The 123,615-nt window shown below is 34.5% G+C and overlaps 24 protein-coding genes and 2 long non-coding RNA genes across 36 annotated transcripts; 7 read left to right on the forward strand and 19 right to left on the reverse strand.

Annotated features, from left to right (window-relative positions):
• The first annotated feature begins 65 nt into the window (after window positions 1-65).
• LOC120266468 (ethylene-responsive transcription factor 12-like) lies at window positions 66-6,856 on the forward strand. 2 transcript variants are annotated; one of them, XM_039274099.1, is made up of 2 exons: window positions 66-790; window positions 6,574-6,856. In XM_039274099.1, the coding sequence occupies exons 1-2, from the start codon at window positions 431-433 to the stop codon at window positions 6,823-6,825; spliced, it is 612 nt and encodes a 203-aa protein (XP_039130033.1). In that variant the 5' UTR covers window positions 66-430; the 3' UTR covers window positions 6,826-6,856. The 2 variants fall into 2 exon arrangements, with proteins under 2 accessions (XP_039130033.1, XP_039130032.1); XM_039274098.1 differs by having other exon boundaries at window positions 68-786; window positions 6,570-6,856.
• A 2,138-nt stretch (window positions 6,857-8,994) lies between these two features.
• Window positions 8,995-14,274, forward strand: LOC120266962 (glutamate--glyoxylate aminotransferase 2-like). 6 transcript variants are annotated; one of them, XM_039274626.1, is made up of 14 exons: window positions 8,998-9,329; window positions 10,194-10,330; window positions 10,581-10,646; window positions 10,957-11,074; window positions 11,687-11,768; window positions 11,875-11,962; window positions 12,078-12,236; window positions 12,408-12,581; window positions 12,682-12,813; window positions 12,921-12,986; window positions 13,155-13,219; window positions 13,337-13,428; window positions 13,542-13,698; window positions 13,891-14,274. In XM_039274626.1, the coding sequence occupies exons 2-14, from the start codon at window positions 10,214-10,216 to the stop codon at window positions 14,018-14,020; spliced, it is 1,446 nt and encodes a 481-aa protein (XP_039130560.1). In that variant the 5' UTR covers window positions 8,998-9,329; window positions 10,194-10,213; the 3' UTR covers window positions 14,021-14,274. The 6 variants fall into 6 exon arrangements, with proteins under 6 accessions (XP_039130556.1, XP_039130555.1, XP_039130559.1 ...); XM_039274622.1 differs by having other exon boundaries at window positions 8,995-9,329; window positions 10,175-10,330; window positions 13,155-13,428; XM_039274621.1 differs by having other exon boundaries at window positions 8,995-9,329; window positions 13,155-13,428.
• Window positions 14,275-15,574: 1,300 nt separating this feature from the next.
• On the reverse strand, window positions 15,575-18,502 carry LOC120267416 (protein yippee-like At5g53940). The gene is made up of 5 exons (XM_039275053.1): window positions 18,332-18,502; window positions 17,308-17,351; window positions 16,278-16,386; window positions 15,889-15,941; window positions 15,575-15,810 (listed from the first exon to the last, which is right to left on the reverse strand). The coding sequence occupies exons 1-5, from the start codon at window positions 18,464-18,466 to the stop codon at window positions 15,714-15,716; spliced, it is 438 nt and encodes a 145-aa protein (XP_039130987.1). The 5' UTR covers window positions 18,467-18,502; the 3' UTR covers window positions 15,575-15,713.
• A 344-nt stretch (window positions 18,503-18,846) lies between these two features.
• On the reverse strand, window positions 18,847-21,796 carry LOC120267417 (protein yippee-like At5g53940). 2 transcript variants are annotated; one of them, XM_039275055.1, is made up of 5 exons: window positions 21,648-21,796; window positions 20,650-20,693; window positions 19,661-19,769; window positions 19,213-19,268; window positions 18,847-19,130 (listed from the first exon to the last, which is right to left on the reverse strand). In XM_039275055.1, exons 1-5 carry the CDS (start codon window positions 21,738-21,740, stop codon window positions 19,064-19,066), a joined length of 369 nt encoding a protein of 122 aa, XP_039130989.1. In that variant the 5' UTR covers window positions 21,741-21,796; the 3' UTR covers window positions 18,847-19,063. The 2 variants fall into 2 exon arrangements, with proteins under 2 accessions (XP_039130989.1, XP_039130988.1); XM_039275054.1 differs by having other exon boundaries at window positions 19,661-19,790.
• An 8,357-nt stretch (window positions 21,797-30,153) lies between these two features.
• On the reverse strand, window positions 30,154-33,614 carry LOC120267445 (protein C2-DOMAIN ABA-RELATED 5-like). Of its 2 annotated transcripts, none has more exons than XM_039275101.1 (3): window positions 33,439-33,614; window positions 31,072-31,167; window positions 30,154-30,640 (listed from the first exon to the last, which is right to left on the reverse strand). In XM_039275101.1, the coding sequence occupies exons 1-3, from the start codon at window positions 33,547-33,549 to the stop codon at window positions 30,356-30,358; spliced, it is 492 nt and encodes a 163-aa protein (XP_039131035.1). In that variant the 5' UTR covers window positions 33,550-33,614; the 3' UTR covers window positions 30,154-30,355. The 2 variants fall into 2 exon arrangements, with proteins under 2 accessions (XP_039131035.1, XP_039131034.1); XM_039275100.1 differs by lacking the exon at window positions 33,439-33,614 and adding an exon at window positions 32,115-32,302.
• Window positions 33,615-41,417: 7,803 nt separating this feature from the next.
• LOC120267443 (DNA-3-methyladenine glycosylase 1-like) lies at window positions 41,418-43,399 on the forward strand. The gene is made up of 5 exons (XM_039275099.1): window positions 41,418-41,959; window positions 42,053-42,110; window positions 42,198-42,281; window positions 42,376-42,514; window positions 42,614-43,399. Exons 1-5 carry the CDS (start codon window positions 41,500-41,502, stop codon window positions 42,860-42,862), a joined length of 990 nt encoding a protein of 329 aa, XP_039131033.1. The 5' UTR covers window positions 41,418-41,499; the 3' UTR covers window positions 42,863-43,399.
• A 2,473-nt stretch (window positions 43,400-45,872) lies between these two features.
• On the forward strand, window positions 45,873-48,423 carry LOC120267442 (metacaspase-4-like). Its single transcript, XM_039275098.1, has 2 exons — window positions 45,873-46,324; window positions 47,322-48,423. Exons 1-2 carry the CDS (start codon window positions 45,979-45,981, stop codon window positions 48,221-48,223), a joined length of 1,248 nt encoding a protein of 415 aa, XP_039131032.1. The 5' UTR covers window positions 45,873-45,978; the 3' UTR covers window positions 48,224-48,423.
• Window positions 48,424-49,251: 828 nt separating this feature from the next.
• Window positions 49,252-53,811, forward strand: LOC120267441. Its single transcript, XM_039275097.1, has 7 exons — window positions 49,252-50,241; window positions 50,622-50,740; window positions 51,002-51,520; window positions 51,953-52,199; window positions 52,314-52,470; window positions 53,057-53,157; window positions 53,344-53,811. The coding sequence occupies exons 1-6, from the start codon at window positions 49,384-49,386 to the stop codon at window positions 53,128-53,130; spliced, it is 1,974 nt and encodes a 657-aa protein (XP_039131031.1). The 5' UTR covers window positions 49,252-49,383; the 3' UTR covers window positions 53,131-53,157; window positions 53,344-53,811.
• Window positions 53,812-54,722: 911 nt separating this feature from the next.
• On the reverse strand, window positions 54,723-56,244 carry LOC120267956 (peroxidase 7-like). Its single transcript, XM_039275635.1, has 4 exons — window positions 56,078-56,244; window positions 55,809-55,988; window positions 55,490-55,652; window positions 54,723-55,127 (listed from the first exon to the last, which is right to left on the reverse strand). Exons 1-4 carry the CDS (start codon window positions 56,237-56,239, stop codon window positions 54,727-54,729), a joined length of 906 nt encoding a protein of 301 aa, XP_039131569.1. The 5' UTR covers window positions 56,240-56,244; the 3' UTR covers window positions 54,723-54,726.
• Window positions 56,245-56,689: 445 nt separating this feature from the next.
• LOC120266549 (protein trichome birefringence-like 13) lies at window positions 56,690-59,830 on the reverse strand. The gene is made up of 6 exons (XM_039274190.1): window positions 59,381-59,830; window positions 59,128-59,305; window positions 58,787-58,927; window positions 57,633-57,753; window positions 57,333-57,467; window positions 56,690-57,024 (listed from the first exon to the last, which is right to left on the reverse strand). Exons 1-6 carry the CDS (start codon window positions 59,814-59,816, stop codon window positions 56,767-56,769), a joined length of 1,269 nt encoding a protein of 422 aa, XP_039130124.1. The 5' UTR covers window positions 59,817-59,830; the 3' UTR covers window positions 56,690-56,766.
• A 774-nt stretch (window positions 59,831-60,604) lies between these two features.
• LOC120266445 lies at window positions 60,605-63,052 on the reverse strand. The gene is made up of 3 exons (XM_039274074.1): window positions 62,878-63,052; window positions 62,622-62,759; window positions 60,605-60,817 (listed from the first exon to the last, which is right to left on the reverse strand). Exons 1-3 carry the CDS (start codon window positions 62,966-62,968, stop codon window positions 60,801-60,803), a joined length of 246 nt encoding a protein of 81 aa, XP_039130008.1. The 5' UTR covers window positions 62,969-63,052; the 3' UTR covers window positions 60,605-60,800.
• A 2,071-nt stretch (window positions 63,053-65,123) lies between these two features.
• LOC120267496 lies at window positions 65,124-67,962 on the reverse strand. Its single transcript, XM_039275170.1, has 2 exons — window positions 67,706-67,962; window positions 65,124-65,453 (listed from the first exon to the last, which is right to left on the reverse strand). Exons 1-2 carry the CDS (start codon window positions 67,904-67,906, stop codon window positions 65,274-65,276), a joined length of 381 nt encoding a protein of 126 aa, XP_039131104.1. The 5' UTR covers window positions 67,907-67,962; the 3' UTR covers window positions 65,124-65,273.
• A 1,202-nt stretch (window positions 67,963-69,164) lies between these two features.
• Window positions 69,165-70,332, reverse strand: LOC120267805 (transcription factor MYB86-like). Its single transcript, XM_039275488.1, has 3 exons — window positions 70,167-70,332; window positions 69,916-70,045; window positions 69,165-69,808 (listed from the first exon to the last, which is right to left on the reverse strand). The coding sequence occupies exons 1-3, from the start codon at window positions 70,294-70,296 to the stop codon at window positions 69,250-69,252; spliced, it is 819 nt and encodes a 272-aa protein (XP_039131422.1). The 5' UTR covers window positions 70,297-70,332; the 3' UTR covers window positions 69,165-69,249.
• A 3,693-nt stretch (window positions 70,333-74,025) lies between these two features.
• On the reverse strand, window positions 74,026-77,081 carry LOC120266507 (L-type lectin-domain containing receptor kinase IX.1-like). The gene is given in 2 exon segments (XM_039274140.1): window positions 74,026-76,207; window positions 77,061-77,081. A coding segment is annotated over 1 exon segment (1,500 nt). The 5' UTR covers window positions 75,751-76,207; window positions 77,061-77,081; the 3' UTR covers window positions 74,026-74,250.
• On the reverse strand, window positions 75,752-76,284 carry LOC120266846 (seed lectin-like). The gene is made up of 2 exons (XM_039274497.1): window positions 75,869-76,284; window positions 75,752-75,758 (listed from the first exon to the last, which is right to left on the reverse strand). The coding sequence occupies exons 1-2, from the start codon at window positions 76,282-76,284 to the stop codon at window positions 75,752-75,754; spliced, it is 423 nt and encodes a 140-aa protein (XP_039130431.1).
• On the reverse strand, window positions 76,813-83,226 carry LOC120266506 (putative cyclin-B3-1). 3 transcript variants are annotated; one of them, XM_039274138.1, is made up of 22 exons: window positions 83,093-83,226; window positions 82,944-83,010; window positions 82,783-82,858; window positions 82,654-82,690; window positions 82,496-82,564; window positions 82,241-82,289; window positions 82,040-82,148; window positions 81,921-81,956; window positions 81,776-81,811; window positions 81,657-81,708; window positions 81,299-81,572; window positions 81,070-81,160; window positions 80,712-80,744; window positions 80,563-80,620; window positions 79,380-79,652; window positions 79,173-79,295; window positions 78,253-78,342; window positions 77,987-78,148; window positions 77,809-77,868; window positions 77,611-77,709; window positions 77,336-77,514; window positions 76,813-77,244 (listed from the first exon to the last, which is right to left on the reverse strand). In XM_039274138.1, exons 1-22 carry the CDS (start codon window positions 83,105-83,107, stop codon window positions 77,109-77,111), a joined length of 2,124 nt encoding a protein of 707 aa, XP_039130072.1. In that variant the 5' UTR covers window positions 83,108-83,226; the 3' UTR covers window positions 76,813-77,108. The 3 variants fall into 3 exon arrangements, with proteins under 3 accessions (XP_039130072.1, XP_039130073.1, XP_039130071.1); XM_039274139.1 differs by having other exon boundaries at window positions 81,479-81,572; window positions 82,040-82,151; XM_039274137.1 differs by having other exon boundaries at window positions 82,040-82,151.
• A 1,188-nt stretch (window positions 83,227-84,414) lies between these two features.
• On the forward strand, window positions 84,415-86,187 carry LOC120267957 (GDSL esterase/lipase At1g28650-like). The gene is made up of 5 exons (XM_039275636.1): window positions 84,415-84,704; window positions 84,936-85,148; window positions 85,252-85,400; window positions 85,503-85,773; window positions 85,868-86,187. Exons 1-5 carry the CDS (start codon window positions 84,446-84,448, stop codon window positions 86,107-86,109), a joined length of 1,134 nt encoding a protein of 377 aa, XP_039131570.1. The 5' UTR covers window positions 84,415-84,445; the 3' UTR covers window positions 86,110-86,187.
• Window positions 86,188-86,518: 331 nt separating this feature from the next.
• LOC120267694 lies at window positions 86,519-87,252 on the reverse strand. The gene is made up of 2 exons (XM_039275373.1): window positions 86,888-87,252; window positions 86,519-86,805 (listed from the first exon to the last, which is right to left on the reverse strand). The coding sequence occupies exons 1-2, from the start codon at window positions 87,218-87,220 to the stop codon at window positions 86,722-86,724; spliced, it is 417 nt and encodes a 138-aa protein (XP_039131307.1). The 5' UTR covers window positions 87,221-87,252; the 3' UTR covers window positions 86,519-86,721.
• Window positions 87,253-88,179: 927 nt separating this feature from the next.
• Window positions 88,180-89,853, reverse strand: LOC120267695. Its single transcript, XR_005538534.1, has 3 exons — window positions 89,769-89,853; window positions 89,127-89,234; window positions 88,180-88,201 (listed from the first exon to the last, which is right to left on the reverse strand). It is a non-coding gene; the product is annotated as an uncharacterized LOC120267695 (long non-coding RNA).
• Window positions 89,854-90,408: 555 nt separating this feature from the next.
• Window positions 90,409-92,809, reverse strand: LOC120267483. The gene is given in 3 exon segments (XM_039275158.1): window positions 90,409-90,478; window positions 91,806-92,043; window positions 92,045-92,809. Coding segments are annotated over 2 exon segments (939 nt in total). The 5' UTR covers window positions 92,780-92,809; the 3' UTR covers window positions 90,409-90,478; window positions 91,806-91,839.
• Window positions 92,810-94,569: 1,760 nt separating this feature from the next.
• Window positions 94,570-95,032, reverse strand: LOC120266947. Its single transcript, XM_039274606.1, has one exon. It carries the CDS (start codon window positions 94,972-94,974, stop codon window positions 94,690-94,692), a length of 285 nt encoding a protein of 94 aa, XP_039130540.1. The 5' UTR covers window positions 94,975-95,032; the 3' UTR covers window positions 94,570-94,689.
• Window positions 95,033-96,150: 1,118 nt separating this feature from the next.
• LOC120266948 lies at window positions 96,151-96,714 on the reverse strand. Its single transcript, XR_005538333.1, has 2 exons — window positions 96,578-96,714; window positions 96,151-96,467 (listed from the first exon to the last, which is right to left on the reverse strand). It is a non-coding gene; the product is annotated as an uncharacterized LOC120266948 (long non-coding RNA).
• On the forward strand, window positions 96,239-98,019 carry LOC120266945 (extensin). The gene is made up of 3 exons (XM_039274604.1): window positions 96,239-96,371; window positions 96,485-97,537; window positions 97,784-98,019. The coding sequence occupies exons 1-3, from the start codon at window positions 96,299-96,301 to the stop codon at window positions 97,813-97,815; spliced, it is 1,158 nt and encodes a 385-aa protein (XP_039130538.1). The 5' UTR covers window positions 96,239-96,298; the 3' UTR covers window positions 97,816-98,019.
• Window positions 98,020-98,257: 238 nt separating this feature from the next.
• Window positions 98,258-100,648, reverse strand: LOC120266946 (magnesium-dependent phosphatase 1). The gene is made up of 4 exons (XM_039274605.1): window positions 100,508-100,648; window positions 99,926-100,097; window positions 99,109-99,225; window positions 98,258-98,678 (listed from the first exon to the last, which is right to left on the reverse strand). Exons 1-4 carry the CDS (start codon window positions 100,615-100,617, stop codon window positions 98,571-98,573), a joined length of 507 nt encoding a protein of 168 aa, XP_039130539.1. The 5' UTR covers window positions 100,618-100,648; the 3' UTR covers window positions 98,258-98,570.
• A 146-nt stretch (window positions 100,649-100,794) lies between these two features.
• Window positions 100,795-102,603, reverse strand: LOC120266847 (pentatricopeptide repeat-containing protein At2g13600-like). Its single transcript, XM_039274498.1, has one exon. It carries the CDS (start codon window positions 102,601-102,603, stop codon window positions 100,795-100,797), a length of 1,809 nt encoding a protein of 602 aa, XP_039130432.1.
• Window positions 102,604-105,657: 3,054 nt separating this feature from the next.
• Window positions 105,658-107,289, reverse strand: LOC120267676 (organic cation/carnitine transporter 2-like). Its single transcript, XM_039275351.1, has one exon. It carries the CDS (start codon window positions 107,276-107,278, stop codon window positions 105,722-105,724), a length of 1,557 nt encoding a protein of 518 aa, XP_039131285.1. The 5' UTR covers window positions 107,279-107,289; the 3' UTR covers window positions 105,658-105,721.
• Window positions 107,290-123,615: the final 16,326 nt, after the last annotated feature.

A 123,615-nucleotide genomic window follows, 5' to 3' on the forward strand; every position in this document is an offset into this window, starting at 1 on the left:
TATGTGTCGATTTGAAAAATTCATGGAAAGCCCCTGAACAAATAAAAACCCACAATTAATGAACAACACCTCACACTGCGCCCCACCGACCCCACCGCCCTTCTTTATCACGGCAACGCTGACACGTGTCAAACCCCTCTCCCTGTTCCCCGGCTCACGACACTCTTAAGCCCTTATGTTCTCCACGTGCCACACACGTGCCACCACCTCACTCTTACTCTCCACTCCACCGCTTTGTCCATCACTTCCACTAATACATTGACACCTGTACCTTGTGGGCCCCGTTCCCGATGTTGTGTACTTATGCGTCACTGTAGTCCGTTGCCTAGCTTTTTTTCACACGTGGCTCGACACGACAACACCCTCCCCCTTCCCACTCATTTATTTATGCGAAAAACCCCCTCATTTATTCTAAAAAAAAGCGGAAAATATGATGGCAGGCGCCGCTGGCCAGAAACCGTACGGCAGTGCTTCTGTAGGGCTGACGTCATCGTCACATGAGACCCCCTGCGACACGTCAAATCAAGCGGCGGCTCTTCCCACCCTCTCTCTCTTTCGGTCTTTTAAATCCTCTGCCTCTTCTCCACTTCGCTCATCTTCATCCCTCGTCGGAAGCTCAGCGGCAATGGCGGGTCACTACCGAGGCGTGAGGAAGCGGCCGTGGGGGCGTTACGCGGCGGAGATACGCGATCCGTGGAAGAAGACTCGGGTGTGGCTTGGCACGTTTGATAGTCCGGAGGAGGCGGCGCTTGCTTACGACCATGCCGCTCGTGCTTTGCGTGGAACCAAGGCGAAGACTAACTTCCCCCATCCTCGCTCTCCTTTGATAGGATCAAGAACAAGACTTGTAATTCAAAGAACAAACACTCAGACACTCAACTTAACAACTTCAGATTCGTGTATGAAAGGAAGAGATAGAAAAGCAAATGCAAAAAAACTCACCCATCCATTCATTGATAAACTGGGCAATTATACAAACATCTGTTGTGCATGCCAGTAGAGCAGCACAATTAGCACAGCCAGAACAACCATACACTTAATACAAACTTACATCAAATTAACAGTAAAGCATAATAAAAGTACTACAAAACATTCACATAAAAACATATGCAGCACAGACAAAGCTTGTGACTGCACATCTGCCCAGCTTCACAATCCAGTCCACTAGCAAAAGCACTCCCAATTCTCCAGGTTCTCACAGCAGCCTAGTGTCACCGGGTCCCTCTGATCAATACTAGACTTCAACACCTTCCCCTTGATCAGAGATATCTCCCACATGCAACATGGTTCTCAGCATCTCAAATTTAAGTCTGGGTAACGGCTTAGTGAAGATGTCAGCTACCTGAACATCAGTCTTGCATTGCTTGACTTCAATTGCATCATCCTTTATAAGGTCACGGATAAAATGAAACCGTGTATCAATATGTTTTGTGCGGCCATGGAGAATTGGGTTTTTAGCAATAGCGATCGCAGACCGATTATCACAAATAATAACACTTGGAGTGCCCTGTTTTTCATTAAAATCTTCCAGCAAGCGCCTTAACCATACAGCCTCGCATGCTGCTGCAGTCAGAGAAATATACTCTGCTTCAGTACTTGAAAGAGCAGTAATAGCTTGCTTTTTAGAGCTCCAAGCAATGACCCCTGATCCAAGTGAAAACACCCAACCAGTGGTGCTTTTCCGGTCATCCGGCGATCCACTCCAGTCACTATCAGAATATCCGAGCAGCTTGAAATCTTCATTTCTTTTGTAGTGAATCCCATAATGAATTGTACCATTAATATATCGCAAGATTCTCTTCACAGCTCCCAAATGATGCATGCTAGGTGACTGCATAAATCTCGAAGCTATAGACACAGCATAAGTTATATCGGGTCGGGTGTGAGATAAATATAGCAATCCCCCAACAATGCTCCGATATCTCAACGGATCTCGCTTCTACCGAGTTGTCAAAGAGAAGTAGTTTCTCATTTGAATTCATAGGTGTATCAATTGCATTACAATTCAACATCCCTCGCTTTTTGTGAAGAAGATCAGCTGCGTACCTTTGTTGGGAAACAAAGATTGACCCTTTCCTCTGCTCTACTTCCAGACCAAGAAAATACCTCATTGGTCCGAGATCAGTCATTTCAAAGGAATTCAACATTGAACTTTTGAATTCTAACAATAACTTCTCAGACGATCCCATATATAATATATCGTCAACATACAGGCATAATAGGATAACACTGCTATCTCCTTCCTTCTTACTATAAACTGTGGGTTCATTTAAACTGCGAACAAAACCCAATTGAATAAAATGAGTGTCAATTCGACTGTACCAGGCTCTAGGTGCTTGTCGAAGACCATATAACGCTTTGTGCAACCGATACACATAGTCTTCTTTGCCTCTGATAATAAAACCTTCTGGTTGAGAGACAAAAACCTCCTCAGTGAGCTTTCCATTTAGGAAAGCAGATTTAACATCAAGTTGGTAAATAATCCATTCCTTCTGAGCACCAATGGATAAGAAAATCCTCACAGTTTCCATCCGAGCAACTGGAGAGAAAATTTCTCCAAAATCTATCCCTTCTCTCTGTGAGTATCCTTTGGCTACAATGCGAGCTTTCTTCTTCAATAAGGTACCATCGGGCTTGAATTTCGATTTAAAAACCCATTTCAAACCAATTTCTTTCTTCCCTTCTGGTAGTGTGGTCAAGCTCCAAGTTTGATTTCTGTTGATTGCCTCCAACTCTTCTTCCATGGTCGTAATCCATTCTTTGCTCTTTGCGGCGTCTTCATAGAAGACAGGGTCTCCAGCTGTAAGTGCAAAAGAACAAGAATTGTAAATATCGGTGAGTTTTCGATACCTTGTCGGAGCGCCACCATCTTCTCCGGCGACCATTTCTTCATTTGAAGAAGAAGACTGATGTGGAAGACGATCATCTAGCCGTTCACGAATTTGATCGAACGGTGTAGATTGAACAAGATCAATATTAACTTGAGTCACGCTTTTATCACGTGCTGGCCCATAGTTTAAGGCATCCGAGTCACCTTGGTTCAGCCAATCCCATCGCTTTTCTTCAAAAAAGCGCACATTCCTGCTGACGTGTACACGCCCAGAATCTGGATCCATGATTTTATAGGCCCTTGAGTTACAGCTGTAACCAATGAAAACTCCCGCTCGTGACCTGGAATCAAATTTGGTTCTCTGTTGAGAGTCAACTAGAATGTATGCGAGACACCCGAAAACCTTGAAATGCTCTACATTTGGTTTTTCTCCAGTCAGTGCTTCTAATGGCGTCTGTAGCTTCACAGCCGAAGTAGACGAACGATTGAGAATGTAGACAGCGGTAGCGACTGCTTCCGCCCAATATTCCGGTGGCATCTTCATTTGCTTTAGCAGAGTACGTGCCATCTCCGTAACAGTGCGATTCTTGCGCTCGGCGACGCCATTTTGCTGCGGCGTCCGAGGAGCAGACAGTTGACGGTGAATCCCAGCATCGATGCAGTAATCTTCAAATTCTTTTGACATGAATTCTCCCCCACGATCAGTTCTTAGCACCTTAATTGGAAGAGAGACTTGTTTCTCCACTAACGATCTGAAATGCTTGAATTTTTGATAGGTTTCCAGCTTCCTCTGTATAAAGTACACCCAGCTGTACCTTGAGTAGTCGTCAGTGAATAAGATAAAGTACACATTACCTCCTATGGACGGAGTTTTGATTGGTCCGACGAGATCTGCATGGACAAGCTCCAAGGGAACAGCAGCTCTCCTTGCTGGGCCTTTTGGAAACACAGTCTGAGTTTGCTTTCCTTGTGAACAAGCTTCACATGGTTGTACATTTGTGATATTCGGCAAGCCTTCCACCAATTGCAAGTCGGAAAGTAGTTTTAATTTCTTTTGGATTGATATGCCCAGTATCTCCTATGCCGGAGATCGGACATGTCTCCGTCTTGTGCCAAATAGGCGAGAGAAAACATCATCTGCTTCTAAGGGAAAGAGTCTGTGAGTAGTCATACATACTTGCGCCACCTGTGTCTTGGATTCTGCTTCTTTGATGTAGCACACTCCTTTAGTGAATTCAACATCATATCCAGCATCCATCATTTGTCCAACACTCAACAAATTGTGAGCGAGATTCGAACAAATTGTACATTATTCGAGTGGTAACCTTTCCTCCGCTTGAACGAGTGATACACTCCCTGTTCCTTCAATTTTGAGAGCCTTTCCGTCTCCAACCGTGATTGATCGACTAGGAGTAGCTTCAATAGACTGAAACAAACTCTTTTTCACCGACATGTGATGAGAAACGACTCACTGCCGATGAGCCAAGTTCCTCCTGTTTTCTTTAGTTCTTCATCAATTGCCATGAAAGCAACTTCTTCTTCTTCTTCCTTTCCTTTTACTTTCTCTTCTTTTACAATGTTGGCTTCTTTATTTCTGTACCAACATTGAGATTTAACATGACCGAACTTCTTACAGACAAAGCATTGCACATTCTTGTAGTGTTTGCCTGACTCTCCTCCTCGTCCTGGCTCTATTCGGCCAGCTTCAAAACTTCTACCGATTCCAGCTTCAAAGCTTCTACCGCGCCCTCGTCCCCTTCCTCTTGAAAAGGAACGGCCACGTCCTCTTCCACCTCTGTTGGGACCTTCGAAATGCGCATAACCACGACCAACATGCAATGCCTTTTCTCCTTCGAGTTGTGTACCCTCTAGATTTAGTATGGCTTCATGGTTCTTCAGTGACCCACTCAGTTGTTCGACTGTAATAGAGTTCAGGTCCTTAGCTTCAATGATTGAATGAATTGCTTGTGAAAATCTAGGAGTTAAACTTCCCGAGTATTTTTAGAAACCACTCGCCTTTTTGAGGGAGATCTTGCTTCAAAGACACGCAATTTGATACACAATATCCAAAAACTCGCTTACAAAGTCTTGAATACACTCACCTTGCTTCATTTTAACTCGCATCAAATTCCCTTTGTAGTGCATGAAGTTGAATGTTGGAGTTGTCTCGAGTCTCCTTGAAATTTCGCTTTTTAAAATGTCCCAAGCTTCCTTTGTCTGTCTTTGCTTCGAAATCCTCACCGAGTGCGGAGTCAAGAGCCCGTTGAATCAAGTACATTGCCTTGGCATCCTTCTTAAGACTGTCATTAATTCTGGTTGCATCTCCTTCTTCACTGAAACCTTTTTCTACTAGCTTCCATAAGTCTTTTGATCTGAACATTGTCTTCATCATTAATGCCCGAGATTATAATTTTCACCTTTGAAATACGGTACATCCGAATCCTTTTTGTGAAGAGGAGGAAGACATTCTTAACTTAGAATTTCAAGAAGCTATCTCCGATACCACCGATAGGATCAAGAACAAGACTTGTAATTCAAAGAACAAACACTCAGACACTCAACTTAACAACTTCAGATTCGTGTATGAAAGGAAGAGATAGAAAAGCAAATGCAAAAAAACTCACCCATCCATTCATTGATAAACTGGGCAATTATACAAACATCTGTTGTGCATGCCAGTGAGAGCAGCACAATTAGCACAGCCAGAACAACCATACACTTAATACAAACTTACATCAAATTAACAGTAAAGCATAATAAAAGTACTACAAAACATTCACATAAAAACATATGCAGCACAGACAAAGCTTGTGACTGCACATCTGCCCAGCTTCACAATCCAGTCCACTAGCAAAAGCACTCCCAATTCTCCAGGTTCTCACAGCAGCCTAGTGTCACCGGGTCCCTCTGATCAATACTAGTAACGCCTAAAACGAGTAGTGTGCAGTGTGCTTATGTGTCGATTTGAAAATTCATGGAAAGCCCCTGAACAAATAAAACCCACAATTAATGAACAACACCTCACACTGCGCCCCACCGACCCCACCGCCCTTCTTTATCACGGTAACGCTGACACGTGTCAAACCCCTCTCCCTGTTCCCCGGCTCACGACACTCTTAACCCCTTATGTTCTCCACGTGCCACACACGTGCCACCACCTCACTCTTACTCTCCACTCCACCGCTTTGTCCATCACTATCCACTAATACATTGACACCTGTACCTTGTGGGCCCCGTTCCCGATGTTGTGTACTTATGCGTCACTGTAGTCCGTTGCCTAGCTTTTTTTTTCACACGTGGCTCGACACGACAACACCCTCCCCCTTCCCACTCATTTATTTATGCGAAAAACCCCCTCATTTATTCTAAAAAAAGCGGAAAATATGATGGCAGGCGCCGCTGGCCAGAAACCGTACGGCAGTGCTTCTGTAGGGCTGACGTCATCGTCACATGAGACCCCCTGCGACACGTCAAATCAAGCGGCGGCTCTTCCCACCCTCTCTCTCTTTCGGTCTTTTAAATCCTCTGCCTCTTCTCCACTTTGCTCATCTTCATCCCTCGTCGGAAGCTCAGCGGCAATGGCGGGGCACTACCGAGGCGTGAGGAAGCGGCCGTGGGGGCGTTACGCGGCGGAGATACGCGATCCGTGGAAGAAGACTCGGGTGTGGCTTGGCACGTTTGATAGTCCGGAGGAGGCGGCGCTTGCTTACGACCATGCCGCTCGTGCTTTGCGTGGAACCAAGGCGAAGACTAACTTCCCCCATCCTCGCTCTCCTTCTCTTTCTCTTGATCTTAACCTCCCTGGCCATCATCTCTTCCCGATTCCTCCTCCTCCTCCTCCTCCTCCGCCTCCACCGCCGACTTCTCTTCTTCTCGGTGGGTTCCTTCATTACGATCCTCCGGGGAGCTCTACCATTTTCTCTCCGCCGATGGAGCAAGTTGTTCCTAGAAAGGCCTTGCCTTTTGATCTCAATGAGCCTCCACCATTGCACTGATGCTGATGATCTTTCTTTTTGTTATTCTTCTTCTCTTTTTGTATATTTAGTATTTTGAAGAAAAGGAAAGTTTGGATTTTTTTTTTCTTTTTTAATTTAATGCTTGTGTGTGTTGATCGCAGTGGTTGCATGGAGTTGCTCTTCTCTGCATGAAATCTGGGGTTAAAACTTCAAATGTGATTTTTAAATTTATAAAGGGTCTAAACATAAAAGATGTATATATATATATATATATTATTTTTGTGGGTTTTCAGATTAATCATTGGTTTAGATTAAGTTTTGAGTATATTTAAAACAGAGAACAACATAGTGGATTGGTTTAGAAGTATATTAATCTGCAAATAAATTCGTCGGTAAATTTAATTACTGAATATAATTTAAAAGTTAAACTATTTTAAATGGGATGAATTATTACCCATGTAACAAGTTTTTTATCCTAGTTTGTTAAAGAATTTCAAATGGATGCTTTCACTTTTTTTAATTAATTGTATAATTGACTCTAATTTTTTTAGATTTTAGAATTCATAAATATATATATATATATATATATATATAAATATAATAACCCCCTTTAGTTGAAATGCCACTTGAGATGGAAACAACGCTACGGACTAAGACGCTTTTTTGGTGCTTACATGTATAATGTTCAGGTGTACTATTTTGTTTCATGTACTCTGATGACCACACGATAATTTAGCCTACTTTAAATTATATATAAAATATGTATATGTACATACCTACTCCTATAGTAGTTTTTATATAATTTTATTCATATATATATATATATTGAAAAAAGAATAAACTATGATTTTATTAAAAGAAAGAAAGCAAGTAAATATTTTAAATATAATTTTTTTTTAAATATTTAAAATTGAAAAATATAAAAATAATATAACCTATTAAATATTAAAATTTAATAAGTGTATATGGCAATATGCAATTCTATAATGCATCTCTCCTAGTGATTGGGAGCTCATTCACTTTAGTTTGACACAACGACCAAATGTAGTCCTTGGTTGATAATTTTTTTAAATTTCTATGAACCCCATCTCTTTTTGTCCATACTTTCTAAGTCTTTATATATTTGTACTACATATCATTGTCCCTTTTCTCTTAATTTTACAAATACAACAAGAGTATATACAGTATATATATTCTTATATAACAATTACAACAAGAGTATACTATATATAAGAATTTGATCTTTCAACTATTTCATCCTCTCCCTGGATTGCATTTACAATCAAAGATCTATTATTACTACTGTATTTTGTAAGAATTGAATTTATGGTTTTTAAATCTCTATACCAACACTTCTATACAGTGGGCCAATGCTAAGAAGCTTTTATATATATATATATATATATATATATTAATATAAATATTAAAAAAAAATTAAGCTAAAAGATTAATAGTCTAATGGCACGGGTCCGATTAAACAAGGCAATGGTGTGGAGATTAAGAGCCATGCATTTAAATCACACTTAATATATTAATAGTAACGTGTCATTGGTTGTGGATGAAGGTTTACAGTCTGAATCCTACATTATCCGGTAAAGACACACGGTGCCAATCACTCTATCTACCAGTGCATTGGCATTTGTAAAAAAATAACAATAATAAAAAAAAATACTCTTTCCGTTATTTTTTACTTGTCACATTTATCTGATTCACACCAATTAAATAAAGTTGATTATCTATATTTTATAAAAAAATCCATTACTTTTCAAAACAACCTCTATTTAAAACTTCATTAAGTGGAATATATAATTTAATGTTTAGTTGATCAAACGTATTGAAAATTATACAAGTACATTAAATTAAAAAATAAAATTTAAAAAAAATTATTTGATACTATATAAAATTTTTAATGTAAAGAATATTAAAAAATTATAAAAACATGACAAGTAAAAAGGAACGGAGAAAGTATATTGATTCTATGTTATTATCAACAAATTTTAATAATAAATGAAAACGAAAGAAAATGTACAATTAATGTGATTATTCAATTTTAAAAAAACCAACATCATTGATCAGCCTAATCAGCTGAACGGGCCCACAGAATATATCCTACGTGGCAGCGTTTGGTTGGTCCAATCTTGTGCAGCAGGCTAGTAAATAGTAAATACCGTGGTCTTCAGGGAAAACCCAGGCCATTGTTTTTCTTCATTCCAGACCCCACGACAGCGACGACGAACGCCGCCCCTCACCAAGCGCTTCTCTCCTTCGCTCTCCGCCACTCCTCACTGTAGCTCTTCTCCTCCTCCTTCCACCCTTGCTTCCATCGCTCGATTTGGATAGCGTTTCCCCATCTCTTCCTCTCCTTGACTCTTCCTCTCTGCCCCCCAATCTGTGGTCGTGAAGCCATTATCGATTTTTAAGAGGATAACGGATTATATAGCCCACAAACAAGTGGCCATCGTCGACCTAATCCGTCCTTCGATCTACTACTACTCCATTATTGTTTCGCCTCTTGGTCTTCCTCTCATCTCCCTCCCTCGCTGGTTAATTCTTCTTCTTCTTCTTCTTCTTCTTCTTCTTCTTCTTCTTCTCTTGTTTAGGTCTCTTTTTTACTGCTTTTCCGTTTTGGATTAGTTTGTGCTTTGATTGAGCTTATACTAATTTCTTGTGTGTTTTTGTTATCAAAAGTTTGGTTTTTTTTTTGTCCATCTTGTTTGGTGGAACACTTGTTTCTATGATAATAATACATGATTATTTGGATGTTGTTATTATGTTTCACTGATTGACTCCTTGTTTTCCCCTCATATGTTCCACTGATTGGCTTGGTTTAGCATGAATAGGACTTTGTGCATATCTTTGTTCCTTGTTAGTGTTTAAGGGCTGGATGCTTGACAGCTTATTGTATTCTTTGCAAATATATACTTGCTAAAAGGCACGTTTTTTTTTCTCATGATACACTTAGATCAATGTTGCTTATGTATTTATGCTCCAGTAATTCGCTTGTTCTTGTATTGACGGGAGTTATGCTCATCTTTATTCATTGGTAGTGTTTAATAGCTTGACAATTAGCAATTTGCGTCATTTAAGATTCTTCACTAGTATGGAATCGCAGTAACACTCTTTCTTCTCCCACAGTATAATCGATGAGTCTTTTAGCGGCTGTGTTCATGTTCTCACTTCTCTCGTGCTTTTTCAGTGGTCAGTGTCCATGCTTTACTGTCAATGGACCACTTGTTTTTCATTATACTCTAGAAGAACTTTTAGCTGCTATTTGAATGTTGTACTGATTGTGCTCTTGCAGTAATCAATGGCTGTTCATACTTGTTTTGAAATAGTTGGATACTTTGTGATATATGTTTTATTTGGTTGTCAAATGCTGCATCTGAAGATTCTCTGGTTTCCATTAGAGGTGAACGAGTAAGTCATTATGGCTCCTAGACCACTGGATTATGAGTCAATAAATGAGAACGTCAAGAAGACGCAGTATGCTGTTAGAGGGGAGCTCTACCTACGGGCTTCGGAACTTCAGAAAGAGGGAAAGAAGGTAAACTCGGTTTCTGGATGATGTCTGAAATTTTACTCTTGTTTGGAACTTAGGACAGGTTGTTTTCTTTTCAGTTTCATCTGTAGAGTCATAATTTGTACTATTTTTCTTTGCTGATTTTGTTCTAGCATACTGAGACTGCTTGTTTGTTTTGAGGTTATGATCTTTGTAGTCTCAGGATCTTTGCTTTCTTGTAAAGGCGGGTTGTATTGTATTAGATTTTTGATAGCTTTCCTCACATTTCTGGCAGATTATCTTTACAAATGTTGGCAATCCTCATGCTTTGGGTCAGAAGCCACTGACATTTCCTCGCCAGGTTCGTGGTTTCAACCCAAATAATTTTCCGATACACTAGTGATTACTGTATATGAACACACTCATTTGTTTTTTTTTTTTAATTTTTTAATTTTTATAAATAACTACCTGGGAATTTAATTAATGCTTGATCAACCTTCTTCATTTCTCCTTTTGCACACTTTAATGATGCCTGTTTGTGTTGTTCATACTTAAAATGCAAACCTCAGAACATGCCATAAGTACAACTATTCAAAGATAATAACGATGATACTGAAGTTTTGCGTGTTGTTTGTCAAAGTTTTCCTTATATGATGCACCACTTTCTGCAGGTGATTGCATTGTGCCAAGCTCCGTTTTTATTAGATGATCCCAATGTGGGGCTTTTGTTCCCAGCAGATGCCATTGCAAGGGCTAAACATTATTTGTCTCTGACTTCTGGTGGTCTAGGTACTTTGTTTACCCAGTTTTAACTGTCAAACAAGGTCATGAGTCCTTTTTTTTTTTGTATAGTTCCCAATATTTTTTCAGAATATATTAAAAATATATTTCATTTGCCTTTTGTGTGCTTTTGTAGAATCAGTATATTTTTGGCTACACTGCAAGTTTATTAAGCCTTTTCAAGTTGGCAGACAATTTCACATGGCCAAAAATTGCATTCATTTTCTCTGTTTTTCTTATCATTGATGGTACAGTTGTTAGGTCTCTTGTTATGTGCTATGCTTTTATTCCATTTTATATTTCCTGAATTTCACTCTTGTATACAACTATAGATCTTAGCATCCTCCTATTGCAAAGCTTATTTTTGGTGCAAACTAAATGAATTCTGTTGGTTATGTTGTGAATGATCAGGAAGGCTCTCCTTAGGATAGAGAGATGCCTGTAGGTTGTAAGTTTAGAGTTAAATTCTTCTGATCTTAGTAATTTAATTGAAGTTATAATTTTGATGTGATGTTCTTTTACATATTTTACTTTTCATTCAAAGGGGATTCTTGAATTATCCGGTGCTCCAGCAGGGGGAACTCTCCAAAGATAATCCTGATCGTTTGTTTTGCTGATCAGGTGCATATAGTGATTCTCGTGGCCTTATTGGAATAAGGAAAGAAATTGCGGAATTTATTGAGAGACGTGATGGGTACCCTAGGTATTTGCTTTGGTTTTAATTAATTTTAAAGAGGAATGTAATTAGTCCTGGGGATACAGATTAAAATGCCATAGTCAACTAAATTGCATGATTCTGGTGATTTCAGTGATCCAGAGCTTGTATTCCTCACTGATGGAGCCAGCAAAGGTGTCATGCAGATGCTAAATACCATTATCGGAAGTAACAAAGATGGTGTATGAGACTCGGATACAATTACATTTGATAAATTAGGCTTTCATCCAAGTTATCGAAGTTGATTTAGCTCAATGATGTTCGAATATCAAACACGCTTTATTGGTGTATTGGCAGATTTTGGTTCCAGTTCCACAATACCCACTTTATTCAGCTGCAATAACTTTGTTTGGTGGTTCCCTTGTTCCATACTTTTTGGAAGAGGAAGCAAATTGGGGCCTGGACGTAAATAATCTTCGACAAGCAATAGCAGGAGCAAGGTCAAGGGGAATTACTGTAAGCACTTAAACTATTTGTTTTTTTATCTTATTACTTCCATGTATTCAAATTATGTTTATTGTCAGTTTAACATTAGTATAATGCCATCATAAAGAAATTAATGATTAGAAGAACTTACAAACCCCCTTAACATGTTAGCTGATACTGTGGCCCACTATGTGTTCTCAGGTTAAGGCTATGGTGATCATAAACCCGGGAAATCCTACTGGCCAGTGTCTTAGCCGAACTAACATACAAGAACTGTTGCAATTCTGCTACCAGGAAAATCTAGCTCTGTTTGCAGATGAAGTGTATCAGCAAAATATATACCAGGATGAACGGCCATTCATCAGCGCAAAAAAGGTACAATTAAAATTCCAGAAAGAAAGGGCGCTGCAGTTATATTTTTCAAAGACTAGAAAATTGCTGTTCTCTGAAAGTGAGTTGGTTTTGTTATTGCAAGGTATTGTTTGACATGGGTCCTCCTATCAGCAAAGAACTCCAACTAATTTCTTTCCATACTGTGTCAAAAGGATATTGGGGGGAATGTGGACAGCGAGGAGGGTATTTTGAGATGACTAACCTTTCTCCTCAAGTATGTTACACTTGCAACTTGTAATTTATATGCCTATATTCATTTTAATTTTGAAGTGTTATAGAAATGCAATTATTCACTTGGGTCTATATTTCTGTCTTGTGCAGACAGTGGATGAAATTTACAAAGTATCTTCAATTTCACTCAGTATGAACGTCTCTGGGCAGATCTTTGTAAGTAAATGTGCTTTCTCCAAAATGATATTTTAAGTTTAAGCATGCACATACTTGGACTTGTTATTGTTTCTTTTGATTACATTTTTTTTTCCTTGACATGTTCTTCTAGCCATGAATTTTCTCTTTCCTCCTTATGCATTAGATAAACTGTGCTACTTTTTTCAGTTAGGGCTGATGGTTAATCCTCCCAAACCCGGGGACATCTCATATTTGAAGTTCAGTATGGAAAGGTATGAAGAACTGATTATCTCTTCCAGTAATCATAATGACTCTTTTTTGATGATTGATTGCGAGGTTTTTATCTTCACATATGTGACTGTAATTAACATGCATTGTTACCATTGCAGTAAGGCAGTGCTTGAATCTCTGAGGCGAAGAGCCCAGATAATGACCGATGGCTTTAACAGTTGCAGAAACGTTGTTTGTAACTTCACTGAAGGTACATTAACTTATCGTCTTTTCTTTGATGTTTTCCAGCTTCAATTACTTTCAATACACTACAATTTTCATTACAACCAGCTACTAACAAAAAAAAAAAAAAAATTGTTTCAGGAGCTATGTACTCATTCCCGCAAATTCGCTTACCACCAAGGGCTATTGAAGCTGCTAAAAAGGCCGGAAAGGTTCCCGATGTTTTCTATTGCCTAAAGCTCTTGGAAGCCACAGGAATCTCTACTGTCCCCGGCTCCGGTTTCGGCCAGAAAGAAGGGTATGTTCCTTTGCTGCTAAATCCTTATTCCATTCCACAGTCCTTATTGAACACATACAAGAGTTTGGAGTCAGCACAAGCTTGGCTTGATGGCTCCATACTATATATAAAAATTGGGCGAGAAACAAAACATAGACTTGAGTTGAATGAATACATTTTGTTATTAATTTGATCTCTTTTTCAAAACAACAGGGTTTTCCATCTGAGAACAACCATATTACCAGCAGAGGAAGACATGCCTGCAATCATGGCAAGCTTCAAGAAGTTCAATGATGGATTCATGGAACAATATGAAGATTACAGAGGTTATTCAAGGATGTGAGTCTGTACAAGAAGCAGCCTCTTGAACATATTATTATCTAATATAGAAGCCATTTCCATGAGCCTTCTATTCATGTCATTGACACTCATAAAGAGAATGCTTATCATAATATCCAATCCACCACCACCACCTCCACATTATTTTCCTTATCTTTGTTGGCAAAGTTGAATATAATCTTCTTCTAGTTTCATGTTTACTATTTGGAGACAAAAAGTGAAGAATGTTTATGGATTTTCCCTTCATTTTTCATTTAATCCCGTCTTTATCTTTGTGTACGTGAATAATTTAGGGGTGTTGGTTGCAGGTAATATTAAATTACCTTTGGAATTTGAACCAAGTGATATTATACAGTGTGGGTTATTAGGTTACTGGAATACGATAATTTGATCAATATTAGTGGGAATGTGATTACTAATTCAATAAATAATAATATCATTTTTTAAAAGTTTTATTTTTTTTTCTCATTATATCGTTGAAATTTTATAAAATTTAAATTCTATAAAACCTTTAAATATTAATTTAAAAAAAAATGATTGTATTTTTGAAGTTAGTGATAGAATGTTGTTAATTACTTCTATAATATTTTAATAGCTTGTTTTGAAACTAGAAATTTTTTTAATGCTAAATGTTTGAATGAAGATAAAAATAATTTAAAAAAATTTTTTTTTCAGATATAAAATTTGAAAAAAATATTTTTTTATTTAAAACAGATGAGTAATATTATATTTTTCAGCTAACGAAACACAGTATAGTATGCAAGGTAAAATTGTGATTATTGGATTTTAAATCTGTGACCACCTATATATATATATATATATATATTATTATAAAGAAGAGGGAAAAAAGTAGCGGCGGATTCCAGTAAAACAATGGGAAGTTCACGCAAGTGCGACTCTTTATCTTGGAGCGAGATGCCTTTGCGTGCTCGCGAGCGTGTTGCTTGGCAGAGCCCTTCGGCGCAGTGATGAGTAAAGAAACCTTATCTCTATTTTCATGGCGTGCACGTTAAGCTTAATCTTTTTCCCGTTTTTTTGGTTCTGGTTCTGGTTCTGGTGTGTAATTAACTTTCTTGGGACTCGTTGGGCTGAAAAGATCAGTCATGGTCCCTCTGCAACTAAATCTGTGTTTCAACCTTCTTCACCTTGCTTTTTCTTCATATATATTATATTTTTCTAAAAGTGTAAAACTATATGCATGCGTGTCCATAGTTGTATGTATGTATCATATGGGAGAGGTTATTGTAATTGGTGCACGTTTAAAGTAAAAAATAAAATAAAAAAATTGAATATCAAAGCCCAGGTCATTTCTGCTTTGAAGAGACAAAAAAGATTCTATTAAATGAAGAAAATAAAAATTATTATATAAAAATCTATAAAGTGAAATGTCTCCCTGCATTAAAAATACATCCTTTTTGTGGGATAAATCCGAGCAATTTTTTATTTTTATTTTTATTTTTATTTTTTCTTTCAAATAAAGATTTCTGGTTGTTTTCTGTCCGTTCAATGGATTGAAGACTTGAATAACTGATGCACTTTTTAAGTTTGTAATACACACATCCATTAACAACAGATACAAAAACATTTACATACCATTCATTACTGGGCTGGGACAATACAACAACAGTAACACTGTCTGCTACTCATAGTCTGTATGGCAATTACTGCATTTACATACAATGAGATTTATATGGATGCTAGTTATTATCATCTATGTACATGTTTTCATTGTGGTCAACAGGGTGGGCAGTGTCAATGTAGTAATGTGAATCAGGTCCATCATCAATCTTTCCCCTGTACAATAATACAATGTTAGTCTAGTTCTTTATTTTCCTCACAGATGATATCAGTAAGAGTTTTGAGGAAGAACACCTTTCCAAAACAAATTTACCCTCATACTTTTGAGTTTTCTCGCGCGCAGACTCCTGTAGGAATTAGCCAAACAAGAGTTAAGAGTCACATTGTTCAAAAGTGGTATGACATTAGTTGCAAAAATGCTTGCGCTAACAACCTTCGTCTAGTGTACAGAAGATTTCAAAGCGGTCGGGCTTCAATCGAAACAAATTGAATTACATGTATAAAATGAGTGAGGGTAAAACTTTGGTGCATGTGTGCCGGAAAAAGTCATATTATAGAGTCATGCTGGCCCAATATTGCCAACAAAAATCAGAGGTGATGTTTCATCTAGCATGCATAAATTGACAAAGTATCATGATAAATGTTGTGTAGGTAGTTTGTCATATAAAGACACGGAAGCTTACATATTTCCAACCAACATTTTGGCCACAGGAGCAGCAGAATATGTCCACTATTGTATGCATTCCTGAAAGCATCACCCTCTCCTCCTGATCTCCAAATGAGACATTTGATCTGACATGTATAGACAATCTTCTCAGGGTAGAAGAGAAAATATATTTGCTCTGATTTAAATGTTCTGTATTTTAATCTCTCTTGAATAAATAATTAACAATTCCACAAGTAGGGATTGATTAATAAATTTACAAAAAGTATTTACCTTACCTGATCATTTTTCCTCTAATATTCACTGCCAGTATCACAGTAGATCAATCTTAAAAGATACTGGTAATTGTGAATTCATATAGAAAGGTAAGTTGTCATTTTATCTGTTTTTTTAATTTGTTTCTGTTATTCATGTCAGGAAAAAGCGAAGGGAACGGTGTCAACATAGAAAAATAGGGGAAAAAAATCTCTAGATGAATGTCATAAAAATTTGTTTTTCCTGGTTGACATGGTCAGACAGAAATAGCTATGCCAAATGAATTGTTTACTTCCGTAAAAACTTTGCAAGGTTGAATGTGCTATACCAGTCCTGTATTAAGTGTGTCTAGGTCAAAATAAAATAACTTGCATTCGCTTGTGATTGTACACAGCCTAACAGAAATTTTCAGCCCAGAAAAATTTTACGAAACTAGTCTAGATGTCCTTTTCCGGTTTGATTATAAACCTTACCCTTGGAGATAAAGATTTGACTATGTCATCCAAACCCTATTTCATGGAGTTGATCTTTAGGTATAAGGTTGTTGTTTTGAGCCATGGGTGCAATGTTTCCTAGCTTTGTGATCAATTACTTTACTTACATAATTACACAATGCACATCAGCGAATCAAGATGAACATTTTTCACAAATTAGTTAATTGGGTATCTAACTCCATTCAAATAAAAGAGTACAAACAGAAACGAATGAGGGCTATAAGAGAAAGTTTATGAGCAAGTCAGCAACCAACTTTCACAAGTAAAAGCCAACAAAGGACTTGAGAGCAAAACACTTACACATTACTGAAAAGAAATGCCTTCCCAGGGTGACAATGAAAAGCCTGAAAGTGATATTAATGCAAATTAATCAGCAACAAATTTCTTTCATCTCAATAGTAAATTTGGACAGCTTAGCAAAGCCAGCTACATGAATAGGCCACAACAGCACATAAGCTTGCCAAAATTAACACAACCACAAAGAACCAAAAATAAAGCGAATATTCAATTATCTTAATAACAGTGATGAATTGACAATGGGAAGGAGGTCCTCAAGCTAATGAGTTTGTTCTTTGTTGTTACAAACAAACTAAACAGTCAATCATGTCATGTCATGTACTTCATTCTTTATTGCCTCCACTTCTGATAAAAACCAAAAAATGTCACTTTCAATGCATCTTCCGTAGAGTATGTTTAAATCAGCAAAATCTTATCCAGACAATAAATAGGCAGAAAGATCTCTATGCTGAGAAGGAATTTAAAAGCATATCTCACTCCTGTTCACCAACTCTCCAAGAATTGCAATAAGTTCTCAAGCTAGAAACCAATGAAAAATTTTAATTAATGGTTGCGTGCTTAGAATTCGTCTTGAGCAATCAACTTACCTTATTGTCCGAGGAACTGTAACCGGATTAACAACGAAATCATGACTTCAAAAATTTTTCAAGAATATTTAAAAAAGGCCCACATCAACCCAGAAGCAAATTCTTATTACAAATACTTGCACAACATCTCAAATGCTAATAAATCATTTTCAAGCTGCAAAATATGCAAAAATCAACAAAAAGTTGATTTTTTTTTTTCTTCATAATGCAACCAATACACCCTCATAGCGATCCAAGACAACCTCAAATCAACCAAACAATTCTTCATAATAATCCCCAACAAAGCACACAAAAAGCATCAAAATAACACGCAAAAACAATTAAAATTAGTTGAAAAGTCAAATTAAAACCAGGAAAAATAAAAACACAAAACTTCAAGAATCACAGCAAGAAACCAGAGAAACCAAAGTGATATCAATTGATAATGAGAAGAGATAAACCTTGGAGATGAGATCCTCAGCTAAAGCGAGATGAGTGCCACAAACCCGGCATCTATAAAGCTTTCCATCCAACTCGACGACGAAAATCCTACCCATTTCTACAGAGGAAAACCTCTCCAGCTCTAAAACCCTCATTCACCGACCGAACTCCATTGTTCCTCTTATTCTTTTTTTTTTAATTTATTTATTTTTTTCGAAGAATTGAGTACTTTTACTTATGACCCCCTCTAAAACTTTCCTTTTTTTTTTTTCATTTTAACCTTAGCTTATCCAAAACCCTTCTTAAATTATTATTATTAGATATAAAATGGGGAAGCGACAAAGAAAATGAAATTTATCAGATAGGACTCTCTATAAAGTGAAGAGTCCTTGTCTTCCAAAACGTTTGTTTTATGGAATAATTCCCAACCATTGTATTTTGTGAAGATGGACATAAAAACATTTTTGGATTGTTTTCCTGTCTTTTCAAGAGATGGGAGCAGCCTAGACATACATACATAACCCACTTTTCAAGAGACTTAGTAATTCATGCACATCTTCACAATATAGTTTGTAATAGACACATCCATTAATAACAGACACAAAAACATTAACATACTTTTATTTGGATAAATACAGCAACAGTAACATTGGCTGCAATTTAGTTTGTAAGCTGATTACCACATTTACATACAAACAAAGATAGCTAATGAGATGCATATGGATGCTAGTTATCATCATGTATGTGCATTCTTAAGAGTCAACAGGGCCGGCAGTGTCAATGTTGTGTTGTGAATTAGCTCCATCATCAATCATTCCTCTGTAGAATAATAAAATCTTGGTTGAGCTTTTTTTTTTTTTTCCTTGCATATGATATCAATAAGAGTTTTGAGGAATAAAACCTGTCCAAAATAAATTTCCCTTCCTTGAACTTTTGAGTTTTATCGCGGGCTGATTCCTGTAGGAAGTAATAAAAAAAGAGATAGCGTCGCATTGTTCATAAGTGGCATAAGATTATTGCAAAAAAGCTTGTCTAACAATAAAGCTTGTGAAAACAACCTTAGTCTACTTTACAGTGGATTTCAAAACACTCAAGACTTCAATCAGCAAACCTCTAATAGCAGTTCAAACTCAAAGCATGCCCGGTGAAAATAAATTAGCTTATACACAAATGAGTGAGAGTAAAACATTGCTGCATGCATGCTGAAAAAAGTTGTAGTCATGCAGGTTCAAAATAGCCAAGAAGAATCAGAGATAACGTTTCATCTAGCATGCATAACCTGACAAAGTATCATGATAAATGATGTGTGACATGTGTCGGTAGTTTGTTATAAAGACATAGAAGCTTACATATTTCCAACCAAGGTTTTGGCCACAGGAGCAGCAGAATATGCCAACTATTATATATATTCCTGTAATCAGCATCCTCTCCTCCGGAACTCCAAACGAGACATTTGATCTGACATTTATAAACAATATTCTAAAGGAAGATGAGAAAATATATTGCTATGATTTGAATGCTTTGTATTTTAATCTCCCTTGGATAAATAAATAATAATACCACCAGCAACTGAAAAATAAATTTACCACTAGTGTTTACCTCACCTGGCTCACCATGATCACTCTTACCCTAATATCCATTGCCACTATCACACTAGACCAATCTTAGATGAGACTGTAACTTTTGAATTCATATAGGAAGATAGATTGCCAATTTATCTGTTTTTTCCCCCATTGTTCTTGTCAGAAACAAGGACAAGGGTAAAGGAACGGTGTCAATATAAAAAAAGAGAATTTTTTTTTTAACGAATATTAAAAAAAAAAAGAAAAAAAAAGAGGCATGGTCATACAGAATAGCTATTAAAATGAATTGTTTACTTATGCAAAACACTTCTGAGGTTGAATGTACTATAGTAGTCCTGTGTTAGGTTTGTCCGGGTCAAAATCTAATAGCTTGCATTAGCCTGAGCTCATACTCAGCCCAACAGGATTTTTATGAAACTAGTGTAGATGTCCTTTTTCAGCTTGAGTACAAACCTTATTCTTGGAGACTTTGACTATGTCATTCAGAACCTATCTCATGGAGTAGATCTTTAGGCATGAGGTTGTTATTTTGAGACATGTGTACAAATTTTTCCAGCTTTGCTGATTAATTGTTTTACACAATCACACAAGGCACATCAGTAAATCATGATGATACTTGTTTCGCATATTTGTTCAATGGGTTCTAACTCAATCCAAATAAAATCAGTTCAATTGGCTCAGAAAGTTATTAAACAAGTCAGCAACCAACTTTCTCAAGCAGGAACCACAAATGGAGTTGAGAGCAAGAAACTTACACATTCCTGAAAAGAAATGCCTTCCCATTGGGACAATAGTAATCCTGGAAGAGATGTTAAGGAAAACTAATCAGAGACAAAATTCTTTCATCTCCATGGAAAATTCAGACAGCTTAACAAAATACACTACATGAATAGGACACAACAGCCCATAAGAATGCTAAAATTAACAAAAACATGGAGAACCAAAAAAAGCAAATTCATCTGCCTGAATAACAGTGAAGATTTGACAATGGGGTTGAGTTCCTCAACCAAAAAAGTCCATTCTTTCTGATTACATAAACTAATCACTTAATCATGTCATGCACTCTACTCTTTATTGCCTCCTTCGCCTCCGAGAAAGCAAAAACTACACTTTCATTGTATAATTATTAAAGTAGCATGCTAAGTCACTATAATCATCATCAATGATTAACAGTCTTATCCAGATCATAAATATGACAAGAAGGAATCCAAAAGAGAAGCAAATATATCTCAGTCCTGCTCACAGACCCTCCAAGAATTGCAATAAGTTCTCAAGCTAGGAAAACATGAAAATTTAATGGTTGTGCACTTAGAATTCGGCTTGAGCAACCATCTTAACTCATTGCCATAGGAACTGTAACCGGATTCACAACAAAACCAAGAATTTAAAAAATATTCAAGAATACTTAAAGGATCCCACATCACAGCGTCAATCTACAAGCAAAACTCTTAGTTGAAAGTACTTGCACCAAAATATGCAAAATCCCCAAAACTAGGATTTTTCCTTTCTCAAAAATACAATCAATACACCATCACAGTGATCCGATATCATCACCTCAAATCAACCAAACAATTAATCTAGAGCTCCTCACAATAATCCGAACAAAGTTCACAAAAAGGCATCAAAATCACACGCACAAACGAATGAAATTAGTTCAAAAATCAAACCAAAAATTCACACACAAACTTCAGGAATCAAAGCAAAGAAACCCAAGCAACAAGGTGATATCAATTGATAACTAGAAGGGATAAACCTTGGAGATGAGATCATCAGCTAGAGCGAGATGAGTGCCACAACCGCGGCAACTATAGAGCTTTCCATCCAGTTCGACGTTGACCTTCTCCATCTCCGCCCAAAGCTCCCTCCATTGTTTGTCCCTTTTATTATGCTTTACTTAAAAAAACGTTTTACAGGGACCCCCTCTAAAACATTGAAATTTATTTTTTTAGCGCCATTTTTAGCATTTTGTCTTTTCATTTCAACCCTTTAACTTAATTACTTAACCAAAAATCCCTTTGTAAATTATTATTATTTCAATCAATAAATGGCTTAATTAATTTGTTTTATATTTTACTCAACCTAGAATAATTATAAATTATATATAAGTCAACCGAGATTAATTTGTTTTATATGAGTCCTCTGCTCCTCTTGGCTCTAGTAGGCCTTTGCTACCAAATGGTAATCTTACTCAGCGCCTCCTTCACCCTACTCTTTGTTGTTTTCGTCCAGCTTTTTTTCTCTTTCCTTTTTTTCTATTCACTTCTTGTGAGAGACTACTGTTTGCTTTTCATTTCTTTAGTGTTTATTGTTTACTTTTTCAATTTGTATTGTTTATTGTTTGTTTTCTTCGTCTGTACTGTCTTTTTGTTCTTTACTTTTTAATAAAGTGATTTATCCATTTTTATCAAATAATAATATATATACATAGATATATCTTATTAGGTCGACTTACGGTTTTCCACATTTAAACATTTGTTTATTTGTGTGGTTCTGTGTGGAATAAATTAACACCCGAAATATGTTACATTATTCATATACAAAAATTAATGCAATTGTTACATTTTTGTATTTACAAATTTATCTAAATAATAATAATAATAATTAGTGGAAATTGCCAAAAAAACCCTTTAAGTTTGTAAAATTGCCAAAAACACCCCATTAGTTTTTGCAATCCCCAAAATCCCCTCCTTTTAAAACTCTATGTTTTTCAAACCCCCAAACCCCTCATGAACGGATGTGAGCGGAGTGAGTTTCAAATTTTTTTGACTGAAAATGCCCTTGCATGGGGAGTCGTGGGCTGCAGACCATCTCGGCGATTTGAGAGGAAGTGGGCGGTTTTCCGTGAGGGTAACCCCGAGAGACAATTTATTGGAGCCGCTTTTAATTGCTTTTTCTCAACTCACGTCTTCGACTTTTTCCATTTCAAGTCGTCTCCGAAGTTGTCTCTACCGTGCAAGCCTCAGTAATCGGCATTTCATCGCCTTTTTCCCTTTCCACCGGGTATCTCGAAGGAGAAGTCCTCCAGCGAACTAGTTGGCATTTCATCGTTTGAAATCTAAGGTATTGAGTATGGTTTTTATGTTAACTGCTCATACTAAAGAAAGATTTTTTTCGGTTTTTGTTTTTGTGACTGCTTTTTGTTGGAAGATATCAAGTCTGCAGGGGGATTTCTAGTGGGGTTTTGTTAGTCTGCAGGAGATTTCGGCTAGGGTTTTTGTTTTTGTTTTGCATTTTCGTATGTATACACTATCGAATTAGTTTTTTTCGATTGTTATGATTTGTGTAATATTTATAATGTACATTTCCGCTTCGTTTGATATGGTTGCGTTTTACAAATGAGGTTGACGTTTAAGAAATGAGATGTTACAGCTTTAACATTTGTTGTCCCCTGCTTTAAAGTATTCTCGTCTCTGTTTAACAAAATGGGTCTCTGTTTAACATTTTATATCTCTGCTTTAATAACTCGAGAGTTCTACCGTTTAAAACCTTATATTTCCGCTTAAAACTTTTGTGAATACTGCATGTTGAATGTGTTGTTATTGTCGCAGCTTGTGATTATAGCGGTCAACCTAGTTAATGGCCGATGCTATTTGACACCGGTAGTGGAGACTTTAGCTAAATTGAAAAATAACATGACCCCTCGACATCGGGAGATTATTCGACGGACACCGCTTGCTGGCTCATCGAGCTAGAAGCTATATACCAAGAGAGAGCCCTTCTTGATTCTCTTTTCGCAAAGGTACGATGGTCGCACCAATAAATTCGGGATCGGGGAAAGCTCTGCCGAGTTTCGGGACCTCAAGATGTGGCTCTCGTGCTTGAGTCTGCGTTGCGATGGCGACGCAGTGGTCTTTCGAAGAAGAAGACCGGTCGGCTCAAGGGCGGTATCTATCAAAGACCTACGAGAGACAGCGAGACTCCATCAAGAGCACTCTGTTGCAACTTGTTCGACAGAGGGGAGAAGAAGATAATTTCGTCAAACTCCTGATGGTGTACCTCATGGGGACAGTCCTCTTCCCAAATACATCATGCTTTCGGTCCGAATCGGATCGTTGATTACGTCGATGATCTACCGACCCATGGGGAGACGCGACGTGGGCACAGCGACGCACAAGTGGCTTATGGAGGATATTCCATGCGGTACCGCTCGAGTGCAAGATAGATGCTGCGGGGAAGAAGACCAACACGAGGTACATTAAGGGTTGCTCGGTCGCGCTTAACGCCCCGGGTTTCTACGAGTGACCGAGCGGGGAAGAAAGTCCGCTTCGGCAAGATCCCAAGGATGTTGTCTACGGTGAAAGTACTTACCGGAAGCAAGTGACGGTAGAAACGAGCTTGTCATCGCTCGATGGAAAAGAGGTAATAAATCATGGACAATGTTTAACATAAGTCTTTAACGCTTAAACATTTTATTTAGCGCTTTAACTTTAGTATTTACCGCTTTAACTCTTATTCATACTCGGGTTTAAATATTTTTGTTCTCCGCTTTAATTATATTCTATAACGTTTAAATATATAAACACTGCTGTTTAAAATATTTTTTTATAGTTTAAAAATGAATGATTTCACTGAAATTGTTTGGTTTACATATGTTAGTTTCCCGAGCTGGTTCCGTGAATCGTCAAGAAGAAATATTTGTTGGGGTCAACCGAGCGGATGAGATGCCATTGCTCCCGAACCACTTGCTCGGCGCGGGATGAGAGGCGGCCTCATCGCTGCGTACTGGGACGCCTTTTCTCCTACTTCCACCCCACCACGCGCACGCATTCCCTCGAGCCGAGAAGCCCTCCCCTACCCGCAGATTGCAACAACCCCCTACCACGACAACGACGGTCCCCTCGAGTGTGGCAGTCCCCGACCATGGCAGCCCCTCCGACCGTGAGCAATCCCACCGGTGACATTAGGCGAAGATGTCACGCAACTCTTAGCGCAGCATGCCGGATATTGATGACCGAGTTTCTCGACTTGTCGCTCGTGTCGAGTGCCGGAAGGGACGTTCACAAATCGGTCGCGCCATCCCTCGAAAGAACTGAAGCACCCGGGACGAACGAGGCGTCGGGAATTTCGACGATGAGGACATCATCGGGAAGGTCATTCCAAAGGCGGCCACATTCAAGAGACTTGCGAAAAAGAGGAGAACAATATCGCCTCGTCTCCACTGCCGTCGACGATGAAGCAATAGCAACACCATCGGCGACGATGTCGTTGTTGAGAAGGACATCGTAGATGATGTGGCCGCTGCACTGCTGAGAAGGCCGTTGACTCTCTTCTCGATGAAATCCTCGACCCGGTGGAACCGGCTGCCGAGATTACGGCATCAAAGATGGACACAATCAATGAAGATCAAGAACAAGTTAAGGGTGTGTCCCCCAATGATGCTGTTGTCATGGCCACGGTTGAGAAGATCGTCGAATCCGTTGCCGTGGCCGTGGACGTGTCTGCGGTTGATGCTCGCCGCCGTCGTCCTCAGCATCGAGCTGTGACACAATCCCACAACAAGAACAACCATGTAAGGATGTGTCTGCAGCTTGATGCTCGTCGCCATCGTCCCCGCGATCGAAGGAAGATGTCTGCGAAGACCCCGACCGAGCAACGAGAGATGATCAAGGCCAATCAAACATTGGACCGGGACGGCTCGGAAAAGCTTTTATTCAAGAAGAAGAAATGGGTTGGCTCTAAGTCGTCTTTAACAAATACTGAGCGAGGAGTTGATGAGGATCTTCCTCAATCGCTTCTATGGATCGAGTAAGTGTAAAGTTTTTATGATATTGTTTAAAGGTTTTTATTATAGTGTTTAACAATTACCTAATAGTGTTTAATACCTTTATGTTATCATTTAATTTGTCTACTTAACATTTAATTATATATAATATCATGTAACAATTGATAATATCATTTAAATATTTATAATATGGTCTTATTATATCTCATATCGTTTAACCTCATAGACTCGTCGTGGAAGAATGACACTCGTCGAGACTCACACGCGACAAATTATACACGTCGCTTGAGGGGAAGGAGATGGTCATCGATGATGTGATGGGACGCTTTTCAGTATGCATAATACAAAAGTCGCTGAGCAAAGAGCCATATCCTTACAAGAAGCGCGTCTCCATCACCAGACGCTTGCATACTGTTTATGTCCAGCGTGAAGACGCACATGACACAATTATGGCTATAATCGGGGATGCATCGCAGAACCGCATGAAGTTCAAATTGTCATCCTCCCAATAATCATGAATGGCCACTTCCATGTCGCTCGTCCCGGACAATGATAAACAAGAATACAGGGCATTATTCTTCATGTCCGAGGTACGATAAGGACGCGTTGGACATGGTAAGTTCTTTAATTATGTCCGATTAATATCTGTTTGGTATTTAAATCGGTATTCTAATCTCGACTTGCATATCTCGACAACGGAATCTATTCGACATTTGTGTCGATATGGAGTTCGGCGAGTCGGCGACGGCAAAGTACCCACTGCGTACGCGACATAGAAACCCCACGCCAAAAACAAGGAAGCGTCTATTGCGCCGCTCACGTCATGCGGTTTATCGAGCAATTACTTTGGGGTGAGAAGTTACGGCTCACGAGCATGACGTTCCTTACCTCAGATTAAGGTATGTTACCCGCATACTTAAGGAGGGGAGGGCAGCCGGCGTCCATGACAAAGGGGGGTCGTCACAAGCGGGTTAAATTTTGTTTTTGAAGAACATGTCCTGTATATCTGAATGTCAATTTTGTTTTCGAATGTAAATCTGGACAAATTCAATTCATTGTTTTCGTGTTCGAAGAGCATGACTTGTATATGTTAATGTAAATTTTGTTTGTTTTGAATTGTAAAGCAGGTTAAATTCCATTCAGTTTCATTTCATTGTTTAATTTACGTTCTAATTGTGTACATTTCACTTTCATTGTTTAAATATACAATATATCGTTTAAACATCAGTTTTAAATATTTCAAAATACGGTGTACCCGTTTAAAATAACACTGTCTCTGTTTAACTAAATGCATTCATTGTTTAAATAAATATGGGAAGTTGCCCATCAATAACTTGTATATCTCAATGTAAAGTTTGTTTGTTTTCAATTGTAAGGCAGGTTAAATTTCATTCAGTTTCATTTCATTGTTTAATTTACGTCTGTAGTTGTGTACATTTCCGCTTTCATTGTTTAAATATACCATATATCGCTTTAAACATCGAGTTGAAATATTTCAAATTACAGTATGATCCGATTAAAAATAACAATGTCTCTGTTTAAATACATTCAATTCGTTGTAAAGAGTAAGAGTTTAAATATGGAAACAACTCCATCAATACACAATGTTTCCCTGTCATCGTCGGCTTATTAACAATACTCTTTTGATTGTCTTGATTCTGAAAGTATTTTTGTTATACTCTTTTTGATGCATGAAGGCGCCTAACGACAACCATCGGCAGACATTCCACGATCCCACGGATGTTTTTTTCGTTCTTTATGAAATTGAAGTCAAAAATTCCTTTTGATTGCATGATTTGACATCCTCGAAATGTTCGACACCGTCAAAACGTTGTCCAATATCCAACGACGACGACTTCGAATGATCCGACGAGCAAGGAAGACATCCCACACCGCCGTGGTCACCATGGGGATGAATGGGAGCACTCGCAGAATCCGAATTCCCCGCCAACACTTCACCAAATAAAAAGATCAATATGTTAAGCGGAGAATATAATGTTTAAGTGATAATGACAATATTTAAACGTTAAATTAAATACTTAAGCATTTAACTAATAACGTAAACGACTAATACAATATGTTAAACAATGACGGACATATTTACACAATAATGACCCCGCACAACCTGGAATAATTAAAAGAAAAGGAACTTACAACGAGTAAACCTCGTTTTCATTAGGATTCGGCAATGGCACATTTTCTGTCTCGACGACAAGATCAACTACAGCACATTTGAAGATGGAGTGGACGTGACACATCCGCTGGAAGTCAACATCGTTTTCTATTGGGCAAACCGTTTTATATCCATCTGGTGTGATGAACTTAACCCTGACAAGAGAAACTTCGAGACCCCATCGCTCACATATCTCAGCTAACACCAACTCCCAAGAAGTCTGAGCAGTGAACATTAGCACCCTTCCCTCCCCGTTGAATCTAGCAATACCACAAAAACTCTCCATAATATATCGGTCGAAAACCAAATCGTACAAACCAAATGAAGTGAAGAACAAAAAGAAGACGAAGAAGAAGAAGTAGAAGATGTAAAGAACAAACAGCAGTCAGAAAGGCAAACAAAAAAGTGCACAGTTGTATGCATAGAGGTTAGACTAGACGTGATGTGATTGGGCGGTATTTTTCCCTCCATCCCAAGGGCAAAAAGGGAAATATATGTCACTGTCGCGAGGAAGACATATTCTCATCGTTCGAATGAATGTTCTCAACTCAACATGAGTCTCTGTGTAAACGTCAAGCTTTTTATGTTTAAACAGATACATATAGTGTTTAAAAATAATGGTTAACCTGCTTTAACTAAAAGTCTATATCATGTAAATAATATGTTATTGTTTTAAATTGAATGCTTTTCACTAACATCGCGTTGAAGATGGGTACCTCCCCGGGTCACTGCTTTAAACATCTTTACGTATTTTTCTTAAACACCGTTATCATTGTTTAAAGAGTAACTAGAGTATTGTTTTAACATTTTCTATTGTTTACACCGTTGTCATTGTTTAAAGAGTAACTTTTTTTCTTAAACACCGTTGTCATTTGCTTTTAAACATATTTACGTATTTTCTATTGTTTACAATGACGTTCTTTTGTTTCCCACATTGTTTGTTTTTTACTAGGTCTATGTTTAAATTTCGAAGTTCACGATCAAATAAGCTTGTTTCGTTTTATTTATAAAAGATTTACAACATTTACAACATTTACAACGTCCGCTCGGGACTTTGGACACTCACGACTCGACCCGTCGATAACTGAAACAAGTGTCCAGACATTTGAATGCTCACGGGTCTGCATAACATGCGCATCAACTTGAACCTGCACAACGTACAACATTAAAAAAAGGTTAAACAACACACATTCATGAAAACGACTATTAATCAATGTGTCATGGTCGGACTTAAACGAAGATCCTGATAGTTAAACACAGAACGTAATAGTTGTACACTGACGTAATGTTCTTAAATGGTAACAGAAAGTCTCAAGTGATAAATATCAACCCCGTCTTAAAGGATGTTTCCTGATCTCCCTCCTCTAGAGAATCCTCCGCAATCACGAAATACGTGAAAAATTTCTTTTCTTACCCAAGTCGAAATGCTCGCTTAATTGCTTGCCCGTCATCCACCGCTGAAGAATCCTCTGCATTCAGGCAATTATGAGAGCATTTCGACTGGGCAGGAAAAGATAGTTTAACTTGTTGCGTGATTGCGGCTAAATGATTCTCAAGATAAGGAAGAAGGTTCACGAAACATCCTTTCGGATAGAGTGATCAGTCCATGGGAAGAGGAGGGACGAGGAGGAGGAGGAGGATGATGAGGACGACGAGTGAGTGGTTGTCCAGTGGGGAGGGTTCTTTTCCGGTTATTTATGGTGTAAATTCCACAAGCGGTCGACTCTTCATATCCGAGAAAAAGTTAAACGACAGATGGGTCGACATCGATCGATGAGAACGAATCGGGTGTTCGGAAAATTATGTTACCGTGCATAAATTTTTAATGCCGTCATTAATTCTTATGCACCGGGATACCATAACTCCCTACGCCACGCTGCCACCGCCAAAGAATTCGGATCAAACGAAAAAGATCACCGCTTTTACGCAGAGACTTTTGAGAATTTACATCGCTAATATAAATAGTTATACATGTAAAGATAACGTTAAACGGAGATGGGAAGTATTACACGGATATGATAATTATTAAACATATTAGTAAAATATTTAAACGTTAAACCGCAGAAAGCCCTTCAAAAGGTTGAGCATGATGTGATTTGGTGCTTTTCCTTTCCCACCATTTTTCGGGTACAAAAATGGGATTTCACAACATGGACCCATTTGAAGTGAGCAGGTAGGGGGTAAAAGGGAAGTTAAAGCACTACTGAAGATTTGTCCAAAGGGTGTCAAAAGTAGGAGGGTTTTTGGGAAGTTTTGAAAAATTACGATGGATGAACAAGTAATTTTTCCCTAATAATAATAATTATTATTATTATTATTATTATTATTAACAAAAGGACCATAAAGTTCATAACATTCATCTGGGCAACAACTGCATACAAGCTGCAGTGCAGTATAGTTCATATAGAGTTTGCAAAAAGCTACAACTGTGTTCAAGAACACCAACAAAAACCCCATTATTTACTTGTTTTAATATCATATCACAACCATAGATTGAAAGGGAGATTTTGATCATTCATATTGATACAAGAGAAAATGCATAGCTTTTGCAGCATGGCTCACAAAATCATGGGAATTTGGGGATGTTGACCCACTGGAGTTGCAGTTCTATTTCACCACTTTCAACATTTCTTAGCCTCAGAATAACATCTTGAGTGAGAATGCCATTTTTCCAGATGATGGGGCTCTCAACTGCTAAGCAGTTTTGAGTACTGGGTAACACACTGCTCATCAGGCAACCATCAGGCATGTCTTCAAGATTCATTTTTACCACATCGAGAAGTGGTTGGATGCTGAACTCTGCTTCACCCATTTTGTCGTCTCGGGTGAATGTGTCTTTGTCAAAGACTTCCTGAAGAACACATGAATATGAGATGAGATTCAAAGCAAAAGCAAATACATTTCTTTTTGCATCAATGCTTGGAGAATTCTACATGAGCTGGACGCAAATGAAACATATTACTTGAATCCCATTCAACGTAAAAGCATAAACTGATAAGATGATAAACTGAGACTTAACTGGTATAGTCTATTTTAACTAGTCATGTTGCAAATAAAATAATCAACTAAACTTCGACGCCATGTTAAATGCAATGATGCAGGGTGAAATGGTTACTGAGGAAGTGGTAAAAACTCAAGACAGACATGGGGAATCCATTAAAATGCCCCTTTTATGAACTTGTTACATATTGATGTGTGGAATCTTGAAAATGCATAATTGGATGTAATTGTACATCTGTAAAATAATGAATAAGCAGGCTCAATATAAATGAAATGACGCACAAGCTTAATTGGATCAACAGGCTCGGCAACTGAAAGTGTTAAGTCTTCATTCCACTCTGGATTGACATTAGACTTCTTCACACTAGTTTTCAGTTTCTGCAAAACCGCAAATCACAAATCAGAAGATTAAAAGTAAAGTGCTATCATCATAAAACAGAAACAAGATAGCAAATGAAAAGTATCACATTTATTCAGAAGCAACTTCTCATCCACACATAACTGATATGGAAATACAAGGATTTACAATCAGCCACTAAGTTCTAAAATTAGACATACATGCATTCCTCATACACAGACAAATATCTAGGCATGAACTTTCAAATGCATGTCAAGCATCATTTCAAATAATTTGGAGGAGAGTGTGCACTAACACAGTAACACATGAAAGCCTGCTGCATGTGTGATCTGGAATTGAACATGTCAAAATAGCAACACTATGAAGGACTGTCTCACTTGCCCTCGGAAATAAATAAATAATGACCTTTGAATGTGCAACCACCTAAACGACAGGATAAAAAGTAGATACTCCTATTTCATATTAACCTCTCAGGGTTGAATAAATAAACCCATACATTAATTAGGCAAACATAAGTTGCAAAATCAAGCAAATTAATCATGAATATTTCGTAACTATTTGCATCTCCATAAATTCATAATAAAAAAACGAAAATATTTCCAATCATAAACTTCTGAAAAGTCTTGCCTAGTGACCAGGATGTATACAAAAAGTCACCAAGGAAGGAAGACAAATAGAAAGATTCAAGAAAAGATAAAAACAATCGAGGGTAAAGGACCTGGGTCTACTCCATAAATATTAGTTAAAAAAAAAACATTAAATCCCATACATGAAGATCAAGCAAACTACCCATGAATAGGTAACAACCATTTGCATCTCCATAAGTTCATTAAAAAGATGAAATTTTTCCAAGAATGAACTTCTCAAAAGCCTGACCTTGTGTGTCGAGGAAGCAAACACAGAGAATAAAGAAAAAACACACATAGAAAGATTCAAGAGAAGAAGGGAGCAGGCAAGGCCGAAGGACCTGGTCGCCCATGGTGACCATAAGGTACGGGTCACTGCCCGAGGAGTCACGAGAGACAAGGTTGACCCCCCGCAACACCCGCACCTTGAGAAGTCCCACCACGTTCTCCATGCCCAACTCCTCTTCAGCCACCGAGAGCAACGATGAAGATCAACAATGAAAGACACAGATAGGGACATGAAGATCAACCACCTGAAGGCCACACACTAATGGGCCAGCCTGCTCCGGAAGCAGCCCAATCTAAACCCACACAGCACCTCTTTCCAGAATCTAGATATTTTTGGTAAATAATTGAAGTAGTAATTCAGGAAAAAAAAAAATTAGTACTTAAACTAAATGGATAAAAAAAATGAAAATGTCTCTTATACTGTTAACTAACATTCTTGAGCAATTTGTAACTCAAGAATCAGAAATATATCAAGAAACTTCTCACAAATAACTGTTTCACTGTTTGTCTCATTCATTTTCAAGCAATCAGAACAAAATTCTAGGTCAGCTCAAATGCAACAAATGTACATACAAGACGTTTATCACTATATTTATAAGGTCCTAAAATTGAGGAACATATTGGAGTTTATGTGGGCAAAGATCATATTTTGTTTTCCAATGGGCATGAAAGTAGGCTTAATGCAGCAAGTGACAACTCCATTAATCCAGAATTGTAAATTGGGTCAAAAAATTTATTTTCTAATTTGAGCAAGTGATGAAGTTGTGTTTATCCCCTACAGTGAACTATCCTTCAAGTTCAAGGCTTGGTCATTCATACTTACATGACACTTCTGAGCACAATCAAGGACAATATAACAAAATTATGTTTTGAAGATAACCACAAACTTTACACTGTATATATCTTATCTTAATTACAGCAAAACACTTAAAATCTTATTTAGACTTTTAGAGAGAATACTCAATGCTACTGGATTAACCAGGCAATTAAATAGCCAATTAATTACATATCCTAAATCATCCCCAATTCACAGACACATTGATTTAGGGTTACTGTCCAATCATGTTTGTTACCACTAATAAAGAGATTGATCCATTCAAAACAAGAAATTTTTTTTCCCTATAAATACATTAGCAATATAATCATGATTCTTTTGGTAAACCCCAATATCGATAAAAATACAAACTTTGATGATAAACAATGCACTCAACAGTGACATGCTTCAATTAAAAACTATAAATTCAAAATAAAAAATCAAGTAAAAACACCATCAAAGATAAATAGAGAAAGAGGCAACAAATTAACAATCGATCAAAAGAAAAACAGAGAATGATCGGAAAGGAAAGGGATTGGATCATATTGAAGGAAAACAAGGACCTGGCGGCCGAGACGGAGGACGACATAGGGATCACTGCCCCGAGCATCACGGTAGGCGAGGTTAACCCCTCGCAGTACCTTCACCCTGAGGAGCCCCATGAGGCGATCCATCCCGGAGAGAGCTCGCCCTTCTCCTTCTCTCGCTCTCTCTCTCTCTCGATCGATCGATCGAAGCAAGCGTTTCCATTTCCATGCGATTTTGTTTTCGGTTTCGAAAACCCGACCGCGTTTTTGACCCGGTTCGGTCAATCACATTGGTGGCGCCAAACTTCATCTTGGTCTTAGACAGATAACCAATCAGCGTTTGCCACGTAGTCAATCAAAAGGATATAAAATTTTAAAAAAAATATATTATTTTTTGCAAGAAAATAACACTCATTGATTTATATATTTTGAAAATTATTTTATTATTATTTTTTAAATATACATAAATAAAACATCAAGAGCTTTCATGTTTTAAAAATTTGATGTATGACAGAAGAGATTTTTTTTAATCTGGATTAAGACTTTTAAATTAAGAATAAAGTCTTCAAATTAGATTAATTTGGCTTTTATATTTCGAAGAGCAAAGCTAATGGATTTTGTTTGAGTTAATCAATATTTATATTTTTAAAATAAAAATAATATTTATAAATAATATATATATGTAAGTATGTATGCAAATAGTGAAGATGCATGCTTTTGAGTTAAATTCTAATAATAGATAAATATTTTTTTAATGGAGATTAAAGTCTTAATCTTCTATATATATATTTTTAATTCCGAATCTTTATAATAAATATTGCTTGTTTTTACTCAAAAGCATTTTCACTATGTGTATAAAAACTAGAATATTAAGACTTAATCTCCATTAAACCTATGTATCATGTAATACCTTGTACTAATTGTGATCAAAGATTAATGACTCTTGCATAAATTTAAATTTAGATTGGCATTTATTTGGTAACCATTGACATTAATAAAAACATACTTTAAAAAAATTAAAAATATTGTCATAAATATCATGCGATACCTTGCACTGATTGTGATCAAAGATTAAGATTAGGGCTATTTGGATAGCCAGAAATTATGCCATAATCCGTACAATATGGCATAATTTAACATTTTCTGATAATTATCGCTATTGCATTTGTTTGAGACTTATTTTAGAAAGTATAAAAATTATAAGCATAATATAGGTATTATGGTATAAAAAATTAGAGTAAGAGTAGAATATTTTCTCATCTGTAAAAAAATCTCTTATTCCTTTCTATCTAGCCCACTGACCATGGGCCTACTAACAGTCGACCAGACCTCAGAGCAACTACCAATCAGTCGGCGACCTTCCACGACCCAGCCACCGGTGGTCCCGACCCGGGTCTCCGGCGACCGATTCCCCGATCCAACCGATCTCGAGTGACACTGCGATCGTCCACCGGTGGTCCCCGACCTCGACGGCATCGACCACCGGTGGTCCTGCGAGGCTTTGAGAATCGACCGTCGGTCCGAGCTGGACCTCCGGGTGACACATCGGGTGGTCCGTACGACCTCGCGATCCGGATGCTTACTGGATGACCTCCGACGACCAGCCACCGGTGGTTTAGCCGACCTCCTGCGACCGACCACTGATCCACCGGTGGTCCATTCGTCAATCGTCAAGTCTCCGTAATTTTTTATTATTTTGTTATCCAAACACATTCTGTAAGAATAAAATACTGCGCAATTTACGTAATAATCACTGCAGACTTCCTACATAATAAAAAATTATCGCTATATTTTTATTTTGCAGCCAAACAGGTCCAAAATAATATTTTTAAAAGAATAATATTTTTTTTATAAGAGTGTAACTCTCTTTAGAATATACAATTAATTAGTTAGTGAAAGAAAAGAGACCTTTTGTGCTCTATACAACTTTTATTCACACACACGTATAAATATATATATATTTTTTCTTAAAAGAAAATATATAACAACAGAAAACATCAAAATCATTAGAAAAAAATACAAAAAAAGAAGACAAAAAAGAATATATAAATAAAGAACTCATCTAACAAAGATCTACATATAAATATAACATAGTACCTAACTTGAATCTTTTTTTATTGTTGTGTAGTATATGGAGCTCATCAACTGCATAACAAGAGAATGTGGAGATGTTATTTGTGGGTCTCAAACCATGTGGTAGCTTATCAATCATAATCATACAATAATAAGGAAGTATGTATATGAGGACCTAAAATTATTCATCATTTTCTTCTTTGTTTTTTTCCTAAAGAAAATGGAACCCAACTTCTTGCCATAATAATTTAGAATTTGATTTCAACATTTATTTTTCAAAGATTAGTTGATTATTTATGAATCCGTGGTGGTTCATTGAGATTTCAATATTCAATTTTTCTAATATATATATATGTAAATGTTCTCTATTGCCTATCTCGATTCTAATAAAAATCGATCATATGTTTATTTTACAGGTATTTACGCTTCTGAACACAAAAAGAATCAAGTTAGAGGGTTCCAACTCTATAATAAAAAAAAAAGACTCAGCTTTTTTGGTTCCCTCAACTATTGATCTTAATGAAATGACACTTAATATTAGAATTGGCTAATGCATTTTTATGCCTCACTCATTTCAGTGCCATTTAAAAAGGATGATTCACCTCCCAATGATTGTTTTCTGGGTGTCTTTTTAACTTAGTATTTACATATTATTTGGAGCCATTTTTTCCACGGTAAATTTTGTGACCATTCTTTAAATTCAATGTTGATTATTTGTTGTATCTTTATTTGTTTGTCTATAATTATTGTTTTCTTCATTTAAAAAAATGTGGTTCTTCACATACTTTTAGTTTTTTTAAAAAAAGCATTTAATATGTATTAAAAAAATTATCAAATAAAAGAAAAAGATATGCTAAAATAAAAACCCTATAGTTTACCTAAATTTATCATATGAAAATTAAGTTAAACTTTGAGATTTTTAATCTATATCAAAATAAAGCATCAAAACCTAACTAATTAAAATGATCAATGAAATGGCACCTCAAACTCAAATATAAAACATAATTATATTAGAGTTACCAACTTAATTTTTTCATCCTATGAAGTATATAGAGAGAGTTAGAGTGTACATGTGGGTTCTTACAGTCCAAACATGTTTTCCTCGAAGGATGGGGCATCTTACCATGGAGGCATGGGAACAACCACACATGGCATTGTCTCCATTATATGTTTTACTTAGTCCTATTTGGCTACTTCAGACGTGTCTTGTTCTTTATCTATTTCACCACCTTTCATTTGTTGCACATTTATATCAAAGTCTTTAATGCTTGTAAGAAGTTTCCTCTATTATTCTTGTCACCAAACAATAGGGTACCTATAAAATAAACAAGAGGTTGATATATAGGATCTTCATTTGCGGAGTTTTTCTCCTAAAGATGCCAAAAGATGAAAATATGAAAGGGAATACTAAATCTCAAGCTCTTTTGTCATGTCATTTTGGCAAAAAAGAATACATTATTTAGCTTCTCTTGGACTTTAGTTCACCTTTGAAACTAAATGTCGACATGCATGGCATACATATCCTACATATATATTATTATTCTATATATGTGTTTTCTTCTTCTTTTCTTTTTCTATTTTATTTATTTATTTATTAAAAAATATGGACAAATCATCATGCATACACACTCTATTTACACCTCAAATATATATTGGGATGAAGTCTCGACTTCTCATATAAAAATAAAATGTTTTCTGGTTCAACTATGTTGACAGTGGTTATTATTTAATGTCTTTGGTAAAGTATTTAATTAGTTTCAAAATATGTTAATATGTTTGTTAAAAAGTTTCTCCACCGGGTTGAAATAATTATATATATATATATATATATATATACACAACTCGTATTCATTATGCATGTCTCTGCATGCTAAGACAATGGAGAACATGAGACATTGGAACCCAAATCACTTAATGGAAGTCCTCATCTTGTCCATGCATTTCATAGCAATTGATGTTAAGAAGTCCAGCTCCTAAGTTCATCAAGTTGTCTCCAATTCACAACCATTTAGGCTTCTAATATTCATCCCTTTTAAATAAATTAATTAATAAATATGAGAAGAAAACAATAGGGTATTATATATCTCTCATGCATGTGATCACTATTGATCATGTCTTCATCAATTAACCACATGTAGCAAGTTAATCATTTAAGTTAGAAGAGAAAATTATAGTTTGAATGCTTCAATTAATAATTGAGTTATTTTTAATATTCTTTATTTTTTTTTCTAAATTGGAAAAGGAGTTGGATAATGTTGGCACCAATGAATCAAGCTCTTTGGATGCTTTCAATTCTGTCATTCTTATATGCTCTGTATTTGATGGATTTGACAAAGAATTGCCATTGTATTATTCTTACACTTTTAATCAATCAAATTGTGGTCCCTTTAGGTTTTTCTCAACAACAACAACAACAATAATCATAATTATTGTTATTATTAAACGGATCAAGTATATTGTGAGAATTGATTACTCACCTAATAGTATCAAGCATGTCTTATGATCTTGTTCCTTTGTTCTTAAGTTAGAATAGAGACAATAAGTCTTTTCTAATAATCCATTAGCATGTTCTCTAATGAAAACTTTGTCACTATACTTCTTCCTTGTTTCATTCTACGTAAATACTTTCTTAGCTTATTGTGTATTAACTTTCACTTACGTAAGAATAATACGAAATACACTTAATTTATGTCAAACTAAGTTTATGTTATTTGTAAATGATTTTTTTTTTTTTGCTTGTTTGGATTTTCAAATTGAAACTACAAAATTAAGTTAGAGAAAAATTATAAAAGAACAACACATGCATGCCATGAGGCACAAGGAATATGGTTTGATTGAGAAGGGCACCATAGATAGTTCTTTTATTGGGGATGGTGGGACTCATACCATGTGGAAGACTACTAGTCATGGTCCATTTATAAGTGACAAGCTAACTCACTTTAACTTTGAGAGACTTGTGAGTTGGGAGTTGTGAGTTGCTAGTAAGGGAGCAATAAAGAAATTAAGTTCCATAAAATTCCATGGCTTTGCCTTCAAATAAGGACAAGTGGCTCTTAGACATGTTTTTTTCTATGGTTTGGCATCATATCATTGATATCTTGGTGGATGGCACATGCCATGTCTCCTTTATGTGTTTAACATGGAATGGTTTTAAGTGGATGAGTTATCATCTTTAAAGGAGACATCTTGTTTAATTTCTTCTCCCATTTACACACCATGAACATCATGTTCTAGTGGACCTTTATGAACCATGTGATATTGCATTCACCCTCATCTTCTTTGACAATTCTCCTTGTTATATTTTTCATTAATATACATACATACACTACATATGCATGTATATATGTATGTATATACAATAATAGAGAAGATCCAAAGGAAAAAATATTGCCAACATTGGGCTAACCGAATAGTCAAGGCACTTTCTTCCCGGGAAAGAGATTGCGCGGGCATTTAATTCCCAATCAAAATCTAGGTCTACCATGTATGGACGGTATGGGGCCTTCATGCATAGGGTAAAAATACATGGTATATTCAAAACAGACTTGTGCACACCCTGATAGGGTGTGGGGTCCCTCATGTACAGAGTGAGAGTACATGGTATATTTAAGATAGACCTGTACACACTCTACTAGTGACTTGTCTATTTTACCAGAAAAAAACAAAAATATACATTGACAGTGGTTTATTCACTTTGCCAAAAGAAAAAAACAAAAAAAAAATTAATTGAATAAAAATATTTATGGTAAAATTTTCAACCTTGCATTTAATATTTTATTTAATGATTTATAATGGCATAGTTTGAGGGTTGAGGCAATGAATCGGACAAGGACGATGCTTTTAATTAATTTTTGAGTTAATTCAGTGGGCATGTAGTTCCTTATTGAGAATGGCATTGGTGCTTTCCTAAAGTATTTCATAGCTTAATTATGTAAGTAATCATCTAATTAAACACCTTCAACTTGGTCTAAACATATATAAGAAGGAGAATTAGTGTTGACTTTTTTTTTTCTTTTTATAAATAAGCATAATCTAATAAGGTTGGTGCATGCATCAATGTTCTTGGAATTTTTTTTTTTAAAAAAAACAAAGGTAAACTAAAAAATTAAAACAAAAATATATAAAATACATTACCAACGTTATGCTTATAATAATTAAAAACAAACTTCCACATTAGCGTGTTTTCAGCGTCCTAAAACGTATATCATCGCTGTCAGGACAGTGCACTGATTACCTTAATCATGTGCCTTGATATCCCTTAATTTGTGCAATCCTTAATCCCACTCAAAGATTAAATTAATCAAGCTTGTTTAATACTAATTATTCTAATTGAACATCCACATGTATGAGAAAAGGACATTTCTTTCTCCCTTCAATAATTAAGTGAATGAACTCCCAAATTTCTGTTTTTGACAAGTGTAACAAACATATGTAACTATGTCCAAGTCATTTATACCCAATCAAATAATGAGATTTCTATAATTATACTTTTCACAGTGGTAACAAACATATGTAACTATGTCCAAGTCATTTATACCCAATCAAATAATGAGATTTCTACAATTATACTTTTCACAGTGGTAACAAACATATGTAACTATGTCCAAGTCATTTATACCCAATCAAATAATGAGATTTCTACAATTATACTTTTCACAGTGGTATCAATGCCACTGAACCAAGAATCTTTGGCACAAACTCCCTAATTTTCTCCGTATCCTTGAAAAGAACTACATATCTCATTGATCAATTGGTTGATAAGAGGATTAAGAGTTTAACTAATCGGATGTACTTTGATTCATAGGAATCAATTGTGATTTGATTAATGTCTGCCAGCAATGCATGTTATTGGTGGAATGTCTGAAAATCAAATTAATTGAATAATTAAACTCATGCAGTTGCAGTGCATCTTAATTTAGTAAAGAAGAAGCATGAGATGAGAGACTAAAAAGGGCAATTAGGGGGAATGAGATTCCTGCCAGCTTGAAATTTAACTTTGATATCATTGTCCATCTCTTTGCCAGGTAATGGGATCAAGATGGCTTTCCAAAAAGTTTGCTTTAATTTTTTTAATTTGCAATATTATCCATATATATAAACTTTCATCTTATTTTGGCCCCATTTTTTTTAAAAAAAATAATCGACCAAACGGATCATTCATTCATAATAATACTTGCAAAAAAGCATCTCTATTTTTGGAGTCTTTAAACTAAAACCATGATTTTCTTTCATGTTCTTAAAAAATATATTAGTACCAATTGAGAAAAAATTTTAAACACATATTTAGAACATAATAATAATAATAATAATAATAATAATAATAATAATAAAACCAATAACACATTTTCTTTACTTAAAAAAGAAAATTAAAAAAAAAACCATCAATTCCCACAACAAATAACAATCAATTCTCATAACAGATCACATGCTTAATTGAGAAACACTAATTTCACCACCAAATCAACAAAAATCATACCTAAAACCAACCCTTGAAAAAAAAAAAAATCTCAAAGGATTATAAAGAAAAGTCCACATAAAAAAAATAATAATAATACTACCAGTACCAACTGCCAATAACATCTTATCCTTTCAACATCGGGTCTAAATTTTTTTGTATAAAGTATTTATTTTGGAGAGAACCCGGAATAAAACTCTAAAGTCCACTCAGGATGAGGTCACAGATGTTTATTGACCTTGCTCTACATCTGTTTATGTCCCTAATTTTTTTTAAAATGAAAGTGCAATATAATAATAATAATAATAATAATAATAATAATAATAGCAAGCACCTCATTTGGATGGTCATGGTCCTACACCTTCATCCTTCCACACAAGACCTTGCAGGGCAGAACTCTAACCCTGCCATGTTGCACTTCTCCCCACCACCCTTCCTTGCTTTGTCCCTACCCCTTTCCCCATCTATATATACACTCACCATCCCCACTCTTCTCCTCTACCTCTCACCACCACCACCACCACCACCTCCTCTTCCTCTTCTTCATCATCCTTAATTAATCCACCACAATGTGCAACTCCAAGATCAATGGCAGGCCTGTCTTGCAACCAGCCGGAAACCGAGTCCCTATCGAACCCGGTCGAATGACCAAAAAACCAATACTCAAACCTATTCATTCATCTCCTCCACTTTCTCCAAAATCTCCACTAAATTTAAACACAGAGAAGTCAGTCACTTCTCCGGCCAATGTCCAAAAAGCGTCGAAAAAGTATAGTAATAGTAATGTTTCAGTTGTGCTTCCGCTTGATTCGTTCTCGACCGATACCGCCCCGGGCAGTATCGCCGCAGCTCAACGAGAGCAAGCTTTGCTCATGCATGCACAACGCAAGATGAAGATAGCTCATTATGGCCGGACTCATGCTAAACTTGAAGCTTCAAAGATTGTTCCTATTGATCATTCTTCAGCTAATGCTACTGTACTTTCTACTCATGAGGAGAAGAGATGTAGTTTCATCACTCCCAATTCAGGTACTTTTAATTCCTTTATATTTTTTTTAATTTTTGGCCCTTAATTAATCTCTTTAACTAACTATTGTTTTTCTCTCTTTTTGTTTTTTTTAGATCCTATCTATGTTGCTTATCATGATGAGGAATGGGGTGTGCCTGTTCATGATGACAAGTGAGCATGCTTGAATTACTTCTTTTAATTCTTTTTATTCATTAATTAAAATATCTAATTAATTATGCTTTTCTTTCTTTGTTTCAGGATGTTGTTTGAATTACTAGTCTTAACAGGAGCTCAAGTTGGATTAGATTGGACTACCATACTGAAGAAAAGAAATGATTTCAGGTACTAAAAGAGCTGAATTTCATGCCACTTCATTTTGGACTCATAATCAAAATGGAATTAATTATAATATAAATTAAACCATTTTTCATTACAGATCAGAAGCATTTGCTGGTTTTGATGCCGAAACTGTATCGAAATTCACCGAAAGAAGAATAGCAGCCATCAGTATAAACCAAGGCATGGACTTAGGCAGAGTTCGAGGAATTATCGACAATGCAAAACGAATTCTTGAGGTACATACATATACATATATATTATCTCTAATTTCTCCAATATTCCTAAACTTAAATATAGATTAATGAACTTACAATTAAAAGAATAATAAAATTCAGGTGAAGAAGGAGTTTGGCTCACTAGACAAGTATCTATGGAGCTTTGTAAATTACAACCCCATCATCACAAACTACAAATCATGCAGAAAAATCCCAGTCAAGACATCGAAATCAGAAACAATTAGCAAAGATCTTGTTCGAAGAGGCTTTCGATTCGTCGGTCCAACAGTTATTCATTCATTCATGCAAGCTGCTGGTCTTACCAATGATCATCTTCTCCATTGTCCTCGCCACAAGTTAATCAACTAATACTATTAATTATTAACCATCATATATAAAACAAACATATATATATATATATATATATACTCATGATCAGCATGATCTAACTAAGAAGAAGAAGAAGAAGAAGAAGAAGAAGAAGCTAGTTTGTTCATATATGCATGCATGAGTGGTTGTACGTACAGCATTAGATAGGGTTTGAGGTGGTAGTTTGTGGTTTGTTAAGTGATGTGGGACTATGTTTGCATGTGAGGGGGGGACAGTGTTGCATGTGGCTTTGCCTCCTCTTCTTGCAACCTACTCTTCTTTAACAGGCTGTGTTGAAGATGAAAAGAGAGAGGAGAAGAACAGAGAGATGGGACCCCTTTTTCTATATACTTTGATCAAGAGCTCTCATCATCTTCATCTTCTTCTTCTTTCTTCTTGTTTTCATATTGTTTAATTACAAGTTGAAAGCATGCATGCATGCATTGTGTGTCATGTTTGTATATGAAGTTTGATGAACAGATAAGATGATGGTGTATACTTTTTTTTTATTATTTTATTTCCTTTCTTTTTCTTTCATTTTCAATGCAAGAATCTTTGCATGTGCTTTCTCGCCTTTGTTGATTTGTGACATCTTTGTTTTGTGATTAAGTTTATTATTAATCATTTTTATTAGCGTATATACACACATAAACTAGTCTGGACAAATACTGTAAATAATGTAAAAAATTAAAGAAGAAAACCAATAGATTAGAGGTTTTGGTTATTTCACCAAGTAGTTTTGAATTTGAATTTCTATATATACAAACAGTTTAGAAAATCCTTGGATAAAAAAAAAATTGAATGGAATAGTCAGTTAGGCATGTATAAATGCATTTGAATTAGGTTGACTTCTTTAATTAGCATTAGTCAAAGAATTGATTAGCTTGCTAGATAATTATTTCAATCACAATAGGGGCCCTTGCAAATAATGATTTATTATTATTAATTAATTAATTATTTATTTATTTATTTATTTATTTATTTATTTATTTTTTGGGTGGTGTGGAGGGGACTCTATTTAATATAAGCTTTATTTTTAATTAAAAATGGAGAAAATATTGATATTATGTTATATATATATATATATATTGTAACACTGAAGTTATATAAGAGTTGAAGTTTAGAACAAAATTCAGGGATATAAAATTTAAATTGGTAAAATTTTAATAAAAGATAAATTACATTTTTAATCAACGAATTGAATTATCCCTGAAATACTTGAAAAATAATGCATCTTCTTGTCAAGTTTTCAATTTTTACTATTGATGTACATCATTGGCCTATGTGATGTACCGTGTGTTATGTGCACATTTGAATTTTTTGAAAATTCTAAATTGTTGACAAATATAAAAACTTAAAATTAATTTTGAAAAAAAAAATTAAAACTACATGGAAATGGTAGAATGATATGCTTAAGTTAATTATAGAGAGTTTTGAACGAGTTTACAAATTGTCTATAGCCAACTTTATATGCTATACCCCAACACTCTATATGCCACAAATGAATGGAAATTAGTGATACTACTACTGCATCATGGTTGAGTTTTTTTTATTGCTTGTTATATTGTTTATTTTTTGTTATTTAGTGAGAAACTAATGAACTCTTGTTCTCTTGGATATGAACCAAATATAATAATTTTTTTTAATTATTTCGATGCTAGAAATACACTCTCCGGTACTAGAAAAAAAAAGGATTTTTTATAGAATGAAATATTAATTAGTAGTGAGTAATTATCTAAATCCACCCCCACATGTGTAATTAATATGGGAATTGATATGAAAATAAATTTATTTGCATTGAGACGTCTCTATTTCTGTTTTACCTCCAAGTATTTGCATTTTCAACTTTTAAAATGTGTTTATTTCTATATATATATATATAAATTTCCGCCACATGTAATGCATCACTACAACCTGTTTTATTATCAAATTAAATTAAAAAGGTTTATATATTGACATATAATTTCTTTTATTAATATACTTTTAAATCCAACTAAAAATACATTTATCCTTTTAAAAAATATTTATATTAACAAATTTCAACCCAACAACAACCAAAAACGGGCCCGTTGGTCCACTCATATATTTATTCGTACATGTAGCCCACCACTTATCCTCCTCAATCTCTCTCTCTCTCTCTCTCTCTCTCTCTCTCTCTATATATATATATATATATATATATATATATATAGGGTAGGGGAGGGATGTATGAGTAATAATTTTGGGTTTTGAAATAAATACTTTTTTTACAAAAGCACGTTAAAAAAACATGCACATATGTCAAAAATTGAACCGACCCATTTTTTCTGACCCGATCCGATTCAATCCAGCCCCGACTTTGGGCTTGGGACGGGTTTGGTTTTTTCATACCCCGCCTCACCCCTTCCCCCTATTAATTTAACTTATTATAAATATTATATAATGTAGGGATAAATGATATATTTTTTAAAAATTTTAATAAATTTATTATGAGCTTGTATTACTTATTTGTAACTATGAGTGGGGTAGGACGGGGTGGCGCAGACAATTTATAAATAAAAAAAAGGACTGGACTGGGATGGTAAAGGCATGTCCCACCCCCGCCCTTACTCCGCCCCATTGCCATCCCCATACAAAGAATGCACGGTGGTTTAATAATTTTTTTTCCCAAAAATATGACACTATAACAAATAAATAAACAATGTTAATGAATAATGCACATTGTGTGAATAGTACTAAAACACATATTATAGAAATTAAGATTTTGAATCCTCACCTACTTCTGCATTTTGTAGTCAGTTACTATTAAATTACTAATAGTTTATCCAATGATTTGAATAATAAGAATTTTGGAAAGGTAAGGAAAATTTGAGGAATTTTTTTTATATAGAATTGGAAATTAATTAGAATATTTTGAGAGATTTTCTAGTAGTTTCTTTTAATTATTAACATAATTTAAAATTTAAATAATAATTTATTAATTTTAACATAAAAGTCTAAAAATATAAAGGTTAATAAGAACTTATGAATATCTATATACGCAGATTCTTACGACCCCAAACGATCGGAATCGCTGACAAAACGCTCGCAGATCTTTGTCAAGGAAGAGCTGAGAGGAACGAAGCTCGCCGGAATCCATGGCAAAGAAGGCGTTGCTCGTCGGCTGTAACTATCCCGGCACCAAGGCTGAGCTCAAGGGCTGCATCAACGACGTCAAGCGCATGCGCCGATGCCTCATCGATCGCTTCGGCTTCTCCGATGAGGACATCACCGTGCTCATCGACACCGATGACTCTTATACGCAGCCCACTGGCGCTAACGTCCGTCGCGCGATCACCGATCTCGTCCGCTCTGCTCGGCCTGGGGACTTCCTCTTCTTTCACTACAGTGGGCATGGGACTCGACTTCCGGCCGAGACGGGGGAGGATGATGATACGGGTTACGATGAGTGCATCGTTCCTTGTGATATGAATCTCATCACTGGTTTGTTTGTTTTGTCCCCCAATTTCTTGATCCATTTTGTTGGTTTTGATCTAAAGTTAAAATCTTTATGATTTCTCTTAGTTTTGATGTATTTGGATTAGTGATTACGGATCTTGTTGTAGCTCAATGGTTAATCTTTGATTCATGGAGAAAACGAATACCTAGCAAACAAGGGAATGAGTAAAAAGGCATTGTATTTCCCCCAAATAGTATGAATTGAATAATGAGGAGTTGTAGATCTAGGGTACAATAGCATAATAGAGAAGGGGAAATTTAGATGAAACCATGAAGATATGTCTTACTAGAATTGGAGAGAAGTACAAAACTTACATGGCTTTACAACTCTCAAGAAACTCTCTTGATTGTCACTGTTTGAAAAATCCAATTCAAAATTATTCTGCAAACACTAGCATGGAAATCTGGTGTCTTTTTTTTTCTTTCAATACTAATATATGCTATGTTTATTGGTTGAGTGGATTCAAGAAACCACAACAAGTATCTCAACCATCAAATTACTGATGTGGTTACTTTGATGGATATAAATTCTTTTGATGTTTATGTTAATTTTGGCTTGTATAATACTACTACTAGCATTTTTCATAACTTGGCCTACTTTTTTGCAAGGTTTACGAAATTTATAATGGCATTACAACTCTACTTGTTTATTATTGTCTATTTTCAAATTGCTACTTAATGCGGTCATTGCAAGGTATTGTATTTAAGTTATTTGTGGAGGAATTTGCTGTTCTGAAGTGTTTATATGAAGAAATGGCAACATGAATTACAAGATTGAAATGGAGGTCAAATTTGGACTGTAGGACACCAGAACTTTGTATCGGTTATGTTCTACTTTCTCTTCCCACTCCAAGTGAAATCTCTGTCTAAGGATTTGATCAATTTCAACATCTTTTACAGATATCTAAATGCTCATTAGTTGGTTGGATTATTTTTCTTTTAAAGGTTTAATTGAAATATTGGTGTGTGTTTGCTGGTGTAGATGATGATTTCAGAGATTTTGTGGATGAGGTACCAGAGGGTTGCCGTATTACAATTGTGTCAGATTCATGCCACAGTGGTGGTTTGATAGACAAATCCAAGGAGCAGATTGGTGAGAGCACCAAGCGCGAGGATGGTGATTCTGGGTCTGGATTTGACTTTAAAGGCCTTTTGAAGCAGACGGTTAAGGATGCATTTGAGACACGGGGAATTCACCTCCCGCTCGGTGGTCACCACCACCACCGCCATCATGAAGCAGAGGATGATGATGACAGTGAAGCTACTTCTGATTACCGAGGCCATGGCTATGCCAAGAACCGTTCCCTCCCTCTGTCCACACTGATTGAGATTTTGAAACAGAAGACCGGGAAGGAAGACATTGATGTAGGGAAGCTGAGACCGACATTGTTTGATGTTTTTGGTGAAGATGCAAGCCCCAAGGTAAAGAAGTTCATGAATGTGATCATGAACAAGCTCCAGCACGGTGAAGGCAGTGGAGGTGGTGGACTTCTGGGCATGGTTGGAAGCCTCGCACAGGAGTTCCTCAAAACCAAGCTAGAGGAAAACGATGAAGATTATGTGAAACCGGCATTGAATACCAAAGTACACAGCAAACAAGAAGTTTATGCCGGAACAAAGAAGAGAGGCCTTCCAGATACAGGCATTCTAGTTAGTGGCTGTCAGACAGATCAAACATCAGCAGACGCAAATTTGCCAAGTACCGGTGAAGCTTATGGAGCTCTTAGCAATGCAATCCAGACCATTCTTGCTGAAGCTGACGGTGAAATCAGTAACCATGAGCTCGTGACAAGGGCTCGGAAAATGCTGACCAAACAAGGGTATTCACAGCGCCCTGGTCTTTACTGCTCTGATGATCATGTTAGTGCTGCTTTCATTTGCTGATTGTTGAGAAGTTGTAATTTTTACTGCCGGTATTGTTGCAAGGACATTATTGTGTGGATTGTTATCATATAGTTTGATCATATAATAAATTGCGTGCGTGATAAACAGTATATGAAGTCTTTTTATTGTTGTATTTGGTTTGATGTATTGATGTATTCTGATTAACCAGTGAAATCACCGTATTGAAAGGACATTATATATGGTATGTGTAATGTGTATGTGTGTGTGTATATACATACCTCTTTGAAATCTTGAAATCATTATGAAACAAGTGAAACATCTCTTATGATGACTTTTTTATCTTTGAACATTTTAAGCTATGGTCATTTGTTGGGCTTTCCTAACTTTATTTCAAATATTGAAATCATCATAAAACAAGTAAAAAAAAAAGTCTTTTGTAATGATTTTATTTTTGTAAACACGGTAAGCTATAATCATTTGTAAAATAATTCATATTCTGAAATATAATTTTTGTATAATTATTATATTTGCACTCTAAATAAAATATTCGAAACAAAAGGAATTTCCAAAGCATCCAAAGTCAAAAATATTTGTCTCCAGCTGATCAAATAATTCAGTGCACATTATTAGTCCACAAAATTTCTTTTTCTAAGATATAACTATGAAAGTATAATTATACACACACATACATATATATATCCATATGGATTTTGACATAGAAATATATATATATATATATATACATGAAAAAAACCACAAAAATTATTAATATTAAAAATTTTTAATATATACATATTTATTTAAAAAAAAACAAATAATGGCCTGCCTAGAAGTCTAGAACATAACAAAGGAAAAAAATAAAAAAATAAAAAAATAAAGAAAAAAAGTCAAGAGGAAGCGGTCCCACCATTTGAAAAAAGGGGGTTGTTGGCGCCGTTTTGCAGCGGATGACAAGCAGCGAGTCAAAACGTTTTCCACGGCGGCAAAATCGTCTTCTGCTGAGTTTTCTCTCCCAAAATTTTTTTGTCTTCTTCTTATAACTCTCATAACTCCCTTCCAATTTTCACGCCATTCCGTTCCTCTCATCTTTCTCATTTTTAGAAAACATTCTTCTCTGTTTTCCGTTTCCCTTTTTTCCACCATGAATCCCTAATTTAAACCCTTCCTTTTCTCCATCTCCATCTCCATCTCCACCGATCATGGCCTCCTCCGTCGCCCGGATTCCCGCCGCCGATGAGTGGCGTGTATCCACCTTCTCCCATCCCTCCTTCTCGAACCACCTCAAGCTTCGCGTCCGCATCCCTTCCTCCGATCCTGATGACGATCTCAATCTCAACAAGGATGGCGTTGCGGTCTCTGCTTCTCAGTCTCAGAGACGGCTTTCTCGGGTTGTTGATCGATGGACTCCTCGTGAACCTCGCGAGATCTCTTCCACCATCGAGCGCCAGGCTCATCAGGCTGAGATCTCCGCTCTGACCAACATCTCCCAGCCGGTTTCGGCCCGTGCTGCTTCTTTCCTCCGTGATACCTCGCCGGGGTTGTCTGAGTGCTCTGGAAACAGCGTTGACTTGCCCCGTAACGTTCGCGCGTCGTCGTTGATCCAGATGTGGCGGGAGATCGAGGCTGAGTCTGTGCCCACTCCCACTCCTCTCTCCACCGCCGATTCGGGGACCAACGTTATTGTCTCTATTTCGTCCGATGAGCCCTCGGTTATCTCCAATGACTCTGAGGTTTATGCTGGTTGGGATTCTGATAACGCTGCGAGCGAGCCGGCGAATGCTCCAATGTTGCCGGAGAGTGAGGGGAGTCGGGTTGGACATATAGTGAAGCTGCTGAGTTCCGGCAGCCAGAAATTGAGCTCTGAGGAGAATGGGAGCGATGAGAGTGAGCACTTGGGTGGAGAAGGCTTATTTTCAGGGTTAACTCGTTTGCGGATTAGAAGAAGGTATGATATCGAGGGATTGATGGCGAGGATGGATCAAGAGAGACGCACGGAACTCGATACTCTGAAAGAACGGCAGGCAGTATCCCGGTTCTCGCATCGTGGTAGGATTCAGGTGAGTGTTTGATGCCTATAATCCTCTCGGATTGGTAATTCTTTGATTGCATGTTGAGATGTGGGTTGTTAAATCAATGCAATTTCTGCTTCTTCTTTGTAATTTTTTATCTGGAGATATTGTTCCTGGTATCTAAATTAGTATTGTTTGTTTAGGATTTCTTGAGAATAAAATTCTGGACTGAATTTTGTGTAGATTAAATGGATTAGATAGATACAAATTGCAAATCATTTGGAGATGAAGAATGTAGCTTTTCATCTAGGCATTTGTTTAGCTGATGTTCTGATGAAAATTTCTAGTTTCATTGAGAGTTGGAACTAAGAATTTGATTGGAAGGACAGTGATGGATCAGTTCTAATGTTTACATGTCCTCGTTTCAGACGTTGCTTAGGCTTATGCTCTTGCGACGAGAAGTATCAGCTGAAGCTCAGGAACGACACAGTTCAAAACCAGCAGAATTAAACCAATTGCAGAGTAGATCCACTATTGTTGTCTTAAGGTATTGTTCCTTTACATTCGAACATAGAAGGAACTTTAATGTTCATTCCACTTGTTATCAAGGATTATGTTACCATGATTACGTTGCTTTGGGCGATAGGCAAATTTATATGCTCAAAGCGTCAATATTTATAAAAAAAAGTAGTTTCCAGTTCGGTCATAATCATTTATGTGCTTGTCAGAAGTTTCAGTAGGCATTACCATCTTTGAGAGCAAAATTAATTAGGCTTCAACACTGACCAACTCCTTGTTCAACAAACAGGGAGAAGTTTAACCTTAAAGACCAGCAGGAAAGAGAAGTCCGGACTGCTGAGAACTCTGGAAGCTCCTCACATATTGAGCTCCCAATTAATTCTCAGGATTCCTGTGATAGTGGCTTAAATGATCAGTTTCCGTTGGATGAGAATGTTTGTGAAGAAGCGTTGTCGTCAAGAGATTCAGAAAGCACGCCACCAGAACCCAACTCGCCACAATCTCGAAATGAAGACCAACATGAGGGAAGTCCAACCCCGGATTTCTCATGGGAGGAAAGAAGTTTGGACGGAAGCAATATTGACTGGGGCAGGCCTTCGAATTCTTCTTCACATTGTTGGCAAGCTGAGGCTGTAATACAGGAACCAGAGCCATATATTCCACAGAATACACTACATACAGAGTGCACCTGGATGAGTACTCCAAATCCAAATCAGTGGGGAGATTTAGTAGTAAGTGGCCGAGCTTTGGCCGATGGCTTTCTTGAGAATTTCTCTGAAAATGTGGAGATCCGTGAACTCCTGCAAAGGTATTCTTTTCATGAGTTTACTGTTACTTTTTTCCATTATGACATTTTATGCGTACGGTATGTTGGTGCACCGCTATTGTGAGACAGAGTATTAAACGATCTTTTCCTTTTGGACCAATGCGATTTTAATTTATTCGTCTTGGGAGCTTCCAAAGTATCATGATACAATTTTGGCTTTGTCTGTACTCACTTAATAATTATTTTGCAACTTGTCGTTTGATGTACATTGTTGCGTAAAGCTTTGAACACTTGTAAAGTTAGTGATGTTCACCCCAGTTGACTAGCACCTTGGATTGCAGCATTTGTCCTTTTACTAATTTATGCCTGCTTTATTTGTTAACGAAAAAAAAAAAAACCTATGCCTGCTTTAACTTGTCAACTATTCTGCGGATATTTATTCTCTCTGGCATTTCTTTTTCTTATTTTATGCAGAAGACCAGTTTCAACATCCCTTGCAAGTGACTTCCGGGACAGGATGGATAGGTTGATGCTGACTCTTCTACGCAAACAAGCTCAACAGTGTTATTATGATGAGAATTTTGCGGCAGAGGATGAAGAGCAACCTGTTTGGAGGCAGAATATTGAATTCCATGATGCCAATCAAGTTGCATCCTCATCATTGGTACCTTTACCATTTCAGACTGTTCATCATCCTGGGAACTGGGAGCAAGCTTCCGTGGTGCGTTATTTTTCATAACATTTGTTTAATATGCTATTGTTTACTTGCCTTAAGTTTCTTCCTCATGATGATACCTTTCTTTTTATGGAGCAATGACTGTTGCTGATTTGTTAGGAAATGGAGGCCGGAAATGATTTAAGAAGTGAGATAACTCAAATCCATAACGAAATCCGTGAACTGCGGAAATTGGTGGAAAGCTGCATGGAATGGCAAGTGAGGTTGCAACAACATTCTATCAAGCCGGAGGTTCCTGCCTCAGTTTCCAAGTCAGGTGAATATGAATTTCATTGAACAACCACTAAATAATCAAATTTAATTTCCTGCAGATTGTTATCAAGTTGTCTTTATAGCCATCATTAACTGTGCAAATGTCATTTGTTTTTTGACATATATATGGTTTATTGAAACTTTACCTAACTAAAATACCCTTAGCCAGTTACACCTGTACAAATGCCATTATCAATGAGTTATGGAATTAGTAAGAAAGAGTCATATGATGAAAAATAAAACTATATTCACAGATACCAGAAGATTGGATCTAGCCATAACAAGAATGTTTGGTAAAAATAACTAACTTTTTGGTCTTCCCCATATATTCAATTTCAGGGAGACTAGGGATTTAATGATTAAATATATAGAAAGGTACATGTGCCGAACTTCTTTCCCCATGGTAGAGCCACTGCACACTATTTGATAGATTAGTTGCGTATAAAAATCAGGCTTGTTTGCTAGGCTTCAACTTACTATTTCCTCTATTTAACTTCTTTGTCTTGGTAAATACATCTATAACTGATCATATGCTCAAAATTGTTGGTCAAATCATTCATGGGTCAATCCTTTTCACTTTGGAGTTACAGTCAAGATACAGAACACTTTCTCACAATTCCAACTGGGCACCGACAAAGAAAAGCAACTGTTGCATCTGCTATGAAATGCAAGTTGACACACTGCTCTACAGGTACAAAATTCACTATATACTAAATCATTTCTTTTCTCACTGTTTTGTTCAATGAACTCGATTAATTCAAATCTACAAAACTCCAATGCATCTTATCATACCATTACTTCTCCATCAAAATCAAATTAAATTTGTTTTGTGATCAGTCATTCAATCCTTGGAAATTTGTTTCAAAATATTTTCCAGGTGTGGACATATGTGTACTTGTTTCAAGTGTGCTCATGACTTACTATGGAGCAGTGGAAGATGCCCAGTTTGCAGAGCTCTAATTGTGGATGTTGTGAAGGCGTGTTCTAATTTCTAACTACGTTTTTTGATAAACCCTAACATCTTTTTTTTCTTCTTCCTCAAGGTGATGATGATGCTGTTTAAGCACCATGACACAGAGCAGCAACCTTTTGGAAAAAAATATTATTGATAACCTTATATATTATATATATAGATAAATATATAGAATTATACAGTTCTCTAACATGTGTAGGTATTTAATAATAATATATAAATAGATGGATGGAATTTGACATCAAAAAACAATGTCATTTCAATTCTAGATATGTATTTATATTGATTCTATTGGAATAGGTTTTGGACGTAGAAGATAATAATCAAAATTTAGGGAAGAAGTAAGAGGTGTTACTCTTCTGCATTCTTTTATTTTAAATGACGTTTTGTATCAGTTCATTTTATTTATTTATTTATTTATTCTTCTTATTATTATTTTTTATGAGCTTTTGTGGTGATTCTAGGTGACAGTTCTTATATCTCTCGTAATAATAAGAACTTTTGATTTATACCTTTATGTTTCTCATATCATATAACTCTTTGAAATTTGAATATATATATATATATATATATATATATATATATATACATATAATTACATACTTTTGAGTTATGTCCTCTCAAGTGCAATTATAATTATTTTTTAATAATGGGTAGAGAATAAATGAAAGGTTTTTAATACCTTTTCAATGTGCATATATAAATAACTTTTGAGAGAAAAAAAAAACCCACTTAGTGTTTCGTGTATATATAGTTATACTTATATATATATATATAACAAACCTAAAACTCTCATGTGACATGTATATATATATATATATATTTAATTGCGGACGTTTGTACAGTTGGAGAAAAGTTAATGATAAAGAGAGACAAAAGAAATGGGTATAGCGATAGTATCAATAGTAGCCCACAAGAGTAAATACCGAGATACGCTAATTATGGTGACATATCAAACAAAATCTTCCCTACTATGCAATTATGGAAAGAAGGAATACGACTCCATTGTTCATTATACCGCACATGCTGGCCTTTGGATTCATGTATGTTCATACATTACCAAGTGCTTTTCCCATTATAGTAAGCAAATGTTGGCATACCACAATTTAATCTCTTATTTCAACCTAAAATAAAAAATAAAATAGCAATTTATAATTTTCAAACAGAAAAATGCTGCTGCAGCAGGCAATTCAGCAAACTCACACAAGTCACATTATTTTCAAACCTCTCTTAAAACATAGTTATCAAGAGATTCATCAACAAGACGAAGCATGCATTAATTTATTATTAAGCATTAACATAGTTACAATTAGTCCTGATCTCTCCTTCATTACCAGTGAGCACCTGAGCATTTCCAAGGTTCACCATGGACACTGCAAACTGCTGGTAAAAAAGAGTCGGCTGCGACGCAAGTGCAGAGACAATCGGACCCGTTCTCGAGTCTGAATAAAGGAGCTGATCAGTAGATAATAATCCCATTTTTCTCTCAAGGTTGGTGTAATACATGGAATCAAACTTTGTAGGTGTAATGGCATCTAGTTGCACATACTCTGAAGCCCACCTGCATTTCCTTCTTAAATAATTTAGATACCAAGTATTGATGGTTGGGTCTGGCTTGCCATTGCCTGTGTAATTGTACAGCCTCTGTTGGATTGATCCACAAGTGCTTCTCCCAATTGTGTGAGCTCCTAATTATCAACAAATAAACCACAACATTTAATTCATGCTTTGGTATCAATTAATTATAAGGAGCTGAACCAACCAATTTGTGGGATTTGTTATTACAATTTAGTTCATTCTCTATGTATAATTCTATGCTTCAATAGAATCAAGTTGGGTATCACAAGAAGAATGAATTATTAAAACAGAAAAGACAAATTAGTTTGATTGCCAGAAATAGTGTATGAATGATTGGTGATGAATTATTGATGCATATTAGAGCTAACACAAGACATTATATAGTGTGAGAAATGGAATGATGATTGACAGTGTAGGTGTATCAGTGTATGTAAGCAATAATATATATAGAGAGAGACAGAAAGGGAGAGACCTGAAAGGACAACAAGATCAAGTAAATTGAGGCCTCTGGATTGGAAGAACTCAATCAAATAGGTGATGTTTTCATGGCCCATTGGAACAAGATCAGCTTCCTTAGCTAATGATACACGGCCATCTTTCCTTCCATATGGAACCTCCCAAAATGGTCCTCCAATCTATATATATATATATATATATATACACTCATCATGTGTTACAATTGTAAAGTCAAGTAGAGATATTATGAACAACATATAACCATGAATTCTAAAATTAAGTTAAACTTATATATATATATATATATATAATGATGATGACATTTGTTTACTTACTTTCACAGTAGCATCTCTGGCAACTGCAGTAAGAATATCAGCACATGAGACCATCTTGTGGCACTTTTTCTCCATTTCTTGTTTGATTTCATCGATTAGTCCGAACCCTCTTAATGTCTCACTGGCTTTAGCCCAACGCTCACTTCCTTCATGGTTCAGTAAGATCGATGCATCACATCCCTGTATATATATATATATATTACCTTACCTATATTTATATTTAATGATATAAAAAATAAATTATATATATGCAAAATAATGAAATATACCCGGACAGCACAGTCATGAAAATGGAGCCTGATGAGACTGGCAGCGAGTGTATAGTCTTCTTTTATCCATTTAGAGACTTTTCTGTGCACAATGGCCTCCATGTTTGGGCAAGTTTTCTCATAATAAGTAAATGAGAGTTCATCGGCGGCTTCCGATGTCATCTCCGGCACCGGCTTCTTGCTCATGGGTTGGCTGCCCAATGCCATAACAAAATAAGGAAGAAGGAACATGAGAAGTCTGAGAGAGAGAGATGAAGCCATGGCAGGAATCAAACAATCAAAGAGATGTATGTGCCTATTTGTCTTCTGATCATGAAGATATATATATATATATATATATGAGTTCATAGGAATGCTTTGCATGGTTGTTACATGGAGGCACGTACATAGAGAGGAAGAGGGATTAGGATTGATTTTTGTTTAGATTTACGAAATAAAATTAGAGCATATGCTGTGCACGACCATAAAAAATAATAGCATGACATGGAAGCACGTTGAGTAGTATGCATGATTTTCTCTGGCATTTTAACAATAATTATGAATCAATATTATAATTTCATCAAATATTTCACAAACAGAGGAATAAATAAAAAATTTTGATATATTTCCAGGGGTGATGTGTGAAAATTCCTTTCAGAAATGATTTACAAGATAATTTTTACATATAAAGAATGAAAGAAGAACAAGTTTTAGTTTTTCCAGTTGTCAAGGTAAGCAACAAGCAAATCATTCCATGAATCAGTGAGACCTGGCAAACACCAATGCATGCAATCTTCATGCTTCTTCCCACCTGCAACTGAAGGATGGGCATCAGCTCTGAACTCACTCATGTGAGTAATGTCCAGAACCCGGAAACTCGATCCTTCGACGGCCTTGTACAAATGCCGATTCACCAAGCGGTCCTCTATGTTTGTTCCATTTTTCTCCACAGAGAATAGCTCTTCAACCTAAGCAGAAACAAGATATCAGAGTAATTAATTCTATCTGCTGAAAGTTCTGCTGTTGAATTTGATCTTTTCCACAATAATTCAGTATAGAAGTGAATTTAAATAGCTAGCAGCCTCCTGAACAAAATTTTAATGATAATATGCGACTCTTTCTTAAAATGGTAAAGAAGACGATGAAGTTTTTCTCCCAAAAAGTCAAAAAGTATTTCAGCAGTGTGCATGCAGGCTAATAATCAATGCTGCAACAAATTTTACCTGTTTGTCCACCTATTATGTTCATATGTAACATAAATTAGAATAAAATTTACCTGCTCAGGTGATAAAGGTTTGGTGCGCCTACACGAACCGCCCTCATTCCAATCACCTCCTTCAAAGTGCCTAGGTGATTGCGTCCTAAAGATTTTTATGGCATTGCTTCTTGATGTTTTATCCACATATAGCATCTGTTCTAGGAAAAATATTATGAAATTAATTAGAAGCTGCCAATGAAATTAGATATAGATTGCCAGCAGCTTATCCTGAAATATTTTGGTGAACTGTAATGTTAATTAATGACCATAGATATACATTCATCTGGTTAAAACCGGTGAAGGAATTTATAGCCATACCATGTGTTTTAAAGCCAAATCGAGGCCCTCTTCAGGAAGTATGGGAGGTGACACAGGAATGCCCTCATAGAAAAATAGCATCGGTGATTGGGTTGGATCAAATTTTGCTGGAGCACCCCACCTAAAATACATTGTTAACAAAATCTAATGAAGTGCTACAGAAATTTTCAGTAATATGATAAGGGGAAAAGGATACTGCACGCAAAATCATTTTATAGTTAAGGCAGCGAAAGTATATAAAAAACACAGGTGAAACATCTGCACAGGATGTAAGAGAACAGCCTCTGCAAATGGCCATGCAAATGTTTTAAAATAACCTAAGATGGCCTAATATTCCACTGGTTACTAATCCAAGGGAAGACAGAGAGGGAGAAAGCGAGCAGGAGACAACGAAGGCAAGAATATTATAAATGCAAGACATCTGGAGATTAAAAACTAGATGTCTTGATGGCTACATGAAACTGCTGGAGTTATTTAAAATGATAATGACATTGAACTTAGAGTGCATCAGTTGTATGAGGAGAGAGACCATTGAAGCAGTGAATGACACAGGCATTTTCTACAATAGACAGTCGGTGCTTGTTCTAGTCCAATCTTAAAGAGAGCACACAAGCCTACATGACGTTGATGAAGCTATTCAAGAATCAATTAGCGAAAAAAGATGTTCATTAACCTTCTCTGTCAATTCAACTTCAACAACCTCGATAGACTGTTAGAAGGGACATCCCTCCCATAAAACAAGTTCTAGATTCAAATCCTATCTTGAACAGGTCATAAATATGACTTATACTAGTTAGTGCCCTCACTTAATCTTGCTGAAAATAAAGCTTCTCAAAACAAAAACCCAAATAAAAACTTAAAAGCTCAAGCATATGTTACATTTTACAAGCTCAAGAAGCCAGCAGCAGCCATCACTGTTGTCAATCAAAATCTTAGTCATGACATGTAGGATTAGTCCATGATAAACAAATGCAGATCAATATAAGTACTTTCAGAAACAGCATCTTTTGATTTATCTAATGGTTTGCCTAAAACTATCATCTTACCATCATTCCAAGTCACTTTATTTAGCAATGAAATGTTGTTATCATGCATTAAACAAATGAACAACAATGCCACTGCACCAAACAATGGGAAGTAAAACTTATGATTACCAGTGCCCTGTATTGAAAATAAGAATGTCATGGAACTTTGGCGCGTCAGCCCATGTCGGTTCAGGAACATCAACATCCACTCTATAACCTTGTTTGTATCCAAGAGATTCTAGCACACCTCCATTAGCATCGGCTGACCACCTAAATCAAAACATAAACACATAATTCTCTCCGATCCTGCAAACTCGCATTTTGCAACACTACTACAAAAGCTAAAGATACAATCTTTCATGCTATTGAACACTGAAGAAGTTTAACATTCATTACACCATTGCTGGTTCCAAATGCTAGCAACTCTAAAATGGCAAATTTAAGGCAGGAAGGAAAGAGGAGAAGCATACCTACCATAGCGCACCAACAGATTGGTTCGGTGATAAGCCACAGTAAGATTGTAGCTGAGGAACGTATACCCCCGGTCAGCCCCCGCCGGGCGCCACTTCTTCACATCACCAGACACTCTCCTAAGCATGCACACCAGAGATACAAACATATTCCTATTCAACGAATCCCCAACAAACCCTACATCCCATTCGCATTACTAATCACAATCAAAACCCAAAACTCGAAAGAAGAATCAAAGCGAGAAAAACGCACCAATGTTCTTGTTACGGTAGAGGCGGAGGAATCGGAGGGGATCGAAAGGAGGGAGGTCGCAATGCGAGGGTTGCCAGCGCCAGCGGAGAGTGTCCAAGGCTTTGGATTTCCGGTTGGCGATGCAGTTCCAGCCCTTGAAAATCTCTTTGCAGGTGTGATCATACCTCGGGGTCATCAGATCTGGGTCTCGGATCCAAGAACCATCAGAGTAGTTGCAAGAGCTTCCCGGCGGTAGGAGAAGGACGGCGGTGCGGTCCTGAGGAGCAAGGGATGATCGGAAAGCGGCGAAGAGGAGGAGCAGAGATATGAGAACGAGAACGGCGGCGAGGCACGGGAAGGAGGAGGGGCGCCGCCTCCCGGCGTCGCGCGCGGCCATGGACGGAGGGTTCCGAGTTGGAGATCTCGGAGAGCTTTGCGGGCTTATGACTCGTTTCATTTGCCGCGCTGAGTGCGTGAAAGGGTAACTCGGCGGGTTGAATCAGGGTGGAGATTTGCTATTTTACCCCCTAAAACATTCTCTAATTACACTTAATTTAAAACAACACTTCTCGTGTAATTTTTTTTGTTTTTGTTTTTTTGCATATATATACGCTTCTAACATTTTAATTTCATGTATAACTCCATAAATGATGGATTGTTCTCTTCTTTCCTCCTTTCTTAACTTGATTTATTAATATTTGAAAATTAATAAATTCACCAATTTTGGTGTCATTCTTTCAGGGATATATATTTTGTTGATATGTAAACCTACCCCTATAACTAATTGATCTAAAATCGAATAGGTCCAATTTTTGACATTTGCAGAAGTATATAAGAAAAAAAAAAGCATATATATATATATATATATACAAAAACTAGAATAGGTTTTTACATTTGTATATCCTGAAAATTTATCTAATTGCCTGTATTATACCCCTCAACAAAAACAAATAAATATTTTTGTATATAATTTTATCAGGGGGATATGAACGCAATTAAACAAAGCTTCAGGATACGCAAGCTAAAAAAACCCAAGCCATAAAAACATACGAATTTAGCGGTGCATGAGAAAGCATGAAAGTTTGGATTGTAACAATCTTGCTCATCCATCATAAATCTATTATTTCTTCTCTGACGAATAAAAATGAGAGAATGAATGTTGCAGCAGATCAAACATGTCAAGCAAAGTATTATCCATCAAGAAACCATTTATATATATATATATATATATATAGATTAAAAGGCTGAGGAAGAGGAAATTTAACTCATGATGGTTATTCACCCATAAAAAAAGGGTCACACCAAAACACTACAAAGCAATATCTTATTGCAGAGCAACGATCTGCAGAAAATAGTTCTGAGAGAGATATTTTGAGTGATTAATGACAATTCTGGCTCAAAGCGGGAACCTTGACTCTGCGCAAATTTAGCAATCAAAGAGCTAATCTTCGTCATCATCTGCATTTTGGAAGAAGAGCACAGTTACATATGAGAAGGTTGTGATATAGAGAACAGCAATCTCAAAGTAGTGCAAACTAAACAAAATAGCAATCTCAAAATAAAGGGTGATTCCTGAATTGAGAAGATTTAAGTTTTCGAGTGTTAATAATGGCATGATCATAGCAAGAAAGACAGATAGGCTGAAATGGGTGAAGGAATAGATGCCACAAACTACCAAACCTGCGAAATTAACAGATGCCATTTTGCCTTCTCGATTATTTAATTCACATGATGTTTACTACCTTCATCAGTTCATCTCCGGACAGAAGTTCAGGAGTGTCCTGACTGCTTAAAGTGTAGTACAGAGCATGTTGACAAACCAAATAAATCTTGTAAACTATATACCAACATTCTCATAAGTATAAACAAATTTAAGTACAGCACGCTGAAAAATTGTGACTGGAAAAGCTAAGGATGGTTGCAGCTTACTAAAAACACATCAAAATGGAAATATTTTTTATACAACATCGCCAGAAGCATAATTGAAGGGGAAATGAACTCATGCTTTAAACAATGATTTAGTTTCATGCATAACCAAAACAATAGACAGAAAGATGAAAGAAATTCCATCAAGCAGGACCTTGCAAAAGTTGTGATAAAAATGAAATAAAATGCTTAAGGACTATCTTTTGCTCACCAATAAAGTAAACAGATCCTCCTTTTTTTTATGCAGAAGTCCCTGTTAACTTTAATGATAAACTCTGAAGTGTTTATATTGCGACAGACACATAAATGTCCAGAAATTAATATCTTTCTAGAACACATGACCCTAAACCTCCACTTCTTTACTTCATTTGATCCTCTATCACATTTCTATTCATCACGTCCCCAATTTGCTCACAGGTTTCCATTTAACGACAAAATTAAATTAGAGGTGCATCACCCTTAAAGGATTTCAAAAACCATAATGGCTTCTACACTACCAATCATGTCAAAAAATGAATTCCATAGCTGACTGGCCCTGTGCTGTTAGGGAAGACTTACAGCCAGTATTGCTCAATTTGAGGATCTCAAGTGGCATATTTTTAATCTGCAACCTTATTAGGGTCATGTATTTTGGACACTTGTCATAATTACTAAGAATCCATATATAATAGAGCATGCTGTAAAAAAAAACAAATATACACTAATGCCACCCACACATGTAAAAAATGAAAAAGGATACAGTTTCATGATCAGATACAAAACTAAGTTTGCTAGACTATCTAGTTCACATAAAACTACATTTACAAAGGAATATAAAACACTTGAGCAAGGAATATCGCATGGAGGAATTCCCTTTCCACACCATCAAATGCTTCTACAAGATGAACTAAATGGAAGGTGGAGAATATATGCTTCATAAAAGGTTCAATGGCTATCCATGCACTTTCAACTTTCATAAAATTGAAATATAACTTCATAGCACCATTTACCTCATGTTTCAACTCCTGTATTACTAGGGGGAAAAAAATAAATCCAAAACTCCACCTTTAAATTTCAGAAACCCACAAGTGTTTATGAAGAGATCACACGATTCTCAACTTGATAAAAAATGCAACCTTTAGTAAGGAAAAATGCAAGCACGAGTACTCTACTAAAAAATGGTCTACATAATCCATCAAATTTCTCTCTACCAAATGAATCATTTTAGAGTCAATGTCAATATGCCTTCTGATCCTAAAAGCAAGCATATTTCAAGAAAATAAAAGGAACATTTTTACACATCAAAGAACACAGAACAATCAAATTAACAAATAAAAACATGAATCCGAAATCAGACCGAAGTATCTGCGCTCGTTGGCAGCCTTAGCCTTTTCAAGGATCTTATCGAGATCCTCCTTGAGCTTGGCATCATACTTGACAAGCTGGTTCACGAACACAACACCCAGCCCCATCCCCAGAACATGCTCCCACGGATCTGCCATCAAATCACAAACAAACAAAGCCCTTAGACAATCAAGATTGAAATCATCATCTCAAAAGCCATTACGAGGAGAAAGAGACAATTTAGAGATCCAAAAGGGGCAAAAGCATACGGCGCATGTAAGGGAGCTTGCGAAGAGCGTTGGAGTACATCTGCGTGCCAAGCCCTAGAAGGGCTCCGATCATCGTCGCGGTCGCCGGCATCGCCTTCTCTCTCTCTCTCTCTCTCTCTCTCTGTGAGTTCGATCGAGTCGACCTCTCTACCACGAAGCTGATGATGTTTGTGGTGTTGGCTAACCTAACCTGACTCGAATCAACGTCATCTTATGAGCTGATTTGATCGAACCATCTCAAATGGGTGGGCCTGAAATCTTGGCCGTTAAATCTGGGTCCAATCTTTATTTATTGGGTTTTGGGCCTGAACTGAAGTGATTTTAAAACATTGAATAGACCTTTGCTTGAAATCAGAGCCTTCTTTTTAAGTTTAATCCGGGGTAAATACCTTGGTGAAATTTTACTTCCAACTGTTTCAAATTTCCAGCAATAACATATATAGATCCAAAAAAAAATTGTGTTTATCCTAGAAAACTGTGGAAACCTGGGTTAATCTACTGATAACTATTGAAAAATCTCAAAATTCGAGTCCCTCTGAGAGTTTTATATAGAAATATCTCTCATTCTTCTCTCCAAATTTGCATGATGAGAAAACTTTTATCTTTAAGAAATAAATCAAGTCATCATAACTGGTTCACTTTCACTTGACTTTGTCAAAAAATAAATAAATGAAATAAAAATTTACCAATAATAGTATAGACGAGTATATTGAACATAGGATATTCACTTTAAAGAGTAAATAATAATAATAATATTCTTGGTTGTGTTAATTTTTCACCTTAAAGTAAAAAAATCACAAGAATATCCATAAATTTGCTGAATATTTCCATTCACAAACTTTGAACTCAAAAACTATGACAACAGTCACTGTTGTTTCACAGACTCACAGTTACTTTAGATAACAACAACCTCTTTTCCTTGACATGCTTTGACACACAAAACGAAGCACACATTGTGATACCCTGCTTTCAGTCTCAGCTTAAACTCAACGCACAGTGTCACTGCCCTCTCTTGAGCAGCTTTCTTTTAAAACTTGAGTACAAGGACATCAGATTTTGTATATCAACAACAAACCATCTCATCATCTTCAATAACATTCTATTGGTAAAATCAGGCAAACAATCATTACAACCAACTGAAAGAGAATATAACTCAAGAACAACACCATACTGGTTGAAGAAATTGGCAAATATACTCATAGAATAATAAGCTCACATACTGGTGATACCTCTGAAGTCATCTTGTGTTACCTATTGGAGATGGGATTTGGGCCACTGGGAACTTCATGTTTGCTGTTGTTAAAGAGTTGATCATCTTCCTTTGTTGAGCCATGGAAGTGACTTCTGTTGTTATGGAACTCACCAACTGAGATATGTTTGCTGGTGTTTGTAGCAGCACAAGGACAGCTTTCAGGTGACTCCATCTGACCACCCTCGTTCAGTGGCCTTTGGTTCTCTGAGACTGCCCTGGCTTGTTTCTCTCCAGTGATGAAAAGCAACAGAAGAAAGAAGAAAAAAAGAGTTGAATACCAGGAAGACATCAAGGTCCTACAAGTAATAAGATCATTGCTAGCCATACAAACAAAAAAGTAATTTAAGGCCAGCACCCAATAGTATTGGAGAGTTCGTTGTCCATGGAATGGAAAGAAAATGAGAAGCTTGGAAAACTTAGGGGGACCAGACAGAACTGTGGTGTTTTGAAGTAACAAGAGGAGTATTATAATGTGAAGACAAACAACAGAAGAATCTCAGAAAGTAAAGCAGAGAGAGGGATTGATGGCTTTGCTTTACCTGGTCTCTGAGAAAATTCCTCTTTTGTTTCTAGGATCTTTTGGCCAGAGTAGCAACGCAATGGTTGAGCCTTTGATCTCCAGCATGGAGGACGAGGTGGGGACCTTGAATTTGACCTGCATGGTTTGCAAAGTGTTATAATACTGTAGAAAAGCGATGATGACAATACCTTACAAGATATGAGTTATCCAATGTTGTCTGTTGATGAGAATGTTGTCCTGCGCCTTAGACACCCTCCTGCATCATTTGGTGTAAATGATTTCACTACTAAATCTAATGCAAGAGATCATGTTTAATGGAAATGAAAAACTTGTTTCACTTCACTCACAAGCAGGCACACATTGACAGAGCAGCTTCTCATGCAGACAAATGTTTGTTCATCAGAGTGCAGCGAGCAATAAAGTGCACAATCACATGGCTAAGGTTTAGAAAGTTAATCAAGAAATCAACTCCAATAAACAAAAATGATGTCACATAAGTCAAATTCACTTGCATACTAGAGCAAGGTTCGATAAAGTTAATACAAACTATGAAAGCACATCTCATTATTATAATGACAAAGCAAGTTTTTTTTGACAACCCCATAGCTTACAACCACCTCCTACCTACTTCTCTTCTTTATTGATATTACTAATTTTCTCTGGAATAGGTTGAATCCTGACATATGGTTTTCTGGTCAGGGTTTCTCCCCTTAGAGCAGCAACATAGCGATCATTGGTATCTTCCTTCCGTTGCAGCTCCCCAAGGTATTCTGCCAGTCTCTCCCGGTTGACTTGCCCCATCATCTGATTTCAAATACCACAAATTCAGCAACCAGAAGTACAAAAAATAAAAGCTTGCCGCAAAATATATTGAGAAAGTCTCTGGCAACAAAAACTTTTCCTGGAAACATAGTTCATTGCATATAATGGAAAAGAAACTTGCAACAGGATGCAAAGCTTCATAGTCAAACTTCCAAAATTTCATCCGTTTCATCATGAGGAAATTTTGGAATAAATATTTATATATAAAATCAGAACCAATAAATAAGGGGCCAATAAAAGTATGGACAGATTAAAGCATTTCTAATAATTTACTTTGGTAACCTAAGAACTGATACATCCCTTAGATCCAAGACGTCTTATTAAGAAGCAAGCTCTGGCGTTTAAAAAATGGTACTTTGAATGAAACCACACACGCGCACACACAAAAAAAAATCCTACTTTCATTTACTTGCTCTTTGGTACCAAATAGTAAGCTTCCACTTCATAATTTTGCCCCTACATAGCCTGATGACCAGTCACACATCATGATCACAGAACACAAGAACTCTGATAACAACTAAACCTTGATAAAGCAAGTTCCATCACTCATCTTGATTCTTCTCATTGCCTCCATTTTATGGATTGCTGAAGCCAACATCTTTATTGGCTGCCCCCACCAAGCCATCATCACACATTGGTATGCCAAATGCATGAATAAAGACACAAGGGATGCAATGAAGCACCACCTTCATTATCTTCCATCTCTAATTCTGAACTTTTATTTACACAAAAGCAAGATATTGGCAGTCAAAACATGATATTGCACCTTATTGATAAGGTCGAAGATGCCTACAAATCCTCGATCAGATTAGAGTCAGAAATTCATCCTGCTTTTCATGTTCAATCTATGATCATGCAGTTTTTGAAAAAAACCAACAACAAGCCTAATAAAACAAACACAAAAAAGAGAAAGAAGGCAAACACATTGATCTCAAGGGAGAGATCTAGGCTTCTTCTTGCACCAACTGCTTCATGAAATCCAACTAATGAACAGCTGATCAGTGCAAAAAACAATGGCAGGTATAAAGGCAATAACTAAAATAGAATGTAAAGCTTTAAATTAGAGGAAGAACATTAAAAGAAGATAAAAGTAAAGAGCAGGTCAGGTAAAGGGGTTTAATGATTTAATCTACTCAAGATATTCCAACCAAGGTTAATAAAAATGTGTATAGCACATTGGCATTGCATAATATAGGTTGCCTCGTCAGTATCCTGGGATCTTATAGGTGACATATCACGGCATATCAGCATCATATGAATTATGAAGAGTCAAATTGCCAACAGTATAAAAATAACCGAACACATATAATATGAATTGCTTACAGCAAGATCTTTTAAAGCCCTATAACTTTTCATCTTTATTTCAATTCCTTACATTTTCAAGGTGATAGTAAATGCACATGCGCGTAAAAGCACACACACCAACTTCTCAAATAAGGTTGTTCTGGGACAAGAACTGATCAACAATGCAACATGATATTTAATCAAGATTCAGAAAACAATGGAAGGCACAGACTAATTTGCTAATCTACACAGGAAATCCATAATAGAAAAATCCATTTGAGCACTGAACGAAAAGAACAGAGGCGGTAAGAACTTTCAAGTTATGACAGAGGCAATTGGATAAATTTCAATAAACATAAAAGTGAGCTTGAGCCAAAATCCATAGAGATAAAGAAAAAAAATCATAAATAATTTTTACAAACAGAAGAAAGCATCTGAAAATTAGTCACAGAAGATATCCTAGCCAGAGTCTTCAAGGAAGACAGATTCAGGATGAGTCACTGCTTCTCAGCAAACTATTTCCAAACCAAGTTCCTAAAAGAAAGGTTTCCCTTCTAACTCCTCTTGAAAGTGATCCAATGATCATTTGTCTCATTCTTTGATTATAATTAACTCAGGCAACCTACTGGAACCAAGCTTACACCTTCAGTTTTATAGCCTCCTTGAATTTTCAACTTAATCCACTCACCACATTAGCACAGAAACACAGAAAGAGACAGAGATCGGGATAAGGTTAGACTATAATCATTCTTTCCCATGTTTTGCTCCAAATCAACACAAGCAAACAACTAGAACCAAGCTAAAACTTGCAATTTGGTATCCAATACACAACAGCAATCACAAACCACAGTGAAATTCTCAATAAATAATCAATATAAACAAGAAAGATTCAACACACAATCACAGAAACACGGAAAGAATAGAGATTGATTGAGAAGAAGGGACTCTACAGTGGTCTCAGGGCGGGCGTTCTTGCGGAGCTGTGCCTCGAGTTGCTCGTTGCGGGAGTTAGTTGCCTGCATGACGCAGTAGCCAATGACGCCGGGGACAACGCCACAGACAGTGGCGAAGACGAAGAAGAAGGGCTTGGAATCCCTGGTCTTCCTCACAAGCCATCGCCAAGTCTCGCTCTTCTCCCAAAGAATCGACATGGATCTCTCTTCGTCTTCGTCTTCGTCTTCGTCTTCGAGAGAAACCCTCGAAATCGATCCGAGCTTTCCTTATTTAATGTATTGAATTTTTCAAATTTGCCCCTGAACAATGTTCTATTTAATTTTACTTGTAATTTGTTTCATTCATACCCTTGTAAAAAATTTAATTTGAAAAAATATAATTATCTATTAGCCCTTTTAATTAAAATTTCAGAGCTAAATTAAATCCTAATTAGTTTAGCATCATCCTTTTTTTTTTTTCTTCCTATTTAGAAGATAACATACTATCAATATATACTTAATAATATATTATTATCAATCAAAGAGTTTCAAAAGGACTATGAGTATAAACAAAGTAAGTACTTGTAAATATATTTAATCATTTTATAGAAAACGATCGAAACAATAATACATAAATTATCATTTTGCATGAATATATTATCATTTTCCATGAATATAAGACACCTTTATAACATCTAATTGGTAAAATTTATAGATAACAATAATACATAAATGAATAAATTTATAATTTCTCAAACAAGAAACTATTTATATGAAAATATATAGCCTTGATCCTAAGAGGATCACAAATTAATGGCATTAAGTTTATTCTTACAAGTTAGTGGCTAAGTTTTTAGATAATAATCTACCAACTATACCTTGGTGCATAATAATTAATAAGAGGAAAATCTTGAGAAAGATTAAAAGGTAAATACAAGAATGTGCGCAAATGAGTATGTATGATTAACACAAAGCTTTAATTAAAGAGAAGAATATAATGCTGCTATAATGAAAACAAGCTTACTTAATTAGCACTATATATATAATGAGTTACATGAATATAAGACATCATAATAATCTATAATTGACAAGATATAGAGAAATTGAAGAAAAAGAAATCATATATAATGAATTCCATGAATCTAAGACATCATAAAATCTCTAGTTGAGAAGAAATGGAAGAAAAGGAAAACATATATTATGAGTTGTGCATGAATATATATAAGACATGATAATAATATCTCGTTGACAACATACAGAGAAATGGAAGAAAAATTAAGAAACATGCTACACTTCATAATTTTCTCAACAATAACTAATAATGTCTATAAAAAAACATGCATGTAAAGTAACTTGTAAATTATTCCATGAGAATTGAATGCATCATTAATGTATGCATGTATATATATATTCAAGAGATTGACATGTAATTCAGAACCGGAAATTCATCCTTTGATGCTGCTCATGATGATGACTGGCAGTTATATATATCCAAGTAATTACACAACCAAAAAGAGAACAAATGATGATAACTTGACTAATTTGTAGGAGAAATCATATTACTAAAGGTCTTGGCAATCCCAATTCAAGTGATCATCCAAAGAGTTTCCATTGCAGAAAACATCAGAAGAAGATAATGCTGATTCCATGAAGTCAAGATCAAATGCTTCAGTGTTAAACTCCATTTCATTATCATTAACATGCATTGGTCCTTGTTGTTGTTGTTGTTGTTGTTGCTGCTGATGATGTTGTTGTGGTTCAACTTGTGGAAGTCCTTGTAACTGAGTTTGATTCATGACATTCAAAGTGTGATCAGCAGTAGTGGAACTCCAAGCATAAGAAGCTTCATCGATGAAACCGGTTGGATCAAAACAAGAAGAAGAAACATTAGGTTGATCTTGAAAGCTCATGACAGCATGATCAAATCCATTACTAGAGGTGGAAGTGATGGTGAATGGGAGAACAGTAGTAGAAGAAGGTGAAGGGCGTGCATTTGGCAACAAATTATGAGTCTTTGGATCTAATCCTTGAGCAAGTAACTTCTTTTTGATGCATGAGTTCCAAAAGTTCTTCACTTCATTGTCTGTTCTTCCAGGCAGATGTTTAGCAATCTGAGCCCACCTATAACAACAACAAGAACAAGATCTAATTAATTAATTAACTATAATTAATTAGGGTTTAATTTGCTTGCATATTATGCATGAAAGAATGAAGTACTATATATGTACCTATTGCCAACAATTCTATGAACATCAATGATGATAGTTTCTTCTTGAGCAGTGAAAGAGCCTCTCTTAAGGTCAGGTCTTAAGTAGTTGATCCATCTGAGTCTGCAACTCTTGCCACATCTTTGAAGTCCTGCATGAGCATGAAAAAGAGATCTAAAAATTAATTAGTGGAATTGATGATGATGATGATGATGATGATGATGCATGAGGACATGAAAACATGATGTTTGGAAAGAGATGAAGAGAAAGACCAGCTTGTTTAGGGACAGAGCTCCAACAAGGATGGCCATAGGTAGTGATGCACTTGATCAACTTCTCATCTTCTTCAGGAGACCACAACCCTCTCTTCACTTTCTGTTTGCTGCAGCAATGGTGCCCCATCTCATTCAGTTCTGCTTTGCCACCTTTCCCTAATTAATCCACATCTCCTCCACTTAACCTAAATATAACTCTCCCTCTCTCTCTCTCCCTAAACATTAAATATATATATATATATATATATATATTAATGTACATTTCTCTTTATATTCATATGCCTTGTGAACTTCACTATATTAGTATTTATTTTTTTTTAATGCTGATTTCTTTTTCATGTAATTGCACTACTATATTGATGTTAGTGTTTTTTTCCTTATCTATATATTTCTAGTGCTTTCATGTTCATTTATACTTGTTTAATAACCAGATACTTGTTTACTTGTTACTTTTGATTATTTCTATATATTGAATGCATGGTTTATCCACACTTCTCATATTGCCCTTAACCTAAATACAAGTCACTTCTCTATTGATAAATACTTCACTTAAGCCAGATAAATTCATTATCCTGTTTTTCAATTACTTGAACACTTAACACTTTCAAATTAAGTGAGCAAGTACAAACATGCACTGATTACAGTTGTATGGCCTAGAATAACAAGATATATATATATAAATATATATATATATATATATATATATATATAGATAATAAATAGCTTGTTTTTTACTCATGAGAGTGACCCACCCAACTTCATTAGTGTAGGGTTGCAATCAGCAATGTTTCCTTTACAATTTCCTTCACAACTTGATTGCTCTAATTTGTTATGCAACATATGTTATTATTAAATTAATGTTAAAAGACTAAAAGAAATGATCTTTTCGCAGTCAGCATTCTTCATTTAGAAGCTTGTGGACTTAATCTAATTAACCTTTTTAATCAGATGGATAAAAAAATATATATAGAACACTAGTGTCCACAAAAATTAAGAAAAGACTTAAAACTTTATGAAAGAGCAAACGCTGCAAACCAGTAGTTTATAAAATTAAATATACATTTTTAAATTAGTAAAATATTTATACAACTTGGGAAAGTGAATTCTAATACCATTTTAATTGTTTACTGTAGATATCTATGTGTTATATATGTATCCTTATTTATTATTTAATTAAAAAAAGTATTTATTTTCCTTAAGGAAAGAATGATTAAAATTATAATAACAAATAAAATTAAACAAATTAATTAAGCTCATGCATACAAGGGATTAAATTAGAAAACACTTCATTGTCACATCTCACTCAAATAAGTTGTCTCATACTAAAATGAGTGGAAATCAAAGTGATGGTTTTAATTTCTTATGGAAGAGGAACATGAAATCAATGATGATATTTGGCCATTTAGAGTACTGAAGTCCAAATGATAAGCTTTCACATAGTCCCCACCAAATTAATTAATATACCAAATCAATCTTGTATTACAAAATAAACAATATAATTAACAGGCCAGCATATAAATATATATATATATATATATGGAAGTTTGTTTAAGTTTAAAATTAAGGTCTTAAATATTGTGATTACTGATTAGTGAGAGTTGTGGTGCATGCATTGGCCAATGGGTCTACCCCATTAATTGATTTCTTTCACTAAACCATTTCATCCTCTTTCTGTTGCCTCTCTTGAGATCAAATCTCTTTTCTTTACTCAAAGGTTTCTTCTTATTCTTTCTTTCTTGCTGTCAAAGTTGAGAAGCTTCATTGGCTCTTCATTCTCTTTTTTCTCTTTCTTTTCATTTATGTTTATAGAGAGTTTGGTTTCACTTAATATATTTAATTATCTTAGAGGTTTTTTTTATTATAATTTAGTTTTGCTAAAATTCTTTCAAATTGTTTTTTTTATTTTAAGCATAAAACCTTAAAATAATTTAATCTATAAAATTTCTATATTGCCATAAATTAAAATTAATACTAGCGCTATCAATCAATGTAACTATATTAATTTTTTAAATCAGTTGGAAAACAAATTAAAAATGATAGTATTAGAAGTAACTTTTAAAAATGTTTCTTATGAAAATTATAAGAACTTAAATATTATTATAAAGATATTTAAGAGTTTTTTTTAACCCAATTATTTATTTATTTATTTTATTTTATTTTTTGTGTGTATGAATATAGACAAGTAGTTTTGACTTCATGTATGTATATATATTTTTTAAAAATTTTTACTCTTCTTTTTCTTTTTTTTCTAAGAGAAAATTATTCTCCAAAAAATAATTTACAAAGGTTGATCAAATGACTTGGAAAAGTATTAGAAAACAAATTAAGTGACATGAGGCAGCTTCTAGACGTTGATATGATGTTGTGTTTTGACATTAAGATTTGATGTTGTCTTGAAGGGTTAGGTATAAAACTTACCTTTCATTGTATATAATATTACATTTCTTGTTGGAATGATAAAATTTTAAGGGTCCACAACTTTATGTTTTTCTATTTGCTTCTTGTTTCATTTTTTTTTATATTACTTTTTGTCATTTAGTTTTGTACAATTATTTAGATTAATTATCTAACACTTAATTATTTGCCTTTTAGAACATTTTTATTTTTTCTTTATTGTTGTTAATATATTAAATCCAACCTAAAAAGTTTATTTAATTGAAAAACAAAACACCAAATAGACCAACAGTTTACAGTTTATATATATATATATATATGGATATGGAATAATTTGTAGGAAACCAAAAAATTATTAAAAATTTATAGACTAATTAAAAACTCATTGGTTAATCATCAAGGACTATTATTCTTTTTTTTATTTCAAGATAGTAAAAGATTTTTGTATATATTTACTTTTATTTTTGACTTTTTACATGATCAATATTTTTTTCTTTTACACCACCTTAACAGAGTCATATTTTTGACTTTCGTTTGTTTACTCATATAATGCATTTTTTTTATCCTGCTCTTTCATGTTGTTACTTCAAGAAAATTATTAGTGATAACTTATATTTTCATGGCATGAAGGTTGAAACGCCAGTTAAAATAATTTAAATAAATGATTTAAAATTATATAATATATATATTTATATTTACTAATAGGCGATAAGCCTTCTATTTAAGAGATTGTCTAAGGGACAAACATATACAAAGGTACACTATAGTGGCTTACGAACTTTTTAGAACCTCTTTGAAAAATCCTCCTGTCCTGCAACATAAACATTACTGACAGGGGAAGGAGATTCGAACACTTAGCCCTTCCCCATAAGTTTTTGTGTCATACTATTAGACTATCCATTGGGCTATCATATATATATATATATATATATATTTTACTTATATAAAAACATATAATAGTTTTTTAACTAAGAATAAAATAAGTGCATTTTGATTCTTAAATCACAACTTCATCCTCCTTTCTTTGTTATGGTCACAACTATATAATTGAACTAAAATTGGATTAAAAACCTCATTCCAAATTAAAAATTTTTAATTTCAATTAAGCTAATTTATTTTTAGACTTCAAGGGTTGATAAATATAATTAAATCCATATAACAATAAATCAGATTTCTCTTCTCTATCAACATTATTTTAAAAATTTTATTATCTTGCTTGAGGCCAAGAATTCAAATCTCTCCCTGAGCAGAATGAATAGTGTGAAAAATAACATGTACAATTTTGTAAAAAACAAAAAAACAAAAAAACAAAACTTTTCCATGTCCATCTCCAAAATCCAAGCTCAATTCTTCAATGTAAACAATCTCATCTTCTTTTTATTCAAGACAAGATAACAGTACTAGCTTCAAATAACAAAATTAACCTTTAATTTCATTTCTTCCAAATGGCAATGGCTCCTAACTCAACTTCATTCACAAATTAATTAATTCAAGCAAAAAAATACACCTCTCTGATCAATCTTATTGCAAAAACACAAACACAAACACAAGCATTGATATAACTGAATTTAATTAACAAAGCTCTGAACTTCGAAGTGATTTAGGAGTGAGAAGATGAAGAGAAGGAGAAGAACCAGGGGACATACTGGAATAAGAACTGGAAACATATCCTCCACTATCATGATCATTAGAAAGCATAATACTCTTCATTCTTGTTATTATTCCTATTCCCAGCAGCAGCACTAGTTGAAGCCTCAACAGATGAGTAGCACTGTGATCCATAAACCAACTTTGCTGCATCCAGTGCTGGTGCAAAATACATTGGCACTGGCATCTTTGCAGGCAGCTCTGGCAATGCACATTCATAGTTCAAAACACTCAACACTTGTCTTATACTTGGCCTCAGATTATGATCAGGATTTGCACACCATAATCCAACAACCATCAACCTCTCCATTTGATGCTTATCAAAGTCTGTTTCAAGTCTTGAATCAGCTGCATCAAAGATGTTCTTCCTCCCATACAGTTCCCACACCCATTCTACTAGTTTCACTTTATGTTGCTCTTCCTTTGGCTCAAGCGGCCTCCGGCCGGAACATATCTCTAATGCCACCACACCAAAACCATACACGTCGGTCTCTTTGCTCGCTTTGCCAGTGACCACACATTCCGGTGCTAAATACCCCATTGTGCCGGCTAATATCGTCGTCTGAGATCCCCGGCCTTGTTCTATCAATTTTGCTAGACCGAAATCACCAAGCTTGACATTGTACCAAGCATCAAGCATGACATTGCTTGGTTTTATATCTCTGTGCACAATGCATTGCTTCCATTGCTCATGAATGTAGAGCAATGCAGATGCTAAGCCAAGAGCAATTTTGTATCTCACTGGCCATGGAAGAAGACATTTTTCACTGTAAAGATGTTTATCGAGGCTACCGTTTTGCATAAACTCATACACGAGAAGGAGATCGCCTTTGCTTTGGCACCAACCGATGAGTTGAACTAGATTTTGGTGTCGCAATTTGCTTATGATCTTCACCTCTGAGATGAACTACTTCTTGCCTTGTTTTGAACTTCTTGAAATTCTCTTGATGGCAACTTCAAGGTTTAAATCAGGCAAGAAACCTTTGTAGACATCTCCAAATCCACCTTCACCAATCTTCCAATCTTCTCTGAAGTCCTTAGTAGCAGCAACTAGTTCATTGTATGGGAATCTCTTAGCACCAAGCTCATCATTAATGGAGACATCTATATTGTCATCTTCTTCCATTCTTGATGATGATGATGATGATGGTGATCTTCTTCTTCTTCTTGTCTTTCTTTTCCACAAAACAAGCCATGCAAACACTAAAAGAATCACCAAAAGGACTACTACTCCAACACAAACTCCCACAAGGATCCTAACCTTGTTGCTCTTGTCACTGAACACTAAGCTTGAGCTGAATTCCCATGAGAGGATGCTGTGAAGCTCTATAACTCTTCCGGTGGAGGCCGAGAAGCCAACAGAGACCATCTCCGGCAAGATTTCGCGAAAATCTACAATATAAGATAGGCTAGAATTTCCATTGAAGTTCAAATTATTGCTTTCATAGCTCAAGAACACACTCAAATTCATAGCACTAGCATTGTACGTGATCCATGCATTAGCAATGCGCCCATCCTTCATACTACTAGGCCATGTCATGTTAGTAACTGAAACAATGGAGTTGATATTAATACCAAGATGATCAGAGCTTGGATCCCATTCATTCTGAAAGCTATCAAATTCCACAGCTACAATCTCATTAGCAGAGCGGTTGAACTTTTTGGAGTCTTCAAAAAGCCCGAGAGCACCACCGGAGGAGTTCTCAGGGATGGTGGAGGAGTAAGGGGTGAGGAAAAAGGCGAGACCGTCACCGTAATCAGAAGAATTGAGTTCATTTATGACGAAGGTGAAGTGAGTTGTGAAGTCAGCAACCTCGCCAGAGTCTTTGTCCCATAAGACCAGAGGTTCGGCGAAGATTGCTCGACCGGAGCTGTCAGTGATCAGAGTTCCGAGCTGGTTCTTGGTGAGTTGTATGGCTTTGTTGAAGAATGCATCTCCTTGGTAATCTATGCAGTGTGTTTTCTGATCACCTGAGCATTCTGGGTTACTATCAAAGCTGGAAAAGTTGAAGGAGAGTGGATTTGCAGAGTGAATTACAGTGCACAAGAAGATGAAGAGGATGAAGGGATGCATGGTTTGGAAATCCAACTGCAAAAAAATGCATGGAGAGGATTGGTTTTTGAGAGATTTTTGTGTCATAATTAATGAACTAAAACTAGTCTTGATTCACATTAGGAACAAGAAGCCTTAAGCAAGTTGTTTGTTTGTGCTGAACCTGTTGTGCAGAAACTGAGGCTTATATCAAGAAAGTGCCAAGTGTTGGCAAGAAGTTGAACACTTGCATACAAATATATCTAGTTATTGATGACCATTTTGGATGTTATGCACCGGTTCTTACTCTGTTAGTTCAAAGGCCTGCTTGGCCGGCAAAACAATTTTATTCTGACTTTCATTGCACCTTTTGTATCATGATACAACGTAATTGAAACATTCATATATGAAGGTCAGTTGCAAAATGAATTAAGGTTCATATAAAGGTCAACACAACATCCAGAAATTTCCACAATCAACATTTTTGTTTTAAAAATTGTTGGATGAAAGGAAAAAGAAAATGAAGAAATAAACAAAATGCAAAAACACATGTTCTGCAAAAAGCAGCTGTGTGAGTCCTACTCTCTTCTCTGCCTTATGGCCAGTTCATGTAGTTCATGTGGTTTGACTGCATTTTCATTTTTATTCAAATCTCGTAGTTTACCTATTTTTTTTAATCAACATATATATATATATATCCCTAAATATATAAGTCTTGCTCAGTATTTGTGACTGAAGTTAACAGGCAGTCATACATACAACAGATACAATAAACCATACTAAAAACACTCACAGAATTGAGCAAAATCAGGACAAACCTATTCAAAAAGGTGTTACGAGTGTGTATTTATATGCCGGCAAATTAATTAGAGAGGAAGCTTATCAAGAGGTTTCAATTTGGCAACACAACCACGCTCCGGGCTCTGGAACTTTTCATAGGTAAAATTCACTGATTTTCGGCTAGCTGCAATGTGAAATCCAAGGATCATATTTGCGCAAGCCCTGCATGAAGTGGTGAAACTTTTTACACTCTAAATGATAAAACTATGTTATAAATAATGAAACAGGGGTAAAAAAAACACTAAATGGGTGCCTGAGTTCTGGTTCTTCGTAACGAGCATGTTTCATAAGAAGTCCTGTCCAAACTGGGGTAATATTCAAGGTGCACCGAGCAACATATATTGCTGATGCACATAGTAATGATGACTTGAACCTCAATGCTTCATATTCCACCAGACACAATTCGATCAGGTAGAAAGCAAGATGTTCAAGCTAAAATGACATGAAAAAAGAACAAAAAAACATTAGACAAATAACAAAGCAATTTCTCAAGAATACATATTTAAACAACCAGAACATCATATGCACCTTCTTTTCTGATTGAGCAGCTTTCAAAAACCTTATCATGAAGACATATGGAGTAGGTATATTTAATCGAAACCTCAATTTTGTTAGGATGAGTTTCTCCTGGAGAAAGAGCATGAACACTTAATATCCACCAAATCAAATGAAGAATGTTTGTGTCTCTATACTAAATAAATAAAAAGTGTTCAAAGAAAAAGATACCATAGCAAGCATCTCATCTCTTGTATACAAGTTTGCTGAAATGCTGATCAATTCAGCTATCTGCAAAAAAATGACAGAGCAATCAAACAGCTTTTAACTAATTAACATTGTCATGTTATGACTAGATGCCAACAAAAAAAAAAGGGAAAATGAGATACGGGTAGAAATGGATGTCAACCTTAGGATGCCAGAAGTCTTCGTACTTAGAGGCAAGTAGAAGAGAAGTAAGACCAACCATCTGAAGTTCTTTCTTTTTTACAACAACTAAAGAGAGCACTCTATCAAGCAACTCAACCATGAGGAAGAGTGTCTCTTGCATCAGCTCAAATTTGAAGTGCACCTATTACAGTAGAGGGTAAAAAGATTTGAACAATCTAACTGATATAAAACAGACATTTAACATGAAATTTAAAATAAAATGGTGAGGAAAACATCACATCTCACCTCAATTAACCAGTTGATTAATATGCCTCTCATCCTAGGAGTAATTTCTGACTGAACCGTCATGTAATTTGCTAGTGAAGGATTTTGTACCTACTGACAGAAAGAACATTAGAGCAAGCAATAGTTGAGCAGAAGTGAAAGGATAAACACATAAGTATTAGGATTTTTTTTTTGGCTTCCAAAGATGCTGAACAACAAATTAATAGAGAATTTTGGTAGAGCAGCTTGTGCATAATGAATTCCTTCTGTGAATAGTGCAAAACATAGAAAAGAAAGTCAATTGTTTCATCATAGAAACTAAATCTAGCCAGGCTTGAATTTTGTAAATTGAAAACTTTCACTGGTTCAGATTAAAGATAGTGTTTGTGTCTCTCTGGATGTGTCCCAAAAGAGGAGCCCTTAAAGTATGCCCAATTGTCAAGCCAGTCTCATTAATCAAGCAGCACTTAATTAAACCTTTGACAAACCCAAAAATGCTTCCTATAATTCTAGTTTACTTTCCATTTTAAGAAATCATGTAAAACTATAATATTTCATAGAAACTTAATTCCTATCCCGTACATTTCCTCAAGCAATTTGTTTTCTTAAATTATTTCTCCTCCTATCTTATGGAACCGAACAAGTGTTAATTAAAATCTTTGATCATGGCCTATAATACATTTGATACAAAGCAAACTCCCAAAGTATGAGGAATAATTTTAAGATACAAAATGAAAAATTGATGATCTAACACTTATCAAGATATCAAGATCAGAAATTTATCACAATATAATAAACAAATAGGACAAATAAATTCATCTCTTCATGCATATCATTGATTGATCAAGCTCCATTCTGACATTGTCAAAATTTTTGCTAGAGAAAATATATCCAATTGAATCAAAGAAATCAAAGATTAAGATGAATAATAAAAGCATCACCTCCATTGCCCAGTAGTATTGATATATGTCATCCACATATTCCACTACTTCTAGAGGATTACTGCTATCATCGATGTTAGGTAGCTCATCCTTCTTCATGCAGTCAGTACCCTCACCAAGTACCTGCAAAATAAATCTCATTATTAACTATTAACCAAAATATATGAGAAACTAAAAATACAACAAAGAGCACACGAGATGATAAACCTCAGATCTTGCCACAAGCGATGAAGTGTATGATCTACGTCTTTTACACTTGGGTCTGGAAATAACTGTTTTCACATTGTCATCAGCCGGATGACTGCCATCAGTTTTTGCCTCCCCAGTAACACATTCTTGTAGAGTAACAGATTCATCATGATCTCCTTCTGTCTTTGATGGCAATTCTAAATCTTTATTTGAGGGTAAACTACTGGCATCACAATTCCCTATAGCGAATTTCTCCTTGATCACTGGACCGATTTTAATTTTGGATGTAGGCTGCACGTATTTACAGTTTATTTAATGGAACATCATGTTAAACAGAACAAGATTTATGGTACATATTTAAACAAGAAACAAAAAAAATAAGACTGACAAACTTGATATAGAAGTATAACTACCTAGGGTCAAAATGGTTAAACATCTAGTAGAGGATGTAGAATACCCTTCTTTTAAAATTGAAAATCATGGAACGTCATCTTAGTAAATTTTAAAATCGATTATTGAGTTGAATAGAAAAAACAAACAGGATGTTTGACTTTTAAAACACTGTTCTGAAATAGTGTTTGCACCACTGAAGATTGGTGATATACCGCATTTGCTGCGCACAGCACCAATAAGGCCATTATATGTGATCAGGCAAACTTAAATGTGCCAATCACATAAACATAGCCTAATTTCTGCATGCTTGTTCCAATAATCGACAAAAAGACGGAAAACCATATTTGCATAGACACACAGAAAAGAAGAAAAACCACAGAGGCAAATGTCAAATCAATTTCTTATAGTACCACAATCTTCAAAAAACCCAAGCGTGGTAAAAACATCCATGAAACTGTTCAATTTCAGTAAACTTGATCATCACCTGCAAAGTGGAGAATAATCACAAATTTGTGTAAATTGTCTAGGCTACACAATTACCCAAAGCATATTCTATATAACTAGACTTCTGTGCCAATCAATTATTGAATGCTGGCTAATCTCACTCGTTGGGATACTACTGTTATCAATGATATCATTAAGAACATGAAAAACTCAAATAAACAAGCAAACAAAGTATCAAGTGACATTGTAAATAAAACATAATAAAAAATAATTACAATCAAAATCTAGATGCAAACAAGATTATACAAAACTTAACATTAGTTAGCTTTGAACCTATATGAAAGGTTTTTGCAAGCTTACTTACCCTAAAAGACTTTCTTGATGAAGCATTACCATTCGTGCTCCGAGCTAAGGAAAGCTTGCTGGTGAAAATAATACATGAGAACCCAAATCCAAAATGGTAATCACAACAAGTTAGCTGCTTAAAACAGAAGCCACAAAATTGATCTGTACCTTGATTGTGGTATCTTCAGCCCCTGGCTTTTGCTGGACAAACAAAGGAAATCATCATATAACAACAACAACGAAAAGTTTCCACAGCATTTTAAGCACAATGAATATTATTATAACAAATGAGTACTTAACATTTATGGACTGAATTTTTAATATTATTTGCATCTACATTTTTTTCAAAAGCAGACCAATAATATAAGCATAGTAACTAGAACTTTAGGGTGATAAGATATTTGAAAGGGAAAAGGGGGTAGAACAGAAGCAAGTCGCTATGTTTCATGTTATGAACACAAAATGATGTATCAACTAGTTATGACCAAAACACAATTACAACTACTTTTAAGAAAGGATTACTTACATGAATTTTGGTCCATAACTCAATCGGTTTCCTTTCAGGTTTCCATGTATGGTGGCTTCAGAAAGCGTATTTCTTCTCATACCGATCTTAACTACATCCAAACATGTCAAACATGAAATGCCAGGATAAGGAATATGTAAGCTGGTGGTATTTGGTGTCCATAAACCAGGCATTCCAAGATATGCAATAGCAAAGAGTGGCAAAGCAAAACAAGATTTTGAAACCTCACCAGAAATATTGCTTTTACTGTTGGTCGCCAAAGAATGTCTTACACCAGAAATATAGCTTTTACTAAAGGTTGCCTCTGAACGTCTTACACCAGAAATATTGCTTTTACTAAAGGTTGCCTCTGAACGTCTTACACCAGAAATATTGCTTTTACCAATAACAGCCTTTGAACATCTTACACCAGAAATATTGCTTTTACTAACGGCTGTCTCTGAGCGTTTTACATCAGAAATATTGCATTTACTGATGGTTGACTCTAAATGTCTCAAATTTCCCTGGTAAATACATGATATAAAAAGAATTACAAATCCAGTGCCATGCATATAAATAAACAATGATCAACAAAAAAAATTACACACCAATATTGATTTTCTTGCACTGGCTGTCGTGACAGTCTTGGTCAATGAAACCCTGTTTTTCCTTAACAATCAGAACATAAATTTACAAGAAAATAATTGAAATAAAGCCAGAGTTATACCTTGGTCCATGAGAATCTTTATGAATATTATTCTTGCTGTATAAAATATTTCACATAAGAAAATAACTAATTATTAAATAAGAGGCTAACGAAGACTTACAAAAATATGAAAAACTAGATAAAATCAATAACTCATATTGCATACCCTTGCAAAATATTGCTTCCTTCAGTCTTACATTTCCTGCATTCAAAGTGAAAAATATTACATCCAAGGACAGTTTGAACAAGAAAATGGAACAAATCACTGTCTCAAATGAGATATACATTGTTCTCTGGTTGCTGCCCAAACGTTTTCCCAATTGATGACTCTTATCATTGTTCTGGTTGACGTTGCTGAGATCAGCAAAAGCCTTCCTACCAGTCCTAACTTTGCGTACTAGTGAACAGAGAAGACAACAGTCCTAATAGCAGATAGGTAATACATATCTTAAAAAAAAAACACAAAGCTTTTATCCTAAATCTCACCAAAGTTGTCACATTTCTCCATATTGTTCTCTGTGTTATGCAAATTTCCCTGTGCAAAATAGAACATAATAATTAATAGATGTAACAGTCAGATCCATTTACCCAAATGAAATTTCTTTAAGCATATTTCTACACAGCATATCCTACAAGACTCGAGCTACACTTAATCCAGCCGTGGGGATACTAAATCCAACAAAAGAATCTGAAGAAAAAAAATAAAGGAAACATTAAAGGAAAAAAAAAACATGCAATAACCTTCAGACTATTCACACCACCCAGCCTGGTGGACTTTGATTGTATAGGATTCGCAGGCACTGACTTCCTTCATCCATTAAAAAGCAAGAACCACAAGTCAAGTGATGACTATAACATGCGCGAGAAACCCAAATCTAGACAAAACCCTAAATTACCTCAAATGGCATCAATCTTGATACCTCCCTATCATTCATCCTGCAAAAAGAGAAATCACAAAGCTCCACATGAATTCATTCACGATTCCCAAAGATAAACAAGAAAAGGAATACGGTGAAAAAACCATCCACCTAGATGATTCAACACTCAGTTCAACATCAGCAAGCTTGCTCCGCTCGTTTCTTGGCCCTTTCTTGAAATCTCTCACTAGGGTTTCAAGAAACCATCAGATTCACCCGGACGGCACTTCAAAAGAGAAATCAACGGAGAAAATCAGGAATCAGATGCTTACCAGTGTTCTTAGATGGAAGAGGGTCCTCAAGGATACGGATTCCATCTCCGGCCTTGATTTCTTTGCCCTGGTTAACAGAAAAAGAACGGGAGGAGACATGAGGAAGAGCAGAGACAAAGGAGGGAGAATAAGCTAGGGTTTCTTCTCACCTTGAAGGACACCATGATCGGATCTCGCTGCTCTTTGAGAGGGAGGAGGAGGAGGAGGTGGTGGTGGTGGTGGTAGAGTGGAATGGGGGAGGGAGGAGACCTGCTGAGAATTCAAATGAAGGTCGAGCGGGCGGACAAACAAAGCCGTTGCTTTTGCCTCGAGAACAGAACCTATAAAAAGCCTTTTTTTTTTTGTTTCTTTTTTACATAATAACCCCTCAATAATATGGGCTTTTGTTATATGTATATATATATATATATATGAGTCCACGTGGAGGTTCTGTAGATTTGAAATGTATTATAATCTAGATGTCTTTAGATCAACATAGATACCTCCAATAATATGTGTTTTTTTATTATATATATATATATATATATATATATATATATGAAGATGTTTATAGATTTGAAATCTATTGATATCCAAATACTGTTGGATTAACATCTCTGGGATTCTCCCGTCACTCTAAAGTATACCCATATTTCTCATTTTTACTATTTTTCTTAATATATTCTGCAGAAGATCTACTCTATGGATGACATAAATTATATATATATATATATATAAAAAGATTGTTTACGTATATGCTGGCCATATTTCATTGTAAAAGAATAAGAAATTTTATATATATGTTTTTAAAAGTACTATTTACTTATATGTTCTTAAAAATTAATTTTATTTATATATCTATATATGTAATTAAAAATTAATTTAAATAATTTAAATAAATCACAATTTATTAGAAGGAAGCAACTTATATAAAATAGACGAGAATGATAATCAAAAGTTAATTACAAAATTTTATATAAAATAAAGTGTTATTCATTTTTTTATTTTTTTTAAAGAAAAAAAATAACAATTTCAATGTATATTTATTTTAGAAAATATTTAAGTTGATTTACAATACTGAAGGTGTATAAAAAAGATAAAATGTTTACGAGAGTGTATAAGCAATTACTATTTTTAAAGCCATGCATGTTCGGCGCACACACACACACTAATAATAATAATAATAATAATAATAATAATAATAATAATAATAATAATAATTAGAGAAACAAAAAGCATTATCTTATTCTAATTAAAATAATATCCTAGTTAGACTAGAACTCAAAAAATCACACACTCTAAAATAAAATTAACTTTCTAATTCTTTTAAAAGTTATACAAAACATGTCATATTTTCTAATTGAAACAATAGACCAAGTTATACTAGAACTCAAAAACGTAATTTGCTTAGAACTAAGAAGTAAACACAAAAAAAATTCCTATATATATATCCCTATCAACCATACCACACTTCCATATCCATCATCATCATCATCTTCTTCTTCTTCTAACTTTCTATAGCCATGGCATACCACAAGCTCTTCTCAATCATCTTTGCTCTTCTTCTTGTTTTTCAAGTTCATGGGAGTGTTGCTTATAAGCCTAAAGTTTGCTATATCAACGCTATTTATAGTCTCGGTGACTCGATCACCGACACCGGAAACCTTCTCCATCTTGGCCTTGGTGGCTCCTTCACTCCCATTGCCAACTTCCCTTATGGACAGACCATCCATAAGGCCACAGGGCGATGCTCCGACGGCCTTCTCATTATCGACTATCTCGGTAATATTTCTTTCTTCTAAACATATATATATATATATATATATATATATATTATCATCTCCTTTGTTTTGATGCATATGCTTTTGATTATATTAATGGTTAAAGGTTTTGATTTATTTGTATTAACTGATCTTATTTTGTAATACTCTTGTAATACTTTTTGCTTTTCAGTATTTATAGATATATTCATGCATGTGGTATGATTAATATTTTGTTTGGTTTGCATGGCAGCTGAGGCTCTTAACCTTCCACTCATCAACCCTTACTTAGAAAAGGATGCCAACTTTGACAATGGGGTGAACTTTGCCGTCGCTGGAGCCACCGCACTGGAAAGTTCGACATTGTTGCAGAAGGGTATTCTGGCGCCTTACACCAATGCTTCACTTAGTGTTCAGCTTGACTGGTTCAAGACTTATCTCAACTCCAAATGCACCTCCAAAGATGGTAATTTTAATTATATCTATCATAATCAATTAATGTTTATTAAGTTTAATTTTCAACATTAATTTACTTGATGATGCTTTGTTTGATGAATATTATATTGAAGCTTGTGAGAAGATGCTTGATAGAGCTTTGATCACTCTGGGAGAGATTGGTGGCAATGATTATAACTATGCATTCTTTGAAGGAAAACAGATTGATGAAGTCAAGAACTTGGTTCCACTTGTGGTGCAAAAGATTACTAATACTGCAAAGGTGAGTCTTTTCTTTATTTCTGTTCATAAATATATATAAACAATTAGAACATATATAAAATTGAATTGATAATTAATATTTGTTAATGATGATGATGATCAGGAGCTTATTGAAATTGGAGCAAAACACATAGTTGTGCCAGGGAATTTTCCCATTGGATGCATGCCAAGTTACCTCTCTGCATTTGGTCACAATACCGAAGATTTCGATGATTTCAAATGCCTGAAAAGTTTCAATTCTTTTGCTATGATTCACAATGAGAAGCTCCAAGCATCACTTGCACAGCTTAGAGAAACATACCCTCATGTTCAGATCATGTATGCAGATTACTTCCATGCATTCATGCATCTCCTTGAAAAGGCTTCATTACATGGTAAGTGATTAACAATTAATTAATTAATTTCAGTTTTATAATATTCATGCAAACATGCATTAAATTTAATTTGATTTATAAATTTTGTGACAAGGATTTGAGAAGGATTCATTGATGAAAGCTTGCTGTGGAGCTGGTGGAAAGTATAACTTTGATGCAACTAAGATTTGTGGAGCTCCTGGAACAAGTGTTTGTGAGAATCCAAGCAATCACATTAGTTGGGATGGAATTCATCTCACACAAGAGGCTTATAAGGTTATGGCTAAAACACTAATTAGTCCTGGTGGATTTATAATTCCTTCTTATGGAGTTCAAGGGCTGTGGAAGTGTTATTAGAGTTTATTTTATCTAACATTAAATTTAGGGATGATTTCTAGTTATAATTCATTTGTTTAGATATATAGTATTTTTCTTTTTTTTTGGGTTAGATTTTTTCTAATATTTTAATGATGTATTAAATTAGTAAAGGAGAACTTTATTTCATAGTTATGAGAGTGTTTTTATTTTACATGTTAATGATGTGGGAAATTAGTAGCTTTGTGGAATTTTTTTTCTTTTAAATGAATGGTGTGGTAAACGAGTACTTTTTAAAACAACTTATCTTAATGTTATTATAACAATATATATTTAAAAGAACTGAATGAAATTCTTTAAAAATTTCAGTATTACAGTACATACATCAAAATTTCTCCAAAGTTTTGGTTTAACACTAATAACAACCATTAATTACTTTTGCTTAAATACACCCAGAAAACCAAGTAACCAAATCAGTACTTAAAAAAATCAGAAATAGTGCATCAAATTCAAAATTCAAATGCCATATTTTACATACAAATCAAGAAACACAAACATAAAATGCAGAAAATATATATATATATATATATATATATATATATATATATATATAGTGACCACCATATACATACACAGTCACAAAAGCTTCACAAATTAAGTAGGCAACAACCTCTGCAATGAAGATCTCTTCTGGCCCTTGAATTTATTTGTTGCTGCTCTTAAAACTCTCCTCCACCCCTAAAAAACAAAGAGTTATCAAAAATTAAAAAAAAAAAAAATCTAATTCAATGGAAAAAAAAATGCATTAATGGAGACATACTTTGACAGGAGTAGAGCTTGAGGAGGAGAAGTCCAAGTTCTTGATAAACATATTGCTCATCCTTTTCTTCTTCTTCTTCTTCTTGTTGTTGTTTAGCTTGGTCTCAATGAACATCCCCTTGATCTTCTTGAGCTTTCCTTTTGAAGATTTCCCTTTCCGGGCATCGGAAAACTCAAGAAGAGATTCATGGCGGCCACGAGGAAGCAAAGGTGACCAAATTTCACTCTGTGAGTAGTCAAAGCCAAATGCAGATTCATCAGGGAACTTGCGGAGTAGATCTATAGTCATGGATGGTTCAAGGTATTCAATGGTTATCACTCTCTCAACTATCATTTTTTTTATTCTTTGAATGGTTTTCCAACATGTGGGGAACTGAGGAGTTTTAAAGGAGACTGGAGAGAGAAGTGGCCGTTGATTTTGTCTCTGTTTGGACAAATATGACCGTTGGGGATTTGCATTTGGTAAATAAAATATTTTAGTGGGACTAAATTGCAAAAAGTTCTAGGCTTTTTAATAAATAATGATATAAAAAAACTCCTCAGATTGGCCATTCTAAACTAGTCCATTTGCATATTAACTCAACAAGTGAGTACAAGCTCTCAAAAAATAAAAATAAAAAAATAAAAAAATCAAATTCAAATGCCACATGCACTGTTAGGGCACACGCATAACAAAAACATTTGGCTAGAAAATACATATAACCAAAAATTGAATATCTGGTTGTACATCATTACTCAATAACACAATATTTGTACTGTAAATTTACATTCATAATTAGAGACCCATTATGACAGCTAAATCCCCGCAAAATTTGAACTTTTCATAAGATGCTTAGGGCTCGTTTGGATTGGCTTTTAATAAAAGTGCTTTTTTAAAAGCACTTTTGGAAAAAGTACTTTTAGAGTAAGTTAAGTGCTTATGTATATTTTTTTGTTTGGATGTAGTAGATTCACAAGCACTTTTTCAGTTGTGAAAAATGTTTGGATGTTTATTTCAAAAGTACTTATATAGCGAGAAATTACTAAAATGCCCTTATACACCATGATATTTTTCCATCCTTCTTTTGGAAGTGGGTGTGTGGCCTATTACCAGCTTGAACCTCCTCAACACATATCTTCAGTAACGATTCAGTCTTTATGTCATCCCATCTAGCTTTTGGAATAGTTTCAGATACAACTGCATTTCCATCACTTACATCTATCCCACCTGCTGCTCTTTTGGGTGCTAGTTTTGAGGCCATTTTTAAGAGAATATGATTATGAATTTGTGCCCTTATACACCACACTAGAATTCTTGACTATAAAAAAATGATTCCTAAAAAAAGAAAAAAACAAATAGTCATGATTTCCAAAAATAACAACCATAGTAGATGCCCAAAATAACAACCATAGTTGAATGATTAAAACGTACTAATTAATTACATGGTTTAAGATATATTTTTGAATACACTGACTTGCACACCTCCAAAGAAATATAAAAAAAAATTGTGCAACTCCCACCACTTCAAAAAAAAAATAACAACCATAGTAGATGCCCAAAATAACAACCATAGTTGAATTATTTTGTTTTTTTTGGTATCTTTTGTATGGTCAATGAACTACAGGTCACTTATAGGAAACCTTGATAGTTATGTTAAACTAGTCATTCAACTTCAAATCGACCACTTAATTAATTGCATAATGAAATGGTGATAGCTTCTAGATAAAATATAACTTAAATTTGGATTATTCTGACAACTAGTAGCTTAATTTTGTTTAAAAAATTTCAAATCAATCTATCACCACTAACTGGTTTTTGTTGGATAGTGGAATAAAAGATGGTGAGTGATAAATGAGAGGATTGACATCCAAATCACCTTCAAACTTAGATTTAATTAACCAACTTTTAGCATAGGTATGACGAATAGTGACAATAATTATTTCTTCTCCCATTGCATTCATACAAAATTGTCATCATTTCAAAATTACAACCTACTAATATACACTGGTATGCAAACAAAAAATATACAAACTATGTCTTATGTCTTGTATAGCAATTAAAACCCAGGCTGTTATCAGGTATGGGAAAATACCTGTGCATGCAAATCATGGAGATATGTATATATATAATTTGAGGTGCTTAAGTTGAGAACATAATGACAAAAAAAAGAAACAGACCTTATTTATAGTACGAACAGCAGCAAACCGATAAGTTTCTAATATATCATTAATCTCCTTCAAAATGACAGTCAGAAAGGTACCTGGCTAGTGTAGCGGATCAGAAGACACTGAGCTAAAGGTGACCGGACTGATCCCTTTGTCAAGCTTGTAACAAGCTTGCTTACAGCCAGTCGATCATTTTGCCGAATCTACATGTTTGAAACCTTTTTAGTATCTATAGCTAATTTGACCACAATTTCACAAAGTTTGACAGAAGGAATGAAGTTATGATTAGCTATTATATGCACAATGTCAATCAAGGACTCAATTTTGCAGAGAACCCAAGTATCCATCAAATAGCTTTTATCATCTAAGTATCCAACTAAATTCTTAATGGAATAATTCATTGAGACTAACAAAATAATAACTATTTGCACCAGGATTTTAGCCAACTCTATCATCAACTATATCAAATTACCAAAACCATCACGACTTGACATTTATATGAATGCAAAGAGAAGTTTGGGAATATATTGAATTCTACGAAAAGAACATAAAAATATTTTCCCATACAAAATTGTCATCATTTCATCATTTCAAATCTCCATGCTGTTCTCAGTAAACACATCAAAACTCAACTAGAGAGAGAGAGAGAGAGAGAGAGAGAGAGAGAGAGGAATCCATCATTTTCAACCAAGAATAGCAAATACAATAACAAAGGTACACAAGCTTTGGATGGATACCTTGGAAAACAGCCCACCAATTCGAAGATGAGATGGCGACGATCGGCAGCTCGGAGAGATGGTGATGGATCTGCTGGTTTGGAGATGGGGATGATAGAAGTTAGGGTTAGAAAAGCTGTAATTTTTGAGATTGGTTAAGGGCATTTTAGTAATTGCACTTAACCAACTAACTTATCAAAAAGCAGACTTTATTTCATAAAGTCTGCTCTCTTGCGACTTTATAAAAATAAAGTTAGTATTTTTGACTATTTTACGACTGAGAACTTATTCAAAAAAGCCCATCCAAACACTCTTTTTCTCCTCATAAGCACTTAACTTATAAAATAAGTGCTTTTGGATCAGCAATAAGCTGATCCAAACAACACCTTATTGTAAAGGACCAATGCCATAGGATCAAAACATCTTAACCAAGCTCTCAAATTATATAATTTATTTTTTTAAATTTCATACAATATATATATTATAATGTGAGCAAGCCACCACACACATCTTTTATTTATGCACCTTAACCACGCAAGAGTAAAGAGAGTTGAATCTTTGACTTCTTAAATGAGAGTCAAATGCCCTTAATTGCTCGCCTATTATCAGGGTTGCTTCATACAATGCTATTCCTCAAATTACAAGCCATAATTACAAAAAGAAGCTCAAATTACATCATCTCAAATTCTCAATAAGAAAGTTTACAATGTCCATCATTCTTTATATCAAACCAGGGGCGGAGCGAGGCGGGGCGGCCGCCCCTGTCGCCGGCAGGGTCTATTGACCCCGCTGCTCCTTCCCTGAGTTCCCTCCCGACGGCCTACCTCGCCCCCCCTTCCCTCCCGAGTCCCGACCCCCTCGCCTACCACCCTTCCGCCCCTCCCCCTCCCCGTCGTCAGCTCTCCCCTTTCCGCTCAACTCTTTTCAATTTTTTTTAAAATATATTTTTTAATTTTTAATTTTTTATCTTTTTTATACTTTTATACTTTTATATTTTCATTATTCTACATTATCTTATTTTTTCTCATTTATTAAATATTTTTTTTGAGTTTGCTATATTTAAAAATTTTGAGAAAATTTGTAATCAATAAGATCTTAAATGTAAATAATTTATGAAAATTAAAATTTTAAACAATTATTTAAATGAATTCAGATAAATTATTAAATTATATAGGTCTTATAAATGAGAATTTTTTAATTTAAAATATTATTTATATTTTTACGATTATAAATTAGAACATCATCAATTCAATGGTAAGGCGAATGAAGTAATTACTTTAGGTCTTTAAGTTTTTTTAAATCCTCATCAGATTTTTTTTTAATAATAATTTTGAAAACTCAAATTTTGAAAGACTACCAATAATTATCATAATACAAAAAAAATTTAATTTAATATTTAATCAATGTAATTTAATCTTACTTAATTTTTAAATTTTAAAATAATATGGTAAAATATTAAATTTTTTATTTTAATACTTAATTAGTCGTATCTTCTCTAACTAACTTTTTTTAAAAATTTTTATTATGATCCTCTAGTAATGGCTTTTTTTCATGCATTTGTTTCTCCAAAATTAATATAACATCTATTTATTTTAATTATAATAAGAGTTTTGTAGTTTTTTTATATTGTTACAATTTTTCTTATTAGATTTTTTTACTTTGTTGAGTTTTTATTCACAAATTTTTAAATATATCCTTTTTATCCGAGTTTAGTAGTATGTGAAAAAGATAAACAAATATATGTATTTATTAAAAAATAAAAATTAATTTTTATTAAATAAATTATAAGATTTATTCTAGAACTCCGTATAGACCTCTAGTTATCTTAAGCTGAGTCAAAATCATAAAGAAATCTAAACTATGATAGAGATATTTATTTTTGATATATTAATTAATGTTTATTATTTCTCTTTAATTTTACTTCTTTTTATAAAAAAAATTTAAATGTATTTTATAATTTAAAACTTTTAATTTTAAATTTTTTATTAATTAATTATTTTAAAACTTGTAATTCGCCCCCCCCTCTATATGATTTCTGGCTCCGCCCCTGTATCAAACTAAACACAAACATATATAAATGAAACTCAAAATGCTATTGTTTCACCTTCTTGCCGCCAGTGACACTGGAAGCCAAGTCTCTGAGAAACTTGACAGATTTGGTCACCGGAGAAGTGGCAGCCATCAAGTCATACAAGACATTCTCAACCACGGCGATGCCCGGCCGTCTTTTAAACCTCGAAACAACCTTCAATTCTCCTCCCTTTTCTTGCTCCACCATGACAAGCCACTCCTGACCCACCACTTACAACACCATCTTTGACACATCTAAACACAACTCCCTTCCTCTTACTCAGAATTCCTCTCACTTCCAACCCCATGAAAGAATACACTACATCAAAAGAAGCAATGAAATTGGACAAACTACCAACAAAATTCTTCTCATCATCAAATGCCCATGCAGGATTGAACAGCACCACTGGCCTTGGATCCACTTCACTTGTGATCCTCCTTAACTCTTCCAACTGTGAAGTTTCAGGAGCTGAAAACACAACAATGTCAGCAGTGTTCAGAGCCAGTGAAGTTAGAGAAGCAAAGTCAGAGTGAAGGACATGGTTTGATGAATTGAATGCAGTGTTAGCAGAGTCAGCAAGCTTAGAGCTTGGCCAGAGGATGAGAATGGTGGGTTTGGTTCCTTTGAGAGTTAAAGGCAAGTCTAAGAGAAGGTCTGCAGAGAGTTGGAGTAATGAATCAGGGGAGTTATCAAGGATGGGAATCTCAACTCTGTAACGAGGTTGTCTTTGTTTCTTGAGTTTCTTGGAAGGGATAGGAAGAGGGTTGTTAAGAGGCTTGTGAAGGGTGGTGGAAAGGGAGGTCTTGGCTTGGAGAATGGCTTCTTGTCTTGATGAAGGTGGTGAAGATGATGATGATGATGATGAAGAATAAGTAGGGAAAGAGGAAGTAGTAGTCTTGATTGTGGTTTTGGAGAGTTGGATTGAAGGGAAGTGTTTGAGGAGAAGATGAGAGGAGGCCATTTTTGAGGAGTTTCAAGGTCCTCTAACACTTCCAAGTTCCAATACTGAGAACCTTATCTTCTTTATTATTAATTTTATTTATTTATTTATTTTGTAAAGCTCATAAATCTTCTTTTCCACAGTTAGGTGTGGCTATGGAAGTTGATTTTTTACATATATATATATATATAAGTTATTGAATTTTTATTGAATTTTTTTATAATAATTTATAAAATTAATTATCATTTATTTGAAATAATTAAAAAAATCCATGCTTTACAAGATTTCTGAAATCAAAATAACATAAGCAAAAAAGGAGATCTTTCATGCTTACAACAAATTACTGCAAGAGAATGTTAAACACTCAAAGCAAACAGGATTTAATAACACTTCAAAATTTCAATATTAGAAGTTGGAAATTCTAAGGCAATTGCATGCTAAAGAAAAAAAAAAGGCAGAAGTTTATTAGAGAACTTGGAAACAATTGGTAACATTATTAAGATCAGAGGTAAAATTAATAAGATCAGAAGAAAAATATACTGACACCAATGTCATCATGTATTGCAAACAACTACATTAACAATAAGCATGAATTAAGAAAAAACCAAAACAATTGTCATCCACCAAATCTGTTTACAAGCAAATCAAGCATGCTAAACAAAAAAGAACATCAAAATGATGAACATCAAAATTATGAAATCTAAAATAAACGATCACGAACAACCTAATTCTTTCTTTTATCAGCTTTCCAAAATCAGTAACAACATTTGCTGGAATGGATATTAAAATATTCATACTACCAGAATTCAAGGTGGAAACCAAATTACTAGAAATAGTGAGCAAAAATTAACCATAAAATGTAAATATGAAACATGAAAGATTAGTATCATGAAGAAACAAAACAAAATAAAATAATATAAATATAGCTTCAACTAGTATACCCTACAAGGTATTTCTCAGAGATCATAACACAGTAACATGTTTCCAATAACCAAAACGAGCATCATCAATCAATGATATCAAATCTCAAAAACTACATGTAACATGTAGCATAAGGTAGTGTAGATGAAGATAAATTTCTTTGCATCAGAACTACAGGACCATCAAAGTGATGAGAAGAAAAGCAGATTTTTCAAGTTCATTCCACATGAATTCAAACCAGACATGAAATTAGTTAAAAGGCAAGAGATTATCTAGCATGACATATAAAATTTCAAACAAGAAAAGATTAATAAACAAACTAAAAAATCACACAGTAGAAATTTCACAGCATAAAATTTGTGACTTTGAAGCCTAAACAAACACACCAAGCTAAACCCTGAATCCAGGATCATGACACTGTCACCAAAAAGCATCATCATGCCAACAACCAGACTTCAAACACCATCAAACAATGTTATGAAAACTCAATCATCCAAAAACTACATGACAAATTGACAAGAATCACAAGTTGCTCATTCTCAAACTCTAAAAATGACTCAAAAACCAAAATGTTCACATCTTCAAAAATAAAATTTCAAGTTCACACAAAGAAACAATTTTGTTCACATTGTAAAGAAAAAAAATTAAAAAAACCATATACTAGAAGTTTTCACAGCATAAAAGTTGTAAATTTGAAGCCTATAAACTCCAAGCTAAATCCCAAATCCATGATCATAACACACTGTTGCCACTAAGCATCACCTCAACAACCAAATTTCAAGCACAAGCAAACAACATTATTGAATCTCAATCATCCGATAACAATATGGAAAATTTATAAACAAGTATCACAAGTCCCTCATTCTCAGATTCTAAAAACGACTCAAAAAAAACAAGAAAAAGTTCGCATCCTTGAAAAATAAAAACTCAAAATTCATGCAAAGAAACAATTTTTTTTTTCGCATTAAAAACATCATAAAACTACAAACATCGATAACCATTACTGATAATCAAAAGACGATACGGAACTGAGGGGCATCGGCACCGGCTGCCGGAAGTATCTCCCAGCGGCAAGGCTCAAGCTCATCAGATACGGGGCAATACCCCGCCAACGTGACCCGATCACCGGATGCCACAGCGGAGCCAAACTCAAAAACCGTCACGTCAGCCGGCCGCCGAACCTCCACCGCCCCATTCAACCCCAATACCTCCTTCGCCTCCAGCTTCCCCAGGGGCTCGCCCTTCACCGCCGGAGCCGGCCCCTTTCTCCCCGTCAGCCATGACAGCAAACCCATCGGCGAAGAGGAGTTAGGGCTTTGAACACAGTCGCGCTCGAATGGATATGGGATAGAGAAACTATTTGGATATCAAGTCATACCCGATACCCGATACCCGATACCCGATATCGAATTAGATTCGGGTCTGGATTGTCAAAAGATCCGATACTGAATCAAACCCGTTAGCTCTCATCTTATTAGTTTAGCATAAGTAGTCCTAAATTATGATTATTATTGAAATGTTATTTTAAGTGAGTATGTTTATAATTTTCTTTTACCATTTCATTCCAAGGCAATTTGTTAGAGAAAAGTAATATTTACTTAACATATTTCCAAATAGTATCAGCTTTTCAGGTGATGGTGCAAAGGTAAATTATAGTGATCAATTATGTGATAATGGTAAATTAAATCGAGGTAGAGATTTGTGAAGATGTTCTGATCACTCAAAACAAAAATTGAGATTAATGCTAAAACCAGTTTAATGAAACATTACTACGTTCTATCTCGCAAGACCATTCACTGGAAGTAGAGAGAGTGACTGATATGAATGTCACATTATTTCTGGCTATGAAACCATGATGTTTAAGTATAAAAACACTCAATTTAGTAAATTATTAAAAAAATATATTGGTATATTTTTTAAATATATTTTACAATATATATTAATATATTTTTCGTTTACCATTTCCCCTCCCTCCTTACCATTACTAGCACCACTCTCAAAGTTGTAAGCATTTTTGAAATATATATATTTATATATATTATTAATTATTAAAAAGCAGACTGATTAATTATATAAATAATAGTAGGGCCATTGGTCACATATCTCAAGCATGGCCTGAGAGGCAAAATAGATGAGAAGTATGAATCTTGTTACTTAAATTTCAGAGAGATTTTTTTTTAATAATAAATATATATAGCAAAAACAAAACAAAGGTGGGGGATTTGATTAAAAAGCCATGTGATTCATGATGAATCCATAACTAGTTGTACTAAGTACATGCAAACTCTAATGAGAAGAGATGGAGTGGGTCACAAGCAAAATGGAAGAGTGACAAGGAACCATTTCTTTTAATTTCTCTAACACCAAGCAAGCACATATACCAAAACTATAGCAGGAGAAAGAACCACAACATTGATTAACTAAGTCATTACTAACAAAGCTCTTAATCATCTCCATCACTTTTCTCTCTGTTTATTGATATGTATGGAATTAAAAAGGAAGGAGGAATCAGTAAAAGCTTGATGATGCACCTGCTTTAATTCTAATTATTTCTAATATGGAGTTGGCTTATAAGGATCAAGAGCATCACAAGACTCAACAAATGCTTCTTCCCTGAAAATGGAGGAGCTCAAGAAACAGAGTTTGAGACTGATTTACCTGCTGATTTCCTTGTCCATTCTCTGTCATTCTGGTAAAGTGCATGAACACATTGTTCACTATTGTTGTTGTTCTTCTTCTTCCTGTTTGTTTAACTTTCAATCTTCTATTGAACTAATTTCAATTGTTTCTGCAATGCAAACACAGAGGCAAGAAGAAGTTCGCGAGGATCAGGATCGAAGAAGATTAAAGCATTGACACATTTGAGCAGTTACAGATACAGCTACAATTACTACTCACCAGATTCATTGCCACCATATGACGAAGTGATGGGACCATCTTCATCGCCGGAGACCAACCTGCCTTACTGTTTTAATCCACCAATCAGTCCAATGCCACCACCTTCGACCTTTGCAACTCCACCGCCACCTGAACTGATCTATGGCGCACCTCCAGGCATTGTGCCAAATCCACCATTGTATCCACCAATCCCTCCTATCACTGTACCGAGTCCGCCAGAGTATGTGCCAAACCCTCCGGTTATTATACCGAATCCACCAGAAATCATACCAAATCCTCCTGTCATCTTTCCAAATCCGCCCGGGTATGTGCCAAACCCTCCTGAGATCATTCCAAATCCACCTGGGTATGTGCCAATCCCTCCAGTGACACTGCCAAGTCCACCGGAGTACATACCAACCCCTCCAGAGACAGTACCAAGTCCACCGGAGTATGTCCCAACCCCTCCGGAGACAGTGCCAAGTCCACCAGAGTTTACCCCAACCCCTCCAGTGACAGAGCCAAGTCCACCGGAGTATATACCTCCAGTGACAGTGCCAAGTCCACCGGAGTATATACCAACCCCTCCCATCACCACCCCAAGTCCCCCAGCATACATACCAAACCCCCCGGTGACAGTACCAAGCCCTCCCGAGTATGTACCTGGACCACCATTCTATTTACCTCCAGTTGTTTATCCACCACCAACAGTACCCCCACCGCCCACCCGTGGAACAGGGCCACCATTGTGGTGTGTCGCAAGACCAACGGTGCCAGATCCGATACTGCTAGAAGCCATGAATTATGCTTGTGGCTCAGGAGCAGATTGCGATGCCATACAACCTAGTGGGGCTTGCTTTGAGCCTGATACATTGATCTCGCATGCCTCTTATGCCTTCAATAGCTTCTGGCAAAGGACTAAGGGTGCCGGAAGTAGTTGTGACTTTGGTGGCACTGCAATGCTCATCACAAAAAATCCAAGTACGTATATATGACCCCTAACACAAACATCTTCTAATTATCCCTAGACCAACCTCACAATTACAGGCACAAAAAAACCAAACACAAGATGAAATTATCTCTGATATAAAACATAGATGTAATGTAATCCTATAGCATCTTCAAATTGTGCTCTGGATTTCATTTTTGACCTAAACAAAAAACATGCATTAAATTATTGTGATTGAATTCACAGTTTCTAAAACCCTTTTCTTTGTCTAATTCCAGGTTTCGATGGCTGTCATTTCGTTCTCAACTGAAACACTTGTTAAGAAATGGTCAGCTGTCAACTACATACCATAACAGGGCCAATAGAATGCCCGTTTTGTTTTTTTTTTCTCTTATTTTTCAAGATACCTGCTGCTAGATAAACTAGAATTTTGATTTGATTGTTAAAATGTAGTGTCTAAAGGAAAGTAAACTTTCATGTTTGATATTAATTATTATGTATTGCCCTGGCATTATTCTACTTTTCTTCCTAATATGTAGCAGCATTTTAAAATTTTCAATAAGATTGCTTCTTAGTTCTTCCATACAATACCCTACTCGATAAAAACATCACTCTAAAAGTTCTAATTGCAATACAAATCTAGTTCCACAAAGAACTTCTCCCACTTAAACAGATTGAGGAAGTATCTGAATCTATAGTTTATACTAATGCCAAAAGGAACCATGCCTAAGACACCATCATCTACAGTTCAATGTCTAAAAAACTTCAAGTAGATCATCTATTAAAAATTTTACATTCCTAGAGCAGTTCATAGAAGACAGCTTAACAGAAAAGGGTATGTCAACAAATATACCGCAACATTACTATGTTACCATTTAGCAAAGCAAAACACAGACAGAAGCAGTATGAAGGCAAAAGTCACAGTGACGGTGCTTTGAATATGAAGAAGTATTAATCTGTGAAGGAAACTTTCAATGATTAGGTGGGACACATTCCCATCTATCCCAATGATTTCAGAATGAAAGAAACAAAGGTAGCAGCTGTGAATAAACCATCTTTCTGATTTCACTTTTGATCGGAAGAATTTTTCTCGAAATTCTTAAGCCCCAATCTAAATTTTTCGAGGTTCACACCATTATCCACCAAAATGCTTGTTACTCCCATATTAGATACCTGAAAAGATTTGAAGTAATACAATGTAAGGGAAAATCTAACTGGTTGGATTTTCGCAATGTCTAAAATGAATCACTTAATCGCAGAAGTCTGTTGAGATGAATCTCAATTTATATATATATATATATATATATATATATATATAATACAAAAATGGAGGAAAAACCAGAAGTTTAATGCAGTTTGCGAAGTGGCAAAGAAGGGAGAATGAGAAAGAGAAAAGTGTAAAACAGTTATTTGCAAAAATATTTTAATTAAATTATGGTAATTAACATTAAAGATTGAAAATTATTTTAAAAAAATTGAAAGACAAATAAGGTATTGAAAAACCAGATGGATTTTTTTAGGTGTTTCAAAGTATTACACGAGGAGATGTACTAGATAACTAAAAGAATTTTGACAAGATCATAGGATTAGTGCATTTGGCTACCGCTTCAATGTTCCTGTATTCATCATCAAAGAAGAGCATCGACTTGAAAGGTACACCCGTCCTCCGAAAGATTCTTTGAAAGTGCTCAGTCTTATGAGACCAGCTGGAGAATATTTCCTGTCACAAGTATAAAACATAAAATAATTACTTTTAGATGTAAACATAAATCTATCATTAAATAAAGGGAGCATCCTAAACACCTATTAAAGATGAATTTATATTAGGTTGCTCAGTCCAACCCCATGTTTTCTAGGTTGAGCTAATGAAATTACCCATAAACTGACCCATAGATATCACTCCAATCACACTTGGATACCCTAAATGATTCTTCATATATGTTTGCTGTAATGCACTAGATAAGAGGTTAATAATGAAGGGCAAAATCAAGAACTGGACCCATCAATTGCGCTGATGTATTGGTTTGATGCTTGACATAACATTTATAATAATGTCTGTCTGGCATGCTTTCAAGTGAAAGCTCAAATAAAAGCTTTTCAAGAACAATGGCTCATATTCATACATATGAACTAGGAAGTTAGATAAGCAAACAGAAAACTTGTCAGGCAAGCATTAACATTAGTAAACAATCATAAAATTACAAATGTGTCAATGATGCTCTGTACTTGAATGCAAAAAATAAGCATCTGTCCTGTGATAAAAGCTTGTAACCAAACTCTCTTAACTAAGCAGTTAAATGAGTAAGAAGATTTCAACAACCAACACAATTAAAACCTTTTATATACATATATATTTCATCATCTCAATTTCAGTCTGCTTGTTAATGAATAGATATGAAAAATGTCTTCATAAGACAAACCTGAGCCACAAATAACGATTTGATTTCCAATTTATCAAGAAAAGCTTTTGCAATGTCAGGAGTTGGAGAACGCGACGCAATTGCTACATCAACTCCTTTCTCCTTGAGAGCATATAAGATTCCCTTAGCATGAGGATATGGAGATGGTGTTTCTCTTTTGGATCGGCATTCACTGGTTATAGATTAAAGAAAAACAAAAGCATCAAATGCAACACAAACTCCAATTATAAGAAATTATACATTTAGCAACATGAGAAGACTCATAAACAGGTCATCATTACGAAAGCAGCAAAAACCCGAGATAAACCAGCATATAAAAGATTGATATACAAAAATATCAGTCTTCCGTGAACTAGCATAAAGAAGGCTCTATCAGAAATACTCCAGACTAATCAAAAATCCATCAATCGAAAATTAGGGCATTCTAAAAAAAAAAGAGGGCATATTCGAGAGCATATTGACATCTCAACAATACCCTGTTCCAATTTGAAGAATCATAACAAGTAAACAAAAGAAGAAAAAAAGATCGAAGCTTTTCCATTATCAAAGGAAGATTGAAGGTCAAAATCCTTCAAAACTCACCAGTAGAAAGGCCAGAGGGTGTAATCCAGATCAAAGACGACCAAGCGAGGGATAGCCTGGAAGAGGCCAAGGATCTCCAGCGCCTGGTTCTTCACCCTCTCGTCTCCCATCTCCCTCTCTTCCTCTTCTCCCGAAGAGAACCACAGGCCTTGCAACTATTTCAGCTTTCCATACATAGGGCTCAAATGTGTGAAGGTGAACCAATGAAAGGTCTTTGAAACCGAGGGGTATTTTCGTCAAAAAAAAAAATCTAACCATCACTTGGATTCTCATGCAATCTAACACAACTACTTGGTCTCCATCCAAGTACAACCATGTCTCTTATTCACACTTCCTTCATCCATGGAACTCCTCACCTTAGCACTACAATCCAATCTCCCAATCCCTGCATATATATGGCACAACAAAGCTCTGAATCCATTCTCCTCTGAATCAAGCTCAAGTAGATTGCTTGCAGCTAACTCTCCCTCACTAACATCTCCATGAATCCTGGAAGCACCAAGCAATGCACCCCAAACATTAGTACCAGGCTTAACAGGCATTGTCTCAGCAATGCACCTGGCCTCACTGATGTACCCTGCACGAGCTAAGAGATCCACTAGACTGCCATAGTTCTCTTCTCTTGGTTTAATCCCATATTCTCTTGTCATGACATCAAAATACCGAAGCCCAGCCTCGACGAGACCAGAGTGACTGCATGCTGATATTAGAGCAACAAATGTGATGTGATCTGGTTCTGTATTCTTCTCCATGACCATTCTGTTGAAAACATCAATGGCTGCATGTGGTTCATTGTTCATCCCATAGCCATCTATCAGTGCTGTCCATGAAATCCTATTCTTTTCTGGCATCAAGCAAAACTGGTTCTTTGCCCATCCAACCTTGCCACACTTAGAGTACATGTCCAGCAGTCCATTCCCTACAAGTATATCTCTGTCCAAATTGTTCTTCAGAGCATAACAATGAATCTCCCTCCCGTAAAGCAACAATGTGGATCGAGCGCAGATTGGTAAAATTATTGCCATTGTCACAGAGTTTAATTGCATGCCGCTATTTGAGGACTTGGCAATGTACCGTATTGTATTCCAAACATCATCAACTAGGTCATTCACTGCAAACCCTGAGATCATTGCATTCCACATAGGTATTGATCGATTACCAGAGAGGTCTCCTTCCTTATCGAGTATCCGGCGTGCATAACATGTAGCTCCAAGCTTGCCATACATGTCAATCAATGCAGTGGAAATAAAAAGATCTGGTTTTTCTAGCCTTCTTCTGGTAAGGTACCCATGCAACTCCTTTCCATTGGAGATTCTCATAAGATAGGCACAAGCGGAGATCAGTGAGGTTAGTGTCACATTATTCGGAGCAGCGCCACTATTAATCATCTCCCTGAAGGCCTTCATAGCCATCAAAGGCTCATGGTTGTTTACATAGTTTGCAATGAGTGATGACCAAGCCACAACATTCTTGTTAACCATTGAATTGAATGAACGCCTAGCAAACTCCATGTAACCACACTTACCATACATTTCAACAAGCACTGTTCCAACGAACTCATCATCCTCCACAAACGAACTTATCTTCATGGTATAACCATGTACCTGCTGCCCAAAGCTAAAATCTTTTGATTGTGCACAAGCAGAGAGCACGCCAGCAACAATGTCCGAATTCACAGCACTCAATGAAACCAATTCTCTTCTCATTCTGACAAACATACGCAACGAATCCTTGGCATGGCCGTTCTGAGCATACCCCGAAATCATTGCAGACCAAGTGATAGCATTGGGGCAGGGCATGCAGTCGAAGAGCTCACGAGCCAAGGAGGAATTGCCAGCGCGGAAGAAGCTCGAGATGGATGAGTTCCAAGTGATGGAATTAGGGTCAGGCATTTCGTCGAACATCTTGCGGGCGTTTGAGAAGGAATGGTGGTCAGAGTACATAGCAACGATGGATGAGGCGATGTAGGGGTCGGAGATGAAGCCACGCTTGGTAGCATCGGCGTGGAGAGCTTCGCCGGCGGCGACGTGAGGGCATGAACGTAGGAGAGAGGGGAGGACGAAGGTGTTTGATTGGTGTCCGAGCTTCAGTGCCATTGAACTGGCGCTGCCATACTCCAGCGTTTAATTAACTTTTAGTCCCTTCATTAACTTTTTCTCCGGAAAAGTCCTTTGTCTAAATAATTAATTTTTTAAAATAAATTTTATGAATAATATATATATTCAGAATAAACGGGTATCTTATGAAAATAATTTCTATGAAAAGAAGAATATACCTTTTTTTTTTTAACAATAAGAAGAAGGGAATGACTTAGGTGAAGTTAAATAGGTGTAGTTAGTGTAGATTCACCCTTGGATATTTGACACGTGGCATGAGATGAGTAATTTTTAAAAAAAGTTAAGGGCATTATATGAAAGTTATTATATATTTATATATTTTTGGGATATGTGTCACAATGTCAATGGTGAACTACACTCACTATATCTATACCATACACTGTGTCTTGATTTTACATAAAATAAAACAATTGATGTATAGCTTTTTTTTTTTCAATAAAATAAACTATAATTTTGTTAGAATAAAAACCAAGGCCAAGATAAAGAAAATGGCACAAATGGACTAGTAAAAAAATTAAAAATTAAGATTAAAAATAATGCAAGATTTTACTTTTCACTGGTGGTTTATGTGAGTAATGGCAAGATGATTTTGAGAGGCTAGTCAATAAGATGAAAAAAAGTAATATTAGCCTAATTAATGCATTTTAAATTAGTGGTATCATTTAAAAGTCTTAACGGAGTTTGCAAAGATCTTTTTTTTATAGCAATCTAGTTATTATGAAATCAATAATTAGGATTATGTCTTCCAGTTCATGGTTTCTCTTTGCACCAAAATATTTAATTTCCTCAAAGGACAAGAGGATCTCAAATGTAGAATGGTCAACTCCGGGGTTTTTACTAGAACAATCTCAACTAGTTTATTTTAAGTGAAAAGTGTACTTGGAACTAAACTAATCGTGAAAGTAAATGAAAAAGTCTCACGTATTTGCTAGTCCCCCCACAATCTAGGTGTTGTTATACATGACTTAGGGAGTAAAAGTGTAACAAACAAGTGGAGAGGAGAGCAAAGTTTAAAAAATGTGCCTTAAAGTGAGTCTATTTACTAACAAATGTGGGATTAAAAGGTTCACTGTTAGGGGTGCAAGTGATACGGGATGGAGATTTCCCGTCTCTAAATTTTTTGCAGAAAATAATTCACCCCACTCACTCTCTGCGGGAATTTCCACGGGCCAGGGAATCCCGTCTTCCCGCTATTTTTTTATTACATAAAATTTTAATAAATACTATGTATCAAAATATGTATGTATATATATATATATATATATATATAAAAGTAGAATATCTATTTGGCACTTCAATTTCTCACAAAAATTTTACTAATATTATTTTAATAATATTAAAATATTTATAATATAATAATAAATTATATTGCTTTAAACTAATTTTTATTATTTTATCTCATAATATATAATAACATTATTTTTAAAAAATAATAATATATATATATATATATTAAATAATACATTTTCAAAGATTGAACTTGTCTAGGGAGAGGCACCTGTTCTTTCTAAGTTATCCTATATAGCCTAATCAGATCAAATGGATATTATCACAACTTTTCTATGGCCGGCCACAATTTTCATATATAATCTATAGTTTTGATGTGTGCCAATTTCAGATGCATCACACCTAATAAGGCCCAGGCACATCTACCAATCCCTGATCAAGTCCCCAAAACCCACTATTAGTATCTAGTGACCATGATTTGTAATATCTGAAACTTAAAGGTCAAGAGTCAAGACCAGAAAAATATATATGTATTTGCCAAACTTGTGGTAGATGTGTTCATAATCAGAGAATTAATTCTGGAAGGTTGAATTGGGTAATTGTGGAGTAGAGGTAATAGACCCAAGCCTAAGTTAAAAAAAAAAGGGTCTGATAGGACCCAAGTAAGGGCCTTTTGCCCATTGATCCAAAACTCTTAAGTAAACCAACGGCTGCTAAGTAAATTGAGGTGGTTTGATCAAACTTGGGTCTTTAATAACCATTTGCGCACAATTGATATCCTCTAATTTGGTTTCTTCTGATGGAGGACAAGTATCTGATATTTTAAATTAAGAAATAAAAATAAAATATTACAAGAAGTTCCAGATTCTTCTTGTATTATATTTCATGTTGATCTATTCAAGATGGCCCATTTATGCTAGTTTGGCAATAAAATGAGTTGGCTGATCAGAATGACATATATGGCTGGTACTTGCCAACCATCTTGTCCGATTGTGTAAAATATGCTAAGTGGTGCCATCATACCAGGCCAGTCAGACACATGGGCCAGGGCAGCATGTTCTAAGCTTTAGAATTGCACTAAATAATATTTTATTTGCCTTTATCTCACGCCAATCATGCTGGTCAAAACTTCCTCAATTATACATAATGAGAAGAATCTTAAATCTTTTTTTCTCTCTCTCTCATATATATATATATATATATTATGGTTTGGAAAAAAAAAAAAAACTTTTCATACTAAAATCACTTGGTTCAAGTGATTAGAGGCACTAATATGTATCTCTTATGTGATGTGCAGGAGTAGTGTGAGTTCAAATTTTTGTTAAAAAATTTAATTCATATGTGATATTACACCCTCACGTGCACTCACAAGATGAGAGTGTATGTTGATGTATTAATTCACGCCCACACATCTTTTAATAGGTATGTTCAAAACTATTAGTTCACACGTTATTAAGAAAAATATTAACAGATATTAATTTATTTCTTTTGTCCAAAAAAAATAAAAGATTATTTTCTTTTCTCTTTTCTAGTTTTGTTGCAACTATTTTTTTTTCTTTTTTTAACCACTAGAGGATGTGTTTTATCTGGTATCTAGTAGACTATTACCATTTGTGTTAATTTTCTTTTATTAATTAATTTAAATATAATTTATCCAATTTTTTAAAAAATGCATATATAATCACATGTGTATATATATATATATATATATTTGTTTTTTAATCATTAAAAATTATAAAATTAAACATCAATCTTATTGCAAACAAAATTAAGACAAAGAGAAATGATTTAACATACAACCTTAACATATAACATTAGAAAATACAAACAAATACATTATACATAATAAAAAAAAATACAAAATAAAAATCTAACAAATCAAACTCTCATAATTTTTTTTGATCTTTTCCTCCTCCTCCTCCAAAGTATCAAACATCTGTCTTCCTTTGGTTTCCGGCAAGCAAACAACAAACAAAGAGAAACACACCATCACCAACCCAAACACTCCAAAAGACACCACCCCATTCCCTGCCTTCCCGGCGGCGGCGATCATCATCGGAGCCACCGTCCCTCCCAACACCATCGCCTCCCTCACCATCATCACCGCCGAGTTCCTCACCGCCGTAGGAAACAACTCCACACTATACACCATCATCACCGAAAACCCACTACACGCCGCAAAAAACCCCACCAACTCCGCCACCACCCGCCACCACCTCCGGACAAGAAACACACACATTATGCACCCAAGTCCACTCACAACATTAAATCCCAGCAAACACATCCTTTTACTCATCCTTTCAATCAACACAAGCACCAAAAGATTTGATGGCACTTCACTCAATGCATTCATTCCCACACTAACATAAAGATTTGAACCCAAACTCCCAAGAGCTAATGGCATTCCATAGTACACCATTCCAATCCCAACTCCTACTATCATAGCTGCAACCATTCTCCTAAAAACCCATCTCTTCTCCCACAAAACCCTCATGGATGAGAAAACATCACCATCCTTCTTTTCTTCCTTTTCAAACCTATCTAAAAAAGATGAGAATCTTTTACTCAAACTACCATTTATTCCAAGTGTTTGCATGGCTTCATCTCTACGTCCACGTACAAGAAGCCATCTTGGAGACTCTTTTTGAAAGAAGAATATTATAATGGAGTATATCAAAGACATGATGAAGTTCAAGATGTAGAGCATGCGCCATGAGTGATCTCTAACAAGGTAAGCCATTATTGGAAGAGATAAGAATCCCAAAGTGAAGCAAAGAAACCCCATGATCCCTACTGCTTCTCTCCATCTTCTCCCCACTAGCTCTGTTGACAAGACAAGCGCATTTGTGCCGACGGTGGCACGGCTAAAACCCGATATGAAACGAAGCAAAGAGTAAATCACTAAGTTCGGCGATGCTGATGTGAGCCCTGCTGATATAGACATGGATAATGAAGTGAAAAAAAGCATATTTTTCCTACCAAACTTGGAGTCGGCGAGTGTCGCCAGCAGGAGACCTCCAAGAACGCATCCGGCGAAGAAGGCTGATGCCGGGAGACCAACCACCGCCGCCGAAGAGCACTGTAGGTCCCAGTCTGATATAATTGAGGTTTCCTTTGGGCGGTCCCATGTCCATGAGTCTCTTGTCAAGTTGCACTGTGTGGCGGCGCCGCCACCGCCGCCGGTGGTGGTGTGCCACGCGGGTTGTGCATCGGTGAAGACGTTGATGAAGGTTTGCTGACCATCAAAGATCCATGCCAAGGAGGCTAAGAAAGCTTGCCAGAGTAGTGCTTTGCTGGTGCCACCAGTGAAGCTCTCAATTGCTTCGTCGAGGCTTGCTGGCGCCGTCTTCTCATCGGAGTAAGCTTGAAGATTATTGGAAGCATCGATGGTTTGAAGAAGAGGAGTGGTAGAGTTATCACTCTGCATCTCTCAAGCTATGATCACTGGTTCATTGTGAGGAGGCTGTGATAGGCCGGGTTATTATATATTTATATGAAAGATGGAGCTTCAAGGAATCTTCTTTGTAATTATAATAAAATGGGGATTACTTTTATCAATTGCAAGTCCCTTACGGTAGTTAAAATTGTATTCTATATATATTCTGATTTTATATGAAAGACATTGTCGGTATAATCTTAATTACATAGATGCTTGTAATAGTCTATTGAGAAAATTTTGTTAAAAGTAGATTGTGGTTTACTTCTTAATCAATTTGGGATTTGTGGTTTGAGTTGTAAAACCTTAGTACTCTGTAATCTATGTTGTTTGCACAAAAAAATAATAAATAAATAAATAAAAAATACTTTTTTTGCCTTTATTTAAGTTATTAAAACAAGTGCTAATTAGGGACCATTCAAGTCTATATTTAATTATAGGTTAAATGGTTTTTAAATATTATGTAAATAGATATGAATGGTTCTTATTTATACCTGCTTTTAGTTATGTAAATAAGGATAAAAAAGTAAATTCATATATATTTTTATGCTACGTCAGTAACAATTAATAGAGTTAAGCGTTTTGGCACCTTTTAACAAACAGTTTAGACTACAATATACTAAAATATTACAACTCAAAATCACAAGTTCTGAATTACTAAAAGGGAAAATCACAAGGTACTTTAGTGAAATTCCCCTTGGTCTATTTTAGATATGGATAATTAATTAAATAAAAATTTGTTAGTTTAAGGAATATTTGTTCTACCAAAATCCTCTGATTCTAGCGGTATTGACTCCACTGCGAAAAGTGTTCTATGGAGATTTTTATTGTTTAGGTTCAAAATGTTATGAATACAGTGGTGTTAAAAAGAATTTTCGGATGTGGATTTTTTCACTTTGTCAAAAATAAAAAAGAGTTTTTTTTTATATAAAAATCATATGCTATAGTAAACACTAATTCTGCTTTATAAACTTAGTGATGTTTCAAAATTAGAAGTAAAACTTTTGAAAATCACGATTTTTTTTACAAGATGATGAAGCCATCACACTAAATCACATATTAAAGATGGTGTCTCAATCCTTTAATTTTTCACTTAGAAATCAAATATCGTAAGGGTCTGCCATTGTGATGTGGTGGCTATCTCAAAATTTTTATCTGCCATTGTGATATGGTGGCAACCTCAAAATTTTTATCTGAAAAAAATTCATACACTTAGAATAATTATTTTTTTAAAATAATAATTATTAATTTTTTTTATAAATAATATATTTGTCGTATATACATACAATTGTATTAGAGAGAAACATTTATATAAAAGTACAACTATATCACACCTATGGCTAAACCAAACAACCAGACTTAAAGTTTCATATAATTATATACATGTGTGTTTATAAAATTTAATAATTAATTTATATATTATATGTATAGTTACCCTAGTATGGTATAACAAAATTATGATTTGTGGTAAGTTTGGATGTTATACATAGTTTAGTTAAAAAAAAATTCGAATAAAAATATGGCAAAAAAATTGAACATTTTATAAGACGGGTGGATATTTATATGAATTTTTTACGCTCTATATAAAAGTACATAATAAAAAAATACAACTATAAGTACCATATATATATATATATATATCACATATTGAACAATTAAGTTAATAATATGGAAATCAAGTAAATACCATTTATCTAACTATAAAAGATCATCATCAACATTCATATTTGCATGTGATCCTTCATCCTTTTCTTCAATGTCATTTACATATCTCTGAACTATTTTTCATGGATCTTTCAAACTAAAAGGTTCATTGTGTTTCTCTAAATCAATTATAAAATACATACTTTTACTCCCAGTGTTCAATTGAATATAAATAAGATTATTTAACAATTTTGAAAATAGCTTATTTCTTTATTTTTGTTTTTTTGACTTTAAGCATATATACTCCAATGTCATACATATGGAAAAGGGTTAATTACATGACTGACTCAAAACTCACAAAAAAATAAATAAATAAAAATAAATTATGTTTTAAAAAATACGTAAATTTTAATTTTCAATTATACTTATGCTATAGTTTTGAATAAACCAAGTATATATATATATATATATATATATAACAATGACAACAATAATCACCTCTTATGAAGAGATATAAAAAGATGGGGCTTTTGCAGGTGTACCCCTAAAAAATTTTAAAATTGCATATTTGCCCTGAATAAAAGTTAATTGCATACATACCCTTGAATAATATACATAATTGCGTATATACCCTTGGGGTTCAAATCAGTTAAAAAACCATCTATTAACAAACAACAAATATATAAAATTACCATTATACCATTGCATATATACCCTTGAAAAATTTTTTTTAAGTTGTACAAGGGTTATTTTGGACCTTTTGTATATCTTAATCCAAGTTATAACAATAGTTAATCAAGTTTGATTACCGGAATCTAACAGTAAGGGCATATCCGCAATTACCTATGTTTTTCACGGGTATATATAAAATTATGATTTTTCGAAAGGTAAATATGCAATTATAGAACTTTTGAGAGGTTCATAACCAATTCTCCCTAAAAAGATAGACAGGTATAAAATTGTTCTAGTTAGTTGTGGTAACTTAACAATCTCATATGAATATATTCCTTATTATGTAACTCTTAAGAGAGTAGTACATAAAGTCTTTCATAGAAACACTAGGCATGTGAGAACCCGCTGCAATATGCCCCGGTTCTCTACTTATTTATGCGTCCTGAGGTTAGATTTCTGATTTTTTTTTTATTTAAAAATTATAAAGGAAACAAGATAAAAACAGGAAGGTTGACCACGCAGGGACATTTTGGGTATTTTATTGGGCCTTGAGGAAGAATTATTCAAAGAAAATAAAAGTTTATCACAGCACATGGTTGGGTTGGACATGACAAGGTTTGATTGGATTGTAATGCTGGCTTTTTAAAATTTCCTTATCGTTATTATTCTTGATCAGTCATTTTTGGCTTTATTAATAAAAAGCAAAAACATTTAAAAAGACCAAGGACCATTCTCAATGTCTATCAACTGGCTACTGATCAGTATTCATCATGCGATGACAGGATGGATTCTATGCTTTTTTTCCCTCCTATCTTATTTTAATTCACAATAACTTTGAATAAAACTATGCACTCTTCCCCATTTTACGTCAGAGTTCTTAAAATTATGAGAAGTTTTGAGATAATATCATGTATAAAAAATAATATAATTAAATAACTTTTATAATAATTTTTTTTATATATTTTAAATTTCAAAAATCATATGAATAATTATTGTACAAATAAAACTTAAAAAATTTTAATTATTAATATTATAAGTAATATAAATAAAAATTTAAATGTAATAAAAACATAAATTGTTATTTGAATCATTTTAGGAACAGATTATTAATTTACTAAAAATGACAATGAGAAGATTGACCTTAAAAAATTTTTATTTTATTTTTTTTTAATAGATAAATCAACATTTTGTTGAAAACAATTGCAAGTCAGTCTCAGTTTGATTATGGAGGGAGGAGGAGTTCACAAATATCCAAAAAATATATATATATATGTTAAATTAAAATAGACGTGTAACATAATAAATAAAAAAATAGTTATTATGTTTCAACCAAATATTTTTTTTAAGTAAACAACTTAAATGATTATTTATTTATTTATTTATTTATTTTTGTGTGATTTTATTTATATCACCTATTTTTGTAAAGTTATGATTTTATTATAATTTAGTTGGTCAAACATAAGCAGTTAACGACGATCACACGTGGTATATGCTAGGTCTGAGAAAAAAATGTGTCATGTAGTATACGACATGTGATTAAATTGTAACAGATATTAAAAATGGGGAACCAAATTATAATTTTATAAAACTGGGTGGCTGAAATAAAACAAATAAAAAATAAAGAACTATTTAAATTATTTATTTTTTTAAACATAGCTCAACAAGGGGACGTGTATTTGAATTGAGCCACTAAAATACGAGATCAAAGTGATTCCATGTTGGAGTGGTTCTTCTAAAGTATTGAAAAATTATCTAAAATCTTATTATCGTAGGCATGCCAATTTAAAATGCAGAACAAGGTCCCAGCCACATTAATGGACACATAAACTTAAAAACTTATTATCAAACAAAATAATTATATTTTTTATCATTTAAAAATATAATTATTTTCCCATCATCAACTTTGGATTCTCTCATAGAAAATTTAATAATTCCATAATGAAAATCTCTGCAATAAAAAGTAGACACATCATGGTTTTGCCCACACACAAAAGATCTAGTGCTACTTGGCTAAGACGTCTTTAGCGCAAGTATATAATTTGCATATGATTTTCTTTTACACGAAAGCATTATAGTACTTCTATTATAAAAGTCTAGCAATAATCCAAATCTAGCAAGAGGTTTTGTAGTAGTAGCTCATCTTGCTCTTGGATATCTCTTTCTATTACAATATATTATATATACATTTAGCTTTTAATGAAATATGATTAATTTACAAACTAACCCTCAATATCATTGTGAGAATGAAAGAGTTGAACCTTCAATTTCTCCTAAGAATTTGAGTTACGACTTTTCTACTCGTAGAAGCGGCCTCTAGCAACCCAATGAATCCAACTATTATATCATAAGTTATTTCTTGTTTAAATTTTTAATCCAAAGTTTCAATCAATTCCCTCACATTTAACCAAAGGGCTTGTAGCCTAGCGGTACCCCGGGTCCCCTCGTTGGAGGAGACGCGAGTTCAATCCCCCTGGCCGCGCTCCCCAGTTTCAAGAGGGTGAGGACGTTGTGGCAATTCCCCCGCCCGCGTACGCCCCTGAGGGTTGGCGCTTGTCACCCTACCTCAAAAAAAATTCCCTCACATTTACATAAAGCTTGTATATATCCTAATAAAACCCAAAAACCTCTGACTAAGCAAATGGATGATATATCCTCATCCTTTCTCCTTCTCCATGGCCTCCTTCACTCCATCTCATCTCACAAGGACAAGAACAGAACAAGAACTTGAACATGAACCTTCATTATTAATTATTACCTCTTGATGATGCCATGGAACACTATGTTGGCAAAGCAAGCTCTCCTCACTACAAGAGTTAAGATTTTTAGTAACAATGTTTGTGTCACCCGGTTATTTTTTCACAAATATTAAGTTTTTTTTATTGTGTCAAAAAAGATAATAGACACTATTCTTTAACTTAATTGTAATTACTTATGTTTTTATCACTATTATAGCGGTAATTGTGACAATTTAGTATATGTCACAATTAAATTATTACTATTAATATATTTACAGTGAGAATGATGTGTAATTGTGGCAAAAAATATTGTCGTCACTATAAATTTTTTATTTATTATGACAAAAGTGTTCTCTGTCACTCAACATATATTTTCTGTTACAACAATTTTGTCACAAAAAATTTAACCACTTAGTGTCCACTAAATATTGCTACAAAAATTAAATTTTTTTAACCATGTTATTGAGGGTTTTTATGCTAAAAAAGTTAATTGACACAATAGTTTGGATTAGTTGTGATATCTAATTATTTTGTCACTATTACAATTTCAATTGCGACAATTTAGTATCCATCACAATTATACATCTTATCTTTTGTGTCAATAATTTTAGATACAAAAAAAAAAAAAATCAAATACGTTATGTATAGATTTTTTAAGTAATTATAGATAAAAAGTTAAAAGGTTTTTAAAATTAAAATTTAACATGATTTTATTAAAAACAATTATTATTTATAAATTCTTCAAAACAACCTATTAGATACTAAAAATTTTTGTTCTATTACACCAAATTATTAGGGTTTATTTTACTAGTGGCCACAAATGTTTGTAACTTATATCGCTGTGGCCATAAATGTTTTTTTTGTAACCGGATGGCCACATAATTTTTCTCCGGTGGCACCCGTGGCCATAAAGGCATGTTTGGAGGCTATTTCCGGTGACTTGGCTGACGTGGAGGGGTTCCACGTCAGCAAGTCGCAGGAAATAGTCCTTCCACGTCAGCCAAGTAACCAGAAATAGTCTCCAAATAGGCCTTTATGGCTACGGGTGCTATCTGAGAAAAGTTATGTGGCCATACGGTTACAAAAAAAAAAACATTTTTGGCCACAACGATATAAGTTACAAATATTTGTGGCCACCAGTGAAATGAAGCCCAAATTATTAACCCATTAAAACATTTAAAAGTAACTACGCCCAAATACTAAATCATCATCATCATCACATTGGTGTAGCCCCTGTATCTACAATGCGAAGGAGAATAATCCATATATATATATATATATATATATACATGTATATTCATCAATCATTTACCAAATTAACAACTATTTTTCGCATAAAAATACCAAAAGTATCCAAAAAAGTATTTAAAAAGGGTAAAAATATAGGCATGGCTTTCTCCAATCTAGTTTTAATATACCATATAAATTATGCTTGTACTACAAGAATTACAATGTTTTGAATTTTTTTCCTATAATACTCAATCATTTTGTCACAAATATGAAGTTTTTGTGATAAAAAAAAACTAATCAACACTATTGTTTAAGTTAATTGTGATGTTTTTTTTTTATCACTAAAACTATTATAATTGTGATGATTTAGGATTTCTCACAATTACGGTGTCACTATTAATATACCTATAATGCCGTAAATAATATTTTCATTTGTTGTGATGAAAGTGTTCTTCGCCACCGGTCATTTTATTTTATTTTTGTGTTCACATTTTTTGTTACAAAAAATTCAAATATTAATGTCTACGATCAAATTCGATATGTGTCTATATATATATATAAATGTTTTTTAAAAGAAAATTTTTACAAATTTTACAAATATTTGTAAAAATATGAGACAAAAATCGATGTAAAAAAATATTCTCCAACTGTATTGTTTTACAAGTTGTTATTGTTTACCCAATCCTCAAAATTGATATTTTAAGTGATAGAAAACAACCTTTAGATTATACCTAGAATTTAAAGTATTGGAGAAAAATTTTAAAAATTAAAATTAAATAGAGATTTACTAAATCTCACAAAACAAAATCCAGATAATATAAATTTTTTTAAAAAAATTAAAATTTAAAAAGATATATATCCTCAATGAACTTAGCCTATGGAGATCGATGACAACGGTTCGGCTTCATTTGATTCGGAGAATTAAAGTAACTCAACTAGCTCTTGATGTAAAGGTACAAGTTATTGATGGTCACAAGATTTGCTTAATTTATGCAATGGATAAGAGATAATTATTTTTTTATTTTATCTTTTCTAATCTTCAAAGTTAGGTTTATTGATTTTTTTCAATGATGACAGTTTATTAGTGTTTTCTATTTCGATACTTTGAATCTTAGGTCCAGGTTCATCATAGGAATATGTTACTTAAATTTTGATTATGTGATTTTCTTTTCTTTTTTTTTATGATTTTTTATCTATTGAAAATCACAAAAGCCAAATGCAACATGGAACTTGTCTCAATTGAGAATAAATAACGGCACGAAAGTTGTAATTAAATTGGAATTTTTTTTGTTTTTAAAACTATTTCATTAGATTCTTATTTTTTTTTCTAAATGTGCAAAATAAACATCAAGGAAAGGGAATAACATTAAGTCCCAACAAAGGAGTCAAATTCTAGCAGAAGTTGAGGTTGAAAAGCAAAAAAGAAGATTCAAACGTATAAAGAAGTACTTCATCTCCAAATTTAGGATAATTTTATAATATTTTTTCTTTTTTTTAAAAAGATAATTTTATAATTGTATTTTGGATATTAAATTTTCCAATTTTATATATTCAAAATTTTAATTTTGTATATTTTGATGATATTTATTTATTTATTTTTAATATAATATTAAATACTTTATTTTCTTGTGTGACACTATTTTGCTACTAAAAAATTGTCTAGTCAAAAGTATCTAAAATTTAAATTTATATGTATCACAAATAATTTATTATATTGGTGACAAAATTACAGTAACATAATTTTTATTTTAGTGACAAAATTATTTTTAAATTAATAATTTTATTTGTGACAATAATAAACACATAACAATATCTCAAAGTAATATTAGTGACAAAGTATTGGTCACCAATAAAAATATTACTATTGACAAAATCATTTTGTCACTATTGTATTTTTTGTGTTAACAATATTGTCACAATAAAATAGATTATTGTGATAGCTTGAGCACTTTATTTGTCACAATTAAATAATTTTTGTGTCAACAAAATTGGCATAAATAAATAAGGTTTTTGTAGCCACATAACTTTGTCACAAATATTAAATTTGTTAGTGTCTTTGAAATTAGTCACAAAAATATGGAGTAATTGTGACCATTTGTCTAAAATGGTTACTCTTGTATTAGCATCAGAGGTATTTGTGACGGGAGGTGACGACTTCTAAAATTTGCTACTATTATTAATTGTGACTAAAATTATCACTTTTACTGATAACTTTTGCTATCACTAAAAATACAATTTGTTGTAGTGCCTCTTGTTCAAGTCCCCATAGTCTCATGTGCATGGATCTTTAATTGATGAAGGTTTGGTAATAAGGCTTGATAGAATAAGGATTTGCTTGTGATGCTGGTGAAACTCTCGATGGCATCATCGATGGTCGTTGACGCCATCTTCTCATTGGAGGGAGCTTTAATTTAAAGATCATTGGAAGCATCCATCCATGGTTGATGGATTGAACAAGAGGAGTGCTGGAGTTATCATGTTGATAACGGGCGTATAGACGAATTAGCATGTGCATACATGGAGAAGCACAATGTAAGGATATTTCGGTAATTTGGCGGGTGACGGAATTTTACGATTCGACCGGGTCTATTTGATGGGAAACAGATCAAGGAACAAAAGTCACCAGTTTGTGTCCAACAAACTCGTGAATCATACCAAAATTTGGCCAAGTTCCATTGTTTAGGCATTGAAAAACCCTAATTTTGCCGTTTTTGGTAATAATTAATTTCGTTATATCTTAGGTTATAAATCTCTGATTTGTGAGCCGTTTGTGGCAATAGTCTTTATTTTGTTAAGAATTTTATTTCTTGTTGATATTTGAAAATTTACCATTTTTTGTATATTTTCAAATTATCTCCTTTCTTGATGTTATTTTTATTCGCCTATTTATTGTAAGCCTTCGGACAAGAGAAAATCAGTTTTGTAATCATTATTTTCATTAAGTAATAAGATTTTACTCCTTCCCAATTTCTAGCTATTTTTGATCAACAGGTGTTGGATATACCACTACATCACACGTCCATCTCTCAAGCTATGATCACCCTGGTCCACTATGAGGAGGTGATGAGGAGGTTATATTACATATGAAACATGGAGTTTCATGGGGGTTATTTGTATAAGTTTTAAGCAAGGTTAACTCTATGGGTATATATATATATATATATACAATATCTAGGGCTGTTGGCGACTTCTACATAGAAGAAAAAATAAACGAGATACAAAACGGATGGGGTTGGGTTTAAAAATAGATTCTGCGAATGTCCACAGATGGGGACTCATATATAATATGTTTTTCAATAATTTAATAATGTAGACATCATATGTGTCTTAGTACCTATTTGATTACCTGTAAGTACTTGTAATGTAACTAATTTTACATATAAAGTTCTGTTTGATTTGCTGTAAAATGAGTTTAACATATAAAATATAAAATATTTTACAGTTTATATACTTTGGGAGCATTTCAACCAATAGCGGAACCAAAAGCAAAATAAAGGGTGTGCGCATATAAAAAATTATAAATTTTTATGAAGTTTTTTCAATTAAAAAATATATAATTAGATTAGTTGAATGACATATTTATTGTAGTTTAACCGATCCAATTGTTACACAAAAAAAAAACATTTATAATTTTTTATACAAGACAATAAAAAACTACGGGGCCTAACAATAATTTTTATAAATATTTTTCTAAATATATATAATTATATAAATATTTGTTTTTATATATATATATATATTTATATCCTAACTAATAAAAATCACGGGTCTAACCGATAAATGTTTGTAATTTTTTCTTAATTTTTATTCTATATAAACTAATTTGTAATAAATGAGGGGTAAACAATGATTTTTTTTAATTCTTTCATTTTTTATAAACCAATTTATAAAATATCTAAATAATAAATATTAATTTTATTTCAAACACTATTTTTTAAACCATTAGTATTAATTTGTAAAAAAATTAATATTTTTAGAAAAATAAAAATAAAGATCCAATGAATTATTAATATATATATATATATATATATATATAGAGAGAGAGAGAGAGAGAGAGAGAGAGAGAGAGAGAGTGTGTGTGTGTGTGAGTGAGAAGAGAGAGGGGTGCTTCTAATTTCAACTCTCTCCTGCTTTTCTTTATATATATATATATATATTTTATATAATAATAATAATGATGGTTGATTGGGGCCAAGGGGGTGCTCAAGCACCCCCTTGACCCCTCCTCCATCCGCCCCTGATTTCAACTTATAAAAAAAATTTGTTATAAGTTGAAATGCAATAATGTAAGTTACATCCACTTACAATCATATTCATCTCACATTTAATTATAAAAATATATAATAAAATAAATTTTTTTTAAATTTAATTATAAAAATATTTTTATGTAATAAATTTTAAAAATATTAAATAATTTTATAAAGTAATATTTATATAATTAAAGTATTTTTTTACGACAAAAAATTTTTTAATTGAAAATATTATCTTGTTTTTAAAAATTAATAATAATTTTTTTAAGTAATTAATTAAATAAATGTTATATTTTTATAATGTAATATTAATATAATTAAATAATTTTATCATAAAATATTTTAATAATTGAAATGTTATAAAAATAATAAATAGGGCAAGTGTTTTTAAAATTTAATTATAATTTTTTTTGAAAAGGTGGATAAACCTCGTATATTAAAACTGAATTATAAATTTTTTCAAGTAATAAAGATGGAAAAAAATATTTTTTTTAAATTTAATATATAATTTATTAAATTAATTAATTAATTTTACTTAAATTAATTTTTATAAAAAATATTAAATAATAATAATAATAATAATAATAATAATAATAATAATTGATAATTTGGCACCATCCCACTTATATAATAACTATAAGTTTTTGACTTACGTCAAACTAAACAAATAAAAATTTAATGTAATATTTTTAATTATAGCAAACAATACAACAATGATGTAAGTTGAAATATAGTATTTTGTACTTACACTGTAATTTCACTTATAAATATCCAAACAACTCTTTAAAGATAGTTATTTATTTATTTTTTAAATTTTAAAATTAAAAAAAAAAACAGAGGGCTGTCGAGCCAGGGACTTTTGGGAACTTTGAGGTCATCAAAATTCATGCAGAATAAAGCACAATGATTTTTGGCATGTGGCTTTTAGGTTGGACATGACCAGCCTAGATTGGATTTTAGTGCTCTCGCCTCTCATTCTTCTGAATAATTAATTATTTGCTTATTAATAAGGACTTGAAATTTATAAAAATGCATTTAATAAAATTTAGGACCATTTCAATTAATTAATTCAATAAACATCTTTCTCAAATTTCTTTGTGCTTTTAAAAAAGGATTCGTATTTTGTAGATTGATTCATACATAAAAGTAAGAAAGCCACTATGATCCTTGGTAACTGCCTTGTTATGCTTTTTTATCTTATGGTTATTTTTTAATCTATTATTTTTAATCTATTTGTTTCCACATCTATTGGACTTTTCACATATTTTGTTTATATACTTTTTTTTAATAAATTTATATTTTATTCATTTTATCACAAATTTTTTTTAATGAATGCCCATTTAAAATATGTGTGATGAGAGGATGGATGCTATGTTTTTTTTTCTTCCTATCTTGTTCTAATTCACGAGAATTGACAAAAAAAATAATTTATCTTGTTTACTAAATGATGGTTTTGGTAAACTGAGTTTTTTTTAAAAATTAATTTTATCCCTATATTAAATGAGTGGTGATTTGTTATATCAATGAAAAGATGGATCTTAAGATTATGAGATTATTTGAACTTATGATCAACTCAAACTAGTTCTATTTATTCAAATATATATATATATATACACTGAGGATCATAGAAATTAATATAAGGAATTATGGTTTAATTTTGTAATATATTCTTCACATTTTTGGATTATTATATAACTTTTCTTATTATTTAAATAATATTACATAATTATATAAAATCATTTAAATAATAATACTCATAATATTTGAAAGAAAAACATATTAAAAAAATATATAGAGGGTGGCCTATGAAATCCACTTTATCCTCTGGAAACCTGTTTGCCCTAGCAAAATCTTTTTATTCTGCTGGTTAGCAAGTGAGGATAAAATCGTAACTCTTGTTAACTTGGCCAAAAGAAGATGCAATTCCCAAAACATTTCAGATCCTTGTGTTCTCTATTAGACTCGGAGATAGTTGATCACCTCCTGCTTAGTTGTGAATTTTCCGAAAGGATTTGGGCGTTCTTTGAGCAATCCTTTAATCGCATCTACTCTCTCGAGCATCTTCTACCTTAGAGATCTGGACATCTTGGATTAAGTCCTTGGATTCCCAACATCGATTTTTGTGGAGCTTGATTTCTAAACCAATTAGTTGAAATATCCGGCTTGAGAGGAATAACCGAATTTTTAATTATCTCTGTCACGATGTTTTTGCTATTACTTCTAAAATCATTCATATGCTTATTTCCTTGGATTTTTGCAGTTAGGGATCCGATTCACCAACAAATACCTTCAGACTCAGTCCAAAAACTGAAGCGCTTTCTTGTTTTCCTGAGTACAAGACCGACAGAGTGTAGCATGCCCGCAGATCCCTTAACCCGGGAGTGATTCACCCCTGTTCAGTCCTTGACAGCTGAAGAGAACCTCTGTCGCCTTTTGGCGTACTCCGTCTCCTCAGTTGTGCTCTACTCGCCTTGTGTGTTCTCTTAGTAGTTGTTTCTCCTGCTAGTTGATGTTTCACTTCTGGTGATGGCTTTCACCCTAGTTCTCTGTTGGTCTTCGTACTTCTTGTTGTTTACTTGCTATACTTGCTTTTTTATTTCAATAAATTAGTGATTTATCCATATTATTAAAAAAAAATATACAAATAAACATATCTATAGAAGGATAAAGAGCAAAGAACAACGGGTTGTATCTTTATTGTATTTTATCTTTTATTCAAGTTCCACTTAAACAGATCCAAAGGGATGACCAGTTGAGCAATTTTTTTTTTTTTTAATACATCACAATTTCATTATTCTTTTAACTAAGTGGTCACACGCGCTGCAGTAAACAAGAAAAGTAAAATAGAACTCGTTAAAAATTTGAACACATAGTGGATCAGCTCTTCGTGAAAGCATATGTGAAATAAAATTTAGGGAGTTGGGTTGTCTATCGTGAGTGACACACGGACACTTAAGCATATGAGCATATGATAGACAGTATTGGCTAAGTTTGATATTACGATAATTTAGTTGAATAAGTGGTGAGGGTACTGGCCAATACTAGTATAGCTTAGTCGTATGTAATTTTTTTTTCCATACAAAGAACGACTTTTAAAATCTTATCTGAAACATAGTGAATAAGGTGTTATTATAATAGGTGCGAATAATGGATCCTGAGTGCACAAATTAAATGAGGGTGTGTGGTGCATTCAACACATACCCACACTTAACTTACCATGATTTGTCTACTTAGTTGAAAAAAAAAATGGTGAGAGTACTTAAAAAATACAAAAGTTGATGCGCCACTTTGATTGTGGGTATTAAGTTTTGAGTATGGTTTTTTATCACTTATAAAGCTTTATAAAAAAAAACCCCTAGAAAAGCAGTATGCAATCAATTCTAATTCTGACAATGAGTGAGAGTGAATAACAAATGAGAATCTATTTCTTGAAAAACTAGTATGCCTTACATAGTCAATTTTAATTATTGTTTAATAATAAAATAGTTTTATTTTATTATATACATAATTATAGGTATTGTATTATTCATGTTTGATAAAATATTATTATGGGCTTGCATTGTATAGATTTCAAATTAATGATAGAGATCATTAAATTGAGACATGATTATCTATGTTTCTTACAACCCAAAATAGTTCACAACCTATGAAATAAAATATGACTTTGTATTCATTATTGATTGTCACATGTTGTACTACTATATATGATAGAGTGGTATGTTTTAGCCACTAGAGTGGAGACTCTTACTAACATTGTGGATATTTGTAGTTGACAAATATTGAACTGGACCATACAGAACTCTTAGACCAAACACTGTCATAGAACAAAAGAGTTATTCTGTTACAGAAAGTCCTTATTACCTGAGGATGTTATTAAATCTTATGTATAAATTATATTACTTTGATAATGTCAACTGGTGATGCTAATTACATGCTATGTACGGACACATTGGGATATATTAAATACATGAAGGTTTGTAGTCATCCAAGATGGGATCTATCACTCCTATTGTAGGAGAGAATATTCTAGATTGTGTTTCTTATGTGTTAATAAATCCAGCCGGTTAATTTTTTGAAAGTATTTTATATATTTTATTATATATAAAATATATATTATTATACATTTTTCTTAAATTGTTTTATGTCCAATAGTGTAAAGAAACACACATATAAGTGAAGATCGACAGTGTCACTAGTGGTCTAATTGTCCCACTTATATGGAATATTTATTGATAGAAGGATTAATATGTAAAATATTATATTAGGGTCTCACATATGAATATCTCTAATCTTTGGATTAAATTGCAATTTGTTGATGGACATGATTGTGATTATAAAATTAGTATGGACTAATTTGCTAAAGATGTAGTGATCCCGGGTCCACGCTACATGTTCTAACCTTATCCGAATATATTTACTCTCTATAAATATATGTGATATGAGATTAGGGTTTCTCAATTAATTAATTTGTGATTGTCATCAAAAGACGGCTACGGCCAAGCAAAAGAAGCAATCACTTCTTATGGATCACAGGTGAAAAGTTCGAAAACATTGCGTGTGTGCGTTGGAGGATTTTGCGCTTGTGAAATCTCTGTGGTAACCCTGATCTTTCACATATATTCATGTATTCATGTGATCGATCCTTGATAATTAATCAATTGTTGATTAAATATCAATTAATTATAATTGATAGTCCTAATTAGATTAGAATGATTTTTCCTAACCCTAATTTGATTAGGTGGATAATTACTAACATTTCTTCCAATTCAACCAAATATTCCAAAAGATATATTGAATAAAAAAAATCCCCAATTCTCTTAAGGTGACAGTGGAGGATTGAATAGATGAAGAATCTTAGAATCCCATATTCATGAGACAAAATGGCATTTGAAGAAAAAGTGATTAACTGTTTCTTCACCCGCATGTATACATAACCAAACACACAGTCGGCATGCTGTTATAATTTACTTTTGAGAGATTTTCCAAAGTCAAAAAATTTTTTATCCAGAAAAGACAAATCAATTTGAATATAGTTATTCAGTTTATTTTACTATAGGAAATGGGAATACTGGCTTTCCCAACTTATGTAAATTAATTCAGTCTTTGCTTTTGAAGAGGGCGCTGTCCTAAATAACCAGTATTGTTGTCTTCCTTTTGTCCCATCCCGGAGTAGAGAATCCTTGATGCCGTATGTTGGTCCCCTCGTCGTAGTGCCTAACCACATGGTCTGGCTCAAACACTGGGATCGCATTCACTAGCAAGCTTCTATGACAACCTATTTTTATGGGTCCAGTTTATTTATAATTCTAGATTATGATTTATACAGGACCACTCATGTATTACCAGAATATAAGGTGCGTTTATTTTGCTGATATTTATTTTGTGGATATTATTATTATTATTATTATTATTATATGTTTAATATAGTCAACCACCGTTTGGTTTATTGACATGGGTTCTATAAAGATGTAAGTTTAAATTTCAATTTGTGCAAGTGAACGGTAAATGCATGTGTTATAAAGCTTATCTCCTTGTGTTAAAAGAAATTATGCTCGGAGTAGTAATTGTGGTGGTAGATACTTTGATTGTTTTCTTTTGTTTATTAGCATTTGTTTAGGTCATTTATTGATGATAGAACAATGAGGAGTGAATCTAAGTAATAGTTAAAAACAATCACACACAAAAGAGATGGAGTCCCCACTGAGACACTCGCGCTCTCAGACTCCTGCAAGTTACATGGTCATATATCGTCAGGGCATACATTAAACTCTATATATATACTCAATGTCATTAAGTT

This window comes from Dioscorea cayenensis, chromosome 8 (genome assembly GCF_009730915.1).
Source record: "Dioscorea cayenensis subsp. rotundata cultivar TDr96_F1 chromosome 8, TDr96_F1_v2_PseudoChromosome.rev07_lg8_w22 25.fasta, whole genome shotgun sequence".
In the NCBI taxonomy this organism is placed as follows: Eukaryota; Viridiplantae; Streptophyta; class Magnoliopsida; order Dioscoreales; family Dioscoreaceae; genus Dioscorea; species Dioscorea cayenensis.

Excerpts from the sequence above, each read along its gene's own strand:
- LOC120266468 (XM_039274099.1), top strand. The coding sequence starts at position 431 with ATGATGGCAGGCGCCGCTGGCCAGAAACCGTACGGCAGTGCTTCTGTA. Across the intron at positions 791-6,573 it reads GTGCTTTGCGTGGAACCAAG|GCGAAGACTAACTTCCCCCA; the intron begins GCGAAGACTAAC and ends CGTGGAACCAAG.
- LOC120266962 (XM_039274622.1), top strand. The coding sequence starts at position 10,214 with ATGGCTCCTAGACCACTGGATTATGAGTCAATAAATGAGAACGTCAAG. Across the intron at positions 10,647-10,956 it reads CACTGACATTTCCTCGCCAG|GTGATTGCATTGTGCCAAGC; the intron begins GTTCGTGGTTTC and ends CACTTTCTGCAG. Across the intron at positions 11,769-11,874 it reads AGACGTGATGGGTACCCTAG|TGATCCAGAGCTTGTATTCC; the intron begins GTATTTGCTTTG and ends TGGTGATTTCAG.
- LOC120267416 (XM_039275053.1), bottom strand. The coding sequence starts at position 18,466 with ATGAGGGTTTTAGAGCTGGAGAGGTTTTCCTCTGTAGAAATGGGTAGG. Across the intron at positions 17,352-18,331 it reads CTGAGGATCTCATCTCCAAG|GCTTTTCATTGTCACCCTGG; the intron begins GTTTATCTCTTC and ends TATCACTTTCAG. Across the intron at positions 16,387-17,307 it reads GCATTTCTTTTCAGTAATGT|ATCAAATGTCTCATTTGGAG; the intron begins GTAAGTGTTTTG and ends TATACATGTCAG.
- LOC120267417 (XM_039275054.1), bottom strand. The coding sequence starts at position 21,740 with ATGGAGAAGGTCAACGTCGAACTGGATGGAAAGCTCTATAGTTGCCGC. Across the intron at positions 19,269-19,660 it reads AAAACCTTGGTTGGAAATAT|GAATCAGCCCGCGATAAAAC; the intron begins GTAAGCTTCTAT and ends TACTTCCTACAG. Across the intron at positions 19,131-19,212 it reads GGGAAATTTATTTTGGACAG|AGGAATGATTGATGATGGAG; the intron begins GTTTTATTCCTC and ends ATTATTCTACAG.
- LOC120267445 (XM_039275101.1), bottom strand. The coding sequence starts at position 33,549 with ATGGATCGCCTCATGGGGCTCCTCAGGGTGAAGGTACTGCGAGGGGTT. Across the intron at positions 31,168-33,438 it reads TCCTCCGTCTCGGCCGCCAG|AAACTGAAAACTAGTGTGAA; the intron begins GTCCTTGTTTTC and ends GCGGTTTTGCAG. Across the intron at positions 30,641-31,071 it reads CTGTTGATCCAATTAAGCTT|GAAGTCTTTGACAAAGACAC; the intron begins GTGCGTCATTTC and ends TGTGTTCTTCAG.
- LOC120267443 (XM_039275099.1), top strand. The coding sequence starts at position 41,500 with ATGTGCAACTCCAAGATCAATGGCAGGCCTGTCTTGCAACCAGCCGGA. Across the intron at positions 42,282-42,375 it reads AAGAAAAGAAATGATTTCAG|ATCAGAAGCATTTGCTGGTT; the intron begins GTACTAAAAGAG and ends TTTTCATTACAG. Across the intron at positions 42,515-42,613 it reads ATGCAAAACGAATTCTTGAG|GTGAAGAAGGAGTTTGGCTC; the intron begins GTACATACATAT and ends AATAAAATTCAG.
- LOC120267442 (XM_039275098.1), top strand. The coding sequence starts at position 45,979 with ATGGCAAAGAAGGCGTTGCTCGTCGGCTGTAACTATCCCGGCACCAAG. Across the intron at positions 46,325-47,321 it reads TGATATGAATCTCATCACTG|ATGATGATTTCAGAGATTTT; the intron begins GTTTGTTTGTTT and ends TTGCTGGTGTAG.
- LOC120267441 (XM_039275097.1), top strand. The coding sequence starts at position 49,384 with ATGGCCTCCTCCGTCGCCCGGATTCCCGCCGCCGATGAGTGGCGTGTA. Across the intron at positions 50,242-50,621 it reads CGCATCGTGGTAGGATTCAG|ACGTTGCTTAGGCTTATGCT; the intron begins GTGAGTGTTTGA and ends TCCTCGTTTCAG. Across the intron at positions 52,200-52,313 it reads ACTGGGAGCAAGCTTCCGTG|GAAATGGAGGCCGGAAATGA; the intron begins GTGCGTTATTTT and ends CTGATTTGTTAG.
- LOC120267956 (XM_039275635.1), bottom strand. The coding sequence starts at position 56,239 with ATGACATCGGAAGCCGCCGATGAACTCTCATTTACTTATTATGAGAAA. Across the intron at positions 55,989-56,077 it reads TTCATGACTGTGCTGTCCGG|GGATGTGATGCATCGATCTT; the intron begins GTATATTTCATT and ends ATATATATACAG. Across the intron at positions 55,128-55,489 it reads TGATCTTGTTGTCCTTTCAG|GAGCTCACACAATTGGGAGA; the intron begins GTCTCTCCCTTT and ends GTTGATAATTAG.
- LOC120266549 (XM_039274190.1), bottom strand. The coding sequence starts at position 59,816 with ATGAAACGAGTCATAAGCCCGCAAAGCTCTCCGAGATCTCCAACTCGG. Across the intron at positions 59,306-59,380 it reads CTACCGTAACAAGAACATTG|GGTTTGTTGGGGATTCGTTG; the intron begins GTGCGTTTTTCT and ends AATGGGATGTAG. Across the intron at positions 57,754-58,786 it reads ATTTTCAATACAGGGCACTG|GTGGGGTGCTCCAGCAAAAT; the intron begins GTAATCATAAGT and ends AATGTATTTTAG.
- LOC120266445 (XM_039274074.1), bottom strand. The coding sequence starts at position 62,968 with ATGCCGGCGACCGCGACGATGATCGGAGCCCTTCTAGGGCTTGGCACG. Across the intron at positions 62,760-62,877 it reads CAAGCTCCCTTACATGCGCC|ATCCGTGGGAGCATGTTCTG; the intron begins GTATGCTTTTGC and ends ATTTGATGGCAG.
- LOC120267496 (XM_039275170.1), bottom strand. The coding sequence starts at position 67,906 with ATGTCGATTCTTTGGGAGAAGAGCGAGACTTGGCGATGGCTTGTGAGG. Across the intron at positions 65,454-67,705 it reads ACGCCCGCCCTGAGACCACT|ATGATGGGGCAAGTCAACCG; the intron begins GTAGAGTCCCTT and ends ATTTGAAATCAG.
- LOC120267805 (XM_039275488.1), bottom strand. The coding sequence starts at position 70,296 with ATGGGGCACCATTGCTGCAGCAAACAGAAAGTGAAGAGAGGGTTGTGG. Across the intron at positions 70,046-70,166 it reads CTCTGTCCCTAAACAAGCTG|GACTTCAAAGATGTGGCAAG; the intron begins GTCTTTCTCTTC and ends ATGCTCATGCAG. Across the intron at positions 69,809-69,915 it reads CATAGAATTGTTGGCAATAG|GTGGGCTCAGATTGCTAAAC; the intron begins GTACATATATAG and ends TTGTTGTTATAG.
- LOC120266846 (XM_039274497.1), bottom strand. The coding sequence starts at position 76,284 with ATGCATCCCTTCATCCTCTTCATCTTCTTGTGCACTGTAATTCACTCT.
- LOC120266506 (XM_039274137.1), bottom strand. Across the intron at positions 82,565-82,653 it reads TATCAAGATTGATGCCATTT|AGGAAGTCAGTGCCTGCGAA; the intron begins GAGGTAATTTAG and ends TTTAATGGATGA. Across the intron at positions 80,621-80,711 it reads CTGAAGATACCACAATCAAG|CAAGCTTTCCTTAGCTCGGA; the intron begins GTACAGATCAAT and ends TATTTTCACCAG.
- LOC120267957 (XM_039275636.1), top strand. The coding sequence starts at position 84,446 with ATGGCATACCACAAGCTCTTCTCAATCATCTTTGCTCTTCTTCTTGTT. Across the intron at positions 85,401-85,502 it reads AGATTACTAATACTGCAAAG|GAGCTTATTGAAATTGGAGC; the intron begins GTGAGTCTTTTC and ends GATGATGATCAG. Across the intron at positions 85,774-85,867 it reads TGAAAAGGCTTCATTACATG|GATTTGAGAAGGATTCATTG; the intron begins GTAAGTGATTAA and ends TTTTGTGACAAG.
- LOC120267694 (XM_039275373.1), bottom strand. The coding sequence starts at position 87,220 with ATGATAGTTGAGAGAGTGATAACCATTGAATACCTTGAACCATCCATG. Across the intron at positions 86,806-86,887 it reads CAAGCTCTACTCCTGTCAAA|GGGTGGAGGAGAGTTTTAAG; the intron begins GTATGTCTCCAT and ends TTTGTTTTTTAG.
- LOC120266947 (XM_039274606.1), bottom strand. The coding sequence starts at position 94,974 with ATGGGTTTGCTGTCATGGCTGACGGGGAGAAAGGGGCCGGCTCCGGCG.
- LOC120266945 (XM_039274604.1), top strand. The coding sequence starts at position 96,299 with ATGGAGGAGCTCAAGAAACAGAGTTTGAGACTGATTTACCTGCTGATT. Across the intron at positions 96,372-96,484 it reads GTCCATTCTCTGTCATTCTG|AGGCAAGAAGAAGTTCGCGA; the intron begins GTAAAGTGCATG and ends ATGCAAACACAG. Across the intron at positions 97,538-97,783 it reads GCTCATCACAAAAAATCCAA|GTTTCGATGGCTGTCATTTC; the intron begins GTACGTATATAT and ends GTCTAATTCCAG.
- LOC120266946 (XM_039274605.1), bottom strand. The coding sequence starts at position 100,617 with ATGGGAGACGAGAGGGTGAAGAACCAGGCGCTGGAGATCCTTGGCCTC. Across the intron at positions 100,098-100,507 it reads ACCCTCTGGCCTTTCTACTG|TGAATGCCGATCCAAAAGAG; the intron begins GTGAGTTTTGAA and ends ATCTATAACCAG. Across the intron at positions 99,226-99,925 it reads AATCGTTATTTGTGGCTCAG|GAAATATTCTCCAGCTGGTC; the intron begins GTTTGTCTTATG and ends TACTTGTGACAG.
- LOC120266847 (XM_039274498.1), bottom strand. The coding sequence starts at position 102,603 with ATGGCACTGAAGCTCGGACACCAATCAAACACCTTCGTCCTCCCCTCT.
- LOC120267676 (XM_039275351.1), bottom strand. The coding sequence starts at position 107,278 with ATGCAGAGTGATAACTCTACCACTCCTCTTCTTCAAACCATCGATGCT.